Raw genomic sequence first — 118,708 nt, 5'->3', positions numbered from 1 at the left:
GAAATCCCTTAATGGAAATCTGCTCTGAGGCATCTAGCCCTGCCACACGTCCCGGTGCAGGTCAGTATGGTCGTTACACAGCACTGGGAAAAAACATATACAAATGAGACCCCCCGACATAATAAGGAAATGAATGCAGAGCATCTCCTAAGGAAATCCCCCTTGCTGGGTGTCTCCAGCAGCTTCTGCAGTTTAATCGCTGCGACTGTTCTGGTTCTTTCACTGATCTGCACCCTGCGCTTCTGCTCCTTTCCGGTCCATCTCCCCCCCGGCTCCCCCTCCCTCCATATAAACATACTGCGTCTAAATTTGCCGAGCTCAGCAGTCTCTCTCCTCGGGAGAAACGGCGAAGGGGATGGGGCGGGGTTGGCGGTAGGTGGGTCTGTGTGCGGCTCTGAAACGCCCCTCCACGCCCCCCCATCCTTATTAAAGATGAGGGTTTTTATTATTGAACAGCTGCCCAACCAATGAGACGGCAGCGCCGGGAAATACAGCCGCAGAACAGCAGAGAGCTTAGTTGGGAAAGAAAACTGCAGTGTGTGTAGTTATCCCCCCCCCACTGATCTAATCAATTTAGCGCTTCATTCCCCCGGCTTGGGCTGGCGTTGCAGTGACCGCACTCAGGATCCGACTCACCTGGGACCCCCTGCGGATCCTCATCTATATGGACGGGTGATATATTAGCAAAGTGGCAGCAAAGACCTCTAAGTGCAGTAAAAAAAAAACAGGTTCCCGCCTATTTACGACTCGTCCTAGTGCGGTTGAACAGCACAGAAGTTTCCTAACGTTGTAGGCATCTACGCTGAAGGTAAGGGACAGTCTCCCGTGCGCTCCGTGGATGTGCAAATTCCTCTGCTATTGCGGTTTTATCTTCTGTTCTGCTTGCGCCTAAAGCATGCATTTCCTTTCTAATATCCATACGTTTCCGAGTAAAGGTATTATGGGATCAAACGCAGAGAAATGAGTTTATGATGAGTTCTATTCTAATATTGCTCAGATTGGTTTGTGGATGGAAGGTAGGAGGATGAGATAGCCGAATATGTGTGGTTTCTTTTTAAGTTTGCATGCGGTGCAACATTGTGTTACAGCCACGCAGTGAATCTTCAGCATTACGTTACAGCCACACTGTGAACCTTCAGCATCCCGTTACAGCCACACTGTGAATCTTCAGCATCCCGTTACAGCCACACTGTGAATCTTCAGCATTCCGTTACAGCCCATAGTGCATCTTGAGCCTGGCCGTCTGTCTTCGGCACCAACGTGGCCCCATGTACCGCTGTCAATTGGCATACTTTGAGAAAGCGTTCTGAAAATGAACAGAATGTGTTCACCATGGGTATTTCTGAAATTGATGTAAACACACACACACACACACACACACACACACACATAGGTATTGTGACCCCTCTTCCCTTGTGGCATACATATAAACGTAAGGTCACTGTATTCTTATAGATACGGTTTCAGCAGTTTGTGAATTTATTGATGTGGCTGCACGGTTGTTCAGACTTTGGTTGGAAGCGCATGATTGTGGCCGGTTCCCCTGCTGGGTCAGGATGCCCGCTGTCCCGCGGGAGAATAGGATTCCACTTCCAGGTTAAGAGCTAATTTGTAATCCTCATATCACGCTGCGATTCCCTGATTGCGATGACCTTTTTATTTTTTTGCTCAATAATTTGTTCTTAGCTTTACATTCGGGTACCCCTAATTCAGCCAGCAGGGGCCACTGTTTCGTATTTTATTGATTGAAAGATGACATAAGAACAACGAGCATATTAAAATGGTTGTTCGTCACAATGTGACATTTAGTCAATATTTTGCAGAGATTTGTATAGATCGTTGAACTGGACTGTGATTAAAGTGAAAAATCTCCCTTTACTTAAGATGATTTACAAAAAGGTCTTGAAATTCGTTGTGGGACAAAGTGACTGTTGAAGAGAAATATATGGAACACAAAATACACACTAAGCCTATTTACAGATACTAAACCTGCATGGCTTCTCAGCAGGCTTTGTGGTAAACGAGGGAACGTAAAGCATAATGTCAGGCCCGTAGGCTGTTTGTGGATTTATGTCATATCTGTTTTGGTGTGTGTGGGGGGTGCTGGTTATCCTCTTTTCTATCCAGTGAGAGCCCTCCAATTAATCACTGCCGCCCCCCTCGTGACCAAAAAAAAAAAAAAAAAAAAAAAAAAAAGGGAAGTGATACAAGGTGCTTAAAGATGGACCCAGACTAAAAATATCGCTCCGGCATCAGAGCTCAGAACTCTGGGGGCTGCAATGCAATAAGCTGTGTCGTTAGCGTGAGTGATGATTCGAGAGCCGCGCGGCTGGGGCTCTGTTCTCCATGCAGAATGAGGAAAGCGTAAGGAGTATCGCTTAGGTGACGCCCCAGAAGCTCACCTGCACACACACTGGCGGGTGGAGTCTTGCTGATGGATCGCAGAACTGAATCTTTGCTCTTCGCTCCTTTGTTAAAGGGATAGTTTCGCTGGAAATTCTGCCGCGTGCGGAATGCTATCGACTCACTTTTTATTAGCGGCATTAACTGGTTCTTTAAAATGCATTGAGAAAATAATGACACTGGCTTCTCGGTGGAGATGAGAAAATGAGGAATGTAGGGGGAACCCTGTCAACCACCCCCCCTACCCGCCCCCCAATCCCTTGAAGCCCGACAGCAGTTTTTTTTCTCAGTGAATCCAACCATGGAGGTTCTGCTTCTGCCCAAGACAAATCCATCTGCATTTGCGTTATAGATATGTGTGTTTTCCAAGGATTTCTGGTGCAGAATTCAAACTCCCCCTCTTCCTTATTCATGCACATTTCTTAAAAGCGCAACCGTGATGGAGGGTGACTATTTTTGCATCCTTGTTCAGTCCTTAATCTTCCCGGCTGGCGATGGTACTGACAGGCCATTGTGCTGCATGGAGAGTCCTCCATCTTTGCCTTTCCAAAGATTCAGCGAAACAGCGAAGACCTGTGCATCTACGCTCGCTGTGTTTCTTTGATGCATTTCAGAGTGCATATGCCTTTTTTAAAACACAATGAGCATCTCAGGGTTGTTTTATATCACAGAAGCCCAGCGTCAGTGTTACTGAAGGCTTATGAAAGTCTTATGAAAGCAAACAACTAATCAGCTGAAAAGTACTCAGTTTGGGGTATAAATTCCAATTAGCATTGATCCCATCAAAACAAGTAGGTTATATAAAAATGTATCCATAATGATTATATTCCATAGCTAAAAGCCAAATATTAACTTTAAGTGTAATTGTCTAATTTAGGCCTCATTATGTGGACACATGTTAATTTGATTAGCGCCTGCCTTTGCATATAGAACAGTAGTGGAGAAAGTTATGGGCATGCGTAGAATTGTTTAAAAAGCGAATGATGTGAAAATTCAAGAGAGAGACACCTGCCGGTTATGTTGGAGTTGGATTCAGGGCCTTAGTCAGCGATGAGGTCACCAAGGTCCAGACCACGATAATTTTTAACAAGTAAAAATAAAATTTTAAGCTTAATATCCCCCTGAATAAAGAATTAGGCTAACTTATGTTTCACACAACTAATAATATAAATTTAAAATAAATAAAATAAACAGCTTATGAAAGGGACAGTATCAATAATGTGATTGACGAGACCCCTGGTTGGGTTATGTCACTTGTCCGTCATTCATGTATGAAACTTTAAAATGACATCATCCTTGCCAAACTCAGTCTTAAATGATGCACTTCCTGTCTGCTGGCTCAGTTTCCTGTTAGCTGTCATAGTCCTTAATACTCACACTAATTGCTGGTTTAACCTGGATGTGGATGACAACTGTTTAGGTGTTACTTGTTCTTGGAGTCCCCCTCTTCAGAGTTTATGGAATTCTGGAAAACAAATGCAGATTCTTGAATCCAAAAGCAGATTCTGGAATCCAAAGGAGTATCCCTCAGTCCAGATTCTGATTCTGGAATCCAAATAAATTCTGGGGTCTTGAGTCTCTTTGCGAGGCTGGTAGAAGAATGAAGTCAGTGATCTGTTTCCATCTAAGCCCTCGCAATAGACAGCCCATGCTGCTGTGCACTGGCCAGGCGGTGGAAGGGGGGAGGTGCTGCCGTATTTGGAGGCAACAAACAACTTGCAGGGAACCGAGTTTCACTTTGTTAAGATTCAATTCCTTTTTTATGTCCCACTAATGACATCTCCCTTAGCATCCGGCTGCTGCCAGAAGGCTTTTGGAAGATTGCGTTGTTAGTTCAGCCTTGCAGAATAGTGAAAACTCCACATGGGGATGTACTGTATGAAATCAGTGCTGAGCAGAGTCACAACCCACTGCAAAGTTGGTGCTCAGAACTGGGCAGCGCCTTTGAAAGCAGAGAGACCCAAAATAGAAAGTCATTATGCAAATTAAAAGGAATAAAAATAACCGGCAATATCAGTTTCATTTTAACTTTGCCATTGTTCAATGACTGACACAGACTTTAGCTTGAAAACCAGGGAAGTCGTTTGTTATGTGATTTTTCCTGCTTTGTTTGCAGTGCTACGAAAGGACACACAGCTGTTTTTTTTTTAAATGAGGAAATAGACATTTAATAATCAAGGTGGGTTCCACCTTCCCTCCAGTGCATGTATCTGTCCTCTGGAAGCTGTGCGTGAACATCTACACTCACGGTCTGGGTAACTACTGAGTCTACTAAGGTGCAGAAAAACACTGGAGGGAAAGATGTGATGGATCAATCATTGCAGAGTGCAGGATTGCCAGACAGACCAGCCGCAGCTCTCCTCAAGGTCAGCAAGGCTGTTTGAAAGACTCAACAACTCTCTAGGACACATGGTAGAAAAACTGAACCACAGAAAATTGCTTCATGGAAAATAAATATGTAGGTAAAACCGTCAAGAAAGTGACACTCCTCTCATTTTCGAGACATCCGTGTACGTCTCACACTGAGGATCTGAGACAGCTTTGGTGGTGATATAAACAGTGTCTTTTCACATCTTCTGTTTGGTCCCCCTTTGGTTTGCTGCCAGTTTCATACAGCGTGATCCTTAAGTCTCTGAAATGCGTCTGAAGCGGCTGTCGCTTCAGCATTTTCAAAATGCCCGGTCCACGTCTCTCTCATTATCTCACTCACATCCTCGATATCTCATTACCTCATATTTCTTTGTCTCAAAGGAAACCCAGCCGGTATCAGGAAGTCGACATTGATGATTATAACATCCCCAGGACAAAATTTGTCACTGGCGTATGAAAATCAGATCAAAGAGCATATCTTGATGGATAAATGAATGCTTGCAAACTACTATGTAGTTAATTTGCTTCCATTTTCAGCAGAGCCGTTGAGCGCAGAGGCTTTTCTTCAGCTTTGTTAATCGTTACTTTTCCTTTTTCCTGGACAGACCACAGGCCTGTACGCTGAGGGGAGTCTTTTTTGCACAAAAATGGAGGAGTTGCATCATTTGTGAATAACCTTAAGAAAATTTGGTGCGAGCGTCACAGTTACTGTATTAATTATGGATCACAGAAGATCCATTTACAAAATGTAGAACAATATCAGCTTTACTGCTGATTTCTCTCAGCTGGCATATAAGTCATGGCATTTCCCTCTCCTTCATTTAGAGAGAAGAGTGTGTGTGTGCATATGCATATATTTTATTCCATTTATTAAATTTTTAAGTTTGATTGTAATGTTGGAAAAACACTGTGAAATTCTTACATTACAGTTACAGGGAAGGGGGCAGGTGGATTGGGGACAATACTACAGATGGCAGCGCTGTACAGGGCAGATGTCAGTGGAGTACAGGCCAGACAGCAGTGTAATACTGGAGAGATTGCAGTACAGGGCAGACAGCAGTGCGATACAGAGCAGACAGCAGTGCAATGCAATGCAGAGCAGACAGCAGCGCAGTGCAATGCAGAGCAGACAGCAGCGCAGTGCAATGCAGGGCAGACGGCAGCACTGTACAGGACAGACAGCATTGTAATACTGGAGAAACTGCAGTGCAGTGCAGGACAGACGTCAGCGGAGTACAGGACATACAGCAGTGTAATACTGGAGAGACGGAAGTGCAGTGCAGTACAGGAAAGACGGCAGTGCGATACAGGACAGACAGGAGAGCAGTACAGGACAGACGGCAGTGCAGTTCAGGACAGACGGCAGTGCAATACAGGACAGACAGCAGTGCAGTTCAGGACAGGCGGCAGTTCTTTAACATGAAGTCGCACGTGTAAAAATGCTGCAGAATAAAAACACAGACGTGTGAGATAGCGATTTGTAACGTATTGCCATGGGATGGAGCATCACACACTAAACAGAAAGACAATGCAGTACTGCGCCTCCACCCACCCTTCCTCCCCAGGAGCACAGGGCCAAGCTGGCGAGGCCTTTGAGGGCCTCCTGGATGACAGACTGCAGACTCTGCTGGAAAGGAGTGGAGGTCTATCCCATCTGAAGAGCACAGACTGTCCCTGGCTCAGGAGCGGCATACAGCACCTCGCCGGCTTATGTAACCGGTCCCTCACGTCATCCTGACGCTCAGACAGGTTCCCACAGACCGTCTCTCCCCCCGGCACGGGCCGGGCATCCCGGAAGATCACCCCAACATGGCGGACGCTGTCTGAGCTGCATGCGGCCTCTGATCGCTGATGTCGGGAGAGGAGGGACTGTGTTTTTCGTTTTTTTTTCTTTTTCCCCAGAATATGCCTCATTCTTGGTTGTACGTCCGTGTTTTATCCGTCAGAGAGAATTTGGCTTTCGCGTAAAACCATTCATAAAAGGAGCCTGCTGCTCCATCAGCATCACCTCTGATTTTTTTGCGACATTGTTAAATCGGTATCTGGCTCGCTGGGCTAATTAAACCCGGTGTCACTGGCCGCGTGTGCGAGTGAGAGAGTCGTTGGCAGGTTTGCTGGTCGACGGGCCATTGTGCTGCGGGTGGCTGTGCTCCCCTCAGGAGGCCTTTAAGCGCGGGTGGCTGTGCTCTGCGGGAAATTGCTGCCTTTGCCAGATGCAGGAGACGCCAGGCTCACCGGCTCAGTGCTGCTCTGTTTACATTTATCAAAGCACACGATGTATCCTGACTACGCACCCTGATGTTTAACATCTGACTCTTGACACCTATCTCTCTCTCCCACTCCCACAGCTAGATATCTGACATCTGTTCGTCGATGCAGTTAGTGTGATTTAGTTAGTGCAGAGTAATTGTTACTAGCCACTGGTAAATAGTAAGCCTCTCGTCTCCGCTGCTGCTTTGTCCTGTTCTTCTGTGGGCATCATGGAAATATCCACCTTCTGTGGCACCTTCTGGACACACCTTTGTATTCACTGTATTTATATGAGAATGGCAGTCGGTCTTCAGACTGTGTTCATGATGAATGTTGGTCTGACAGAGGCCCAGCTGGAGATGCCTCACATGATAGGTGATCCCCGGGGATGGACACGCCCCCCCCAAACCAGGCAGAGCTGGCAGAGAACCCGAGCGTGGTTGTGTTCTAGGCAAACCGAGAACACAGCAGGTGTGAAGAAAATGTCAGCTGTTCTGGTTCTGCCTCAGCACCCCCATGGATGCGGAGTAGCTTGGGTGTGGACATTTCATGGAATGCATTGCAGAAACACCCATATCTACTGTACATCTGTGTGCTTACGGAGGGTGGAGGTGGACGGGCCCTTTATGAGGCTATAGTTACACAGCACACTAATATTGCCCTTATCTGGATGGGTCCTGTGGGGGTGTGGCTGTGAATTAAGCACTAGTTAGTTATGATAATGAGATCAAAACTCTGTCTCTTGATAAATAGCCACTTGCACTGTTGGAAAGATACAGATGCAGGCCTGGTGCTAAAATGTTTGTGTTACACCTGTGTTTTAAGGTTTTTTTCTAAACACAGTTATAAACCATAAATTCACCGTCTTCAGGTGCTCTTGTAATGACTCAGGCCAGCCTGAAATGAATGGACCTGTTATCAGAGTTCAGTAATTCAATCGCATTTTCACCTTTGAAAGCCGATTTGGCACAACTGGACCACCGGGTTCTGATTGGCGCTGGCATCCAGACTCGTGCAATTTTGTTGCTGCACTGCTGTCTCAGGTCACCTGGCGAGCGTCAGTTAAACTAATGAGGCTCAGCTTTCTGAATAGATGAGTGTTTAGCTGGGAATGCTCTGCATCAGCCTTGTTCCTAAACCTGCTGGGGGCGGCTTTCAGACAGAGGAGGCGCTGCTGGTGACGGAAGCGGCTCGGGTCACGTGACACCGGGATTCTCCCGGCCGGTGTCTCCCTCGGAAACAAGCTAAAGGCAGCACTGGCCGAGGCAGCTGCTCCTCCACTGGCATCGCTCACCCGGCTTTGGGAAGCGGGTCCCGATTGGGTCACGATGCGGAGGGAGGGAGGGTAGAGAGGAAGGGAGGGAGGGAGAGAGGGATGGAGACAGCGCAGGAGCAGGGGGGGGGGCGAGGGGGAATGGGAGAAAGTGAGCAGAGGGAGAGAGAGGAATGGAGAGAGGGAATGGGTGGGAGAGAGAGAGGAAAAGAGAGGTTGGGAGGGAGTGGGGCGAGATTCTGAGCAAACACACTGCAGCATGGGTCCTGAGTACTGCAGTGACCTGCATAATTAATCCAGGTGGGAAGGCAGTGGGAGGAGCTAGGGGTGGGGCTGACATCCAGCTCAGCCAATGGGGTAGAGGAAGACAGAAGGGGGAGGGGGGATGGATCTTTCAGCCCCTGTGCTTGAGCCTGCTATTTCTGCTTCAGTATTTGGTGTGTGCAGAAGTGAGAAAAAACAAAGCATTCAAGATGAAGTACAGGGAAGCGGTGCACTAACTGATGGCACGTATTTGATGGAGGGACCGTTTTCACTGCTGCTGGCCCGGTGAGGAGCTCGGCGCTGCCTCAGCAGAGAGGAGGTGGGGGGTGGGGTGGGGGGGGTGTTGTCCTGCGAAGGAGACCGTAGCAGAGGGTAATGATCAGATCTGTCCAAGTCACACAATCTGGCCGCTCGCTCGTGCCTGCATCCTCTCCTCCATCTGCCGCTCCCCCCACACCGAGCCAGCCTACCCCGCCCCCCGCCCCCCCCGGCCCGGCCGAGATTCACGACGCCGACTCCTTCGACTCGTTGACTCGGCTCTTCCTCCCTGGCTTCCACGTCCTTCGCTTGGCTGGCAGATCCCTCCTTCCCTCCCAGAGTTCCCATGGAGGCCATGACTGACCAGGTGCTCTGCTATGCCACAGCACCTGTTGTGTTTTTTTCTTTCTCTCTTTTTTTACCAGCACGGCGGATTGGGCCGTGCAGCGAAGAGCCCTCCTTCACATGACCCCCACCCATGTGACTCCAGCATCGCGGTTGGTTAGTTCTCATCTTAGCTTCCCTTGCTCGCCGGCGGTGTTTACCAGACCACGCGTTTGTGTGGGGCCCCCTATTGACCACAAACAGTCACTACACTAAATACTAAATAAATACGTTTGTTATATAGGAGGTGCTGAAGCAGCATGTTCGGCTAACCAGCCAGCTAGCTACCATCTTCTGACTCTACTCACTATCTATTAATTTTTAAACATCCAGGAGGGGGCAGCGGGCCCCAAAGTGTTCGTCGTTTCTGGGAACTCACTCCTGCTGCAAGGCATTGCGTCTTCTGTCTGGTGTTCATTGCTCTTGATTTCCATATGCATTCGGCGGTATGGATTCTCTCGGGATGGGCTGATGGGACACACAGCTGTTCGAAACGCGAGCCGCACGAGGCCCTGCAGCACAGCTGGAGAGCGTATGGGGTTTTCAGTTGCGTTTCCATCCCATCTGTGGTAATGTGATGGTGTAGGCAATGGAGTGAAGCTCTCAGAGACAGAATTTGGTGTTTACCACCACTCAAACTGCATGTCTGCATGGGGCCCCCTGTTGGGCAAAAACAGTCACTACACTAAATATTAAAATAAACATGTTACTTATGTAGGAGATGCTGAAGCAGCATGTTCTGCTAACCAGCTAACTAGCTATGATCTTCTGAGGCCCCGACGTGACTTTCTGAGTGACTTCCCAGGATCGACGAACCCGCCACTTGCTCAGAGATGAGATGGATCCCAAATAGCATTAATTGGCTGTAAGTATAGATCGAGAGTATTGTTTTATCTCAATTGTTGTTTTTTCTTTTAACATAGAGGCACACATCCTTTTGGCTGGATTGTGGATGCTCTCCTCCCACAGATAAAATCGCAGCAGGAAGCGACACTGTTGTTCCTGCTGAAATCACTTTCAAGTGCATTTTCCGTCGCTACTAGGAAACAAAATGCATAAGAAATAAATAACTCTTTCTGCCGCATTCAGGAAAGCATGCCGCTTGAAAAATGACCTCCCTCTGACAAATCACGAGGCACAGGATTTTGGGTTTGTTTAAGCTCCTCAATCTTACAAACAAACACAGAATGGAGGTCCTTTTGCTTTCTTACGTATTTGTTTGTCGCTTCATAGCTTTGAAGAAAAATCTTTTTGTCGTGTATTCCAGCCTTGTGAAGTCTGAAATGTTTTCTAATACATCTTTTAATAGTCTAACACAGATCCATCATTTCCTGCTGTCCTACAATGCTCCTACTAATTTTTTTTAGCAACTGTGCTGTGCCTATCAATAAATATGGCAGTTTATACCTCACGTACACTGAAAATAATGATTACACTCATAGACTCAACATAATTAATCCAAACGACATTCAGAGATCGGCCACGCATTCGTTTGCAGGAGCGAAGTGACTCAAATTCACGTGAGATGCTGGTTTCGGTTGGCAGACTTCCGTGAAAGAATATTCCAGAATCTCTCTCAGCAGACAAGGAAAGTACTCAGCTGAAGCTTTGGTCACACACTCGCCTCTTTCTGTTTATTCAGCCAGCTGCAGAAATGTAACACTTTATTCAGTATAGAGTAAAAGAACGGATGCTTCCCTCAATTCATGCCTTGCATTTCCCCTTTTGGTTGAGTCCATCCATATACTTATGCAGCTAAGGTCAGTACATTAGTGCTGATAGCTGGCTGCCCACAGGGGCTGATGTTCTGCTTAAGCAGCTCAGGGTAAACACCTTACTCATATAGAAGAGCAGCATGCTGACTGGCCCGTGAAGCCGTGACCTTTGAGATTCTACACGCCACATCACTGGCTTCTCAGTGGGTATGAAGAAACACATTACATGCTTAATGCTGGGCATTAATGTGAATTATTGCCTTTTAAATCTCATTTGAGGTTTGTGAGTTTCCAAGCTGCAGATCTTTGCTCGGCTCTGGGATGGGATTTCCATCTGAGGTGTCCCATCGAGGGGCAGCGGCTCCGTGGGTCAGGCCGCTGTGCCTGTAATCAGAAGCCTGCTGGTTCAAATCCCGTTTTTGGCAGAATAGGCACGTCTCTTTTGCCCCCTTGAGCAAAAGCCCTTAAACCCCTGAAAAATGCTCCTGGGCTGCTGGACAAAAGGGTGACCCTGTGCTCAGACCTCACCTCTATATATGTGTGTGTCTATAAAAAGGAGAGCATGATGGGATATGCTAATACAGGCAGTGTCTGTAAATCGGACGTTCTTAACCCAGACAACTTGTACTTGTAAACGGACTGCCGAAAATTTGGATTATATATAATGCTTCATAATATCGAATGCACACGCAACCTGGGCACTGCCTGTACTAACATATTCCAGTCCAACTTAATTTCATCTCGAGAAGATCAGATGGGTGTCAGATTTCCTGAAAGAGATGTGCCAGACTCCGTCGGGAATGTGTAATGGAGAAGATGGAGTTAGCTTGGGATGTGGTGGTGACCAGCATGTGGAGAGCAGGCTGCTTTATAATGGGGGTCTCTTTATCTAAACCCACTTCAGCCCCTCAGTTCTGGAGGGGGCCACACTTCAAAGAGGTGTCTAGGAATGTTCTTAAGCGAGTTCCAGCGGACGTGGCAGATCAACTCAGCTCCCAGGTCGGGCCTAAAATCGAGTCTCTCGCCTCTGTCCCTGAAGGCCATCGGAGCACAGGCTCTCTTTAAACCACGATGGCCATGGTCAAACCCCATCAGAAGGCTGCTAGTTCAAATCCCCTATTTGCAGAATAACTGCATTTGAGTTGGGCCCTAGAGCAAGGCCCCTGACCCCCTGAAAAAAATGGGGGCTGGATGGATGGCTGACCTTGTGCTCAGGCACCCAGCTTCACTCTCCCCTCTATATATATATGTGTGTGTGTCTTTAAAAAGCAGAGCATGATGGGATATGTGAAAACACACACATTCCAATTTACCTCTGCACATACTTGTACAAATCAGGCATAGATACGTAACCTTCACTTACTGCACTGCTTCAACACAGGATCAGTTAGTAGTTTCTGCCCATCAGACATTCCATACAGCGTAGTATATGATGTTTGCAGAGTGAGTCTCATTAAAAAGTGATGTAAGGGAACAGGATGGACTGTCAGCCCAAATGCAAGGACACACTGTGGCGGCTGAATCATCCCTGACTCCTCTTTGTTTCATAAGACCAGCACTTTTTTCTGGAGAAAAAATGTCCTGATATGTTAAAAAATGTTGCGAAACTACCCATTTTCTGTTATGTAATATTTTAGGATTTGCAGTTGTTTGGTGTGGTAGGTTTTGTAATTGTCTTTCTTTGAAAGAGAAGTTTTCTACATTTTTAGAAATATACCCTGTGCACAGGATCATAGAAACATTAAATGATTGTCAAAATTATCTTTGGATGGATGGATGGATAGATGGATGGATGGATGGATGGATGGAGACTATTAATTCCAAAGGAAATTGCAGGTTTACAGTAGCACAGCACACATTTAAACAGACATTTAGACATTAATAGACAGTAACAGCTAATAATTAGCAACAATTATGTAGTAAATAAATAGTATCGCACAGTGGGCTGTACAGTGAGTGAGTGAATATTCTGTGAATGTACAATGTGCCTCAGCGATTCAAGTTGTATCCCCTGTGGCTTTGTCTCTCTCTGCTGAAGACATTCATTCATCCCGACAAATGCATCGCAATCCGACAGCTATCTACAACTTACTGTCTTTGGATATTTCGTGGAAAGCCCAGGAGCATTTTGGTAGATGGTTCTCTGGTCTGTTGGGGATATATATATTTTTATAGTAATAACCATCTTCCTGCTGTAAAGAAATCCTTTTCTTTGACTTCAGATGTTCTTCAAAGGCAAGACATGCGGAGAATAATCCACAGAAGGCCAGTGAAGCACGGCCTGCCCTCCTGTTATCACATTTCCAGTTGAGCTGCTCACTGCAGGTTGTAGTGAAGCAGGTTGTAGTGAAGCAGAGATCTGATGGCTGTATGATAAAGCATAACTTCTTCAGGTGTTATACAGGCACCACAGCTGTAATATTCCTGCTTCTTCAATCCATTTGTGAACACTGAGGTTTTTATCCTGTCTTTATAGTCTGAGATCTGCAGTGATATTACTGCTTCTCTCTGGGACTCAGAGTCGACAGCTACGGAACGCCGTTCAGTGCTAAAAGAAATCATTAAGCACATCGTGTTAGATTTCTTTAGACGGCGGCAGTTTGGCACACGCATTTGCCCTCCCCCAGCCCCCCCTTGCCGTCCTGTCTTCTCCTGTGATCTCCTGGGACATCACATCTCTCCGCCTTCCCTCCTTCGAAGGCGTCGGATCTCCTCGGCTGTGACTGGGTCGCAAGCGTTCTGAAATCGACGGAGCGTGGCGGTATTCCCTGAGAGCGGAGATGGACGTGTGGATCAGTCCTGTGGGGGGCTCTGTAAAGCAGGAGATGCTGCGTGGCGCTGAGGGTCAGACCTGTGGGAGATGAATAATTCAGATAATCAGAGGTGATGTGGGAATTTGGGGCATTAAGGAAATGCAACTTTATCTGCCATTTACAAGTACATAGGAATTCTTTAGCTTTCTCCTGTCCCATCTTGCTCTCCTTGGAGATATCAACAAGCTTCGGGTGCAAGCAAAGAGTCATCTGTTTACCCAGCATTCCTGGAGCATCTGGGTTAAAGACCTTGATCAAGGGCCCAATGGCAAAGTAATCATTCTGCTAAGCATGAGATATAAACTGGCAACTTCTCTATCACAGGCATAGAAACCCGACCCGCTGAGAGATGCACCAAAGAGCAGAGGCTTAGCATTTTCAATAAAACAGCTCTGGGTTTGGCCTTATGCAGATCTGGGTTTGGCCTTATGCAGACTGAGCAAAGTGTATATAAACATTGCCAAGCCAGACGGAAGCTCATTCTTTGGGCCTATTAAAAGCTTCAGTATTAAATGTTGTTTCAGTATCCCGTTATGTACTGCCGCTGCTTCAGTCTTCACGCTCTCAGTGTAATGCATGTACCGTCACTATGACACGTGGGAGGTGGCGGGAGGGAGTAGATGTTTCCTGAGTCACTGGGCCTGCAAATGACATTCTTCTGCCGAACGCGAGAGCGAGCCTCGCATGTTGGGTCAGCATTTTTTCACTTTAAAAGTGAAAGCAATGTGAAGGACTTATGTCATTTTTTTCTAGAGCTTGAAATAACCCCAAAAAGTCCTGTTCCAGCAGAGTGAGAAAATCATCTTTTCTGCAACTCCTGCAAAATGGCCGATGGAGCGATACATGCGTGACGTGCCGGTGGGATGTTATGGTGACCTCACACAAGTCGGAGGGAGCAGGGTTCTCACTGACTTCTGGGTTTAGACCTGGGGGTGGGGCGGGGGGGATACTTTCAAATTGTCAACCCTGTCCTGTCTTAAGCTGATAAATTGTCCGGAGGGACATGCAAACTCCTCGCACCCGGAGCCAGCCGCCGAGCCTCCACGCCGCTCCCGTAACCGTGGTCACGTGGTGTCTGGAGATGCGGCCACTCTGATGAGCACGGGACGGTCGATATTTATCTTCTGTTTTTCTGGGTGAGTGTGGCAGGTCAATGCTAATCACTCAGGAAAAAAATGCCACTTCCTTATTACATTATGATTCATTAATAATAATATAATATATGAATTATTACAGGCCGGGGCCTAATGGAGAGATTGCTGCAACCCACAGCCGATGCTGCTTAAAAGTACCGTTAACAATGCTGATGAAGTTGGCCTATTATGGATGCCAATAGTTTTCCCCCCCCCCACGTATTGCATATCCAGGGCTTACTGGAAGCTGCCTGTTACTATGGGAGGGGGAGCCGTATTACCAGTTGTTCTCTCTCACCTGAAAAAATGTCTGGGTGCCGCTTTCCCTGCACGCCGGCTCCTTTCGTGTGTTCGTGTGTGTGTGTCCTGTCCATTGCTGGCTTTCTCAAGTGTTCCCTGATGCTACGCTTTCTGTCTTGTTCCATTATAAGGCCACATTCCTTCCTCCCACCGCATATCTCGTGGGAGTTTCCTGCTCGGCATCTCTGCATATCCCGCCTGGTGTAATCCTCACATTGAGCTACACATGCTTAGCTGAAACAGGCGCACCTACAGTATGAGCCCAGAATGATTTCCGTTTGAGTAGTACAGGGAGCTGCCCTGGGAGCTGGCGTTGGCCCGGCTATAAAGCCAGTGCTGTAATCACAGCTTGGGAGGCGTTTCATTGCATGGGTGGTTTGAATTCCCCAATGGATGAAAAATGTAGCATCATCTGCTTGGTGTCACGTTGCTGGTGGCACTGGACGCTTTGTTTATCGCAGTGGGCTTGATGAGTCAGGCTGCAGATGCAAGCAAAAGCACTTGTGTTTCCTCAGAGTCCTGCGGGAAGCATTTTATTTTGGGTTTGTTATGAACGGCTGTGGGGTTTTGGCCTGTGTCTGCTGCCTCGACTGTCACCTGGGTGATTGAACGCCCAATCACCCGATTATCTGAACACTCTGTAAAATGAACGGCACTGTTCCTAAGCTCAACATTACCAGCAGAAGTTGGAAATGTGACTTTGACCTGGCAGAGAGCGGATTCTGCTAACTTGCCCGGCAATATTGACATACTGGACCGATATCTTGATTTTTAATGAACGTCGGCTGATACCAAACTGTTAACGACATATTGTAAGAAGAGCTTCTTCTCTTGGTTGCTGCCTCCTTCAGCCCAGCGTGTTCCTATTATGGCTGGAGAGGACATCCACGAGAGCACTAGGTCAGTAGGCCTGTTATGTCTCTTGTGTATCCACTGGCCCTAGTCCTGTACTCCAACCCAAGCTCAACACAAGGATTTTCAGTCTTGTGCCCTGAATCAAACACTAACAGTCTTAAATACACCTCTGTGTGGCTGGGAGTAGCTGTAGGCTCAACTCCAAGAAGACGGGATGTCTTGTGAAATATATTTCCAGAAAAGAATGAGCATCAGGAACCCCCCCTGGAAAATACAATTTTATAATGGAACAAAAAGGGGCAGCACAGCGGTGCAGTGGCGCAGTGGTTAGCAGTGGTTAGCAGTGGCGCAGTGGTTAGCACTGTCGCCTGGAACCTGGGTTTGAGTCTCTGCCAGGGTTCTTTGCCTGGAGTCTGCATGTTTGTGGGTGAGTGAATGGATGGTGTGTGACTGTGCCCTGCCATGGGTTGGTGCCCCATCCTGGATTGTTCCCTGCCTTGTGCCCATAGCCTCTGGGATAAGCTCCAGACCCCCTGTGACCGTGAACAACATAAGTGGTTTCAGAAAATGTATGTATGTATGGATGGATGGATAATGGAACAAAACATCCATCCATTGATGGACCAGAACTCCTTCAAACCAGGGGTCACGGTCATCTGGTGGTGGTCATGTGGTTTTAGGGGGGTGGGCATTGAAATGGCACTAATGTACACTATCAGGAAAAAAGTACCAGTTTGTACCATTCAGGGTATAATTATATCTCACTGGGGCTATACCCTCAAGGGTCTGCCAGTTGTACCCTAGCTATAGGTAACTGTACCTTTTAGTCTAATTTAAGGTACAGAAATGGACTGTGAGGAACATTTTCATACCATTGGGGTTACAGTGTTGTTGGTTCCTTGGGGAACTAAACTGTACCAAGGCTGTGCCCTTTTCCTGACAGTGTAGGACGCTGTCAGTCATGTGCCACTTTGTGATTAGATAGAATAGGTAAAGGTTTTAGCCTTCTTTGATTAGATATCTGACAGAAATATAGAATAATCCAAGTGCTCTAAGCTCCAGCAGAGCAACAAAAAGATCTGAGGCAGAAGATATGAACAAAGGCACCCAGAAAGAGTGTTTGGGGAGATGTTTCAAGTTCATTTCTGCTTTGAAAAGAAGTAAAGCAAGACTGGCTTCATGAACTCCTCGAATTACCAATTCTTTGTTTTTTCACCCAACAGTTAGAAAATGGACCAGTAGATGTTTCTTCACAAGATCAGGAGAGGTGGAGTCCATGCAGGGATGTCAGTGCAGGATTAATATGTTTTAATAAGAAATCATGCTGCTTAATTCTGCACCAACTGGGAACACTTAAGAGCAGCATTTGAAAACCCAGTTCAGTAAAGGCAGTCTTGAAATAACGAGGGCATGGATCAGAAGTTTGAAGTCTTGAAGAATGCATGTTTACAAAAACAGAGCAGGTCACCACAAGGAGGGTGGTATGTCAACCTTCTTTTGTTTTGTGAATCTGGGCCAGCTAATGTCAAGTAGATGGCACTGAAATTCAGGCTACCCAGGAACTGTCCACATTTCTACAAAGTTTAAGTTTCAGAAAAAAATAACTAGACAGAAAAATGTATGGGTCATCAGTATAGGGATGGATCTTAACATCACCCAGGAGAGATTCTCCTTGGAGAGCATAGATAAGGCCATGATCCTGGAAGTGAGCTTGTGGTATTACCCGTAAAGCTCCTCTGTTACTCAAGGCAGGTCATTTTTACAGTTTGTTATATGTTGGCCATAAACAGTCACTACACTAAATATTAAATAAACAGGTTTTCCTTATTTAGGAAATGCGGAAGCAGCACGTCCTGCTAATCAGCTAGCTACCATCTTCCGACACTAATCGTTAGCTATTTATTTAGTTTTTCAAATATCTGGGTGGGGGGGTGGGGGGGTGGGCGAGCTGGAAACCCACCCTGAATGTCCCATAAAATCCCCAAGTCTAGAAGAACAGGCAGGGAGAAGCTTTGGCTGAAGTGGAGAGATCCCCTTCTCTGGGCAGTCTGACAGGTGCAGGTTCGGTGCGACGGGTCGGTCTTACTGCAGATGGATACGTATCACTGCAGGGGGCAGGCAGCTGGTGAGGGAGATGATTATTTCATTTTTCCTAAGAATGGATGATTTTAATTGCCCTGCAGACCAGACTGATAAACCCCGGCGACTTCTGAAGCCAGGTCTCTAAGTACGCATCAGCTGTTGGGATATTTCTGTTATTACTGAAGAACTGACAATGTTTAGCAAGTGCATAAACAACTTAATTATTTTCTAGGGTGATCAAGTGAAGTATTTATGTCTTTAATAATTATAGTCGATTCACTCAGTCTAACAAGGCTGATTGCTCATGGTGTGCAGTCTGTCTACAGGACTTTCAGCAGGTATCTCCCAGGATGTGGATGGTGCCTGATGAAACATCTTGTTGTCTCTGATCTTCCAAACTTTGCAGTCAGACTCACAAAGTCACCTCTACTATACAATAGGCAGATTGTGTGTAATTGTTTTATAATAATTTTAATTCTTATTCTGTTCAGCTCAGAGAAATGTAAGATTTGGTCTTTGGTTTCCTCTTCAATTAGTGTTAATAATGAATTAATTATCAATTAATTGTCTGTTCTTCTGGGGAAGATGAGATGTAATTTCTTTCCATTTGCCTTCTAAAAGAAGCTGCTTGAACACCCAATCATTAAAAAGAGGAGTATTCTTTTTATTTTAATTTTTTAATGGTGCTGCTTTATTTGTCATGTTCCTTAGAGAACAGATAATTCAAGCAAATTCAAGATATGCACCTCCTCCCTCAGAATCAGGCAGTTACAGCTTCATTTCAGCTTCATTTCAGTGGTACAGGGAACAGGCTTTCATGTGGAGACAGAGAGAGCGACTATAAACATCAGCTCCACACGCATGATCATCACGGGGACGTTTACTTTGGAAAAAAACGCCAATAGGATTCGGGAGTAGTGGTGTAACAATTCTGAAATCAAGACCAGTCGTTCATGATCTCGTGTCACATTTCCGGAAGACAGGACAGCGATATCCACACCATCACGCCCACCAACTCCAACCTGTAGCTGCAGGTGCAGCTCGTTCAGCTGCCATTATCTTAAACTAAACTAATTTTTCCATTCCACAATTAACACTATAGATAATACATGTAAATCACAAAATGATTTTAAAGTTAGGGCAAGCTGTATATTTTTTGGAAATTTTACACGTTTTATTGTGTTCCAACTGAATTTGTTATGTGACAGTTTTTGTCCAGTCATAACTGAGTGATCACACCCGTGGTGAAAGCTAGGCTAGTTTCATTAGCTCAAGAAAATATCCCTGAGACTGCAGAAGCCCAGTTACATTGACCTCAGCAGTGTGGGCTCCTTTCAGTTATCCAGTACAGAACAGTATTTTTAAAATCTGTGTTTACGTGCTTATTTTATCAATCTAACATGTCCTTTAGTGTGCTTCTGTTTAGTGTTCCAAATTGTTGGTGATTAATAAAAACCACAGTTCTTTTCCTAGTTTTTTCTAAAGTACCTCCTCCACCCCAAAAAAAGGAAAAAAATTAAGTATGAAGTGAACTATGGCCCAAAATGGAGGTGTGAACAAAATCGTGGATTTGGAGAATGCTTACAAAAGCAGAACTAACAGTGCAGCTTCCTGACATTAAAATGATCTCCGGAGATCACAAGTTCGCTAGAAAATTCACTGTTAGACCCAGTCTGAGCCAGGAAGGCCGGTTGACTGCAGTGAGCGGAGATGACAGAGAGAGGGCGCAGCATTAATCACCACCGGTAGGTGTACCGAGTTTCAGCCGGAACAGGAAGGAGACCACAAGGAGCCCAGCCTCCTCTCATAGAGTTTTGGATGTCCTACTGCGTTGGCTCCTCGAAACCTCTGATTAAAACTGCTAGTTAGCAGGGGTGGGTCGGAGTGGTGGCTCTGTGCCAGGAACTGGAAGGTTGCTGGGTCAAATCCCATAAATGCCCAGAGTGATTCTACTCTGTTTGGGCCCTTGAGTGAGGCCCTTAACCTGCAGTTGCTTGATCCTGGGTATGACGATCTACATCCAACCCTATAAGGAGGTCCTCCAACTTATAGTGAATAATTTGGGGGCTGGTGGCAGGATTGGCACTGCAGCCACTGGAAAAAACTCACATTGGTCCATTCCGACTAGTGTGGTGCTGAGGTATCACCCTCTGCATGGCTGTACTCAGATTCTCATCCCTGAGGTGGTTTGTCGTGTGGTGGGTGTGGCAATGCGCTGTGATCAGTGCATGCTCCTTACACACTGTAATCAGTGCCTGCTCCTTACACACTGTAATCAGTGCCTGCTCCTTACACACTGTAATCAGTGCCTGCTCCTTACACACTGTAATCAGTGCCTGCTCCTTACACACTGTAATCAGTGCCTGCTCCTTACACACTGTAATCAGTGCATCCTCCTTACACACTGTAATCAGTGCCTGCTCCTTACACACTGTAATCAGTGCCTGCTCCTTACGCACTGTAATCAGTGCCTGCTCCTTACGCACTGTAATCAGTGACTGCTCCTTACACACTGTAATCAGTGCCTGCTCCTTACACACTGTAATCAGTGCATCCTCCTTACACACAGTAATCAGTGCCTGCTCCTTACACACTGTAATCAGTGCATCCTCCTTACACACTGTAATCAGTGCATCCTCCTTACACACTGTAATCAGTGCATGCTCCTTACACACTGTAATCAGTGCCTGCTCCTTACACACTGTAATCAGTGCCTGCTCCTTACACACTGTAATCAGTGCATCCTCCTTACACACTGTAATCAGTGCATGCTCCTTACTTCTCTCTTAGCAGGGGTGGGTTTGTTGTTTTTGGCACCTCAAAAAATCACCAGTACCCCCCAGTAGTTTCAAAAACCAATTAGCTAGTGAACAGAGTCAGAAGATGGTAACTAGCTGGTTTGCAAAGCATGCTGGTTTAGCATCTCCTTAATCACGAATGTATTTAGTTAATGTAGTGTGGTGACTGTTTGTGGCCCAAAGGGAGCCCCAAACAAATGCGTGGTTTCAGTAGTGATAAACACCGCTGCTGCTGGTTAGATTTCAAAATATTTCACTGCATTACTGATATTCCTTAATGCTCTGTTACTGTATCCGACAGTCCGTGGGGGGGGGGGGGTGTCAGAAAGCATCTCATCACAGGGGGAAGATACAACCACAAAGGTGAAATCTTGAAAAGAAGTGAAATAAACTCAAAGTTAAAGCCTGTCAGGTCTGCATGATTAACCAAGTGAAAAGTGTAAAAGCTGATGTGGGTTCGATCGCAGGGTTACCTGGTTACTCTGAACCGGCACACTGTCCTCATAATAGGTCGCCTTGGCTCTGCTGCTCTTCATCTGGGTGGGCTCTGCCGAAACCGTCGTAAGAAATCCGCTGTCGACTGTCTATCATTATTCACAGGGTATTTTTTTTTTATTCAAAACTGAAATATTGCCTGGATCCTCACGCCTGACAGAACGTTTTTTGTTTTTTTCCAGGTTTCCAATGAATGACGTTTATCTCAGTTCACCCATGATACGTAATTATGTTGCACTTCATAAAGTCGGGCACTTGAAAATTCACATAAGGAGGAGACAGGTGTAATTTTTTTTACAGAGGCTCTCTTTTCAAGATGGCTGACATGTGACAAGATAAAATGGCGAGAGCCTGAGAAGGACGGCGTAAATTAATTCCGTGCTGAATTCCCATTCCCCTCCTGTGCTGACAGGGCTGTGCCTTTCAGTGAACATAACCCAGATCTGCTAAAGGGAGGCTGCCCTTTTTCAGTGGCAGGGCTCGATGGGGCGCCCTCTGCTGGCCGCAGACGGGCTGCTTCAGACGCCATTGGGTCAGAGTGCCTGTCCACTGGTTTGTGGGCCAAACCTAGGCTGGGCTGAGATGTTCTACATAACATTCAACCTCAAAACAGTTGAAAACGAGGGATTAGACATTAAGAAAAGTACATTGAGAAAGGAGAGTCAGACAATTCCTGGAGCAGTTGGTGGTTAAGGGCCCAACACTGAAATCACTCTGCCCACCCAGGGATTCGAACCAGTGACCTGCCGATCACAGGTGCAGTGTCACACACCCATTTAGCAGCAGAAATCTACTCCAAATAAACAATGCCTGTGGGTTTCTTTCCCTCAGTTACACCAAGCCTGGCTCCCCCCCCCCCTCCACACACAAGCAAAAGTAGGTCTTAGTCACTAAAGTACCAAATATTTTGTGGTGTTGAATATTTTGCCTTAAATACAAGATTAATAGTCCCTCCTGTTCCACTTTTTGGGACTCTTACCCTGTTTGGGAAAGACCATATATCTGATGTCCCTAAATTGTGGGTGGATTGTAAGAATTTGCCACACCAGTTGGCTAAATGTAATCGTACGCGCCCTGTTGCTTTTGATTAAATCTGAAGAGGAAGATACCAGCAATGTCAGTGTTTCCTGCTGAAAAGATCGGCCTGGTGGTTTTTGGCAAAGAAATTACTGCATGCTTGATGGAATAGAAAGCCGTTTGAAATCGCTAGTAAACTTCTGACCATGTCCCCCAGCCAGTCAGAGGCTGACACACATAGGCGAGCCCACTTATGGATTCTGCCCTTGCAAATTGCATTTCAAAATAGTTACTGAATCCTCCTTTAAAGTTCACCTCACCTGACTGAGTCCGCGCCCGGCCTGGCACTCGATGGCAGAAGATTAGGCCGCTCTGGAGGCAGGAGAGCAGAACGGCCCCGTCACGCCCGGGACCTTTATGAGGGAGCATGGAGGGGGTGTCGCTTTGAAGCGTCTCAGCGAGCTGCCCTCGGCTGAAGGGCCTGCGGCCTGGCCGGGGTCCAACACAACACCCTTCCCATGTAGAAGGTGTACGATAACTGGCCTCCCGCTCGGATCCCTCCCGGCACGACTCGGTTCAGATGATCCGCTGCTCTCGGATGCCACGCACTCTGAAAACATTCTCCAGCTTTTCCTGCTGTTTGGGGGGCAAACAATCAAACATTAATAAATAATATTTTCAGCCTTTCAAATGATACTATTATTATCTGCTTTGTTTAAATGCATTTTCCCCTCCGGTTCTACTTCTAGCTACTTCATTTTTAACGATGAGTGTCTTTCCCTGGATACCGTATCCGCTGCCCTCATTGGTACATTTCTGGGCTGAATTCCAGTTCCTTTAACTAGCACAACAACCTACTAATGCCATTTTGACATGCATGATTACATTACTCCAATATCAAATCAGTCCGATTAGTCAGAAATGCAATGGGCCAAAAATTGAAAGAGTTGAATTTCTGCCACTTCAGGACCATGGAGAGTTCAGGACCATGTGAAGTTGCTAATGTGGTTAGCAGCTATGCTTCTGGGAATCACACCCCTGATCAGTCAGCACCATGGAGAGGGACTCCGTTGTTATTAATATTAATGAGTAGGCGCGACAATAGAAATTTGTTTTGATAATTAGATCCAACCACATCAATAGTGATAACTGTAGGAACAAATCAAGAAGCAGCTTCTCTTTTCTTGAACATTAATAAGGTTCCTCCTGTATCACTGACCCTGAACTAGCAGGAGGTCCGATAGCTGTGAGAAGCTGAATGTGTCTTTTATGAGCTGTAGATTTCCCTCTGATCGCCTCCCCAGACCCCCCCCCCCCCCGGTGAAGTGGGGTGTCTCAGTGCTGACTTCCCTTTCCTTCTTCCAGCCTTGGACCCACCCCCCATATTTGATGGAGCCCTACCCTTACGCCCTCCTCGCCCCCCCCATCCCACTACCTGAGTGTGACAGCAGGTCACCTCAAACACACAGCCAACGTTTGCATCTCAGTTATGTTCCTCAGGTGGTCCCTCAGGGATCTGCCTTGTGATGCCTGGCTTCACTGCCCATGCCTCATATACTCTTCGCGTGTGCCTCAGTGGGTTAGGGCTGCTTGTGATGGGTTGCTGGGTCGGATTCCATGGTTGGCATAGTGTTGTCGCCATTATGCCCCAGTACCCCCATTTCCACCAGAACTGCCTGATCCTCTTTTCTCGGAAATGTATGTTGGACAAAAGCTTCTGCTAAATGAATGTATTTTGTCCAAAGACAGATACAGGTGAGGAAAGCTTGGGGCCAGAGCTCAGGGTCAACCAGCACCCAGCTGGCCGTGGGATTCAAACCCATACCTTTCTGGAAAAGGCCACAAATCCCCAAACTCCTCACACATATAATATATGGGCAAAAGTACTGGGAAACACCTCGTAACCATTGAATTCGGGTGTTTCATTCAGACCCACTGCCACAGATATTTAAAATCAAGCAACCAGCCATGCAATCAGGTTTACAAACATTTGTGAAAGAATGGGTCATTCTGAAGAGCTCAGTGAATTGAAGCGTGGTACTGCCATAGGATGCCACCTTTGCGATAAGTCAGTTTGTAAAATTTCGTCCCTGCTAGATATTCCACAGTCAGCTGTAAGTGGTATTATTGCAAAGTTTTAGGAACAACAGGAACTCAGCTACAAAGTGGTAGATCACGTAAAGTAACAGAGAGGGTCGCCGAGTTCTGAGGCGTATAGCGTGTAAACGTCACCAATACTCTGTTTACTCAATATCTGCAGGGTTCCAAACTTTCTCTGGCATTAACCCCAGAACAAAAACTGTGTGGCGAGAGCTTCATTAATGGGCTTTCATGGCCGAGCAGCTGCATGCAAGCCTCACATCACCAGGTGCAGTGCCAAGCGTCAGATGCAGTGCTGTAAGGCACCCAATCACAGGACTCCAGGAGAATGTTAGCTGCCTGACTGCATTGTGCCAACTGAAAAGTTTGTTGGAGGGGGGATAATGGTGTGGGGTTGTTTTTCAGGGGTTGGGCTTGGCCCCTTAGTTCCAGTGAAGGGAACTCTTAATGCTTCAGCATACCAAGACAATTTTAACAATTCTATGCTTCCAACTTTGTGGGAACAGTTTGGGGAAAGTCCTTTTCTGTTCCAGCATGACTGTGCCCCTGTGCACAAAGCAAGGTCCATAAAGACATGGTTGGATGAGTTTTGTGTGAAAGAACTTGACTGCCCCTCACAAAGTCCTGATTTCAATCCCATCAAACAACTAGAACAGAGACTTCGTGCCAAGCCTTCACGTCAGACGTCAGTCCCTGACCTCAGAAATATTCTTCTGCATGAAGAGGCAAAAATTCCCACAGACAGACTCCAAAATCTTGTGAAGACCTTCCCAGAACAGCTGGACCAGCTCCATACTGATGCCTATGGAGTTAGAATGGGACGCCATAAAAGTTCCTGTAGGTGTAACGACCAGTTGTCCCAATACTTTTGTCCACGTGATGTAAATCAATGCTAAGGATTTCTTGGACCTTCCATATCTGCTGTTTTAATATTTAATATTTTAATATTTATAGACATTGTTTTCCTCTAAGGAGAAAGAACAGTAATAAAATCTTTCAGCCAAGCCCATTTAGCATGATTACAGCACGGTTCATGCCACCCTGTTTCTGGAAAGAAGGCCTCTCTGTGCTCATTAAAATTAATGAGCGGGCAGGTCAACAGAATGTGTGTAATATGTGGTAGTTACAGCCCACCCACATATCAATACTGATTACTGTAGGAACGCAACAAAAAAATACTTTTCTTCTCATGTTTATTAATAAGGTCCGACTGCCACAGAGGACATACGTTTGACTTGCAAATGCAGAGTGACATTTAGTTTGAGAACAGTGTGGTTTATATGTGAGCCTTTAATTAACACCGATGGAAAAACTGACTTTGTGGTTATATCCACATGCACCAGCCAGTTTGTTAATGAACACGAAGCACTAGTACTTAATAGTACTTCATTACTGTTATGTCGTTCAAAAGACCAGGGGACCTTTTAAAATTGCACCTTACATTTTAAATTTGTGCCTGAGACGTGTATCTTTTCGCGGTGGGGTCCTAACATAATGTGTAGGTTCACATTCTATAATGTCACTTAATGGCTATTTTAGTGAAAATGCTGGTTCACAGAGAGACAGAATAGATTCTGATTTACTAATGAAGTGTCATTATTAAATCCAATCCGCTGATTTAAACAGTGCTCAGAGTTCATGACATTTTGCTGAATCATAAATAAAGTCCTACAATTCCAGATATCATGGTCGAAATTCATGCTCTTAACTGCCTTTGTGAGATTTGATATGTGCAGTAAATGGTTTATTGAGTTAAATTTTGATCATATGTAAAGCATAACTGTCAGAAAATAAATAGAGAAATTATGCGTGTAAATACTGACTCATAGCTTTAATGTTTGAATCGCACGCACTCTTTGGAGAGCAGAGGTGGACTATGCTCTCCGTAAAGTGTAAATCAGAGCGGCCGTCAGTGGCTGTTAGTCATCCAGGGCTGCCATCTTGAGCACCTTGCTACGCCGGGGCCAGTGAACAAGAACATCACGTGTCATTTCCTTTGCTGAGTCTCATGGGAAGCCATGCTTGAAGCCAGTGGGAGGCTGTGCGGGGGGGGAGGGGGTTGTTGGGGGTCTTCTGAAACAGATATTACTGACTTATAGGGGAGCACTGCAGGACTCAGCAGTTCAGGCTGCTGTGCATGTGATCAGAAGGTTGCCGGTTCGAGCCCTGGTCTCAGTAGTATAGTCATGTTGCTGTTGGACGTAACCCACCCGAAAAATTCCCCCAGGGTGTTAGATGCACAGCTGACCCTATGCTCAGACCCCAAAGCTTCACTGTCATGTATATTCGTGTCCATCCATCCATCTTCTATACCCCCTTGGTTTAGGCAGGGTCATAGGGGTCTGGAGACTATCCCAGAGGGTACAGACAGGGAATAACCCAGGACAGGGTGCCAACTCAGCATGTTTTTGGGCTGTGGGAGGACTGCAGGAAACCCCACCACAAGACAGGGAGGACATGCAAACTGCACACACAAGGAACCCGGATGCAAATGAGGCTCTGTTGTCATTTCTGCGATTTTGGGGCCAGAATGAGAAGCCGTGCTGGAGTCGCACTGGTTTTTCATGTCCCAGCTCCTGCAGGCTGATGGCTGCCCTGAACAGTCAAGCTAACGCTGTGTGTCACGTGTGTAACTGCAGCCTTATGCAGACGGTTTGGCGCTGCCTCCTACTGAGTTCTGTACTACAGACAGACAGGTAGCTAGGCAGGAAGGTAGACAAGCAGGCAGAGGCAGGCAGATAGACAGACAGATAGAGACAGACAGACAGACAGACAGACTGAGTGCTGTACTCAGTGCTGGTGCTGAGCACCAGACAGACAGGTAGAGAGATAGACAGAAATAGACAGACAGGCAAACAAGTAGCAGACATACAGAGACAATCAGACAGAGAGACAGAGAGGCAGGCAGACAGATGGATACAGGCAGCACGTTCTGTTTCCCATAGTGCTTAGGAAGGTCACACTGAGCCTGAATCCTGTTCCTGAAGGCACAGAATAATGGGCAGGGACACTGAACTGGATGATTTTGGACATCTAAAGTAAAATGAAACATGAAGGTGGAAGAGGGCCAATTATGACTGTGATAATGGTGGTGATTTGTCTTGTCCTTATTAATATAATTAATAGTGGCTGGTTGTTGCCCTTGGGGATAATTCAGGTGCAGGTGGCAGTAGGTGCAGAGTTAACCTTCATTTCAGGGCTGAGGCATTGGGTCTGGCTGCCTGCTCTGGCCTCTTTGGACAGAGAGCTGGCTCCGTGTCACTCCATCGCCCTCACCTTTCCGGAGCTTTCCGGACCTCTCCCGAGCCATCCTCATCAGCACCTTTGCTGATCTTCATCGCGGCTTGTGTCCGCCACGTTCTGGAGGACGGCCAAGGTTTGCTCGCTTTCTTGGCCTGTCTGAAGGCTTCCAGCGCAGCGCGATTTCACTTCCTGCGCCGTCGCTTCCCTGAAATAAAGACCAATCGGCAAACGGGCCATATGCCCCTCCGACAGCACGGCGCTTTGCAGCCTCCGCCACGCTGCCCCAAGCAGCACAAGCACGGGCTCAGCAGGTCGTGTCAAGACTGCTGATGTCCTTCGCTTGACGTTCTGTGCCTGGTTATTTATGGCCGAGTGACCAGAAACCTGCTTGAGCATTGGAATACAAAACAATAGTGATACTTTGTGGGGAAACTGTCTTTTTCCATCAGTGCTGTCATGTGAGACACACGTACAGGTGAGAGCAAACTTGTGGGTAAGGGGGCTTTGTCAGCTAGCATCCAGAACGCCAGGAGCACTGAATTGTTAATGGACTTACTCAAGTGCCCAATGGCGGTATCAATCTCCCAGCTTTGGGATTCGGGGAATGACTCCAAGTAGAGACCCAGGCTGGGCACCCGTACTCTTTCCTGTTATTGCATTAATTTGCTTCTCATCAGCAAACTCATAAATGGAGTCATTCAGCTCTACCGCTGTTCCAGTGTTTCATCATTGTTTTTATGAAACATGCTTATACAACTCAGGCATTAAACTGGAAAATGAAAGAAATATGTCAGGGACATGACACCATTTTCCAATTAGTATGCAAGCCCACAGTCCTAATGTCTTGGATCAACAGGTTAACCTGATCAGAGCATTTCCTCTCTGTGTTAATATCCATAAAAACAGTCTATAGTAAAACTTCCCACATTTGTAATATCAAATTTTAACCTATTAATAAAGAATGAATGAAATTATACTGAAGATTAATATTAGCAAATGAACTGTAGAATTGTGGATTGGAGATTTTGATTTTCAGGCCAGCTGGAAGTTTGCGTTACTCACACAACCCGTTTCTTAAGAAATTAGTTCCCTACCTTTGGATAATGACAGAGTGTGCAGGTTTGGGGGGATTCGGGAGATATTAAGCTAAACTCATAACCGGCCGGGAGAGTAGCAGTCAAATTGATGTACTTCTGGAAGAGTTTAGCATTACTCGTCATTTAAGTCTTATAATAGGAAGTAATGATATATACAGTACTTTTACCTGTGTTGTTTGCAGAACAGAGCTGAAGTCAGAGCAAATGTGCTCTCTGGAGCATCTTAGTGCACTCAGAAGCTCCAGATCATTCCAGCATTACACAATCTGCATTTCCCAAGGTCTCACTTCAATGGCTCCATCTGGTCTAGGATGCAGCTCTGAAATGAGTTAATATATCGAGTTAATGTACGAAAAGCTGGATGAGAGCCTGACAATAAGGAGATCTGACAATTAAATTAATAAGCTCAGAAATTTCTGAATAATTAGCGAAGAATGGTATATGAAGATGTTAACTGCAGTAACCGTGCCTCTCACTGACGCCCTGAAAGGTATTAGAAGCAGCTTTTCTGCGCTTTAGGAACGGGTGCTCCAAATGACACACTTTACAATTAATGATGGTTCACTGCCCGCCGCTGATAACTCCGCGATTACGGCGCTTCCTTGCTACATATCGATCTCTCCTCTCTTTTCACTGCATTAATCGATTGTTGACGCACCAGTGGGACGGCACGCCAGCACGTGACCATCGGCGTTTAACAATCACGTTAAAATGTTTGTTCATTTTAATTAAAATAACACGTCCCCGGCAGGGCACCGGGTGTTTGATGGATGGCAGAGCGCCATGCTGACTTAAGGTCATTCGTCAGAGCTGCCAGTGTGACCGGGACTGCTGAGGGGGACTCGGCAAAGGGCAGAACTGACATGCGCCACGAGAAATACAGACCCCTGGGACATTTCTTAAAATGGCTACTATAAAAGCATAGGTCCAGAATCGGCATTCGAATATAATAATATCTGCCATTACCACATCTGAATGGAAGATCGTAACATATTGTCTTTCTGACTCTGTATCTGTATTTTTAGCGAGAAAAAGAGAGACAAGACGAAGTCACAAATAGTGAGAAAGAGAGAGAAGGAGAGAATGAGGAGCGATAGAGAGATCAAGAGATGGTAAAAATAGATAATTATTTGCTTTTAGTGTTTGAATGACAGGAAAGGAAGCTGAGCAATCAAGCCCATAGACTATTTGAAGCTCAAGTTTCAAGTTTTATTGTCATATGTACAGAGAAACAAAGTGAGATTAGATAACTATTTTTAAACACATACCTCCTAACGCCTCCATCCATCCATTTTCTGTAACCACTTATCCTATTCAAGGGGGGAGGGGGTCCAGAGCCTATCCCGGAGGTTATGGGCACAAAGCAGGGAACAACCCAGGATGGGGTGCCAACCCATCACAGGGCACAAGGCAGGGAACAACCCAGGATGGGGTGCCAACCCATCACAGGGCACAAGGCAGGGAACAACCCAGGATGGGGTGCCAACCCATCACAGGGCACACTCACACTGTTCACACCTATGGGCAATTTGGTAATTCCAAATGACCTCATCATAATTTTTTTTGACTGTGGGGGGAAACTGGAGTAGCCAGAGGAAAGACCACAATGAGACAGGAAGAACATGGAAATTCCACACACATGGAGCCCTGATGGAGACTTAAACCGAGGTCCCAGATGTGTGAGGCAACAGAGCTACCCACTGTGCTAGTACATCAATATGTCTCCATAATGCAAATTTAATATATTTCATTAATTTTTATTTAATCCGTATGCAATTGTAAATTGGATGGATGGATGGATGGATGGATTGATTGACGATTGGAAGCTTAATTTGGACATTATGTCAAAAGTTTATCAAAGACATGACTGCAATATGTAGATGATCAGAGTCAAACTCATGCTTGTCTTGAGCTTGTTAATAAAGTCAGTTAATAAAATATGAACAGATTTTTTCTCTCTCACCAACAGATGGGAGCATGAATTTCAATGGGGGGTGTGTATGGTAATTTTCCTGATCTGATTGATCGAAACAGAGTGTTCGTACAGATTGTTGCTATTATCTTGTGTCTGATTAATTGATATTTATCAAGAAATCAAGAAGCTGTACTTTTATTACTTTAAAAACTAAATAAAACTTCCTTTTGAGTCAAGCATTTAATGCTCTCACCGTAGCAAAGAAATTACCTAAATGTCAAAGTCGTAAGTCACTCATTGCAAGAGAAGCAACAGTGATCAACATTACAATTTATCACCTTGGTAATAAAGACAGTCGTGATGTTAACGATCAATTTTGGAATGTAAATCAACCTTCCATTTGTGTTCCGGAACACTTAGGAAGTCAGCTTGTGTTTTACTTTTTATCACGAGTAAGTCATTTAAAAGCTTTTTAATCAAGAATTTATCTTCGGCAAGGTATAAATCTCTTGGTTTGATATTTATTGCGGGAGACGCCTGCGACTTAAGGACAGAGTGCTGTGGATCATTAAAAATGGTTTCGGGGGTTGGGTCTGATTGATGTATGTCTTCCAGAGGTCCGTGACTAATTCTGGCAGGATCCACCGTGCTTTTCTTCACCGATAAGGATCCACGACTTCTCATTTTCTGCGGATCTGAACAGCTGGTGAATTTATTCTTGTACCTTTCAAACTCTGAATAATTTCACCGCAGGAACTGTCCAGTCCTGCAGAAATATAAATGCACGGCTCCTTAAAGCTGGAGAAACGTAACTAAACTGCCGAGTCGCTGTTACCTTTCGGGGTGACCAGCTCAGGTAACACCAGTGAAGAATAAAAAAGCAGTGATTTATGTCAAATCATTGCTTTAAACATCCATTTAAAAGTATAAGGTACTGGCAGCGTATTTTCTTTCTTTTCTAAATTTCTTTGGTCATTTATAGCATAATCCCCACTGACAATAGTATTTCTTTAGAGTAGAAAAGAAGGGCGGTAGATGTGTATAAAGTCCTTCATCTAAGGACGGGGGTGGAATTGAATGAGGCTCAGTAATCCATGTTCCTGGACCCCACTCGAAAAGCTACTTCTACAGTATGCCGCTTTGACGTCATCTTTGGTAAATTGGCCGGCGTGCGATGGAGCTGAAGGTCACAGTATCTCCACTCTGCAGATCTTCAGTGTGAGATGCGGGGGCTCCCTCGGGGCGAACTTCACGGGGAGCCGGGCACTCTGCTCCACTGCGGACCCCCAGTGCTGCCTGATAGCGTGAAATCCCTCTCTGTTTGCTGATGACTGTATGGATCATTTCGTCGTTCTGAGGAGCAAAACTTTCAAGTGTTTACATCTGTAAGCTTAGTGTCAAAGCTGCGGGTGCAGCATCATCCTAAACAGCCAGTAGGTTTGTGTGACTTACCTCCCCTACAGATTTATTCATTTTCATCCAAAGCATCATACAGTTGAGAGACCAGGGTATGACAGTCTCTGGAGTAATTGCGGGTTAAGGGCCTTGCTTGAGGTTCCATGAGTGACATCACTCTGCCAAACTTGGGATTTGAACCAACATCCTTATGATCACAAGCATAACATCCTAAATCACTGAACCACACAGCACTCAGGTTTATGGTGGCTGAGCAGACACCAGGTTCCTGTATGGACTGGTCCAGAGCCTTCTGAGGAACCAGTCAGGGCCCATGCTGAGATCTTGATGCAGCTCACGGCCTGTCTTCCGGGGGGGGGGGGGGATGAGGTCATGTGGGAGGTGTTTAGTGGCCCGTGGTGAGAGTAGAAGATCCTGTTATCCATTTAGCACTAATGGATGGTGAGTCGTGCCAACCTGTCTGCTCTGCCCCTCTAAAACTGGATGCCTGGGGTGAGGAGCTCCAGTTTCTGGCCAGTGACAGAGATGTCCAAAGTGACCTTTGGATATCTCTGTCCTCACTGCAGGAGATGGTTTGTCAATCGGTCTAATCGCTTCAATCGGCTTATTGACATCTGAAGATATAAACCAATACATGCATGTAGCTTACATTTTTGTATGTGGTAATGTGACACAATTTGTCTTAACAAGACAATTGTATGTCTTCACCGGTTTAGTCTATGAAATGAATAATTTAAATTAATGTTATTAAGCCACATGCACTTATTGTACGTACGTTTTGGTTACTTGTTAAGTACCAGGAATCGATTTAAACAATATATAGTTTAAAATGTTCACAGTTATTAAGCCTGTTCATATAAATCAAGTTATTAGCTGATCAAGTTATCAGCTGTTATTGTTGTATAGGATAGAAAGCTTCATATGTCTGGGTTCAAATAATTTTTTTAAATAGTCTAGATATTTTTACTTCATTATAATATACAAGTTTTCCAGACATCTGGGAGAATACTAATGGGCTAAATCTTATTTCAGAATGGATGCCAGTCATATTTGTATTTATCTTTTACAAATATGAGATATAGTCCAATCATGTTGCTGCCAGTTTCAATTTCAAATCTTTTTTTTCCCATCATTTTTATCATTAGTTATACCAATGCTAATTTTTATGGTACATTAGATAGCAATCTAGACTTACAGTGAGGCAATTAATCAGCAGTTTATGTTTATTAATTCCAGAGTCTAATCGCCTGTTTCTGTCACAGAAGATGATGGATATCCTTTTCATCTACAAACAGAAAAAAAACAGGTGGAGGAACACAGTGGTTTGGTGCTGAATATTTATTGCGCCCCTAGGGCTGAGAGGAATAGCTTTACGAACGCAAAAGCCCCATCAAGTGATCAGAGGAGCGCTCAGTATAAACAGCAACACCACAGCATAAGCTGACTTGTGATTAAATCATTTTTGATTAACGCCAGATTCTAGAATAGGTTCGTGAGCCAGTAATATAATGCATTATATACTCTCATTCAAAATGTAATAGCTAGCATGAATTTTAATATACTTGGGTAATGTTCAGAAAACTGTAAATCACTTTTACATTTATGTAGCTGTAGTGTTTATTGGAGTAACGAGTCTCCCCTATTTTGCGTCACTAATTAGCTAACTGTCCCTTTTTCGTTTTCACTTGGAGTTTCTTCCTTGGGCTTTAACCTTCTCTGGTTGAGAACTTTTCTTCCAAAGCATAAATATACGCAAAAATGGCTTTGGGGTTGTAATCATCTTAGGTTACTGCATATTGTGAGTTTAAATAATTTATGGGGCTGCATTATGTATGTGTACGGGGTAATGGTGTTTATGCAGTGGCCACTACAGGGGGACACCGCTGGGTTTATTTACTAATATAAGGAGTCTAGAGATGGTTGCTAGTCTGAAACCCCCCTGATGAGAGCCCCTTTGTTTGAAAACAAAGAAAAGGGATTTAGGCCCTTGCTTAAGCAAGGCAATGGGGATGCAGCTGGGATTCAAACTGATGACTTTTCAACCGCATCGCCCTATCACGGAGCCACACGCTGCCCCATCAGCCATTGTGCTGGACAGACACCCTGTCCCAACCTTCCCATGTTTACCTTCAAAGTTCAAGATTCAAGCACTTCATTGACTTTGTGTAACACAGCGAAATTACTTTCACGGCAACCACAAGGTGCTTTAACAAGCACAAAATAAAGCTAAAAATAAAATAAAATAACCATACAAAATATATCACAGTATCTGCAGAGATGCCATATACAATGTTAAATCTTCAAAGAGATTATTTCTAGCCATACTAGAATAACCAGAACAGACATTATTGCACCGGTGTACAGTAACATAAATGTTCTTACAGAGACGGTTGTCTAACACCTCTATTTGCTTTAGGTGCTGCTTGTCTATGGTAATCTGCTAGAGATTAATTCATCTGCCCTGTCATTCATGATTTTTGGTGCGTTCTCAAATAGCGGGAAACCCCATGTTCATCTTGTATCTGATGTCTGCTCAGTTACTTCCTGCACGGAAACCTGTCATGCTCTCTCTCTCTCTCTCTCTCTCTCTCTATCTGTCTATCTACTGGATCTTATGGACCCTCATTCTCCGCTCCTCCTGCTCTTTTACGGTGGCAAGCAGAAAGTCAGCCTTTGTCCTTGTGTTTGGGACAGGATAATTAGATCCGTTATACTGGACGCCAAGGTGATCCCGGGCGGTCAGAGAGGCCCGTTTAAAGGGCCCGCAGACGGCGCCCATGATGCATTGCCCTCTGCTCCGCGCAGGAGGAACGGCGCCGGTACCGCAGGGCTGTCTGCGGCAGCTTCGCACACGGTCCCTCCGGTCACGGCCAGTTTCAAAGGACACTGGCGAATCAGAGCTTCAAAGGAAAACAAAGACGGACAATAAGATATAATTTTGGGGATTGATTTACAGCCACAGTGATCCTGGAATCAAACTCTAACCTGTTATTACCGGTTAGTATTCAGTTAGTAAAATATTAACATTACTAGAGGTAAATCAGATCACATCTCTTATTTTAGTTTGAACCTTTTTGTATGTTTATGCCATTGAGGACCTCGCCCTTGTGAAAGTTGCACATCCCCACCGTTCCAAGGCCCGGCCTTATCTTGGTCTTTTACAGCATTTGCACTTGGTTTTTAAAACTGAAGTATGACTGTAATATTCAATAGTTCTTCAAAGTCATCAGATCCCCACCCCGTGGGACTCATTGTTTCTTGCTGGTGCAGAGATGAAATATGATCAAATGTGGAAGAGCTCATAAAATATCAGACTGTCATCACTCAGCACATGAACGAAGGCAATGGAGAGATCATCGTCTCAGTGTGGCTGATGTTCGGGTGCAGAGCAGCTACAAGTGGGCTGCTTTCTGAGCTGTCCATCAGAAACACTCCAATGCATCAGAAGCTTGGGGCCAATTCAAACGGTCAGTGGTGTTTACCAGCCCTTGAACTATGCATTTGCCCAGGGCCCCCGAGGATTGGGGGCCCCCTGATGGCCACACACAGTCACTACACTAAATATTAAATACACGTTTTACTCATTTATGAGATGCTGTAGCAGCACGTCCTGCTAACCAGCCAGCTAGCTACCATCTCCTGACTCTACTCACTAGCTATTTATTTATTTTCTGAAACATCTGAAGAGGACAGTGAACCCCAAAGTGACTTTATGAGTGGAGCCCCAGAAACAAGTTCATCCCTGTTTGCAGTTTGATACTTTTCCAAGCAAACTGGACTCTCCGATCTGTGATGACGCCATCGCATCGCATCTCCAACTCCTGGCAACCTGCTCTGTTCCTCTATTCTGCTGATAAATTGGTGACTTCCTCGTGATGCAGATCCTGACTCACGGGTCACGGGGCCGATGCATGATGGCAGTGCTTCCATGTTTGCTCTGTAAATCACTGAACATTCAAATCTAGGAGCAAAGTTCACCTTTGAGTCAACATGTCAATTTCCTGACATCTACTGTAAATAAAATACTTTCACCTCACATTAGTAGTCAGTACAGCTTAGAAACAGACTGAGGGTAAAAATGGCTTAGCTCTCGAGGCTGTTTTCTGCTTACTTCGATGGACACCTCCATCGAAAGGCACCTGCCGCATTGAAGCCCCTCCCCTTTCCATTACCGGCCAACGCTTTCTCCACCCACCTCCCAGAATTCCATTGGTGCACTTCTTCTGTTGAATCTGCATATTTAACCAGGGTCAAGCCAATAGGAATGTAAATGGGCGTGTCCTGCCTTGTGTGATGTTGGTGTGCCGTTTAAGCCACTGTGCGAACATATTAATTCCATTCTGTTTTATATCTCGGTCTCAGCCAGTTGCTGAGGTAGGCGGGCAGGACGGACGCCCGCGGGTGCGCTTGATGGATGGATCTGCGCAGCAGCCATGATATCTGCCACTGTAATCAAATCTCACATAACAGCAACTTGCTCCTTAAATCATATTTCTCCTTACTGCAAGTATTGAGAGTTAAAACTGACCCAGGGGGATGTTTCCATTGATCACCGTGAATGTTACCTGTCTGGAGACTTCCTGAGAGCAGCAGCTGATTGCAGCATGTTGACAGGATGTGACACGGTGCTGGAAATGGCCTTTTATTGTGAACGAGCCACAGGCTGCCATCTTTAACATTTAAGGATTTGCGTACCTGCTGACGTCATCCCGGGAAGATCTATACCTCCCGAAGGGCAGTTGTCCACCTGAATTCTCCCTGTTTAGCATCTTTTTGTTCAGTCTAGTTCAGGGTTCCCCAGTTGCGGTCATGGAGGGCTAGAATCCGACATACTGTAGCAAATTTCCCAAACACATTGACAAACAGCTAAGTACCAGGTTAAGTAGTTGTGTTTGAGCAGGGAAATCGGCAAACTAGCCCTCCAGGACTGGAATTGGAGAACCTTGACCTAGTCAAAACTCCTTAATGAACACGCCCCCTGCTGGCAGCTGTCGGGCAGGCTGACGGTAGCATTGCACCTGTGGCTCGCATGCCATGGGTCCCTGTATGATAAAATCACAGCCATGTGACAGTCCGTTTTAAGGAGATAAGCTTCACGGGTGTTTAAAACATCTGAGATGTGGAAAGATGACATGTGAATGCCCTGGCATTCCCGCCCCCCATCATAGATGTCTGGGTGTTACCCGGCTCTGTTTACTGCCCCGGCATCTTACAGCTGGAAGATCCCCCCCCCCGCACTCCTGCCCCTCCCCCCACCACAGCAGGCGTGAGGTCTTGCCTTCTCCAGCATACCTAATATCTCTCACGCCATCAGATTCGGGGAAGGTGCTCGGTGAGACGAAGCCGCCGCGAGCTCAAGAGCAGCTGGGGTTTCCCCGTGAGAGTGTGACACACGCGCATGTGAGAGCGTGAGAGTCTGTGTGTGTGTGCGTGAGTGAGCCAGCGATTGCGGCTCCCCTCATATCTCAGCACTGAAACCCTGCATTGCGGCTCTGCCAGCTTTCTCTCCGTTTGGCCACCTTGCCGCTTCACTCCCTCCAACAGCAGGACTCTGACAGCCCCCCAGCACACACACACAGACACCCACCCCCACACCGGCCCTCCCAGACCTGCCTCTCTGCCAAGCCGTTTGGGGCTTACCCTTTTAATGCAGACCATAATTATTCCATGGTCACCATGGTGTCTCCCGGGGAGCTGGGCTGCCACACCACCCCCCCTCCTTGCAGTGTTGGTGTGGTGGTGGTGGTGGGGGGGCATGGATGCGGCAGGAAAATAGTAAGGCTGAGGTGAGCTGTAGGGGGCATTTGGGGGCTTCCTAGTAATGGAGTGAGGGAACACATGCCCTCAGTGTGACAGACAGACAGACAGACAGGCAGACAGACAGGCAGACAGACAGACAGGCAGACAGACAGACAGGCAGACAGACAGACAGGCAGACAGACAGGCAGGCAGACAGGCAGGCAGGCAGGCAGACTATTAATCCTGAAGGTAATTGCAGATTACAGTAGCACAATGGACACATTTAGATGTTTCAACTGTAATAAAACAATGGCAATAAATAATAAAAGACAATAAATAGCACTAGTCAGAATGTCAGGGAAAGTATTGCATGGAATGTCATAGTAAATAAATATAAATTGCCACTACACAGCATGTTGCACAGTGAGTGAGTGAATGTGTTGCTTTGACAGGTGAGCATAAACTGCCTCACAGCATCTGTAATGGTTTGTCTGGAGAATTGGGGGTGTAAGAACGTTTACTGTAACGTACATGTGCGCTGTATGGTTCTGGACCTTGCGCTGCTCTTCCGGAAACCCCTAATGAGAGAGAGCAATCAGAGATGATGAAAACATAGTACTGCATTCCCTCACTTCCTCCCTTTCTCCTCCATCTTCTTTTCCCTTTATTTTTCTCTTTTTTCCTGGCAGATTAATAACCTCACTCTGAGTTTCTCTGCTCACTGGCCATTTTAACCCCCCTCAAGGTCATATAAATTAAATAAACGACATGATTTCACATCCTGCCCACAGGCAGCCGAGAAGACAACCATCTCCGGATCTACCCAGTGACTGTTTCCATATTAACCATTTTAATTATTTAAATGCTTGCATTTTTCCTCTCGGTTTTGTTAAGGAGCCACAATGAAAGTCAAAAACACTCATCTGCCGGCAGATGTAGTGACCAAATGATCCCAGATAAACAGCATCAAAGAGCTGTGAGACAAAAGCTGCAGTCTCGATTACTGTCCAGAAAAACAGCAGCAAACGGCCACAGTTACTTTCCAAACAAATGGCAGTAAACAGGCATGATTACTGTCCAGACAAACAGCAGCAAACGGCTTTGATTATTGTCAAGACAAATGGCAGGAAACAGCCAAGATTACTTTCCAGACAAACAGACACAAATGGCTGCAATTACTATCCCGACAAACGGCAGCTAACGACCTCGATTTCTTTCCAGACAAACGGCAGCAAACAGCTGCGATTACTTTCCAGACAAAAGGCAGCAAGTGGCCTCGATTACTACCCAGACAATTGCCGGCTAACAGCGTTGATTTCTTTCCAGACAAATGGCAGCAAACAGCCTTGAGTACTCTCCAGACAAATGGCAGCAAATGGCCTTGATTACTGTCCAGACAAATGGCCGCAAACTGCCACGATATCTGTCCAGAACAACGCTAGGGAAAAGCCTTGATTAATATCCAGACAAACAGCAGTGAATAGCCTTGATCACTATCCAGAAAAATGGCAACAAACAGCAGCAACTGCTTTCCAGACAAACGGCAGCAAACTGCCTTGATTACTGTTCAGACAAAAGCCAGAGATTATTGTCCAGACAAACATCAGCAAATAGCCGTGACTACTTTCCAAACAAATGGCAGCAAACAGCCACGACTACTGTCCAGACAAACAGTACTAAATGGCCTCGATTACTGTCCAGAAAAACAGTTGCAAATGGCTGCGATTGCTACCTAAAACAAGCAGCTCCAAACGCTACGATTACCGTCCAGACAAACAGCCGTTGCTGGCTATGATTCCTGCCCAAACACTAGCAAACAGTTGCAGTTAGTGTCCAGGCAAACAGAACCAAACGGCCACGATTACTGTCCAGACAAATGTAGCAAACAGCCGCGATTTCGGTCCAGACTCGATGACCTCAGGCGACTGGCTGGTGGAGGAGCCCAGCAGCCTGAAGATGATATAATAACAACAGTGATTGGATGTTTTGTGAGCCTCCACTCTTCCCCCCCGCTGGCCAGCTAACATGAGGGATACATACTGCACTGAAATCACAACACTGTAACCAAAATCGATTTACTCCACATTCCTGTTCATTCAGTTTCATTGCCTATCTGCACAACTGTATTTTTAAAATGTATTTTTATCTGTGTTTTCCTGTGTTATGTACGTGTCTCAGTATATCAGGTTCAAAAGTCTTACATATTTATGTTCTATTTATTACTCTTTGTCTGCACTGTGACCAAAGAGATCAATATTCCATCTGTGTCTGACTCTATGCATCATATTGCTGAAGATGACAATAATGATATTTTATTGTTATTTAGACTTTACAATGAAATAGTAAACAGCATAAAAACCGATTTAATCAACACCAAAGGGGACAGTAGCTCTGAATTAAAGGTTTAGTTTTGAATTGCCAGCATCAAGTACCTAAATGGTATTTGTAGTGAAAAGCTCAGCTTCTCTGCCTGCAGTTTTTCGACACCCTCTTCAGAGAGAGAATTTTCTTGTCCAAATCCACGTTAAATCAGTCGCTAAAAATGTATAAAATGTGAATCTCATGGCGTGGAGCTCTTCATATCTCATTAGTCTGCAGGATGTGGGAATGGGAATGGGATTTGGGAGTGGGATTAGATCTCCATCTGCAGCTCTCCTAAATCTCAGGGGCAAGGAGGCCGGCTAGCACAACAAGGCCTGGTCCCCTGGTCACCTAATTAGCGGAGGATTTCGTCCATCCCACACGCCTTGCTCTCCTAGGGGGCCACAAATAACAGGGGTGGGGGGGCATCCAATTATTTCTCGCAGCTAAAAATAAGGAGGCAATCATCATTTAAGCTTCTGTGGGTTAAATCAGGCTGGACTGGACCCATGCGTGGCTTTAAGGGGCTTATTTCAGCCTGCTGTGGGGATCTCTCTTAATGTAGCCAGGCAGGATGGGATAGTTACTGTAAGTAAAGGTGAGATAATGCTGTGTTTTATGTTAGTGCTTCACCGTTGGACAGTACTTTGTCCTCTGTCAGTGCCTCGCCTCCTATCCTATCAGAGCTTCACCTTTTGTCTGTGCTTCATACTCTGTTGGTGCCTCTGTCACCCTCTGTCAGTGCTAGGGTTGGGTATCGTTTGGGTTTTTTTTTCGATACCGGTGCCAAATCGATACTTTTAAAACGGTACCGGTGCCAAAACGGTGCCTGAACCGATACTTTACAAAAGCCACAAAATGATGGTGGATGACTCAAGAATACATTTTTATTGAACAAGAAATTGAATGCTTAAAATTGAACAATATATTAAAAGTTTAAAGTATATATGAATATATATGTAAATACAAAAAACAACAACAAAACATAAGCCACCTATGTAATGTTAATTTAGCATTACATTAGCCTCTACTAACCTGCGGAAAGCCTGCTGTCGTCATCATAATCGGTGGACTCCTTTTTGCTACGGTTGGTATGACTGGGGCTGGGGTTATCCACACCGATCGTGCCAGCTGTTGCCCGCAAGCTGTCAAGCACGGTGCATCAATCTGCTTTTACTGTAAGTTTATTCCGTGTACCCTCAAATGTTTCATTAGATTTGACGTGTTTCCCCCTTTACACGCAACTGCTGTAAAACATTTGCTGCACGCCGCAGTGTTGGAATCCTTTCTTGTGAAATATAGCCACACTTTCGACCGTTTAGTTTTAGGCATTTTAACAAAAGTTGTTTCATTTAGCAAGCTAAGATAGCGGTAGACCACCTGCTGCCGTCAGAGCAAGTGTAACGTTAGTTGCTGCATTCACGCGCATCTCGGATGGTCTCATTTCCTGATGATGTCACGTGTGTGTTGATGAATCTTATGCTTTTTACAACTGTGTCATCATAGCCCCAGAGAACAAATATTTCAATCGACAGTTCAGGCATCTAAGTGGCACCGAAATTTGCGTTTTGTTTCGGTCCGGTACATACCGGTTATATAGGTACCGGTGCCGTATTGGCACCGGTTTTCGGTACCCAACCCTAGTCAGTGCTGCACCTCCTATTGGAGCTTCGGCTACTGCCAGTGCTTCATGCTCTGTTGGTGCCTCGCCCTCTGTCAGTGTTTCATGCTCTTTTGGTGCCTCGCCTTCTATCAGTGTTTCATGCTCTGTTGGTGCCTCGCCCTCTGTCAGTGTTTCAGGCTCTGTTGGTGCCTCGCCCTCTGTCAGTGTTTCAGGCTCTGTTGGTGCCTCGCCCTCTGTCAGTGTTTCACGCACTGTTGGTGCCTCGCCCTCTGTCAGTGTTTCACGCTCTGTTGGTGCCTCGCCCTCTGTCAGTGTTTCAGGCTCTGTTGGTGCCTCGCCCTCTGTCAGTGTTTCACACTCTGTTGGTGCCTCGCCCTCTGTCAGTGTTTCAGGCTCTGTTGGTGCCTCGCCCTCTGTCAGTGTTTCAGGCTCTGTTGGTGCCTCGCCCTCTGTCAGTGTTTCAGGCTCTGTTGGTGCCTCGCCCTCTGTCAGTGTTTCAGGCTCTGTTGGTGCCTCGCCCTCTGTCAGTGTTTCAGGCTCTGTTGGTGCCTCGCCCTCTGTCAGTGTTTCAGGCTCTGTTGGTGCCTCGCCCTCTGTCAGTGTTTCAGGCTCTGTTGGTGCCTCGCCCTCTGTCAGTGTTTCAGGCTCTGTTGGTGCCTCGCCCTCTGTCAGTGTTTCACGCTCTGTTGGTGCCTCGCCCTCTGTCAGTGTTTCACCCTCTGTTGGTGCCTCGCCCTCTGTCAGTGTTTCACACTCTGTTGGTGCCTCGCCCTCTGTCAGTGTTTCACACTCTGTTGGTGCCTCGCCCTCTGTCAGTGTTTCACACTCTGTTGGTGCCTCGCCCTCTGTCAGTGTTTCACGCTCTGTTGGTGCCTCGCCCTCTGTCAGTGTTTCACACTCTGTTGGTGCCTCGCCCTCTGTCAGTGTTTCACGCTCTGTTGGTGCCTCGCCCTCTGTCAGTGTTTCAGGCTCTGTTGGTGCCTCGCCCTCTGTCAGTGTTTCAGGCTCTGTTGGTGCCTCGCCCTCTGTCAGTGTTTCACGCTCTGTTGGTGCCTCGCCCTCTGTCAGTGTTTCACGCTCTGTTGGTGCCTCGCCCTCTGTCAGTGTTTCAGGCTCTGTTGGTGCCTCGCCCTCTGTCAGTGTTTCACGCTCTGTTGGTGCCTCGCCCTCTGTCAGTGTTTCAGGCTCTGTTGGTGCCTCGCCCTCTGTCAGTGTTTCACACTCTGTTGGTGCCTCGCCCTCTGTCAGTGTTTCACACTCTGTTGGTGCCTCGCCCTCTGTCAGTGTTTCACACTCTGTTGGTGCCTCGCCCTCTGTCAGTGTTTCAGGCTCTGTTGGTGCTTCGCCCTCTGTCAGTGTTTCAGGCTCTGTTGGTGCCTCGCCCTCTGTCAGTGCCCAGCCCCCCATTGCTGCTTCACCCTCTGTCGGTGCTTAAGGCTCTGTGGGTGCCTCACCCTTGTCAGGGCCTTGTCTCCTATTGGTCCCTCACCCTGTGTCGGTGCTTCATTGTTTGTCATTGGGGGGTGGAGTTGTTGTGGGGGCAGGCATACTTCCACATCGCTCTCAGCATTACTCTCATAAACCACAGCAGCCCTCATAAATTCCAGCAGTATGGTACTCAGACAGCAATGGTCTGGGGCCCCTGATGTTTCGGCCCCGTGGAGACAACAAACAGTCACTACAGCAGGGGGGCCCCAATACAACTTTTTGAGTGGGGCTCCAGAAAAAACAAATCTGCCCCTGAGTCAGGTGGAAAGGCGTGGAGGGGGGGAGCAGCAGGGGGTGACACCACAGCTCAAATCTGCTTGCTCAACAGGAATGAAGGACTTATAGGGGCAGCCCCAAGGTGACACATGTGCCATCAGGGGAACCCCTGAATCACCCATCAGCCAGATCGCCGCCTCCTGGGAGGTTTCCCTGGGGAATTCTCCAGAAACACAGTTTTTTAAAGCCGTGCTGCTCCCCACAGAAGGCTGGCTGCAATCAGACAAATTAAAAGCCCCCGGCCTGGTTTTATTACCATGTTCTTTTCATTACAAAAACAGCCTGTGAACATCCATCAAGGTGCGTCGGTATGAGCGCGGAAACAGCATGGAAACGGCAGCAAATTAGACACGAGATTCCTTCATGGCTCAGAGGTGTCGTGAAGGGACGTTGTGTAAGTTTAACTCCTTCGGCTCTGCGAGTACAGGGCATCTGGGCTTAAAAATCACCTCCTATGAAATGTGAGGGGTTAGGGTGGGGGAGGGGGACTGTGTCAGGTGACCCTCTCTGTTCCCAGGAACCCTCCCTACTGGTTTATATAGCTGTGTGTCCTTTTTTTACAGGCAGAACCGGAACCTAACCAACACCCTGTGTTATTGTGAAGGTCTTTTTTTCCCATAATCCCCCTTGCTATCTGTCCCCGAACAGGGCAGCTCTAACAATGCAGGGCTAGTCCATAGTGAATTTGCTGTGTTATGCGGTTCAGCTTCTGGGCTTTTCCACATATGGGATAAAATGAGTCGGTGCACATGGACGACCAGCAAGCCTCGTGCTTGAATGATGCCATATCATGTTACCTTTACTTCTAGCACACTGGGTGTCATTCAGTCACTATTTCTTTGATTTAAACTGAACTGAAAAAGCCTGTGAACAATGTACTGTACTGTACTTTTAATATTGTGAACTAACAAAGCCCATGGACATATGGTCTGCCTGCAGTTTACCGGCTTTAACCTGTCATATTAGGCATTGATAAACGGAACCTCAAGTGGCTAGACCTAAGAATGAATGCAATAGGAATTATAGTTGACTGAAGTGCAGAGTATCAGTCGAATCAATAACAATGATTCTCATGCAGTAAATATGATCCTTTTTATCTCAACAAACAATCCTTTACTGTGGAATAGTGTTAATTAGCTAGGCCCCCTCTACCTACCCCACGCATGCAACAACCTTATAGTGGATAAATGGCTGGAAGAGCGATGGATGGGTTAGGGTTAGAGGGTTAGGGTTAGGGTTAGGGTTAGGGATGGATCTGTTGCTAACACTGTAAACCATCTACTGGTTTCATATTTAAGAACTCCTTTGATTACAAACATGCAATTCACTGTAAATCACATAAATGCATTCATAAAATGGTGCTGTTTGCCTGTCTCTTTTCAGGGTAATGATTTTCTGTACTTTATAGCCACAAGAAGACACAAATTCAGCTTTGGCCAGCTTTGGCTTACTCTAGGAGCTGCTCGATTAGGAGGACATAATCTGTGGGAGTTTACTGTCGCGTTCTGGGTATTGCTGATGTGTAGAGCATGTAATTAGAGCAGGGTGTGTGTGCTGCATCTCAGGGACTCTTTTACTGCACAGTTGATTTCTCATGTCCAGTCTTTCAGAGAGATGATTACAAAGTCGATGTTCTCAATACTGCCCTTTGACCTTTGGGATCGACCCAGTGTCAGTTTCGTTTGGAGATGCAGAGCTGTGTGGAGTAGAGAGTGCCTCACTCAATATGAGCAACTGGTTAAAAAAAAATTTGCAGACATAAATTGGTTTTATAGCTTATATGAATCAGCAGTATGTGACATACTAATTAGCCGATCTCACTTAAACCAAGGAGTCTTTAATTCTTTCATTAATATTTACGTATAGCTATGTCAAGTTATCTCAAGTGGTTAGAATTTTATTTTTGCACATTTGCACAAAAATTAAAAAACACCATATTGCTCCGTGAATAATTGTTCAACTGATACCAATGGATTCATGCTGAGGGATGCAGTTCAGGTTGTCTGTGAATGTGAGTTCAGTTGTCCTGGCCTGTGCGGTTAAACATCAGTAATCATGCAAAGATAATAATTAAAAATAGTTTTCAATAATTCTGCTCCCAATCAAAGTGATACAGAAGGAAATCTGAAAATGAAATAATTTATAATCTCCGGGACAGATTTATCGAGTGCTTGCACCAGTATGAAACTGTCACCTGTTCTACTGAGTAGCAATTGAAACATTTATGAGCTGTAATCTTCCATTCTCTCAAAACTGTTTTTGCAAGAATATTTGAGGAAAAAAATGCAGTTGGTGCAAGAATATTGCTTAGCGAAACGATAAAGATCAGAAGATGAGCACGGGCTAAACGCGATGGACACTTTTCTGAGGGTGACCCCACCTGCTGCTTGTTAGATGCTGGTTGTGGAGCTGAGGACCTATCCGACAACGAAATAACAGACCTGGTTTCTAAACGCACTCATCGGAGCAAAGCACATTGTGCAGCATGTGTGTCTATATGTGTTGACATTAATACGTTTGAAGATAGTGTTCACGCCTCTGAATTATCCATGCTGATAACGGCTCACCCTGGCAGCCGGTCCGCCGTGGTCGTGGTCAGGATGCCACTGTAATGGGATCTGTATGCTATCGCCCCGATTAAATGCCATGCATTTGCAGTACAGGCTTCAGCAAATTTGTTGTGGCGCACAGCCCATCTCATATTATACAACCTTTGATAAACTTGCAGTATGACCAGACACCATACTGCTGCAACCAGAACCGCAACACTTACTGTGATGGTGATGATGATGCCTTGTTTATATATATGAAAATAACACACACACACAAACATACACACATATACATATATTATAATATACATTATTCTTGTGGATACTTCCTGGCTAACTTGTAATATTTATCTTAATATAAATGTCAAACTTATTCATATTTACTGCAGTGACAGTTCATATGAAGAATATTATCAAATACATGTGAATACCTTGCTGTTTACTAGCTCAGCTAAAATATAACAAACCAAAACAATTTTACTTAAGAAATTCATTCTGTCTTTTTCAGGAGATCGCTGTGGATACGGAGGTTGAACCTGTGAGTATATGATCAACTGGAAACTTCGTTAATTGAGAAGTTATTTTGAACTCTGCAGAAAAGTCGACTGTGCATAAAGCTACAGCCGCCACCGTTTATGTTAGATTTCAGCATAACATTCATGAGAGCTACAGTCTGCTACATTATAGCTGCCTTGTGAGGTAAGTGAAAACAGGACATAATGTACAGAAGCTTAGCTGATCCCATTTAATTTGTTTACTGTGGTTTATTCAATGCATAAAACGTAGGAAGTGTTCAAAAGCGTAAAAATGAAACCAAAGATGACAAGTGACTTGGCAGGAACTGTTATATTTAGGCGTCAGTTGTGTATTTTCTGTATAAATCAGTGCTTGTCTCAAAAGCAAACATCCAACACACAATGATAATGTAAGATATTCTAAATACTTATTATAAAAATGCAGCTTTTAGCTGTTTTATCCCATTTTAATCCAATCTGAAGTCTTAAGTCTTGATGTACTGCTTATATAATTTTGTTTTCATACCAGGTAGGAGATGAGATTTTATTACGGGAACGGCAAGCGGATTACTGATGCAGTTATAGCAAGGCAGGAGGTTTCAGCAAAAAATGGCCCAGTCTAGCCGTTCACTGGGAATTTCACACTGGAGACAGAGAGCGGAGGTCTTGACTGGGCAGACAGATTGAAGTCAGCTGAGGAGCACAGCAGCAGGAGATAGATTGAGAGAGAAAGAGAGACAGAGATGGAGAGACAGAGAAAGAAAGCGGGGGAGTGAGGGAGGAGGGAGAAGGAGGGGGGGGCAAGCAGAATTCTGTGGAATCCCCATTCTGCATGAGCAGATAATGAGCCGTTACTCCGATTGGGATCTGGCCTCCTCCAGTGATAACGTGCTCCCTCCTTATATACGGAGATTTCTTACCGTTCAGCAGGGCTGCTGTCTGTGTATGAGGAGGTAAGAAGAGAGGAGATAACTGGGGGCAGTGTGTGGCACAGTAGGTCTGGCTGCTGTGTCACTGGTTCAAATCCCAAACATGGCCGACTGATGGCACCGTTGGGCCCCTGATCACGACCTTTAACCCCGAATTGCTCCAGGGACTGGCAGACCCTGCTTTCTCAAAAACAAGCATCGCTTCGGATCAAAGCTCTGCTGAGCAAACAGATGTAGGTGGGTTTGGCTGGTGGTCTGTGTCACCCAGCGGCCATAATGTCTGCCCTGTAGTTCACATCCCCAGCATGAGTGGCTCGCTGTCACCGTCGCAGATGGACGTGTTTGCGGAGTTAAAGATGACTGGATAATGGAACAGTCCCCCTCTTTTGTCCTCCAGGTGGGATTGCCCCTTCGGACAGGGGGGTGGGGTGGGGGGAATAGCGACGGCATAAATAATCGGCCAGGCTCACCGTCAGGGCATGACAAATGACGGGCTCTGTCGTGCATGCTGAGCTCCAGCGGCAGCCAATCAGGAGCTGCCAGCACCCACCTGACTCCTTTCAGGCAATTTCCCTGACTGATGACTGGCTGGTAATGCACAATCACAAGCCAATGAGGGGGGGGGAGTCCCACATGGAAGGTTCTGGTCTGTTCTGCTTGATGTGCGGGAGGGTCCCTCTCTTTTGTGATCTTTTTTTTGCGTCTTTATCGTCAATCTAGAGTAAGGTTCAGACTACTTCAAGACTGGGTATTCACGGTGGAATTAAAATCCCGCTTCAGGCACCAGATCTTAATGCCTTTTCAAACAAGAATCTGTTTTTGTGTTTTAAGGGCGCGCAATAAAATATGGGTAGTCACAAAACTCTTAAATTATGAATCATTATTAGCATAATTATGCTAACCAAGCAATTTGTGTTTTACTATTCTTCAATCTAAGTCGTATAATATTTTATAGTGTGTCAGTTGTTTTCTGCCTTGACTCTAGTCCAGCATATGAACTACTGCTATAGTTAAAGGCTGTTATATATCGTGAGTACAGGCGTGACTATTATCTAGCTATACGCTTAAGGTGTTGTTCAAGTGCAATACTTGAAACAGACGCCTCCTGCTGTATTATAGCAGAAACTGAGAAATGGGGACAGAGTGTAATTGACCAGTTATGCTTGTAGTGAACAGGGAGGGTGGAATGCTGGAAAACAGACAGCAGCTAAGGATGGATTCCTATTGGCTAATCAAAAAGGGGTGTGGCATAAAGAAAAGGGGGCAGGGTCTCTTAGAGTGTGCCTGCTTTTATTATTGTCAGTAAAAAGGAGAATTTCTGTCTCCAGTGCCCAAGGACAGGCCTGCGAATTGATTGGCATTCCATCAAATTAATGTCTCTGGCCAAAGTGAGAATTTCTGTCAGAATCAGACCTCCAATTCTTATCTGTCAGCTCTAACGGTGAGTTCTCTCTGGACCACCTTCCTCCTGTCAACGTGCTGGAGAAAAATCTCACGCTTTTCCTTGTCGATCTTGCTTTTTCATAGCTCCAGGGTTCCTCCCTGAACCATCATTGATCACGACTGTTTATGTCGCTTTATTAATGCAGATATTCACCTCTGATGGCAAATTAGGGCCCAGCATTCAATTAGACAACAAGCATAATACAGTAGCATTTTTTTAGCCATTAAGGAGTGGGAAAGTAGCCTTGTTATTTGATTAGTTCTGTGCTTGATTGCTAATGAATACTGTTATGACACATTAATATAATCTCTCAATACAATCTTACTCCCTGCCCATAAAAAGGCTCACTACGTCTTGCATTGCTGGCACTGACAGATTAATTAACATGCAGAGCAAGAAGCATGACGATGGAAAGCACACTTAATGTCAGTAATCTCACTAATTAGGTGGCCCTAACTTGATTGGCTCAATTGCAATGAGCTTTTGGAGTCCAGAAAGGCAGCACTTGCTTATTAGGGTTTAGGGTTAATTCTGTTAACAGGAGATGGCACAGTCATAACATGACTGAGAGCGGGTGGTCTCTCCTTAACCCTAAAACAGTACCACCAAGCTTAGCACCACTCAAACCACATGAGTGCAGCCCTCAAGGTCACTGCACTAAATATTAAATAAACATGCTTCATATTTACAAAATGGTGAAGCAGCATGCTCTGCTAACCAGCTAGCCAGCTACCATCTCCTGGCAATGCTGGTAGGGGGGGGGGTGATTTTTTTGAGTGGGGTCTCAAAGACAATGAAGCCACCTCTGAGTGCCACCCTACAGTTTGTGTCACCTGCAGCTGTGTCACGTTAGCAGTCAAGATTGTTTTTAGCGCCTTGAATGTACAGTCCCTCTTCTAGAGGCACTCAAAGGTCTCTTAAAGACGAGATACTTCAATGAAAATTTACAACGTTGTAAATGATTAAATGTGTGTGTTAAAGGGTCATTTTCTGTCAGAGATAAAAAATAAGATGCATTATATATTTATAAGTCACTTATATTAAACTAGCTTGCTAGCAAGACACATCTGCCTTAAAGGTTACAGTGTAGGAGAGAGTTTGATATTGGGGGGGTGGGGGGCACGACTGATTATTTTAATTTTATTGGTGGATGAATGAAGCTATTAAATATTGGGGGTACACATTCGCTTTGATTCCTCTGCCCCTGTAAACGTCTGTCAGTAATTGCATTTCATTATATATTACATATTATACAGTATATGTGTGTGCATCAGTGTCCGATTGTGTCCTGCTCACTGTAGTAGTGCTCACTGTTTATTGCAATCAACTGAATTAGCAAATCTTACTGCCAGAGGATGTCCAGAATGTATTTCCTGTCCTTGATTTTCAGTTCATTTTAAGCCCAGCTGGCACTTATGTGATTCACAGATTCCGGATTTACAGTTTGTTGTTTATAGAGCATATGAATGGCATCCACTGTGTTCCTGTGATGTAGCTGAATCAGAATGTCCCCTGGGTGTCCCCGGCAGGATTGATGTCAGGCAGTGACCTGCATGCCTGTACGCCTCACGTTCAGTTAATCATCCCGCGATGACACGTATCGGTAAATATGGCCCCCGGTCGATGCCGTGGCGTAGCCAAAATGCCCAGAAGCTCCTTCAGATGTCAGTTTCACCGTGGGGGGACCTTTATGCACCCACAGCCGGGAATTATTTTCTCAAGCATAAAATGCATCCTGGGGTCCACAGGTAATCTCCCGAAAGGGATATTGGCAGGTTGGAGGAGCTGATATTGTGGGGTGGTGCAGTGGTTAGCATGGTGATTAGCATGGTAATTAGCATGGTGGTTAGCATGGGGGTTAGCATGGTAATTAGCATGGTGGTTAGCATGGGGATTAGCATGGCAATTAGCATGGTGGTTAGCATGGTGATTAGCATGGTAATTAGCATGGTGGTTAGCATGGTCTCCTCCCACCTCCGGCACCAGGGTTTTAGCCTCCGCCTCAGCTCTATGTGTGGAGTTTCCATGTTCTCCCCGTGTTGTCCTGGGGTTTCCTCCAGGTACTCCGGTTTCCCCCTACAGTCCGCAAACATGCTGAGGCGAATTTGAGCTACCAAGCTGTCAGTGTGAATGGTGTGGGTATCTGCAGAGCTTCTGGGATAAGCTCTGGAGCCCCATGACCCTGTGTAGCATGAGTGGGTGGGGAAGATGGATGCAGGTAGTGGGGGTGGGATTTATGTGTGCCTTCCATAGTCATACGGAGGCTGAAAGTGGCACTGGGTCAAACTATGTGCTCATAACCCTCTTAAATGCCTTTTACACCCAATTTATAATCATCAAGCTAATCCTCTGTAAAAGTACTTTTGGATGGTAATAGTTTCTGTTTCCATGGAGCAAAGCAGATGTTTACATCGATCTTCCAGTTGCTTATCCTTGTCACGGTCCCCTGTAGCCTAAAGCCGGGTAGCGCCCGGGCAGGGGTACATCCTGGGCAGGATGCCAGTCAGTCGCAGGGCACGGACACCAATTAACCTGACTGCATGTCTTTGGACGACCGGAGAAAAGCATAAAGCAGAAGGAGGATCTGAAGCCCCAGCCCTGGAGATATAAGAAGACAAGACGTTCCACCGAGCCGCGGCGCTCCCTGAACACTATCCTTCTCTGTGTAAATATTTAAGAGGTAGAATTTCCGATTTTCTGTGGAGAGATTTCCCAAAAGGCTGGCAGCAACCTGGCCAGAGGACAGTCTGATACAGACACGGCTGCAGTGGCGTATGGTGCAGGCAGGCACTGACACGGCTGCAGTGGAGTATGGTGCAGGCAGGTACTGACACGGCTGCAGTGGAGTATGGTGCAGCCAGGCACTGACACGGCTGCAGTGGAGTATGGTGCAGGCAGGTACTGACACGGCTGCAGTGGAGTATGGTGCAGCCAGGCACTGACACGGCTGCAGTGGAGTATGGTGCAGGCAGGCACTGACACGGCTGCAGTGGAGTAGTGACAACAGAGTGACCCCAAGGCACTTTACACGGGATGTGTTGTGTTATAAGTATAAGCAGTATAGGAGAAGGAGCTACACAACATTTACCAAACAAAGCAAGAATGTAATAAGACTAAGCTATTCAAATCAGCTGAAAGTGCGACATTAAGAACATTGGGGGAACATGCAGATGCATCAGGCTAGTGGAGGTGTTCTTGGAAGAGATGGGTCTTGAGGCCTTTCTCAAAGGTAGAGAGGGAATCTGCTGACCGATCATGTTTCCGTAGCTCGGAAGGAAATAACGATCTGTTGCGTAGAATCTTGTAAGGAGGGAGACCTTCTGCGTTGTTGTTTTGTTAAGCTTTGTGTAAAGACCAACAATGGCGGAAGTACAGACAGCATACAGACCAGGGGAATCCGAAAGCGGGGTTGTGCAATGAATAAATGATCTTCTTCTCCACCATGTGAGACTCACAGAATCCTTTACAGGGGGCTGTTTGTAGAGGATTCTGCTTAACAGGCAACTGTGTGAGAGGAAGGATTTAGGTTTTGGGGTGAGCAAAGCAACATTCCAGCCATGAAGAAGTCACTGAAATTCTGGGCGACACACAGACAAAGATGGGTGATTTCACCTTGAGATAGTGACACCCCTCCCCATGATTACATTTGCTGAGAGGAGGGGGAAGCCCAAGATCCGGGGTGCAAAGTGTATACACAAATCTGGGACAAATAGCTAAATGGTTTTAGAAAAACTGTTTTTCAGGGGGGACTGAGACAAAAAATATCTGGCTGAAGCCCCCCTAAATAGGGTCTAGAGCCGCCCTGGGATACATAGGAGCTGGCCCTTCCTCCTCTTCATGCTCAGTCTTCCTCAAAGAATGACAGTCTGACCTTTTCGCTTTAAAACCTAAAGTATCTGATCTGGCAAAATTGCCATTCATCTTCAAATCACTAGGTTTGTAAAGATTATCGTGAAATTGTTACATTGGCCACAAAGAGACTTGTACTGGGAAATAGTTACATTTTTGGAATATATAGCAATATTCTATACATTTAAATGCCAGTTCAGGAGAATAAAGATGTACTGTATTCCTGATGCATTCCGGTGTAGATCATCCTAACCAGGACTGTGATGATAATGATCTGACCTTTTCCCTTTGAAACTTACAAAATCTATTTTGTTAAAATTATCCATCCATCCATCTATCTTCCAACCATTCTGGTCAGGGCCATTCACAGATGTATTGTAAAACTAGGCAGTAACACATGAGCAGGGTTTGGGGGGGGATTGTTTTATGTTGTATGCTGACATTTTGCATAAGAGGCTTGCTGCTGCCCTATAGGTAGAGAAAATAATAGGTCATGTTCGCATGTGTTAACACATAACGTAAGCAGGATTCAGGTTTTCTTGTACCACCCCCCATCCCCCCCCCCCCCCCCGCCCACAAAGCACGAACATCAAATTCCACCGATGCAGTAACATCAGAAAGAGATTTAAAAATGATGTATCAGTTAATCATGGGAAATATTTCATATTGTAATATATAAAGCATAGTATACATATAATATTTTAAACACAGGTTCAGAATGAACAGCTGGTGTGTTCCTGCTGCACGGCTTTTGAGCGTAATTGATCGCAGGAAAACGGGAAGCCCGATGCGGGAGGTGCAGATCATGCTGACCCGCGCTACGGTGCTTTCCGGACGTCGGCGGTAGAGAGAAGCTGCGTGATTGAGGCCGTATCGATTTCACCTGCGAGCGTCCATCGCGCACCGAGCGGGCCAGGGGAGAGGCCCCCCATTTAACGGGGGGCCGTCATCGTCTGCGCCGCGCGCCATTACCGCTCCCGTGGCCGGGGATCATTTACCTTCCTGAGGAAGCGAGAGGGCGACGCGGCATTAACGCAGCGGCGGAGTGCCAGTGAGCCAAGATGGGCGGCTAATCGAGTCCGGCAGTCGCATCGGCGTCCCGGGCTGCTCAGCAGAGAGCACGATCGATACGGCGGAGTAACAGAGTAAATGGAGGTTCTGTGTGGTTATTGGAGACGTGTAGTGATGCTGGACTACAATAATGATTATAATTATAATCATCACCATAATAATAATAATAATAATTATTATTATTATTATTATAACTCCAGGACCCTGACCAGGTTTAGCAGCTAAAAGATGGATGGATGAATGGAATATCTGTGCATTTAGAAGTGTAAAATCTTGTGTTCCTCAGAAAAAGGTATCTTCAGATAAGGGTGACTGAGCCTGGCCAGCTTCCATGACCTCCTTCAGAGAGCAGAGACCATCTGAAGGCTCGCTCCGTCTCCGCAGGCATGTGGTTAAACAGCCTCATTCATGGATTCCGGAGCTGCTGGCCACTTGGTTTAGGGCCCATGTGCTGCTCCGAGCTTCAGAGCTGTGAGTCACACGCCCCGACTCGGGGAACTGAACACCCCCGTAGCTGATCCACAGAGTCCCCCATCAACAGAGCTGATGCTGAAGTCTTCAGCTCTTCACCCCCCCAACCCCCCCCCCCCCCCCACCCCCGTGATGACCTGATCTTTCCCAGCCATTTATTTAGCAGACATTTTTATCCAAAGAAACATACAATTGCAAAAGCAGGATCAGCCGGTCCCTGGAGCCGCTGGGGCTCAGGGGCCCCTCTCAGGGGCCCAGTGGTGAATCCACTCTGCTGGCGCTGGGTTTTGACCTGGCTGAGCAGGACACCTTCACGCAAAGCATGGTGTGCGACTTACATGGTGATTCCTGGGGATTCGAGGCTGAGGATGGCGGAGAGGGTACATGGGGGGGGGGGGTGGGGGTTACTGATGCATGGGGATGCATCATGGCGCACCCCCGGCCTGGAACGCAGCTCGGACAAACTGGGAATGCTGCAGTGTGCGCCGTGGACCTCATCCCGCCTCTCCGCTGCCATGCGTCCCGCCTGTCCTCCCACACGCGTGGAGCGCGCACACGCGTGGAGCGCGCACACGCTCCGCCGCCCCCCGTCCGGGACGGCGTGCCGCCGAGCTCCTCTGGGACCGGCCTCAGATGGCGGGGGATTGCGGTGGTGCGGGTGTGAGTGGCATGGCAAATCGGGAGCTGGGGAGGGGGGGGTGCGGTGGAGGGTGGGGGGGGAGGGTGTTGGGAAGAGAGTGAGAGGGAGGAGGGGAATGAGGCAAGGGGGGAGGGAGGGGGGAGAGAGAGCGAGAGAGCGGGAGAGCGGCAGTGCTGCAGTGGAAGAGAGCGAGGGGGAGAGACTGCAGCTCGTGAGGTTGGACAGGAACGACCCGGGAAGCTCACAGACAGGCGGCTCTGACATACTAAGCCCAAGTGCCTGGGGGTGGATGGGCCGGCCCGTCGTGGGGACCAGCACCGAGGACGTCTCACCGGTAAGGGCGGCGCTGGTGTCGGGGCGGGGGGGCCGCGCACACCTGACCCAACGGGCTGGTGGCACCGAATCCGTTAGGAAAGCTGCCGTCGGGTCCACGCGGAAGGCGAGGGGCCGTTTGGCGCGGCTGCAGCTGCGGGGACGCATGCGTCTTGCTCCACGAGCCCGTGCTCTGTCAGCTTGCCTCCTCCGTGCGGAAGAGTCCTGTGGTGGACTCTGCCTCGGGCAGCTTTACGGGAAGCGAGCTCGATTCGCCGGCCGTCTGGGCTGCGTTTGTGTACAGCGTGACTTTATGAAGTCAGGGTGGCGAATCTGGTCAGCTCCTTCATACGCCGGGAGGAGCTGCCGTTTGTTATATAAACCTACGGTCTCATACTGTATGCCTGCGTCGAGCCGTTAAGCTTTAAATTCTGCTTTTTTCTTTATCTTCCGAGAACGTGGAATGCACCTCGTAGCGTATTTAAACAGTCTGACTGTGTTTTGGGGACAGAAGCTCGGCTATCAAACTGTAATCATTCTTTGTGCAGTGGTGCTTGGAATCATTTTATACTTTTTTTGTTTTGTGGACTTTTGTACTTACAAAACTACGTGGCTGTCGACTGCCACCTCAGATGTTCAGAGATGCCAAATACGCCGGATCGTGTGATTCCCTTCCAGAAACACCTTTTGGCCCAGACACTAGAGGGCGCAGTCAAGGGCAATACTACACCTTAAATAAAACGTGACTGTGTGGATCCCGTAGCAGACAGAGATTTGGCACAATTAGGACACATTGTTCGATTAGAAGGGGATGGATGATAACTGGTAAAGATGATGGCAACGCGAGGTTCTTTATTGAGATCACAAAATCAATATAAAGTGGAGTGTATACGTGAAGGATGTGTGTTTTTCACGTCATCGTTCATCACTGTACGTGTCTCATTATGTGTTCAGGCATCCATCTGAAACCATTTAGCATAGCATGTTTTGCAAAGATGGTCCCTGAAGCAATAAATGACATGACAATCACAGAGTCGCTCCGCAGAGAGTTCTCCTGCTCTTCGTACGGCCTTCCCCGTAGCCAATCATAATCAGTCAAGGTGTCACATGACACACACAGTACTGATGCCTTATACATCCAGATGTGACCTCAGACTTGAGCTAGGGATCCTGCTATGGCCTGGGGTCTCCTACAGAATTTTTTTGTATATGTCTGCTTATTTATATGTCTTTAAATTTAGTTATATATGAGCCTGCAAATACATGTAGAACATGCTAGAAACCGTCTGGAGCAGTGGTTGCCAAAGATCTCCTTTAACATCTCCAGCAATTCCATATCGTCTCACCATCAGGCAATCTGTCTTTCAAGCCCATGAACATTTGGACATGAGCTGCTGGTGGTGAAATATAAAATACTCACATTTATGTGTGAGGAACGCTTTGGGTGAGCGAGCAGTTGGGGTTAAGGGTCTGGCTCAGAGGCCCAGCGGGGATATGATCGCTCTGCTCCTGCAACCTCAGATCCCCAATTGTGCTACACAGTGGCATAGAAATAAAGGTGGAATAGCTGTGGTTTTGGAACCACAGCTTTGAAGCTTTTCAGGTCCTTACCTGAAAACTGGTACTCAAGAAGTATTGTGATTGTCTGCTCTGATTGGCTGGTTTATGCCAGGAACCCACAGAGGCTGCATGCCCTAAGTAAAGATGGCTGACAGAAGGAAAGTGGTCCATGCATGCTCCATTCACATCATCTTCTGATCATGCAGCCCCTGCCGTTTTCCAAAACACACAAATTTTCCTGCTCCTGTCTCTCCTTAGGCTTCTAGTCACAGCCAGAGTCGAGTTTGTCATATTGGAGCTGACCTACTGACCAGAAAAATGCTTCTAACATAAGAAGCTCTTAGTCTTCCAGGGAAAGCTCAACCTCTACCATCGCCCCCTGCTGGTGGAAAGGGAGCGCCACATGTTTCAGAATTGCCAAATCACTTTCCGGTTGCAAACGAATGTGTCCCCTTTACGATCAATCCCCGAAATGAAGAAGCAGACCTTTATCGCTTTAGATTTTCGAAAAGCGGCCCTAAGCATCATCTAATTTACCGTGCTAATTAACACAAATGCGAATGCTAATGTTGTCATACAAATACGGCTCGTTATCGCTTTGAATGCATTAATGAGCGCTCGCACATCTAAAGCGAAACGAGCGCTGCGGGGGCCGTTCCTCGAGAACGTGCGGGCCGGCCCCGCCGGTACCCACAGTGTCCCGGGGGACGGCGCGCGGGAACCAGCCGGGAAATGAGGTCCCGTGGAGGATGGGAGAAGCGGAGCGTGCCCAGGGATAAGGCGAGGCTCCGGGCACAGATGTCACACTGCCAGCAGATGGGGGAGACACCACACGCCTGGTTACGGCTGGGGTGGGGGTCACAGTGCGAGAGCTTCCCATATGCTGGGGCCAACAGGACAAATGGAGTGAAAAATGCATTCAAGTAACAGACATGGAAGTTTGTGTAGGCAGGGTGACCTTGTTTGTGTAACCAACGTCAGTGATTCCCTCTGATTTTCCTTAATAGGACCTGACTTAATAGGATCACCAGTCTTAGAAACCCTTTAGCAAAACTGCAGCGAAAATAGAGACACCTTGTTCATTGCAGTGGGAAAATTCTTTTAATCTATCTCATCTTGCTCTCCGTGAGACACAAGCTTGGGGGTCACAGCACAGGGTCAGCCAGCATCCAGAACCCCTGGGGCAGCGGGGGGTTAATGGCCTTGCTCAATGATCCAGGGAAGCGTAAGACCATCAGCCGGGGGATTTGAACCGGCAACATTCCGACCATGGGTTCAGAGTCCTAACCCACTGAGCAACACAATGCCCCCTGGAGCCAGAGTGGGTGTAATATCCGGCCCCAGCAGCCGCCTCATCGGCATTGGGCCTAACATACTCCTGCACGTAACCACATGCAAGCCGTTTGTTTGCCATCCACGTAACCCAATTCTGCCCAATTCTCCCGCTCTTTGATTCTCCTGGTGCCTAGAACTCGCCTGTTCTCTAAAGTCAGGCTAATTGTTAATCTCCTAGCCCTTTAAATGGAGATAAAAGGGCATTTTAAAGCCTGTTTAGTTTGTTTTAGAGCCTAACTGGCTGGCTGCATATCTGTTCGCATTCGATGCTTATTATATTATTTTGTTTATCGGATTTGTTTCACCGCTGCGACTCGCAACTGCCGGTGGACTTTAGGAGCAGAAAAACGTGCATGTTATCTGCCAGGAACAGGGTATCCAATGCTTTGCTTTTTATCTGCCGTTCACAGTACACTGTACATTCACTCATGCATACCTCTTTCAGAACTGCTTGTTCAACGCAGAGTCACAGTCAGCTTGGACACCATCCTAGGAAACACCGGGAAAGAGGCGGGACAATCCCAGGATTGGGATGCCAGCCCATTGCCCACGTAGTCATACCTTATGGGCGATTCATCGCCACTAATCCCCCCCCCCCCCCCCAAACAACATGCCCCTGGATCGCAGGACGGAAACAGGATATTCAGAGGAAACTCCGGATGTAAAAATGCACAGACAGAGTATAATGTCCACATGCAGAGGCTGAGGAAGTCGAACCCAGAGCCCTGGATGTGGGAATTCTGGTCTTCCCGCTGAGCCATCCTGGATGATTAGATGCACGTTTCCGTGGTGATGTTACGCTATCTGGGTACTTTCAGGTGATGCGCGTCTGACAGTATTTCTATCCCTTGCCTCTCCCTTCCATAATTTGCAAGTACAGAAATGTATCTCGCTTGGTAACACTTACGGAAAACGGTTCTCTGATTCTGGATGAGGCGAGTCAGACCAACCACTGCGCTGGGTCACGTTTGCTAGCTGCTCAGTCAACTTCTGCCAAAGGCCAGAACGGCGCAACATTTATTACAACCGCAAAAATCACAGCATGCAGTCGCAGACTGTACCTTAAAGGCAGCGTTGGCTTAATGGTTTGGGAAGCGCCCTTGTAATTGAAATATTGCAGGTTCGAATCCCTGATCAGCAAGGTGCCACTGAGGTACCCTGAGCAAGGTACTGTCCCCAAGCACTGCTCCCCGGGCGCTGAATTAGCTGCCCCCTGCTATGTCGCATATGGGTTAAATGCAGAGAACACATTTTGTTGTTGTGCACTGTGGTGTGTCAACAATGACAAGTAATCACTAAAATTCTAATTCTAAATTCTTAAAGGTACAGGACACATTTTCTAACACCAGTGTCCCTGTGGGTGAAAATCCAGACCCTCCCACCAGCTACTGATGCTGTCCAAACCATCCTCCTTGCTGGGGCGTTAGCAACCGCCTTCAGCTCCGTGCTCATGCCACATTGATTTATGTTGCTATTGATAAAAACAGACTTGCATTCCTATACAGACTTGCATTCCACATTTGCATATATATGATGTGTAGATTAGTTTGCAATATGGTGCTGAAATAAACTCTCATTAAGGGAAAAAAAAAAACACAAATAAATTATGTGTAATCGAGTATTATGTTAGGAGGGGTGTGGCAAACAGCTATGCAGGACAAAACATTGAATGAAAAATGACAGTTTTATCAATCCATTTTTCATTCTGATTCAGACTTTAATAATTTATTGCTGCTACTGGATAGTCTTCTGTGTAATTGTACGATAAGATCGCTCCAGCCCACAGAGAGAGAGCGGTATTTATGCCCATATTTCTGTCCAAATGAAAGTTATATGGTAGATTATGGATTCTTTACGTGAGAATATTATTTTGCTTATGTGGGATTTTTGCTTTACAGTTTTATGGCGAAAACCTGCAAACACCGTGTGTAAATCTGTGAGTTTGGATCATTAAATTCAGCTTGATTTCATGCTGCGTGATACGGGCTCTGATCAGGAATAACAAGCCTCTCTCCTCGGTCATTCTGCCGCTTGCTCTTGGCCTTTTCTCTCGATTGCTTATCTAAAAAGAAGAAACCAAATTTGAGCCACAGCAATAAATCAAAATGGAAATGTTTTATCCCTGCCCACTCGCGTCTTTTTGTCCTTTCCTGAAAAAAAATGCATTTCTTAGTCCTGAAATAAGATGATCTTAAATCATTTATGTGAAGCTCGGACCATTAATTATTTATATGAATCCGAGCGCCGCATGAGCTTGGAGCTGGACACAGATGTTTCTGTGGCTCTCTGCGTTTCGGTGATTCTGCTTAAGGAAGAAGAGGATTCCAAGCCCTTCAGGGTGTGATTGTGTATCTGGACGCTTCACAACATTCACTTACCGCTGACGGAGTTCCTGACCACTCAAACCACACGTTTGCCTGGGGCCCCCCAGGTCGCCGCCCCATGATCCTCATATTATTTGCTAGCTATTTATTTCATTTTTTTAAACATCTGGGGAGAGCGCGGGTGACATTTTCAGTCGGGGCCGAAACCACAAACCGGCCCTTTCTCACACCCATAAACTACGTGAGGTTGTGGTTAAGTCAGGGGGAACTAAGGTCAAAAGACTATGACAGAGAGTCCCTTCAGGAAGTGCTGATGTCCCTTTGACTGGGGGGGGGGGGGTCTTTTTTAATGACTGACCTGTGTGTATAAATAGTTAAATATGATTTTGTATTGCAGCCATATGATACTTATCTGGATGAATCCCTTAAATAAAACCCCCCCAGCCCCCCACCCCACCCCACCCCCCTTCACCGCCCAATCATCATGGGGTCCTTCTTAATGTCAGCGGCAGGGAAGGTGACATTTACACATACACAGAGCTGTCAGGTGCCTCGGTAGCCAGAATCACTGGTCAAGCTGCTTCCTCCCTGCGGAGGAAGCCCCCCCCCCCCCCACCACCACCACAAATACGGAAAGAGGCAAATGGTGTCTATTCACACTTCAGAATACAAAGTGACGGTTCTGCATTTTGCCAGTTTATACTGCTAGGCATCTTATCGAGCAGCTTCAGAGAGATAATGATCATAGATGCTGCGTGAATTTGCACACATTTGCTCGCGCGTGCACACACATACACACACACACAAGTTGGTTTTCCTATCTAAATGGGGACCATCCATTCATTTCTATGGGAAAAACCATAATCCCAATCAAGACACCCTTAACCTCTACCTATCCCTAACCTTAACCATAACTAACCAACCCAAATACAAGACTTTTGGTATTTTTACTTTTTTGAGTGCATTCACAGATTTTTATAAAACTGAGGTTATCCAAATGGGGACCTCAAAAGATGTCCCCAAAAGTAGGGAAATTTCAGGTTTTACTACACTTTGGGGACAATTTGGTCCTCAAATGTGATCTACAGTATGCAAACCCACACACACAAACACACACACACACAAATATGCTTGCATGCATATACCTTTGTATCCATATCTTTGTGGGGACCTTCCATTCATTTCCATGGGAGAACCCCTAATCCCAGTAATGACAACCTTAACGCCTACCCAGCCCTGACCTTAGCCTTAAGTAACATAAAAAAATACAAAATAACAGGTTTTCATCACATTCAGTCCCCACAATGTAATATGTACATGACCCACACACACATAGTAACTGACATGTTTAGCAAATTCAGTTACCCCACCCCCAAACCCTTTTCCTGAATCCTTGCCTTATTCCATTTTATGCTTTGTTTACTGAACCTTTTCCTAGTGAAGCGCCATAAAACGTACTGACTGCCGCAGGGCACTTTCTCCAGCACCGTATCGTCCAATCGGATCTCGTCCTCTAAAGTACGAGTATGCAGCAGTGCGATTTAGGGACGATGGTATCAGTCATTGTCACTTTTAATGCTTACAGCTTATCGAGAAGGAAGCCAGCCCTCTCCTTTTTAGAGTGGAGGAGGTAATGAGGGGCAGGTCCCACACTGCCCGTGAAAGCAGGCTGCGGATGAGAGGGTCTGCCATTTTATTTTGGTTATTAAGTAGGACAGTGCAGGGCGAGGTTCACCGTGGCCGATTCTCGCATCACAGTAACCATCTGAGCCTCATGCCGAAGGTCGGGCTGCAACCGGAAATATTAAAACATATTTCATTTCAGGAGTGTCTCTGATCAGAAGGTTACCAGTTCAAACCCCAGAGGCAGTGATGTCACCATTGCGTCCCTGAGCACAACCCTTAATGGCCAATTGCTCGCGGGACTGGCTGACTCTGCTTTCTCAAAGTAGACAGGGAAGGACACCTACCCCATTTGCCTGAGAGATTTGACCCCCCCCCCCCCCCCCCCCCCCGCCACCCACATTCAAGCACCCACCCCCTAAAAAGTCTCTGTGCAGCATTGTAAAAATGTCAGTTGCTTTGGCTGAAAGCATCTGCTAAAAAAATAAAATGTTGGTGTAAAAATAAAATTCCAGAGATATTGCAGATTCAGTATTTAATGTGTTGTAAGATGTCTAGCTACGTTAATGGGTAAAGAGTATCAATGGTGAACAGATTGGGATAGTGGTTGAGCTCAGCAATGTCAATAACAGTGATGAAGTAAAGCTTAAAGCTGGACGCCGATGCTGTAAACTTGCTATCGGTTTCTCCATGGAGACCTCGGCTGACCTGGGAACTACCCCTCATCGCTGCAGACCCAGGGAGGCCCTGCCGCAGATATCTCGCCATTCCAATCTCCCAGACATTTTCCTGTGTCTTTGCTTTCATTCTCTAATCCGAATCATGCACGCTAACTTGTTCCTCCCCGAACGTGGCGCAATATTACAAAGAATATTACATATTAATATCCACCATAAACCTGAAAAATCTCTCGCAAATTTATTCCACTTGCTTTTCGTGCTGTTCTGCCTGTTCTGCATCCCTGGAATCCTGAGATGCGGACGCTTTCTGGGGGCGTCTTGGGACCAGAGTGGTGACCTTCTGGCAGTTGGTAAAAGAAGCATGTTGAGACCTGCGAATCTCAGCATACAGGAGGAAATATCCATGGCTGTATCACGTCCCTTTTGGAAATAGAGCAGCATTTGTGTTGTTATGCAAGATATGGTCCAATGAACCAGTGAGTGGTCCAAGAGGTTCATAGATTCAAGGAAGACCCTGCTGTTGTACTCCGGATGAGTGCAGCCAAACTGAAACACTTTTGTAAAGTAATAATGATCTGAGTATTTGGGTTAACTCTAACAATATGCTAAAAATATGGCAAAAATGGTAAATATTTTAGTTTTTGGAGAAACTAGACAAGCTATGATTCCATATGGTGATTCTGCTGAGACACCTTTGGATCCAAGGATGTGTCCACTTATACTGTGGATATCTAAGGAAGGTCATTTTCAGGAGACACACTAAATATGCCTTAGGACAGTAAATCGTACGACTTAAAATCAATAGTGGGCTGTCCACTTTGCACTTTGCCTTGCGATAGTGGAAACCCCCCCCATGAAAAGCCATTTTTATGGCGTAGATGTAATTTGATGCTTCAGTACCCCCCGGACTGCCCTGTGCCGAACTTTAACCATGAGGGACCAAACCTTATCGGTCAGTCTTTAATCAATGAGGCCAGATGACGTCCAGTGACCGGTGGGCCGCTTGGTTGAATGATTATTTATCTTTTAAACGCTTCTGCTGATGCCAGCTTTTGTGTGGACGGGTTTCCCCAAAGAGGCGATCGTGAATGGGAACAATGGGGCCACGTCCCTGCCGTTTGAGGGCCGCCGTGATGTCGGCGTGAACAGCTGCACGGGGAGAGGCACGGACTCCACAGGAGGACAAAGGAGCCAGCCGCAAACCTGCTGCTTTAATCAGCTGTTGTCAGGGAGGCTCGTTTGTTGGATGATGGAACAGATGCAGTTGCGTTTGTTCATTGTTTCTGCGTTATTAATGGGGAAAAACTGACCAGCGATGTTAATTAATGGGTGAGAATTGGAGGAAAACCTGACCCTGCCCTAGCCACACAGATGCCGGGGTAGGGGCCCTCTGCTGGCCATCCTCCACAGTGCACTTCCTGTGGATCATTTAAATTTCTGCATCTGAATCCTGGCCTCAGCAGGCTGCGAATGCTGCTTATATAGGAATTTGCATATCTGACAGCTTTGGACAATCACTGATGCCCATATGTTTTGAAGCTCCTTAGTGAGGGATATTTAATTCCAGTTGGGATGGGGCACACAGGCAGTGCCATGCCTGGGAGTCCATGCTGAGGGTTTGGATTGTCCTGCCCCCTTCAGCTGTTACCCGGGGGCCGAGATAGTGACCTCCCTCCCACTACCATTATCCTATTGTCCTAACCTGTCCTTAAGGTGAATACTATTCTTCTTAACTATGAGCTGAATATTTCCTAGTTGTTGGTTACAAAGTCTGAAGCACCATCCCAATTATTAACCACACAGTGAATTAAACTACAAGATGAATTATTTTGAACTGGGCACAGTATTCACCTGCTACTCTTTCATATGGCTGGCAGTGTCTTCTGACAGAGAATCTCCATGTTGTAATGACATATTCTAATTATACCAAGTAGGACCTTTAGCGATTATGTATTTCTGGCTATAATCCCATTTAGCAAACTCGCCAATATTTTATCAGACGTAATGTGAGCCTGCAGAGATTCCTGAGCTGGTCTGTTAGTCTTTACAGGATCACTGACAACCACTAAGCACCCAGTGCCAAAGGTACCCCGGCGTCGAGGACACTTTCCACACAAGAACACAGCACAGATTAAGATGCCACTTTAGTTGTGAAGATTCCTAAGTCTTCACATTTGTTCTTGGAGCAGCCAGGAGAGCCTGTCCAGTGCCGGGCTCTGGATCTCGGCGTCCGGTGACCTCTTGGCCGTCCCCAAGACTCTAAGCCGATTTTAGACCTTCCGAAACAGGATTTCTCTGAAACAGCATGTTCCTGTAAGCAAACATTCATGCCACTCATGCAATAAGCCTCTGCCCGACTGTTAAACCCGGCTGGATAAGACCAGGAACGTGGCTGAGAAGGTCCCAGAGAAGCATGGTAACATTCTTGACAGTTCTTCTCGAGTTAGTGTTATATTTGCACTCCTGCCCCAGAGTTGACCCAGAAGTGCAGGCCAGTGGATGAATACCAATGGAGAGATAAGCTTCAGCAGTAGCGGCCCATCACAGCTGCTGGTTCTGGCTCTCCCCTGTTATCCACATGAGGATGATACACGCGTGGGCTCAGGCCACTAAGAAGCCTCCCTGGCCCCCGTGGTCCAATGAGGACCCATCTCTGCATCATGTGATCAAGCTACCAAAGCACCCATTGGAGTAAGAAGCTGCTTAGCCTGTTAGCCCAGTTCAGCGACCCCAGTGAAGACTTTCTGAGGGAATCTGAACGAAGACAGTGTTTCCTACAGGCAGACCTGTGACCCTTAACTGCAAAACCCCTTGGCCCAGAACTGCAGTGTATCCAGTACTGATAATAATAAGCACACAGGTCCAGCAGCAGCACCAGATACCCTATATGAGGACTCAAAGAAGACCAGAGCATTCCCAGGATACATTTAGCCAGTCAGGTGACCTGGGGTGGCAGGCTGATTACATCTGCCTGTCCTCCATACACCGCTTCCTCCCGTCTCCTGTGTGCCGTAAATTAACCGGAGTATATAGCAGCTAGAAAAAAACCACAACAAAAACATCACGAATAACCCTGCAAACTTGCCACATTGTGGCAAGAGAAAAGCTTGGCTGCCTGCAGTGCATCTGCCTTTTTCGGTTCCTGTAGACAAGGCAGCTCTCTGGTTGTGCACTGCCTGGCCCAACGCTACCTGCGTTCCTTCTGAAAAGGACACTGTTTCCCCAAATAAAGAGCCCGTTCCCTTCCGAGCCCCGTGTCATGTGGTTCTGTTGACTGTCCCACCCAGAACAATGCTGATTTGGATTCTGTTTACTCTCAGTCTCGTGTCTCCACTGACCCGCTGTTTCAAACAAACTTAGCTCAAATGAAAACCCTTTCTGCATAAATGCCTTGCTAAAGAACACTGTTGAGCTCAAGGTCACAGTAGACCATGATTCCGTAGCCTACACTTTATGTTTATGTGTGCTGCCTGCGTTTGGGGGGGGGGGGGTGCTTACCTGTAATGTTTCCCACTCTGATTGGTCGTGAAGGACTGGAGGTGACCTTTGTGCGGGTTGACCTCAAATGTTGATTGACAGAGTGACAGTCTGATATCATTAAGAAATGTCACTGAACGTCTCATTTGTGCAGAGAAAGAATCAGGTGACCTTTCTGGGGAGACGTGAGAGGAGAGGAAAACCTTATTGCAGCATTTTTTGAATACTTTTCTAATGGCAAATTGGGAATTAAAAAATTCAGACACTGTTAAACTGGAGCAAATGCAGCAGCATTTAGGGTGGAAAAAACTGCCTAGAGACTAACGTCTTGATGGCAAAGCCTATAGTGGGGAGCCCCCGCTGGATCGGTAAGGAAGAGCAGGCATGGGGGAGGAGAGTGTCTGAGCACCAGGCCGTCCCCCCCACCCCCCTTCCAGGTTATAAGTGCTCCATTTCGATGGCCGACGATCACTTACAGCCCCCCACCCCAGCTGCTAAACAATCACGCTAAATTTCATGCTAAATTTACCAAGGGGGACCCCCTCCCCCCCCCACAGTCACGAAAATTTACACAGGGCAACCCAATCCCCCCAGATCGAGCACCTGCCCTCGAAAAGTCTCTGCATAGCACTGAGACTGAGGAAAATTGTCATTCTACTGCTTATAACTAAGTGGTTTGAATGACGTGTTTTTCTACTACACAGCAAGAAATAGAATTCTGTACATCTGTAACGATAAAAAAGGAAAGACGACCATTAAAATTACACTCATTTAAAGTGATTCTTGTAAAACACACAGCTGGCGCACGACTGGTGCAGTAAAACGAAACTTCAAAAATCTCCATTGAATATTGATTTGCTATGTCACATGATCAATCGTCCATCATCCCCTCTGCTCAAAGGTCTCCCAGACCGCCTTGCATTCCTTGAGCATCAGTTTCTGAAAAGCTTAAAATTCAACAGGACATAATGTCCTTCCCAGTCGATAGGCTATGGGAGTTATAGGGGCTTTAAACTGTCAAACTGATGCAGTGATCAATGGACATGAAACAGCAAAGTCTATACCTACTTCTTCTGGAGATATGAAGCAATCCGCAGCATATCTTAAGAATATCTTGTGCTCCTCCGAGGAGCTGTTATAATTTGATCTATTTGAATGAAAATTGTGACTAAGATCTGCTTAAGCTACCAACATGATGATGGTTGCCATAGTGGTCCTTTAGATAGGAGGTGAACATCTTCTAGATGTTTGTATTGATAAAGTGGAAGGTCCTTGTGGCTTCTGATCCATATCAAAGTGGATCATATCAGAATCAGAATATGAGCATCTCTTGCATATTTATGACACAGCGTGTATGATGCTATATAAAATTCCTTCTGGAATAGATAACACAAGTGTAGTTATATAGCATTTTTCCCAATCCGGCCCTCCGGGTCCTCCAGTCAATCCGCATTTTTGCTCCCTCCCAGCCCTTGGTAGAGAGGGAGCGAAAACGTGGATGGGCTGCGTATCCCAGAGGACTGGTTTGGGAAACGCTGTCCTATAGGACATCATCCAAATCTCTCAGAGCCAGGTCTTCCAGATGTAAATATGCAAGGAATCAACCATTCCAGGAGCAAAGTAAGTCCAAAAACACCATCAGGACATGAATAACATCCTCATCACCAGCATTCCCGGCATTGCTAGACTGCCGATTACACAGTTGTTTTTGATGTAGTGTCTGTCACCGCATGCAGTTGTTCTGGATATAACAGCTGTCCCAGTAGACTATGGGACACGCCTACAGAATTCTAGGACCATAGTTCTAGCTTCTGTGTTTGGTTTGGTGACTTTGTGAGGAGTTGGCTTACTGGGAGATGCTATCTAATCCAGTACATCATGTTAGGTTCATGGTGTTAATTAGCCATCTCTCAGCTCATCAAATTCCCTTACCAAGGCAATGGAATGTGAGGGGAACAATGTAAAAGTCGCTATGATGGTGTTACACCATCTAAATGCAGTATTCATTCTTTTTCCCCTGCTTACCTGCAATGTATCATCTCAAAAAAGGCCCACAAACAATTCCTTGGATATATATCAGTTATATGGCACTTCATCAGTATCTGTGCTGGAGATGCAATCGAGAGCTTGCTGGTTACTTCAACGAAAAAATATACGGAATACCCGGGCCCAGCTCGACAGCTTGCCAAAAGGGACGCCGCACAATCGGAGCCTGTCAGCTTAGTATCGTTTTCCTGTTAGTTGATGAGAGAAAAGAAAGATTAAAAAGTAATACAAGAAGAATGAGGGAATTCGGTCCCACAGATGTGTATTCCGATACACTGAAGAGAGGCCTCCTGTGGCTTTCTGGGACACCGTGGTACCAGCATGTGCAGATGCTTGTATGTGTGACTCGACCGGCCATCAGGTTCTGTACCTGTGGCCCATTTGAGAGAGTACCTGGACAATGGCTGCTAATGCTAAGCTAATTCTCCGGGTGAGAGAGGGCTGGTGAGGTGTCTAGGTAATGGCTGCTAACGCTAAAGCTAACCGTCTGAGCAGGAGAGGGCCTGTGAGGTACCTAGGCGATGGCTGCTCGTGGTAAAGCTAACTGTATGCACGGGAGAAGGTCTGTGAGGTTTTTGGGCGATAGCCACTAGTACTGAAGCTTACCATCTGAACAGGAATTTAGGTAAAGGCTATTTGTGCTAAAGCTAGCCAACCAAGCAGGAGAGGGCCTGTGAGGTGTCTGGGCGATGGCCACTAGGACTGAAGCTTACCATGAGCGTGGGAGAAGGCTTGGGAGGTCAATGAGCAGGAGACCACCTTTTACCCTCCAGAAATTCTGTTTGGCCTTCAAAGGAACCAGACATCTAGTCCATTATTAACAATCATTTACAGTAATGAGAATGATTTTATGCAGGGAGACAAGTTAGTTTAGTATGTAACTGCATACTGCTTTTTAACCTTTGTTTCGTATACGTAATTAGTGTTGATGTCCATATTAGATGTTTTTATTGTATTGTTTTTTGGGTCCAGGCAAATAAGACTGATTGGCACAGCCCCGTGTAAGTATATAATATTGTGCATTTCAAAAGAAATTATTACATTCTTCATGGTAGTCTGATTCTTGACTTTTATGTGGAGTCTAAACGTGATTATTGAGGACAATGCGCCGTGATCCTGGGCAGGATTAGTGGTTAGGGCTGATGGGCAGGTATATATTCAGGACATGGGTCAGCTGGTAGGTAAAAACATGGACAGGAGTAGGAATCGGCTGTCTCTGAGTAATTCATCACTGGACAGAATCTCTGACCAGACCAGACAGTCTCATTTAATTCAGCGATCCAGTTAAATGTTTTGGGACAGGTTCTGGGCTGTTTAAACATCTCCAACGGGCTTATAAACACAGTTTCATTATGCCGGGCAGCTCTAAGGAGTCGCTCCATTGTTTTCACAACATCTACTTGTGTGTGAAGACAGTGTGGTCTCATGCTTACAGGCCAATAGCCTGCAAATTCTAAAAAGATTTACCCATCTGAAAATCTCCCTGTGAATTACTTACGCCCCTCTTTAAGCCGACTAGGCCTCGACTAAATCTGGAGTGACTAAGACGTTTGCTTTCTGCTCAGCCTTCTGTCTAGAGAGCAGAGGTGGAGATTTCAGGTCCAGAGAGTTCCAATCCGGACCAAGATTTTGTTTCAACCAACCAGTTGAGTATAAAGAGTCACAGTCACAGAATACTCAGCTGGTTGGTTGAAACAAAATCTTGGTCTGTATTGGTACTCTCTGGACCTGAAATCTCCACCTCTGTTAGAGAGCGTGGTAAACTTGGAAAGCACGGCCATTTTGGCTCCATCCAGCATCAGTCTGCCTTCCCATGATCAGCTTTTCCTGCACTGAGAAGTTCATACGCCAATATAGTAAAGCTGTAGAAGTCATTCATTGTGAACTTCTCAAGTCTCGGGAAAGCAAATAGAGCATCGGAGGAATTAATAAGTAATTAATTAAAAACAAGTGCATCTATTTAATGTTGAAGCTGCTCAGAAACGTCAATGTATCTCCATACAATTGAATTTGAGGATGAAACATTCCGCTTCTCCCCAGTAGGGGGACGGTTCAGCCCGTCTCCGCACAAGCCCAGCGTGTTACACATTGTGTGCTGCCTGTCCGCCCCCCACAGGGATCGCGCCTTGCTTAGCCGTCGACGATGAAGTGGAACCTGTTCAAAAAGAAGCCGGAAGCCATGAGGGCCCCGGAGCCCACCGGCGCTACCACCCTGACCGCGGCGCCCCCCCCGGCTGAGCCCACGGTCGCCGACAACTCCACCGAGCCCGGCGGCGCAATCAACAGGAAGGACTTCTTCGAGGAGATCAAGAACAAATTTGTCAACGAAATCGATAAGATACCACGTGAGTGTCCCTCCCCCCTCCCCCCACATTAATGCTAACCCCGTTTACTCGGCCCTGACGGGAACCTTCCGGAATCTGTCAGTCTGATTTATATTCCTCCCGCAAGCCTTTGACATTCAAATGAAACCCCCCCCCCTCCCCTGCTGCCTTCAGATTGATCTGAGGTGGGTGCAGTTAGACCCCCCCCCCCTCCCCTGAGGCCGCTCACCGGAATTAGATTTAGGCAAAACGGCCCCTGTTTACTGCATCTTCTCACCCCGGCTCGGCTGGGAGAATCCATTCCATGTGCGGGGGGTTGTGAGAATGCGGGGGGTTGTGAGAATGCTTAAATGCCTTGCGTGTGCCGCAGTGCCATCGTGGGCCCTCATCGCCATCGCTGTGGTGGCGGCCGTCCTCATCCTCACCTGCTGCTTCTGCATCGTCAAGAAGTGCTGCTGCAAGAAGAAGAGCAAGAAAAAAGGGAAGAAGGGAAAGGGAGACATAGGGATGAAGAACATCAAAGGCGGAGAGGTAGGGTCCCCGGAAACAGCCACGCTCCCCCCAGCCTGTCCAAAAGCCTCTTCTTCACCCCCACCCCCCCGCCCCCTCCACCAGCATCTGTGTTCATGCCTGACCTCCTAGGGTGTGGTTTCTGCCTGAGAGGATTAGGCCTCTTTGCCTACGATCGGAAGGTTGTTGGTTCGAGCCCTGTGCTTGGGAGAGTAGCCACATCTCCATGAGGCCCTTGATCCGGGCCCTTAACCCCCTGGCCTTCACTCTCATCTCTATGTGTGTGTGTCTTTAAAAAGGAGAGCATGATGGGATATGTGAAATCTAACAGATTCCAATGTACCTGAATAAACAGGAGAAAGTCGGAGGGGCTCAAAAAACATAATTGGATTGGGTTTGCAGCCCGATATGATATGCCTTCACGGGGCCCAAAATCTCTAGCGGCTCCCCGGTCTGTACAAATGGCCAAAAAAACCTTTGTTTCACTTTAATTAAACTGCCAGAGTGAAACAGAACCTAATGAGGAATAGCTGCCTCTGAATTCACGCTCCACACTCGCAGCGTGTTTGTACCAAAAGCTCAGGAGGTTCCTATCAAACAGCAGCCTCCAGGCGGCCCCTCTGCCAGAGTGCAAAGCCACAAACTAGCCCTTTGTTAACGCATCTCAGGTCAAGTGTGGCCTCTGTGCCTCGTCACAGCGCGCCCTGCTGGCTGAGAGTAGCGGCGGATTGCTCCTCAACCCCAATGTTCTTTCTAGCCATCTAAAATTCATAGGATGTGAATGATTTAACAGGTCACCTCTGAGAGTCGAGGTTCTCACAAAAACATACCTCTGCATACACCCCTGCACCTCCCCCCCCTCACCCCCCCCCGGGCTCTCCTCATTCCAGAACCCTGGGCTCTCCCATCTTCTTCTGACCAGATGTGCGATTACGTTCTATTGTGGTTTGGGACTCGTGAGAGAAATGACACCTTAAACTGCACGGATGTAGCGCACTTTCCAGTGAGACGTTTCTAATTAAAGTCGGGCTGCTCTGGAGAACGGAGAACGGGGGTTAATATTACTGCTGCAACAAAGTCAAGCGCACGATAGGCAATTACTGAATTAAAAGAGGTCGCTTTAGAATCCGGGGTGTTTTTTTCTCCAGTCAACAGCAGTAACTAAAACATTGTTAATTAAATAGCTGTAACATCCTCCCAGATATGTATACAGGCAGTTTTCGACTGACGTAAGAAATCTGTTCTACAAACCATTATGTATCAAATTTTACATAAATCAGATTTAACCTCCAGCAAAAAACACATAAGCCAAAAGTATACTATTAACTAGTAACCATGGCAGCTAAAAAATTGGTAATGAGATGATACATTTTACAATATTACAATAGTGACGAGAGACAATTTGTTATTAAATGCCAATTATAGCAATGAGTTCTTTCAATGTTGCTTGTTTCATAATTTAATTTTAAAAATAGGTATAATCTCCCCTATCTTTATGGACTAGCTAGTAAGACGATAGTAAAGATCACATATTAAATCAATGAAAAGATATAGTGTAAATTTACTTGTAGGTGTATTTTGCCTTTTTGCATTAGTGCTTCTGTAAACTCTATGTATCTTGTATATTTTTTTGCCTGAGTGGGATTTACGTAAGTCGACAGCTGCCTGTAAATATGACGGGGGCTTTGCGTGCGGGGACCCTGGGCTGTCATTTCTCCACGCCCCTCTTCACTGTTATTGTTACGGTGTTGTTTCTTCCTCCTGTGGTGTCCGTGAGTTCACCCTCTCCCTCTCTCTCTGCTCCTTTCCTCCTCCCGCTTTGTGTCTTGTGCGCGCGCCGCGTATCATGACTGTCGTTGGACCTCCTCGCTCTACGGTAGGTGGACGGCTCGTAGCGCCCCCCCCCTGGCAGCGCAGTGTAAGCTCAAATGCTGGGTGGAGGCGCGGGTGCTTGACAGCCTGTGTGGAGGGAGGGGGAGGGGAGGTGGTTCAGCTGCTTCTGCATTCCGTTCTTCGCGATGCACCGTTTGCCTGGGGAGGCCAAAGATGCCGGCCGGTGGGGGGGTTAAACTCTAAAACGTTCAACGGGCTAAAATGTTGTTTTTTGTTTTGGAAGACGAGCATCCAGTTTTCCACTGGAAAGTCACCCTGAGGTAGAAGGATGATGTGGACCACGTGGGTGGCCACCAAACTGCATGCTGAACTGGCATGGATTGTTCTCTGCTGAAATATGAGGGGCCTTACCAGACAATGATCTGTGAACGAGATTCCAGTGTCGATGTTACTTTGAAAAACCCTTCCTGAAATTCATTAAATATAGAGAATGGTTCTAATGGTTCCAACAGTGCTCCTTGAGCTGGTACTTGGGTTATCTAGCACTAGATCACCCTAGTTGTTCCTGTTCAGAGCAAGGGATGCACTACAGATTTTGGCCCCCATGAAAGAATATCATTGGGCCCCTAATCCAGAACAATCCAATTATTTTCCAAACATTTTAGGGCCCCTGTCAGTCAGGGACCCTTGGAATTGTCCTAACTCCCCCCCTCATAAGGCACCACTGGTTCTAAGCACAATTGGACCGCTAGCATCAAAGACCATAGACATAAAATTCTGGTTCTGCTGGAGACCCGTTCAAAGATTAGTCTTGGGAAAGCCACCCGCATTGGAGGTGATGGCACCCTGGGGAATGAGCAAACCCGATCCATACGGCACCCTCCATGCTGATCTGTCTAAACCAGGAGGCCCTTGGGGGGGGGACCCGCCCTGACTGAGGAAGGGGCGGATCGTGAGGCATGCCCCTGCTGGCGCAAGCCCGACCCCTGCTGGCGATGAACTTGAATGAATACGCAGTCCGCCTTCAGAAACATTCTGCATTGGGATGCATGGATCAGAAATGACCATATTTGCTTCCTTTCCAAAGTACTGAATGAAATCATCATGATCGCAGTTCATGAAATAACCACAAATTACCCACAATCCCCTGACTATATATATATATATGTCGCTTTAGCTGATATGAGATCATTATACCCCTCAATACCGCGGCATGCTTGCTTTTCCTCACTGCTTGGCCTATAAAAAGGCAAACCACTCGATACCCCGGAGAAAGCGTCTGACACAACCTTAGAGACTATTTACGGAATAATCTCCCCTATCAACTGCAGATCTCACCGTCAACCAGGTCAGTCTGACAGGCCTCTCCCACAAATCAAGTGTCCTGAGAATCAGAGTAAACAGACTCGATTCATCCTCAGAAACATTTCTTCCTTTTTTTTAAAAAAAAGGCAGATTCATTTTATTTCTGTTATTTCTGTATGTCTGTCAGCTGGGATTCTTTTTTATGGGCTTCCTTTTCTATTTAATTAAACCCATTCTGTCAGCATTGTTCCTTTATTCTTTTTGAAAATATTCGCAAACCATTAAAAAAGAAGGCTTCCATGTCTATTCTGGTATTGTAGGAAAAATGTCTTTTATTTTACAGTTAAAATTTACATTTTTCAACTCCCACCCCCCTCTCCCACATATAAATCTCACATATCGTGGTATTTCGTCAGATTTTGGTTGCTCAGCCCGAACAATGAAATGCCCATATTCTCAGCACATCTTATACCCCATTTTTCTAAAATTATCTTCCCCAGCATAGCATCAGGATGCCTTCGTTACACTCAAGCATTTAAACCACAAAGTCCTGCAGTGGCCCAAGACAGAGTGAAGCTTTGGTTCAGGGCTGATCTAACATCTTTCTGAGACGACCGCGTCGGTTTGCAAGCCAGAATGCTAAGTGCTGCCTGGTGGTTTTATCTGCTGCGTGATGTGTGAGCCCCAGGAGGCAGGGGTGGGAATCCCCTCCCCTCCTGACCTCTCACCCGCGGGCAATTGAAACACGTCCAATCAGCTGCCACTCCACTAAAATGACAGCAGAGGTCTGCCAATCAGAACTGAGGGCTGCCACTCTACAGAGGATGCGGTGTCATCGTGGCGATGTCGTTGTAGCATTATGGTATCGTTTGGTTCAGTTCAATCCACAGAGGACATTCTAAGATGATGGGTCACCTAGAAGCTACATACTTGATTAAATGAGATGAGATGAGGTGTGATGAAGAAATACAGCAGAAAATAACTTTGGTAGAAATTCGTAGGGAAGCATTGTATATTCAAAGGGAAGCAACATACATTAGTATGGCGGTATGATATACCCATTGGCTTTAGTACTTTAGTACTTCTGTCCAGACAACAAAGATTACATGAGCGTTTATGTTCATATTATATGCGCTAAGGAGCCACACAGAAACATGCATCGCCGAATGATGTCATTAGTCGCCAAGTCTGGATGCCCGGCCGTCAGGTAACGCTGGCCAACCGGACGCAGGTAGGTGCCGTGACTGACAGGTCCGAGGGGGACGGCATGCCTGGGTCGGGGTCTCCACGGCAACCATCCGGCCGAGCGGTTCGCCCACCAGCCTGCCTGTTTTCGCTGCTGCAGAAACTGCAGGACGATGATGATGACGACGACGTAGAGACGGGGATGACTGGGGATGAGAAGGAGGAGGAGGAGAAGAAGGACGAGAAGCTGGGCAAACTGCAGTACTCGCTGGATTATGATTTCCAGGATAACAAGGTCGGTCTGCCGGGGATGACGCATCACCGCTAAAGCGCTAAAGTTGGCGAAAAATGACCTGCCCCTAAGTTACACTTCAGATTCAGCTACATGCTGACTTCACAAAACAGCTTATATGACTCGTCTTAAGTGGTGAGCCTTACAAATGGAGATATTAAAAAGTCCTTCATAAAGTTAAATGTGAGCTCCAGTTATTGTATTGCTTACGAGGCAAAGCTTTATCCTCAGATCATAATTCAGATGAATTTCACGCACCAGCGCACGAGATGAATTGGATGTGATTTGGAAGTAACTGAAATATCGTCCTGTTCAGCTACAGATTCAAGGGTGTTTATCCATTAAGACACTGCTTGAGAGAATTAATTATATTTCAGGAAATGCTCGAAACGCTCGATATTCATATAAAATGGGTGGGGCAAATATTTAATTTGTATTTTAAGGGTAGAATAGAGGGAGTAACGAATCAGACTAATTAAAAATAAGAAGTGTAAAAGGAAATTCTGCGAAAAGGGAAAAAGGCTCTTCCCTATCTGTCATCTCGCAACCGTGAGGAACACGCACAGATTGCATTTCTTGGAGATTCTCCAGCAGAAGGGGATGATGGATTCCACGAGGGTTTTCCCCCAAGAAGGCAGTGACATAGAGGGTGGGGTGGCAGGGGGTGTAGCGAATCAAAAACATCCTCAAATGGAAAGCCGAAGCTTCTCCGGGCTGTGAGTTTTGGCATCATAAACCATTGGCTTGCATGGGGTTCCCAAGGTTTGGGGGCTCCCTATTGGCTAGAACGACGATTTTTTTTTGTAACCAATATTATGCAGTTAACAAGAGGTACAGTTTCCTCTCATAACGAGTGGCCTGGTACAGAAAGCCACAGCGCCACCACAGGGGATGAGCAGCAACAGCATCCCTGGGATCAGTGGTGGTGTTTACCACCACTCACATCATTTTAATGCATTCAAAACAATCATATCGCATATAATGCATTATAATGCATTATAGATGTTAGATTTAAGTAAAGTGATACCGAATTTAAAAACAATTAGCTTCAGCATCATGGAGTATCAGTTGATGGTTTAATCACAGCTGTATATAAGTAGCTAGCTGCCTTGTGAGGTGAAAGGAGCATTTCTGGGGATGTCAGTACCCCCCCAAAGGCCAGTCCTGTCCCTCACTGACTGATGTGTCTCCCCCCCCAAATAGCTGACCGTTGGCATTCTGCAAGCAGCAGATCTTATTTCCATGGACACGGGAGGCACCTCTGACCCCTATGTCAAGGTCTTCCTACTGCCCGACAAAAAGAAGAAGTACGACACCAAAGTGCACAAGAAGACGCTGAACCCTGTCTTCAATGAGACCTTCGTCTTCAAGGTGGGTCATCTGGCCTTTTCTTATACTCTGTTATCTCTGCTAACGGGACCTTATATATAATACCAGTCAAGAGTCTGGACACAGAAGATAACTACCCTAAGCACGCCTCAAGGTTCTGTAAGTTTGTGTGAACAAGGAACAAGACAGAGTGCAGCGACAGATGACCTGCGCCCCCCCCCCCACCCCACCCTCAATCCCCCAACCCCCCAATCCCCCAACCTAAACCCTACAGAGCTGGTTTGGGGTGAGTTGGATTGAATAGTAAGAGCAAGGTAGCCAAATTAGGCTCAGAACCTGTAGGAACTCCTTGAGGACTTTTGGAGAAGCATTCCGTGTGGCTACGTCTGGACGCAGGCTGTGAGAATGCCAAGAGTCTGCAATGCTGTCATCGAAGCACAAGGGGGCTATTTTGGAGAGTGTGAAATCTGAGAAAATGTTGAGATGCTGAACACTTCTCTTGGTCGTAGCAATATTTGATATCTATTACTTCATTGCCTTAAGGCCTTGTACTATAAGGTGATGCATTAAAAGCAGGCGTGTCCAGACTTTTGACTGCAATTGCTTGAATCGTGAGGCTTTTTACAGGGTGACACATACCAATATGCAGACTTCCAGCATTTGGCATGAAGATAAATAGCTTAACAATAGCTTAGTCCTAATGAATTGATTTACATTAATATAGGACTCAGAAGCCCACAGCGAGGTTCAGTTCATTACCTGTCATCACTGCTGCAGTGAGGCAGTGAGCTGAATCTACTGTAAAATACAGCAGGTGGGATTAACAGGTATCGACTAACTGGAAGCTTACTGAGGCACAGTCATTACCAGGAACATCATGCTTGTGACTGGGAGGTCACCAGTTCAAAGTGATTTCATCAGTGGGCAGTAGAAGGATCGAAATGCTCCAGGGACTGTCTATTTAGATGAAAGTGAAATTTTCAGTGTGTGATTTGGATCCGTAAGGCGAAGCTGCGAGTTCGCCGCGCGCTTCCTGTGTGACGCCCCCACGGCCGCCGTGGGCTAATGTTCCAGTGAAGGGCCATGACCGTCAAAGGGACTCTCTCGCACTGTGCCGAGTAGAGGACTCTTTATAAAAAGCGCGGGTTCTGCTTCTCCCGTGCTGATGCCGCCGTCTCGGAGGAGCTGATGACATAGCTCCTCCTACTGGGGCCTGTGGGTGCTGCGGACAGCCTCAGCTGGAAATGCTGGATCCGAGCTGTATTTTTAGGCCGATATTTCCCATCGTTCCTTGTCCGCCATCTTCGGGGAGCACTGAAAAGCAGCAGGAAATTATTAATCATTCCAGTAGCTTTAGTTCTGCATTTCGCTTCCCAGAAACTTTCTCCCAGTTAATCCTTTAAATATCTCAGAATGCAGCTGTTTAATTATCCCAAAAAAAATGATGTAAACCTGGAAATGTCACACAGACAAAAACCCTTCTGAAAAATGTGGAAATAGTTTACGTTTAATCCAGATCAATCTGCCATAAGCAGACTCATAATTCCCTATGGAATAGGAGTGAATTAAATATAATTGCACAGATATGTTGAGATCTAAATATATGTGAATATTTATTAATCTAATTTAATTTAATAATTAAATATACTACTCAAAATCTGGGAGCAATTTTTTTACTATGTGTATCAGAGGAAAGCCTGCAACATGGGGGGAGCATGAACGCTCCACTCTCAGAGTTGGGGCCGGGATTTGAACCTTTAGCTTTAGAGATGGGAAGCGATCAAGTAACCTAATGTGTCAACCTAGAGAGGATGCCAAAGATAACATACTGGTGCAGATGAGAGAGCAGGCTCAGACAGTGTCCCTGGAGCAAAGGGGCTCTATGATTCTGCCGGGGGATTTGAACTAGCAACCTTTTGATCACAAGCACAGACCAAATCCCCAGAGCCACCCAATCCAAACCACCCTAAAATCTACATATTATGATACACATATATAAACAGGAGTGGCTTATCAAGCGCATTGCTGAAAATGTGAGCTGTCTGGTTTTTGGGGGATCTTGGAGGGCTTTAGGGGACAGCATTGATAGATGGATTTCACCGATTACACATCTTGGCAGAAATTGATTTAAATTCCGATATGTACCTCACTGAGGTCTATGATAAATTGACAATATAAGATAAAGTTAAAAAAAAACTTCTTAACAATTCACAGGTCCTAAGGGTTTGCATGCATGTAGGAATTAATCTCTGAATCAGGTCACTGGGATACCTTTAAATTATCACTGAAACGAGTTGAATTTTTTTTGAAAGGGCAGTACGTTTACCGTATTAACCCAATAAACTGGGGTCTTCATTTCTAGTCATTCTTGTTATTTGGGATACATCTATGTGGGTATTATGGTTCCGTTCAGTGTTCCTGAAAGCCTCACCGGCGCCCCCTGTCTGCCGCTGCTCCCCAGATTCCTTACCAGGAGTTGGGCGGTAAGACCCTGATCATGTCAGTGTATGACTTCGACCGCTTCTCCAAACACGACATCATCGGGGAGGTGAAGCTGCCCATGAACACGGTCGACCTGGGCCAGCCCATCGAGGAGTGGAAGGACCTGGAGAGTGCGGAAAAGGAGGAGGTAATACTTACAAGGTGCCGTTGTCCAGTATGGCCACCAGATGGCGCTGTGGTTCACATCGCAAGTTAACGTGCAAAGACGGGAACTGCTGTAGTACCGGTCATCAATCCGCTGTTTCCACTGCCAGAAGAATGTTTAAAAATATGAAACAATCAAACTGAATCAACTATTGGAAACTGATGCCTATTGGAAAATAAATTAAAGTACTTTCCTGACATTAATACAGTAATAAATATTTAATGAGCATTAAACTATAAAATATTCATATTCATACATAAACACAATGTTAACTGACAAAAGAAATAGCTCAGTGTCAGAATTAATGATGTGTCAATTATCTGGTTACTTTTTTTACCAGTTGCAATTAAAATAACAGTAACACATAATGGATATTTAGCATGTGATTTTGATAAACTATTAGACTGTTCACTTAATTTAAGGAGAGTCGGATGTAAAGATAATTAATATGAGTATTGAAGGAATAATTAGTCCAGAATGTCTGGTGACAGAATTAAAATGTCTTTTCAGTGCAACTTGGGGCAAACTTTACCACACTGATTTCTGATACATTGTGGGTGTTTTCTCAATATTCTTCTTCTTTTTTATTATTATTATTATTATTATTATTATTATTATTATTATGGAGCTGATGTAATTCATGCTAATCGTCCTCTCTCTCGTACTGCTACCCCTGTGTCATGAAGCCCGAGAAGCTGGGTGACATCTGCATCTCCCTGCGTTACGTTCCCACGGCCGGCAAACTCACCATCTGCATCCTGGAGGCCAAGAACCTGAAAAAGATGGATGTCGGGGGTCTGTCGGGTGAGGACCGTAGCCTCCTGCAGGGGGCGTAGTAGGAGTTTCCTCTTCGTGGAAATTGCGGCATGTAAACGCTCCTATTCGGACATCAGCAGGCAGGCAGTTACCCCAGGACCATGACAGATACCTTTGGTCCAGGTGAAATTTGTGAGGTGGGATTCAGCAGCCGACTGTCTGGAGCAGGACAGCAATGGAGAATGGCTCAAAACGCAGTGTCTGCAGTACGATCATCTAGATTATCCAGAGCCTACTGTGATAGCCTCACTCAAGCACATTGCTATGAAAAGCAACCTATTCATTTATTAAGAAATTACACGATTCCTAAAAACAAAGCACATTTGGTTTTATATGTTGAATTCATAGTATTTTAGTTTGTTCAGTTTAAATTTCCGAAGGTATCATGTTCTCCCTGAAATCCAGATCCCTACGTGAAGATCCACCTGCTGCAAAACGGCAAGAGGCTGAAAAAGAAGAAGACCACAGTGAAGAAGAACACCCTGAACCCCTACTATAACGAGTCCTTCAGCTTCGAGATCCCTCTGGAGCAGATGCAGGTACCTTCGAGTTCTCATGTGCCACACGGATCACTGCCACCTCCGGCTCTGTGGATCCTGAGCAGAGTTCAGCTCTTTAATGTTTTCAGTTGAGTAACCTGAACCCCGCAGTCTCCACGGTGAAGCAGGCTGAGTGAGTTACTTTACCTTTGGCAATCAAGTAAAACCCACTGCAGCTAATGGCTCATACTATGATTCTCACTGAAGAGTCCTGGCATAGTACAGCATTGCCACAGGCTGCCCCCTAGTGGACAGCACCACAATATGAAATTTTACGACAAAAGTGTTTTTTTTTTATACAGTTGGGTAATGAAAATGTTAAATTGTTTATTTATTAAAATGTAATTTTAATAAAAGCAAACTTCAAAGAATAGCTTTCCTGGCAGGAAATATGATACAATCTTTTGTTGTGTGAGGTCAGCTATTCAGGCGTGCAATTTTTTTGTCCGCTAGAAAATTCAGGCTGTCGTCACGGTTCTGGACTACGACAAGATCGGCAAGAATGACGCCATCGGGAAGATCTTCGTGGGCAGCCAGGCCACGGGCACGGAGCTCCGGCATTGGTCGGACATGCTGGCCAACCCGCGCCGGCCCATCGCCCAGTGGCACCCGCTCAAGCCCGAGGAGGAAGTCGACGCCATCCTAGCGGGTCTGGCCGGCAAAAAGTAACCCCGCCCCCCACGCGCCCCTCCCAACACGCCACCCTCCCAATCTGCTAACCAGTTAACCTGACATTCCACACTGCATGAGATTTGTGGATCAACAGCCACAGCAGCCACAGTCAAATGAGCGACTAGCAGGAGATAAACACATTTTTTTGTTTACATCGAGTCCGGCAAGCAGGAAGAGGAAGTAACGATTCCCTTTGATGTGTTTGTGATGCATTCCATGATAGCAGGAGGCCGCACTGCGTGCTTTGGGGAGCAGATCACATGATCCCGTCTTTTTTCGGCTATGGCGACAAGCAAGCCCGAGCTTTTTAAAATAGTCACGCCAGCCCTCTGTCTGAGGGTCCACTCCTCAGTAAGCCGCAGGGGCAGCTTCGCTCAGCGCTTGGCCGGCTCCGCTTTCCTGTGTGTACATCCGCTGTCCGCTACGGGAAGGATAACAGTGGCAAATTCCACAGTGCAATTGGCTGTCATACCACCAAACATATAACAACATTACATTTTATTTATTTAGTAGACGCTTTTATCCAAAGCGACGTACATTTTCGAGAAAGCAGGACAGACAGTCCCTGGAACGATCGTTGGTTAAGGGCCTTGCTCAAGGGCCCAGTGATGACATCACTCTGCCGAGTCTGGGATTGGAACCGGCGACCTTCTGATCGCAGACACAGGAGCCACACACTGCCCCAACATCAAAATGTACAACTTTAACATCATGTTTATGGATGGAGGCACAGGTTTTGTATAGCACAGTGAAAACCTGAGCAGCGCACAGCTAAGATGATGTGTCCCTTTAACATCGTCCCAGCATTATGGTCCCTTATCAGCCTGGTGACGCCTCAGCTGATGTGGTGGCGTACGATCCCCGCGGGGTCACGGTTTCCAGCGAGTCACATATGCACCATACATTCTTGGGGTCAAGAAAATGGAAGATATGACACGAGCGAAACTGCCCCCTGTTCGATCTGCTGTTTGCCTGCAGTAGGCTGCGGCTTCTACATAATGTCTCTGTCTAAATAAATACAAACCCATCGTGACACATCAAAATCAGCGGATGGTAAAGTCTGTTAGCAGTATCTCTGATTATTTTAACGGGTTTTATTACTGAGATGGGTTCACAGTTAAGACCATCAGTTTTAACCAGTATAATGTTGTACACTCCATGGTAAATGTTGGTGTAAGAAAAGGCCATTTTGGCACCAATTTTTCAATGGAAAGAATTTATTACAATTTTATGTTTACGAATTTCAAGGGCATGTATTGAAACTGTTAATGAACACATAATAGAAACAAAATGAAAATTAATATTTCATATCTGATAGGAAAGGTAGCTGAAGCTACCAGGACTGGTACAGTGAAAAATAATGACAAGTGATGTGACCAACCAGTGTTAGTGTGACTTTCAAACCCATAACATTCAAATGTTCACAATACGGATATATTTTAATGTTTTATTTATTTATTGAAAGAAAAACAAAGTTTTATAAGAGGTAATATTTTAATGTTGAGCTGATTTATTTGGTATTGGTTGTTAGGTGGCCAAAGTTACCAGGTGCCTTCAGAAAGGACAGAGACTACATCTGATAGGTCAGGCAGGTCATGTGATCAGCAGAGAAGCAACTACTTTGGGCTTCTTTATAATCCCTTATGAGTCTTAACTTTTTTAGGTTCATTTTTAGCATGAATTAGGGAACTGTGTCTTCCACAACTGGTTGGGATGTTGTTCTGAACCTCTTTGTAAAGGTCCAGACTCTAAGGACCCTGCAAACCTGGTTTGCTAGTTGTCTGTCCTACTGCCTGCAAGCTACCACCTCCTGTTTCACTGTCTGCAGTTCTCCTGGCCGAAGCTTAAGTGGTAATTCATTACGTAATTGTTGATTTAGTAACAGAAAAAGTGTAGCAAGCTTTCAATACAAAAATGAAATTCAAAAAATATCATTTTAACAGCCATGAAGTCTTTTTACTTTTACATTAAATGTGTCACTCGAGCACTTTATAATAAACAATGGGTTGTATGTTAGACTTACTTTTAGAAGAATTTTAAGCTTTAAAAATTTTGTAGTGGACTGGATTTTTACCTATTTTTTGTTGCCGTTTTTATCATCCATTGTGACAACATTTATATGTTTTGTATTTAATTCATGTTAAATTTTGATTTATTCGATCAGTGCATATTTTTGTCAAATATGTATTAATTCAGGAAGTCCCTGGGGTTCATAAACCAAACAATGTAACTTCACAGACGCATAAGAAATTATAAAGCATCGAAAAGTGCAAAAAATATAGATGCATAAATGTTCTTACCCTTCGTCTGAAGTCGCATCTCAAATGCCATGTTGAAAAATGTTTCATTTTGTATGTTATTTGTAAATTTGATTCTCTAAATGTAATTCATGAACAATCTATAAACATCATTGGGTATTTTCTGCTGTGGCGCTTTTCAGCACCACTCAAATTACACAACTGCCCCCACTGGCTAAAAACAGTCACTGCACTTTACAAACGTAATAATTTGTAGAGAAAAAAAATATTAGTATCAAGTACATTGGTTGAAAGGAAATAATGCTAAAACAAGGTGGTAATTGCACTGTTTGTAGTATATGTAACCTTGGTGACGCTTAACGTGACCCTCGTGTGTGGCCAGGGATTTCTTTGCTGACATTAGAATCTCCCTTTAAAACACAATTAAACTGCACCTTTAGCTGATCACATATTTACTGTCCAGGTTAGACAATTTACGTGCAATGCATGCATGAAACACCTCATACTGCATATGCCCTATCGTAATGTGCTGTATGGTTTTGTTTCTCTGTCATCAAAAGTTAGACAGTGAGGGTGTGTGTAAGGTGTGTGTGTGTGTGTATATATATACACACACAGTCACACACACACAGAGTTCAAGTTAGAATTCTGGACACACCTACTGAAAATTATTTGTTTTTTTAAAAGATAACTACCACAAGCACATCTCAAGGTTAAGTTAGTGTGAAAAAGGAACAAGACAGAGTGCAGCGACAGATGACCTGTACCCCCCCCCCCCCCCCCCCCAATCCCCCAACCTAAACCCTACAGAGCTGGTTTGGGGTGAGTTGGATTGAATAGTAAGAGCAAGGTGGCCAAATTAGGCTCAGAACCTGTAGGAACTCCTTGAGGACTTTTGGAGAAGCATTCCATGTGGCTACATCTGGACGCAGGCTGTGAGAATGCCAAGAGTCTGCAATGCTGTCATCGAAGCACAAGGGGGCTATTTTGGAGAGTGTGAAATCTGAGAAAATGTCGAACACTTCTCTTGATCGTAGCAATATTTGATATCTATTACTTCATTGCCTTAAGGCCTTTTATTATAAGATGAATAACATAGCTAATATATAGAGTAATGGACTAATGCATTAAGAAAGTGGGTATGTCCAGACTTTTGACTGGTACTATGTATGTATGCATGTATGTATGTATGTCCTTTTTTATATATACACGACATGTATACATATATATATATACACATATATAATATTGGTGTTATAAATCAGGGGCAACTTTTGTGTTTTTTCACCTCATCCATCCATATCTAATAACAGGTATATCATATATCCGTGTTTGAAGAGCTTCACACGCTACTCTGAGTGAGTGTACTTCTTTTCAGAGCAGTTTAATATCTAATATCTTAATAAAAACAACATTCCTCAATCGTCGGGACACAATTGTCGGGATCAAAGATCAAGAGACTTTATCGCTGTTTCTTCTCCATTCCAAAATGCAGAGAAGGGACACTAAATGAGATTCTACACCATACATGCAATTGAACAATCCACTGGTGTGTAGTTTTGCCTATATATACATAAATCACATCTGTTAATATTGCATGTTTCTACGGAATATTGTAAATAGTAGCATGTTTTAAAGATGAAGCAAAAATGTATTGTGTACTGGTGTGCCATTTCTCATTTTAATAATAAAACGGGGGAGAGATGCATTCACTGTATATTTTCTAAACAAATTCTTGAATATTTTCCATGAATGGGTTTGGGAAAGAATGTGAAATGTAAATGATAAATAATAATATTGTTACTGATAATATAGGTCTACGCCTGAACTACATATGAACAGGATTGGTGTTTTGTGCCGTGTGTGGACTCATGCCGCCGCATGCTTGCTGTCTTTCTGTGCTCAGAACTTTATGTTCCGGTTTGTTCTTTACTTTTTAATATCCATGTTAATTTGTCCATTTGGCGCAGTATCCGATGGACATGCCGTTGTACTTCCTGATTGGGGCTGGGGTCCAGTTTAAAGTAAGAAGACACTCCTTGAAGCTGTTGAACATTTCAGCTCACGTAATTTTTTGATATATATTTTATTTATTTGTTTGTTCAGAGCCCTCTGTTATTCTAATTACCTTTCTTGTTGCTGTGTTTTCTGTGGGATACTTGATTACCTGTGGCACAGGTCACATTTTACTGCATCTGACTAAAGTATACGTTTGTACGTGTGTGTGTCGGGATTGCTAATTAACAAAAGCCATATGACCTAAGCACTAACAGCTCTGTAGAGAACGCCAGACAAATCTAGCTCTGTGAATAGCCCTGCATTCTTCTCTCTGTGTCCATCTTGCCTTTCCGTCCATTACACTTCACACATTCTTTTTTCAGTACAATTTTGAAATATTTTGAAGCTTTTTCACTTTTGTACTCTGGAAGTGTCACTTTTTTGCATCATGTTTAAAAAGATAATGCAAAGTAATTGTTAATTTCTTTTCATTTATCTTCATCTCCTGCTGCTTTAATTTTGAGAAAGATCGTGTAAGTTCTTAATTGATGGCATGGAAGATGTTAAGTCTGTATATTTTTGGGCCATGTGCAATTTATATCCAGTTCTCTCCAGTTTATATCCTATTTAAACTACTTTAAAAGGCGTTACACTATACATTAGGAGTATAAGTGCATTTTATGGAACTTAAACTGTTCCTTTGTTAATGCCATATACAATATTTCATTGTGAAGGTGACCTTCATGAATTGTAACAAATGAGGTAACTAATTAAGTTATAATGTGTTAGGATTCCTCCCAAGAACACAGTGTTTCTTAACCTGGTCCTCGGGAACCACCCCCCCAACAGTCCACATTTTTTTCCCCAAGGACCAGTTTGAGAAACACTGCAATAACATAAGATGTGAATATTTAAAAATATTTTTATTTCACTCAGATAAATTCTTCAGCAAATTATGATTATAGTGATCAAATAAATGATCATGTTTCATTGAGTGTAATGTCTTTCTGACAGACTTTAATATTAGGGGGTTTATTCATTCAGGGAACTCCAGGTTGCCCAGATAATGATTCTCATTCTGTCTCATTTCCGTGGGTCATGAACACTGTACTTCCAATTAGGGATAAACCAAGAGCATGATCTTTATCCATATCACTACATTTGATTTACCTGTTTCTGTTTACATGCACAGGGTGGGGAGGGGGGGTTGCCCCACATTCCCTTTGCATTAACCTCTGAGCGCATAGTGATTGATCCATCACTGTTAAGTGTCAATTTGGGAATGAAGACCGCATCAGGACCAAATTAAGGGGACTCTACACCTTCTGCACGCTCACACACCACTGAAAGGCTCTGAGGGGGAAAGGAGCCAGACCTGCTGTCCCCTAGGGGCGTCTGTGGTGGGCCTGAGGATATGCATGGTGTCTTGTCCTAAACCTGGTGCGACCCAGCATGGTGGGGATCTCCACGTTTCTTGGCTTCTCCTGGCCCTAAATCACGCCTCTCCTCGTCCTCCTCCGCCGCCTCCTCGGTGCACAGAACTGTCCCATACTGCTTATCTGCTCCATCACTACCCTCCCAGATTTGTCCTCCTCGGTGAAAAGCAAAGGGACAGGGCTCCATCTTCTGCTTGGTTTTCTTCCCGTCCTCCGTGTCGTGATGTCATGTCAGTATTTGTACCTTCTGTGGATCGCATGCTATCTCCCTGGCGCAGGGACACTTTGCAGAACATTGCTCCCACAAGCCTGGTATTACAGGACATCAGTACGACGGCCATCTTTGACGAGACTCAAAGGGAACCAAATATGAAATATCTCAATAAGAATTACCATGTGTGTTACCAGCTCTGTACTAAACACATAGGAAATAAAAGCCTTTTAATTACCTTTGGCTGTGGCTGATTACTCCAAATACTTACGACTGAGCCTTTGCATATTTATTTTGTTGATCACCCTTTAATGTATTATTTCACCAGTGTCATTAATATTAATACTAATTATAACTAATGTCATTGATTAATACAAATTACTCTAATCACTGCTCAATACAGCCAACAAGGGAAAACAGGCTGGAACCATTCTTGGTCACTTAAAAATTAATAACATTTTCATTATAAAATTATGATGAAACACTAGCCCCTGGGCGAGGCCAGCGACATGTGGAGATGTTTTTACTGCCCGTGGGTCGCGGGGTTAACATTTTATGTTTAAATCTATAATGGATGAACAGACTTTTGCCAACAAATCTTTGAATTAATATTAAAAATATGTTAAATATGAAAAATGAACTAGCTCTTCTGATTTCTGCATGTCTTTCCACAAAAAAAAAGGTAAAAGTAAAACCTATTGTCTTCATGGGGCATGAAAATCATTTTAAAATGATGAAGCCCCGATTTGCCCCAACAGGGACAATAACTGCTCAGGCCTGAGCAAGCAGGTATTTTTTAGTACAGTGCAATACTGAGTGCGGCCACTGTGTGTCTCTGTATCCCAAGCACGCCGCGCTAAAGACCGATCAGAATCACGCGGGACAGTCCAGTCCTGCACCGTAAAAAGAGAGCAAATAAAGAATGGGCTCAAAATTAAAGTGTTCTTTTTGAAAACCAGATATATTTAACAAAGCCCTATTTATCATAAAATATAGATCATATAAATCGTGATGTATACAGGTATAACAAAATGCATTCATATGTCCTCCTTTATTTTCATATAGAATACAGGCAAGTCATTCAGAAGGCTCACATAATCTATAGGGCACTGATCATATACAGTACTCTACAGTACTGTGTATTTGATATAGCTTATGACCCCGTTTGCCAATATGCAAACCACCATATAATTACTCAGAACTCAGGATACAAAACGCGCGACTGAAGGGGATTTGTGGTTGAATTAAACCAAATGAAATATTGGGTGTTACACGTCCCTGGTTCCTACGCCACACAGTCCCCAGCGGAACGAGTTATTCTCGCACGTTTTAGCTATGCTTAATGCATATTTAATGCGATCATGTATAATTTATATAGTCCGTAAAGCATTCAGGGGAAGAGGGAGAGATCGGCCAAGATATACCGGCAAACCCAGCACCAGTGCGGGTCCCGGACGAACCGACACTAAGGGCAGAGCATTTTATTCCCAGCCCCTCAGCAAAATGCATTTTACAGTCAGTATTATCCATCCTGAGCATTCATGATCTGAATCTTTACGTTTCATCTCCAAACTTTATTAAACTGGCTTGAATTATACATGTAATAGCGTGTAGCGCAACAACGTTGGTTTATAAAGAACTTTTTAAATGTGAAAATGTGGATTTTCCTATTATGGATGTGGCCTCCGCTGCCGTCCCTACTATATGTTTATACAGAAGATGAACATAATCTGTCAGTTGGATTACAAAACCAACGGTACCGTACTTTATCTACCGAGATGTATGGCTACAAAATTTACTGTTGTAAATAAATAAAGTGATCCCGTGAAGTAAAAAAAAAATGTAACCTTGTGCAACATTTCCATCTCATATAGCCTGTTAAAAGGCTGCTGCATTCAAACCCACTCGAGGAAAGTGTGCAGGAGACGTAAGCAATGGTTCTGTCATACTACAAACTCTGATGTGATTTAACAAAGATATTTGTTTGTGTGGGACTCGCAGGATATATAAATAAACTTAAGCACAAACACATACAGTAAAGGCGTGCTTGTGTGAGTGTGGCCGTGTACCTCCGGTGCGGAAACAAGTGTGGGTGTCTTAAAATGCAGGAGTGTGGCGAACCTGCACAACAGAGCCCCTGATCTGCCCGGTAAACATCCTTCCTCTGGAAAAGTCCACCACCGGCCTTGGCCGAGGAGCTGCTGCCGGCAGTCGTATGGGTGGGGCTCAGAGGATGAGTATGAGGATGAAGAGCAGTCCGGGGTGAATTTGGCGGCCACGTGGGGCGGTGTCTCACTTGGACAGCTTGCTGATGACCCTGATCAACGCCCCGTTCTCGTCCTTCAGCCTCTGATTGTCAGTCTTAAGCTCTGTTAGTACCTGTAGGAGACGAGTAAGGTGCAATTGCATCAGAGGGGCGGGTATTTACTGTTTCTCTTACTGATCTGTGTTATCAAAGAGTGAGAACGTGGGTAGGCTACATGCAGCGTGGGAAATACTGGACGCAAAATATTTATTGCGTATTCTTCATCTGCCCTGGTCCGGCTATTTGGGAGACAGACAAACCACTCTGTTTAATTACAAATTAAATGCATTTAATTATAGTTTAATTATAATTAAAGTCATCAGATGTGTTTTTTTTTTGGATTATATTTTAGTTACTCATGGTTTGATTTAGTAAGTCATCTGGATTCAGTTCTTTCGTTAATGAATTGTGTAAGCACAATTATACAATTACGATATTCCGAGACCAGATTCTGAAATCTGAAGCAGTCAATAACAGAGACTGCAGCCGCCATCAGCTCCGTCTGTACCTCTGACAGGAGCAGCCCCCCGTTCCAGGCTGTATCAGACGTAAGGTTCTTCCACCATGGTTTACAATAACAAACAACATCGACGTGGTTTTTTTGAGGCTTTCTGAGGAATTTGCCTGTGAGACACAAGCCGTCTCTTTCCATAATGGGCGACACCCTTCAGAATCGGAATCTGGACATTTTTATTAACCTGGAAGAAACTGTTTTCCTCCACATGGGGAGCCAGCATTTAAATGACACAATAAGCAATGTGTACATACCTGCACCCCACAACGCTCAGTATATGATTAACACCCTTAACCCTAACCCTTATATATGATAGTACCTCCATACACATTTGTACAAAAAGTCCAGAGGAACAGCGGATCCTGAACATACCACAACTGTTTGGTTCTCATCGATTTGACCCACTCATTCTTTCTACATATATAAGGAAACTTTTTTTGAGGTATATTTTTATTTCTGTCCCGTGGAGTCGATGCAGATGTAAGTGAGTGGTTGCAGTGTGGAGCAGCGTGGGAATCGCTGAGCACGAGGAGGGATCTGCGGGAAACACCTGCCTGAGAGAAGCGCAGCACAGAGGAGGTGGGTGCAAGAGGAGGCCAAGGAGAGCAGGAGGAGGTATGCAGAGAGGGGCGGGGAGGGGGGCAGGCGGGCGGGCAAGGGGGCCAGGCAGCACGATGGACGGCTCAGAGGTCCTCCGTCTCAGGCAGGCAGGCTGCCGCTGAGAGCCGGCCGAGGACACGCAGCATGGCCCGGTTCTCCACCGAGAGGTGCTGGTTTGCTCGCCTCAGGGCCTGCAGCTGAGCCAGCTGGGGGAGGGCCTGGAGAAAGAGCAGGGGGAGTGCAGAGCGTCGAACCCCGCGGGGGGGCCCCGAGAGAAGACACACACGGCGAGAGTGAGAAGGCGTATCGTCAGGGGAGAGAGAGAGAGAGAGAGAGAGAGAAAGCAGCAGTTCTGACTGGAGGACAAGCAGAGTGAAGGACCGACCCTCAGGCAGAACCAGGAGGGCAGTGTCAGGCTGCCCCCTAGTGGTGGTGCACTGCAAGACTGTTAATCACGCTGCCGGTCGGTCGCACAGGGCTCTTTCTGATGTGATGAAAAGTGAGATAGGTTGATCCAGCTGACACAGTTGGAAATGCCCCCCTGCCCCCCTTTCAGGTCTTAATTGACACCTCAAGGTGTATCTTTAAGGATGCCACAGAGCTTCAAGATATCCGCTGGCCTGGGAGTCTGAAGGAGGCGACTGAATCACTGTAATCAGGAGGAGCTGACTGCCTTTGTCAAGCCCTGCTCCAGTCTCTGAGCGATCCACTCTCTCCCTCACTCTGCGGAGGTCAGTGGTTAACCAACATATTACAGTGAGGCGCTTCAGTGAAATCGCTACGGAAACCACACCAAGCGAGCTGTGAAACCACACCAGGAAGCTGTGGCTGGCTGAGTCACCTGCCGAAGGATGCCTTTCATTCTCAGTGATTTATAAATGCTGTGGTCATACTAGAGGCACTATACTGTATATGCTACATGCAGTACTAATCTGTAGTACAATATCTACTACACATTACAGACACTACACATACTACACACAATACTGATCTGTATACTGCAGGCATTATAAAATTACACATAATACTAAGCTGTATACTATAGACACTATAAAACTACACATTATACTAAGCCCTATACTATAGGCACTATAAAGACCACACATAATACTACGCTCTATACTATACAGATGAAGTCGCTTCAATTTTCCCAGCCCTGCCGGAGGCCATTCGGCTGACAGCCGAAAGCCAGCCAGTTCCCAGCCAAAAACCAGCCAAAGGAGTTGACCCCCCTTCTTCTGGAGGTGTGCCTCAGTAATCCTTTAAACCCGCCCATTTATCCACTTGCAGGGTGTTACCATTAGATGGCGCTTCCTTAACAAAAACAAATTTCAGCTGTGGTCAGATGTCCAACAGGTATCAACCTGAAGCTTTTGGTAGCCATCAGCAAGCTTCTGGCTTAATTCTGACTGGATATTTGACCACTGTTCTTGGCAGAATTGGTAGTTGGTTTCCTAGTATGGCTTTAAAGAATAACCTACAAATTTTCAATATGTTTGAGAACATATAGGTGAACTGTTCCATAAAGCAGGAACAGTTCTGAAGCTTGGCATACTTATCAGGAGTGAAAATTTATTATTCCAATATTTATTTATTTATTTATTGTTTTGTACTATTCCTGTAATATAGAAAAGCTCAAAAGTCTTGGCAAAAAAATTCATGATGTGATTTTTACATTTTCTCAGCACCAAATAGATTTTTGAAAAGTGTATGTTTGATTTGAACAAAAATAGAATAATCACACTCCAAATGGTCTCAGATAATTGATGCTAAGTTTGTGCTGAATAAAAGCATTTGATTCACTTTGGGATAAATGTGTTTTAGGTCAAGGGTGAAATATTTTTAACAGAGACAACATCTACTGTTATATTTATATTAAACAGTGCAATATGAAAATACAAAACCAGTACAAAATAGATTATATTCTATTCAAATATACATTCTGTCCCTCTTTGTTCAACATCCTGTCCATCTTATTACTTTATTTAGGCCTGTAATTAGTGTGTTGCACACATCCTGGGTCAGTCTCACCAAAAAAAAGAAGTGAATTAAATTTAAAAAACTCTAAAATAAAATACACTAATGAGTTACAGTTACCTGATAACAGGGAAACTCACTGCAGCTTAATTTATCACTGCTCCTCCTGGTGGATAGGTAAATCACTGCAAGTGTTATACACAGAAAAGGTTTAGGGGCGGATCATGCCGGCCCCCTTGTTCATGACATCACCAAGGGGGATCTCATTACAGTCAAGGTCCCACCCAGATCCCAGCAGGGACCTGTCAGGGACCAGCCATGGCCCCATCAAGGAAACAGGGGAAATTTCAAGCGACTGCATCTGTAGGTGCTATATACAGTATACTACAAATTATAGTAAGCTCTATACTATAGGCACTATAAAGACCACACATAATAGTACGTTCTATACTATAGGTACTACAGTATATATACTACACATTATAGTAAGCCGTATAACGTGTTATGTTTCCATGAATGTACTGACAGCAGAGCAGCCCATCTGAGGCAGTCAGTGCAGTGATTAACACACCTGCACAGTGATTAACACACCTGCGCAGTGATTAACACAACTGCGCAGTGATTAACACAACTGCGCAGTGATTAACACAACTGCACAGTGATTTAACTCCTTGCCTCACTCTGCAGACGCTCAAATGGGCCTCCCAAAAATTTCTAATGCTAATGCAACCCCCCCCCCTCCCCCTGCCCCGTCACAGTAAAATGAGCCACATACAGGGGTCATTTAGAAATGAAAGAGAGAGACGAGGTGTGTAGCATTTCCCAGCATCACCACAAACAGTGATGAACATGAATCCCCTGACTTCCTCACTCTTAACTATGATTGTTAACTTTAGCGTCTTTTATTCTATGCATGCAGAAAGTTGTTTAAAAACAGTAATGTGTGCAACATTTTCTTCTCTCCTTTTTTTAAGCCTGAAAGGCCAAACGGTGACAGAGACAGGAAAGACAATCACACTCAATTCGGTGCCGCTGTGGGGGTGCGGAGCACATGGGAAACTGGGCCAAACATGCCACAGTGGGCGCTGTGGAGTGAGATGCACGTGTCACCCCAGGCCCCCCCCCCGCTCCCCCCCCCCCCAGCAGAATGGAGGACTCACCGGATCCCCCACCCCCCGCGTCAGCCTGGCCTGCCCTCATGGCTGATAGCCACAGCGAAATCTCACTGGGCCTTCCTGCCGAAGCAATGGGGGACAACAGGGGTGAGCCGCTTCCCAGCATGCATTGCCACTGGCGGTCAGATTTCTGCACGCTTCTGATTTAGTATGAATTCGGATTTGAAAAAGCCGGTTGGACTGAAAAATCCAGTGTAATGTTTCTTCCCCACATCAAACGCCACTGCAATCTGTAAGCCCCAATAACGATGTTAATATCAGCGTTGGATGTTATCCTCGTCACATGGTTTTTGATTAAACAGACGGTGTCTGGACACGGTGGACATTAAAGCTCAGCCTGGCTCCACTCAGAAATGTCTGCTGGAAGTAGGTCATGGTGCCTGTGGCCGTGCAGCTCTGCTTGGGGGGGGGGGGGGGGGGGCGGGTTTGGGGGATGTAGGGCAAGCCCACCTGGGCTTGTTAAATTTGATTGGACCTTACCTTAAGTTCTTCTTCCATTTCTGATACCTTTTTCTCCAGGATCCGCTTCTCCTTTGGGAGGGAGACAAATTTCAGTCAATGCTTTTCCAGTTCTCATGAATGGCAGAGCTAGCAGATTCTCAGCGGCGGCTTTCCTTAACGACCCCCCCATGCTCCGGCGATCCGCTTCCGAGCCCCGACTCAGGCCCCCCACAGGAAACAGACGCATGCTGCGGTGGCCATGAACGCATGAACACATTGCAAGGTCAGCTGGGACACGCTGGACCAGGGAGCAAAGCCAAGAAGGGGTTCGAAAGGACACCCCCTAGAGGACGGGGCAGGCAGCACAGGACGGGGAAATGAGAGACAGCGACCCGGGGAAAAAGAAAACGAGGACGGACTGAGTTCCAAGAAGAGAGAAGCAATGCCATAATGCCAAGTGTTTGGAACAGCGCATAAGGCAAGCGGTCACATGCTGCTCTAGTGCAGGCTCCAGCATCCCTACCCATAATGCTCTGAACAGGAAATGTCACCCGTACCCGTTTCTCTGATTCAAGCACACTGGACCTTTCAGATATTCTGTCCTGCTTCTGAAACAGAAAGGCATAAAGTTACCAGAGAAAGAAAGACATTTAAACAATAAAATTCCTTCAATGCAGCCTCTACCTTTTTTGTTCCATTACAATACTTTTTCCCCTCAGAATTCCAGGAAAGAAAGCATCATGGGGAATTATGTTGTCCTCCCCCCACCCCCCGCCCCCCCCGCTGCCTCTCCTGAGGTAAACAGCCCCACTCTCTCCAGAAGTAAACACATCTCCATCAAGGGCGAGTTTGCTGTTCCTGGGGCCCTACTCACAAAGTCACTCTGCCAACCCCCCCCCCCCCAGATGTTCCAAAAACTAAATAAATAGCTAAGCCAGTAGAGTCAGAAGATGGCAGCCAGCAAGCTCATTATCAGGGCACCCTGCTCCTGCGTCTCCTAAATAATGTGTTTATTTAGTGTATTTAGTGTAGTGACTGTTTGTAGCCAATAGGGGGCCCCCAAACCTCAGGGTCAGATCTATGGCTTGAGCTGTGGTGAACTCTGCTGGTGGTAGTAGGAGGGTGGTTGATGAGAGGTATTGATCATCTAACTCGGGATATGCGTGAGATTAGGGCTGTGATTAGACAGGCTGATTTCGTGTAACTGCAGTTTTGACATAGCTGGTAATGTCTTACGAAGATTGAAAACATTTTAAGTACAGTTTGATTTAATGGAATGTTTCTATTAAAGCATGATGCTTTTTATAAACGATGCATGTTTCGTAATCTGGAGAGGCCCACCACTGTTAAATATTTCATCAGACATCGACGGTGCGTCTGGGGATAGCAGTCAGATGAGATATCCATCCTGTGAGCCTTTGAAACAACGGTTAGCTGTGTAAGCGGCTCACGCGAGGCCTGGCTATACCTGTGTGACCTTCTCCAGCTGAGTACGGACTTTGGCCAGCTCCTGCTTGCTGTCCTCCAGCCTGGATTTCAGCTTCTCATTCTCAGCCAAAGCGTCCTCGTACATCTGCGAGAGGAACGAAAAAAATAAAACGCTTGGCTTCAGGGAAATCCAAGCATGAGGAAAAGTGAGGATGACTCGTGTGGCCCCGGACTCAGTCCTGACTCCCCCTGATGTGTTTCCACCTGAGGCCATATTCACAACACAGCTTTACAAGCGGATCAGCAGATGTGTCTTTCCGTGCGTGACTGAGAGCGGGGGACTCCGTTTAGTGACACACTGGACCCCATCCTACCGGGACGATATATGAGGAGACGCACGGAAAGCGAGCCAGCGAGGAAGGTCACTTCCCCTCTCATCGTTCAGACCTTTTTGTACTCCTTTGAGCTGCCCTCCTGATCCGGTTTGTTCAGGGACGCCAGCCGGTTCTCCCGCCGGGTATAGGACCCAGTGCGACCCAGGAGTCGCTCCGTGGTGCTGTCCGTAGAGCTAGACCCAGAAACGCTGTCCAACCTGGGAAGAACAGTGATCCAAAGTTCAGGCAATTCGGCTAGCTATTGAGTTACATAGGACAAGGATTTATAGGAAGGCAGGAAGCCGAAGAACAGCGAAGTACACAGCATATTTCTGAATTTCATTTCTACAGAAATTTCACGACACACTACAATATCAGGAAGCACTTACCGAGATGCTCTGTCATGCTGTAAATGAAAACAGAAATGACTGGTCAGGCAAACATGTAAATACAATATATCACCTTCATCATGATGGAACTGTGAAATTTAGACTTCGGTCAACCTTAAATGCTACTGCATACAAGACAAACTTCGGAGACTTGTGAGGATGCTGATTTTTATGTTTTCACGACTTTCCACGACCTTATCTCTGTAGCAAAGAAAGACAACTGCATCTTTAGAAGCAGAAAAAGACGCATCGTGACACCTGGTGACCGGAAAGGGCAAACGAGGGATTATAAAGAAAAGCTTACGTCTAAGATTGTGGTCAAGCTTTTAGCCACGAGTTGAGGAGAAACTTCTTCCCGTTGAACCTGTAGAGTCAGAAGATGGCAGCCAGCAAGCTCATTATCAGGGCACCCTGCTCCTGCGTCTCCTAAATAATGTGTTTATTTAGTGTATTTAGTGTAGTGACTGTTTGTAGCCAATAGGGGGCCCCCAAACCTCAGGGTCAGATCTATGGCTTGAGCTGTGGTGAACTCTGCTGGTGGTAGTAGGAGGGTGGTTGATGAGAGGTATTGATCATCTAACACTGTCTACCTTGCATGCATGCATGTCCATCCATCCAGCTTCTGAAACCACTTACCCTAGGCAGGATCATGGGGGGGGTCTGGAACCTATAGGCACAAGGCAGGGAATAACCCAGGATGGGGCGCCAACCCATCACAGCGCATTCACACACCAGGTACTCACACCTATGTAAGTCCAGTTAGTCTCAGCATGTTCTTTGGACTGTGGGGGGAAACCGGAGTATCCATAGGACACCCAAGGGCAACATGCAAACTCCACACACATGGAATCCTGACAGATACTCAAACCCAGGTCCCAGGCAACAGTGCTAACCACTGCACCACCCTGTATGTGATATTCCATATCTAGCCAGTTTATCTCCTCCTCTGACGTACAGTCAGGAAAATTTCCACGACAGAATCAAAATATATAATATAAAGTATATCATACAATATAAAAGGGAACCGTAGCATGTAAACAGGTCCTGAGTAAAATATGGAGGCAAATTGCTTATTAGGAGCTAAAAGACAGACATTCTTCACCCAGGTAAGATGTGAATCCAGGTTTTAGATTATAGGGATGCTTTTCCCCGTGTTAGACATGAGTCCAGGATTCTTAGTTTACATTATAAGGACATTTTTTCCAGGAATCTTAGTTTACATTCCCTCAGTCATGATGTTCTCCCCTCAGCACCCTGGCACCAGCAGAGGTCAAGCAGGTCAACCCCTGTCGGTAAGCTGTTGTTAATCTTTCAGTGGGTGCTGGCAAGACATGGTGGAACCAGGCCATGTTTTAATGTGAATCTGCTGCTTCCTCTGGTCCGCTGTTTCACAGACTAGAGGGGGAGGGGGGAAGGGGGGGGGGGGGGGGGCACTGTACCAGTGTCTACAGATCCTGACTTGCTGGTGAGGCTTTTGATGGTACCTGCGAACTCTAACCCCGCTATGAAAAAAATAAAGATAACCCTGTCGTCTGCTCATCAAGATATGGAGAGTCTTCTTCCCAAAGTCACTAGTTAATTTACTTCTCAATGTTAGCTCTTCCAGCAGGGGAATTTATAGGTCAAATAATCAGCTGCCCCTCTGACTCACGTTCACGCACCATGAACGTATTTATTCGCTTATGTTTCCGGGAAGCGTCACAATGAGCCACAATGTGAAGTATAGATGACAGCAGCTTGTCTCTGTGTTTGAGAAGTGATCGCAGAAGGACCGGCCCATTTTGGCTAAAGGAGACTGAGCAAACAAGAAGCATCTGGGGGAAATTAGCCAGGTGCTGGAAATCATCAACGCAATGCTGAAAGTTGAAATTTTGGTTAAAATATATCAGTTGTGAAGGACAGGTCTGATGAGTGGATAGAGTGAGAGAGACGTTACAGGTATTACGCAGTACTTTGCACAATATTAACATGTCAGTATATGCATTTTTCTTTCTCCTCCTGTAGCGCTGGCTCCCGTTTATTCTGGCAGACGAGAGGCAGCCTTGAGCGTGAAACCCGACCCAGATCTGGCGGGTCCCGTCAGGTGCTCTCGACCGCTTGGCCTGAGATCTAACCCACTGCCTGACCCACAGAGTCTACATAGGGCATGTGGGTCCACTTTGTGCCAGAACGTCTACTGGGATCATAAGGAAGACTGCCCAAGACGTGCTTGTGTTAAAAACTCAGAGGGGGAGGAAGCGTGTGAGAGAGAGAGAGCGAAAGACAGAGACTTTATATCCAGATGGAGTTCATGTTCCCTACATTCCCTGAGATTAGAGACACTCCAGCCTGGATCAACATCCCAAACATTTACTTGGGAGGATCTGGAAAGCGGCAGCTGAAGCCCAGCAACGCACACGGCTCCTAAAAGGGAAGGAAACGCAGACGAGGCTCAAGCTGAAATCGACGCAAAAAGCAGCACCAAAAAAGGACAGAAATCTGCTGCCGTTGGGCTCCGAACATCAGGGAGAAAATCATCGCTGAAACTGTCAGAGATTTAGGTTCTGCATATTTTTCTTCAGTCAACAGGTTTAGTTACCCAGCGTAGTTGTTTATAAGATAAACTGTAAAAAGTGAGTATCTTTCACGACAGGTTAATTCAGCCTGGATGTTTCTGTAAAAACTTCTTAGTCCACAGCCCAAAATGACGTCTCAGAAGACAGGAGATGTCAACAACAGCAAGCCAAACATCCCCAACCTGACAAAGCATCACCAGAAGACAGAAGTCACACTTACCATAACAATCATAACTGACACTTGATTGACTCCCCTGGGGAAGTTGTCTTTATATCTCCCTCAACTTACTCTTTTTTGTAGAGAAAGTTGTCGGTGAAGGGTAGCGACCTGTAGTGGCACCCAAGGAGTTGGGGGTTAAGGGTCTTGCTCAAGGACCCGCAGATGTGCTGAGGCTGGGTTTGTACCAGTGACCTTATGATTACAAGTATACTTGGGCAAATACAACTTCCTTCTTCCAGGACTATAAAGTTCCTGCTTAATAAGAGTGACATCTTTATATGCATAAGAAAACTCCACTAAATGGATTCTGAAGGTCACTGAAATTAATCAGAGTGCTGTCTTCTGTTTTCAAAATTATTGTGCGGTCGGCAAATTATGCAAAATAATAAAGCAGTACTGTTTATGTACTCTGAAAAATAGTAAGGCAGCAGTAGTGATAAATCAATTAGCTAATGAACTCTGAACTGTTTCTGATGTGGCCATGAGGTACGCTTGCCAAAGACGGGGTGACTTAACCATGTGCTGCGCTGCCCCCTGTGTGTCAGTCACGGTAATTTAAGAGGCAGCTTCCCACTTCAGCCTCATCATACTGGATATTGAGATTACACTGCTGAAGGTCAGTACATTTACAACCCTTTTGCTGTTGTAGCACTGCGCGATTGACAGCCCTGGGTAATTACATTACCTTTATGTAGCAGATGCTGTTACCCAAAGCGGCGTACAATCGAGAAGGCAAAAGCTACAGTGATTGGCGTTAAGGGCCCGATGGTGAGCCAGGATTTGAACCAATCAGTTTTTGATCACAGGCACTAAGCCACCAGCCCACCCCTCCCACGATTATCATACAGGGATAAGGGGTTGGGGGAGGGCAGAAAGCTTTGATCTTTTAAATGTTTATGGGTGACTGCCGGCGATGCCTGTCCGCCTTGTCCTTATGCGGTCATGCTCGAGACTGGCGAGTCTCCAGGGCTGCCTGAGCCAGGCTGAACCGGGGCGGGGGAATGGAACTCCGTGGACAGCCACAGGCTTTTGGGACACCCTCTCCCCCATCTAAACACCACAACGGCCGCCTCGGGTAAAATACGGCTGCTTTCTGAGTAAAAAAAAAAAAAAAAAGCCATTCCTCTTATTCTTCATGTAACAGAGCACCACAGAGACGCGGCTAATGCTGCGATCCTCGCGGTGAGCTGATAAGCGATCTCATACTTGGATAGAGGCTAGAGAGAACTTGTAATACTGAGAAGGGATCATGGCTAGTTTGAGCGTGAGCAGGGTGGGGATTCCCGCCTTTCCGAGGAGTCCTGTGATTCCCAGGAATGTAGGGCTAACAGATCCGAGCACACAGCTTATCGATCCAGGCAGTTGGATATCATAAAAAAGGTGATCGCTTCATTTCGGACATGTTCCGGGTAAACGCTCGCCGAAAGCCCTGCCCAGCATTCCTCATAAGTAAAAATAACACTGTACAGAAGGATAGATACATTACCCACTGGGGCGGGGTGTGTACCACACACATACTCCACATAAAACACAAGCTTGTTTATGTCCACAAAAGCGCTTCTGCGGGAGACTTTACTTAAAACCACGTTTGGTTTGAACAGCAAACATCCTGCTCAGGAGCATAGGACTGGGCCGTGTCCCCCCTTCCCAAAATTTAATTAGGCTTAATTCGCCCCCCAATAAACAGACCGTTGTATTTAAATGATTGTCAGTGTCACCAACTTCGATCAACTGGCCAGCGTAACATTTCTGCACACACATTTACATGTGTGTCACAATTTTATAAACTTATTGTATTTGCAATACATTGCATGGGTCTGTAGGGTTTGCAAACTATTCCAATGCTTTTGATGCAGCAAATTTTAGTTTTATAATGGAATTATATAAATTTGCTGTAAGTTGTGTCCCCTTCCCCCAATCTCAAATTCCCTCCTACGCCGTTGGTCTTCCTCATCCATGCCCCTCAGTCAGTTCCGGGGTTCAGAAGAGGCTGGATTCTCCCTGTAGTCCCCAGCGTCCCCTTCGCAGTGCGCGCACACGAACCCGCGGGCACACGCTCTCACAGAGACGGACACACGCACGCACTCATACACGCACGCGGGACCCGGCTCGCCTTCTTGCCAGCTCCCTAATGGAAACTATGAGTAGCTGCCGGCGGAATTGCTGCCGATAAACAAAGCCATAAAAGCCCCTTCAGTCCCGCCATTCTCACGCCGTTCAGCCCGTCACTGTCTCTTACTCCACGAACAAACGCCCCACTGTCCCCTTCATACAGTCCAGCTGATGGTTCCCAATAAAAAGGCGCACAGCTGCGCTTATGCTCTTTGCCCGGCCACTTTTAATGCATTGCGCACACTTTTCCCTTTAAAGATGCCCCATGCCCTTTATCTGCGCTTTGACGACAGTGCTAAAAATAAAGTTATGTATTTGTTTCTAATGTATTTGTTTTACACAAGGAGGCAATGCGCGCACGTCATGGAAACTCACCCCCCCACCCCCGACTCCCCCAGTTCAAACCGTGGATGTGTACTAGATTATGTCTAACAAAATATATATAAATAAATTCTCAGCCTATTTCGGTACCCCGCCCTTGCATTGCTCTAGCTATTTGCTCTGCAAACGGAGAGGAGTTGGCTTATACCGATCTCCCCCGGGACTGAAATTAACGCCCATCCGCAAAATCATCAGCCGGATTTTAGTTTCTGAAAGCCACTGTGTGAATACGGTGGACCCCCCCCCCCCCCCATGACAGCTGCTATTAACTAAACAAAACGTCAAGGAAAAATACGCGCAACGGTGCTTTAGAGGCGGAAAAGCTAGGAAAGAAAGGGGGAGACGTAGGTGCGCATGCAGGATGGTTCTGCGGTGAGGCAAAGGAAAGTTTTTGCGGAAGGTCCCCGATCCGTCTCCCGTCAGGGCTAATATTCCCAGCATCTCCGCCGTCCGGAGCCAGTTCGCTCCTGGCTTTTACCTTTCAGTTACCGGCCGCTCAGCGCAGCCTCCTTGCATTTATAGGCACCCGGATCGTATTTATGTTAAACGAGGGGAAATTTTTTAAACAAAAACAGATACCGGGAGCAGGTGGTTATACTCAGCCTGCAGCATCCAGAAGGGGAAACCGCTGTCTAATTAGCCGAAGTGGATGTACCCTGCGCTCTGGTAAAAAGTCCGCAAATGCTGAGGAGGATCCAAGATGGGAGGCGAACCCGCGCAGAACCGGCAGGCGGACCTGTGCTGCTCGCACCGCCGCTGTAACCAAGCCGAACGCTGCTAGGGGGGGAGTGAATTTTTTATTGGGGCCCCAAAACAATAAACCTGTCCTTTATTCACACCTCAGCCAGTCACACCAAAGGCAGGCATCCTAATTACAGGACCAATATGGCAAGCCGTTTTAACATTTAATCAAGTCACACTCCTATCCGTAGTTACATTTTAGATATTCACAATAGCTTTTCTCCTAGTCAATACTATATTCTTACTAGTCAAAAAGAGCATTTCAAATATCCACAATGGAATTCTTCCTATCCACAACTGTCATTTCAGATATCCACATCGTCATTCTTCCTAGCAGAAATTTCGTCACTTTTGCCATTCATGTCTATTGGGCTTTTAATTTCAGATATCAACAATTATATTTCAGATATCCAGAATGTTCATTCTGGATATCTGCAATTGAATTCTTACTAGGAAAATTTCTTTTCAGATATCTACAATCCAATTGTTACTAGTCATAATTTTAATTTCAGGTACCCGAAATTACATTATGGATATCTAAAATGGTGGTATCCTTTCGGATATCATGTGTAAATGACCACCAAGACACACTGTGATCCAAACACTTGCCGAGGTGCTCTGGGACGCATTTTGACACGTATCTTTTGGAGCGTAAAGCAGGGGTAGGTTAACTTCTCTGGGGGCCCTAGGCTGACATGGGTAGGGGGTATTGGTGATGTTTTTGGAGTTGAAATGAGAGGAATTTCTAAACAACGGAACATCACTAATATGCCAAGCAAAGCGCGGGGTGCCAACGATAAAACCTACGGATCAAGATGGGGGTGGGAGTGCTGTCCGTAAAATTCCGGAGGGGGGTTTAATCATACCAGACGCAGGTGTGAACGGCTGTCTACTTATGATCCGATCGGCCAAGAGGCACTTAAAACCCAGTGTAAACAGGGCCACTGAGTCCTGTTGTTATTACGCTTGTTGCCAAGACCCAGACAGGTAGTAATAACAATAATATGCAGGCGTTCCCAGTGACTACGCTGCGTTCTCTCTCTCTCTCTCTCTCTCTCTCTATATATATATATATATATATATATATATATATATATATATATATATATATATAAACACTCCATATATATATAGAACTATAGACTATATTATATGGGATTATATATGGGATTTGAACTAGTGTCCTTCCGATCACAGGCACAGCTGAGCCACATGTCATCCCTCTACATTACCCCCAATCAAACGACTGAGATTATCACAACATTAAAGGCGGAGGGTGGATTGAGTTGCCTTTCCTTTACCACTGGCATGCTATACAGTTTTTAAAAAAGTGAAAACAGCCCTTACCAAACTCTCCAAAGCAGATGTGTTTAAACACTGTTACTCACATAGCCCACTGCTGTGTCCTGCTGTGTATAAGAATGTTACTCTCTCAAACTAACTGCTTAGAAAAGGGATCCTTTATATTGTAGAGAAGTCACTCTCTTCACAATATGTAATATTAATCTGAAGTTTTCACCCACAAATCTGACTGGTTTGTGCAGCCTGGTTGATTATGCCATAAGGATACATTTGAGTTTCAGTGTAAAATTTTGTGTTGTACTGAAACGCACATTAATGAGTCCCTGAGCTATCGAAAAGCACTTCCGTGCCATCATAAATTAGGAAAATCCCGTTTGCGAGCTTACCAGACTGAAAAGATCACCACATGTTTTGGTAAAAATCTGTCTCTAGTAAGCAATACACTTTGTGGTATCTTCCTGTTTATAGCTGAGAAAGCGAAACCAGACTAGGTATGATTGTAAAGCACATTAAAAGCAGGGTAAAATTATGTGGCTCCCTCAATTTAGAGCCTAGATAACAGCACCAATCATGACGGAACTAGGCTTGTTTTTTACTGGTGTTGAAGGCAAAGTTTACGGACTGTTGTCCCATCACAGAGTTTAAGTTACATGCTCATGAATCTGGCAACGTGCACCGGCGGGGCAAGGATCCGTTTGGCTGAAGCTGTGAAAAAGGCTTCGGAACAGCGGAACAATGTGGATCTCTTACTCTGGAGCTCCTGCTGGTCGGGGAGGGTGAGGACGGAGGGGAGTCTGACAGCGACTTCCTGGTGCGGGTCAGCTCCTTGGTCCGGGAGTACAGAGAGGACATGGCTGCGCGCTGGCCGGGGCGCACGGCAGCTTTTTGGGGGGGTCCGGTGCGGGTGCGTATCAGGCTGTCATCGGCGAGGCTCCCATGGTGGCGCTACCCCCCCCTCGCGGAGCGGCAGGTGAGCGGGAAACCTTCCGCAGTCTTCCAGGAGGTGCAAGTGGCGGGTCTAGGAATGGAGGCAGCAGTGGGTGGGAGGGGGGCACGGCTGGGGAGCAGAGCGGGGGTCCCTTCTTCCTGAGAGTCTGGACAGTGTGGCGGTCATTTAACAGGAATAAAAACAATCAAAGCTACTCTCTCCCTCTGCCCCGCCTCCCTCCCTCCCTCCCTCCCTCTCTCTCTCTCTCTCTCTCTCTCTCCCTCTCTCTCACATAATCAAGTGTCCCCAACCCTAACGGAAGGGATGAGTTTATGGGATTCTTGCTATTCAGCTGCATCTCCTCCTAACCTCTGTCGGCGTGGAGATGGACACACACTCACTCACACGTCCGGGAATCTCCCATGAAGAGTAGGGGTGACAGTCTCCATTTGTGATGCCTTATCTTCTGTTTTCCGAATTGACAGGCGCACAGACATGCTCCACCCAAACACATACCCCCCCCTCCCACTCACCCCAATGCCTCTCTCCCTCCGTCATCCTCTCCCTCTGCCTGCTGAGTGAAGTCCCTCTCCGCCTCTGGCAGTCATCTCTGGCAGACTTCCAGGTGTTTCTCTGTGCTTTGGCTCTGAGCTGGGGGGGGGGGGGGCAACAAAGCCTTATATGTCCACAGGCAGATGTAGGAGGCTGAAGGTTGACACTGGGAAGCTGAGCTGGACTTTGTTCTTCTTGCGCTTTAATCACTCCACAGCAGCTGTGTGGTCTCTCTTTATCGGGGGTTTAAATGGTGCCACGTTACCATGGCGATGTAGGCCCCCGTGTGCCCGGAGCAGAAGGGCAGTGTCCTTTAAAGATGCTCTTTTCACTGGAAACGGAGGAGTCCTTTGGTGTATCAGTCCTTATGGTCCTAAACACTGATGGGATATTTTGAGGAGGAACGTTGGATAGACTGTGAGTCTTTTTGGCTGGAAGCATCATTCGCAAGCCAGAGTGCTTTTTGTCTTCCCTGGGGGGTCATTCTTCAGTGTGGAGTGTCAGGCTGAAATGAAATCTCTCTTGTACTGCACTTCAGGTCCGGGTGATCCTGGAAATTATTCTTGGATGTGGAGCGTATTCTCCTACCCGCGCACCGAGGCTGGTGACCTGTCCACCGATATGAGTATCTGCATTTGGGAAAAATAACACTCTTCCTCTTTCCATCTGACAGAATATACTGTAGCTCATCACATTGCAGACATGGCGAGTCCTGCCTGTGCCTCGGGCCATGAATGGTACCTCAGCCCACAACTTTCGAACAGGAAGGAGTTAGTGGTGTTGCAGAACTCAGAAAAATCAAGTTCACATTGTGAGGAACCCCCCCCTCCCCCCCATATCCCACAATGCATCCTTTCTCCACTCAGATCTCCTGTTGTGTGTAGCTGGCTGGCTGTGTTTCCTCTCCAGGACTAAGAGACAGGCCTGGCCCCTCGTACACACCCCAAAGAACGCCACCGCGTCGAGATCCCCTTCTTTTTTTTCCTCCCGTTCCCCCTTTACTTAGCAGATGCTTTTTTATTTTGGGAAAGTAGAATCAGCAGCAATTGGGGGGTTAACAGTCTTGCTCAGGGGGCTATCAGTTAATTTACTCTGCTGACCGGATTTGAACCCATGACCTTTAAATCTTAGGCACTAGATCCTAACCCATTTAGCCACACACTACTCCCATCAAGGTTTTTTTTGGGAATACCTGACCACCTCGGCGATCCCCGTCATATACGGCACTGTGTACCATTGTTTTTCCTTCCCGCGGTGACCTGAAGCGGCCCTCGCTGTCAGTGTGGGGGTTTGGGGAACAGGCCCGCTCCCCAGTCCCCCCCCCTTTCTCTGGGAGCACATCTGCGTCCCGGCCGGACAGCCTGTTTCTCTGCGACAGCTTTATAGGGAACGTTTTCATTGACCAATTGGCTTGTGCTTCTCCCTCATGGAGCCTTTAAAATGAATTAATTCCACAGAAGAGCACGAGAAGAAGAGGAAACGATAACTAAAGTAATGGGTGTGGGACTGTACTGGGAGCCCTCCGCGGATGCGGTAAGTCCACGGCGCCGTGCGACTGTGCCGGGAGCCCTCCGCGGATGCGGGAAGTCCACGGCGCCGTGCGACTGTGCCGGGAGCCCTCCGCGGATGTGGTAAGTCCACGGCGCCGTGCGACTGTGCCGGGAGCCCTCCGCGGATGTGGTAAGTCCACGGTGCCGTGTGACTGTACTGGGAGCCCTCCGCGGATGCGGGAAGTCCACGGCGCCGTGCGACTGTGCCGGGAGCCCTCCGCGGATGTGGTAAGTCCACGGTGCCGTGTGACTGTACCGGGAGCCCTCCGCGGATGCGGGAAGTCCACGGCGCCGTGCGACTGTGCCGGGAGCCCTCCGCGGATGTGGTAAGTCCACGGCGCCGTGCGACTGTGCCGGGAGCCCTCCGCGGATGCGGGAAGTCCACGGCGCCGTGCGACTGTGCCGGGAGCCCTCCGCGGATGCGGGAAGTCCACGGCGATCACAGCAAAGGCTGAAACATTCCACTTATCCATTAAGCATTTATTCACCACATAGCAGCACCCATGCGAAGGGAAAGATTTATCTAGTCATGAAAAATAAAATAATACGTGAATTGTGGAATGCAGACACCCCCACAGCCGGAAGCCCCCGCAAAGCCGGTGTGATTCAGCCTTTCTCCCCCATGCAGGATTCCTCCCCAAAGCCTCCTGCCAAGTTGAGCCACAGAGACAGAGTGTGTGTTGGCAAGCAGCACCTGCCGAAAAAATAACCCCCAACACATCCTGCATTTTGGGGGGGGGGTAGTTCCACTGAGGTGACGGCCATGTTTAACCCCCGGTCAAAGTCTTCTTGTTCATTGTGGGGGGTGAGTTCTGCCGGAACTGATCTTGGTTTATTTACAGGTGGAGCGTTTTTGCTTTTTCCAGCAGTGCTGCTGTGATCTTCGATTTTCCACCATGGACTGCAGCTGGACAGGGAGCAATAAAAGGCTCCTCACGTCGACAAGGTGCTTGTGATTCAGTTTCTCCACCTTTAGACACCAGGCTGGCTAACAGACTTACAGTAATGTACTGGGGCTACAGGGACCAATGGAGGTGTTCACCACCACTCAAACTGTCCATTTGCATGGGGCCCATGAGGCCCCCTGTTGGTCACAAACTGTCACTACACTAAATATGAAATAAACCCGTTCTTTATTTAGGTGATGCTGATTTTTGAATGGGGCCCCAGAAACAACAAACCAGGCCCTGCTGATAGACGTACTGATCAGCCTGAGAGATTCAGGACTATAGTGATGATGATTGGGAACATGACAGTTACAGGTGGACTGCATCACTGACCGCAGTTTCGTCTGCGCTGTGGTAGTCCTTGGGAATGTGCTTTGGATAATAGCTGAATGAACAAAGTTGCGAGTACAAGCAGCTGGAATGAGGTTCCTCTGCTTCTGGACTCTGTAACAGAGTGAGGAGCTCAGAGATCCAGAGAGACCCGGAAATAGGGCCGCTGCCCCTTTGGATCAAGATGAGTCGGCTAAGGTGGTTCTGGCATCTGACAAGGATGCCAGCTGGAAGGGTTCCAGTGAAGCTGTACCCGACACTCACTGGGCAAAGGCTTCGGGGTAGACCCAGGACATGCTGGGGGGATTATGCATCTCCCAGCTGGTTTGAGAACATTCAGGGATCCCCCAGAACGGGTTGGAGCCTGTGACCATGGAAAAAGACATCTGGCATATCTATGGAACACTAAGCAGCTTATCTGTTGGCGCCATCTTGTGGTAAATATGGAAGTACAACAACAATTAGCAGGACCAACGGTTGGCAGGTCTCCCTGTGATACTCCCCAGAGGCGCATATTTTCAGCAGGCAGGGCAGGCAGCTGCTTGGGGCCGCCAAGTTTACTGTTCACAATTTTTTGTTAATGTCAGATTATTTATTAAAATGATGACAAAAACTGGTTAGAGGGGGGGCCCCCAGTGAATTTTTGCTTGGGGCCCCAACAGACCCTAGGATCGCCTCTGATACCCCCCTACCTCATCCATACACTTTATTCGATTTTCATCAGTGGACAAACCAACAAGACTAATTAACAAATCTTACAGCCTATAGTTAATTGAATCAGATGTGCTGAAAGTGAAACATCACATATCTATGATGCAGCGGTGCTAGGACAGATATTTTGATCAGTGTGTACCTGATAACCCTTCCAGAGTGTTCTACACTTACCTTCTGTGTGCCGTCTGACGTATCAGCACTCAGGCTTTGGTCGAGGGTCTGCGGTCGCTGTCTTTGCCTGAGCTCCGCCTCTGAGGGTTCATCCTGTCCGCCGCCTTGGTCTGCACCTTCCAGTTCATTTCCTAAAGGGATTACAGTCGAGTATCAAAATTATAGGAGAAAAGAAACTCTGCCTTGGACGCTTCTTTCTGATCGGCATAAACAAGAAGTGGTTTGGAACGAATCAGAAAACTCGCACAAACGACACTGGCTAGATAAGTTCATAAATAGAAAAGCAACTCAGATTATAAATTCAATAAATCTGTTTCATTGGTTTTCTTCTCAATGCTGAGTATATCGGTGTATGCTGCATTATGTTCTCCAATGAATTCATTATTCTGTTTACGGGCTCTTCTTAGCTGCAGCCTGAAATTGTGATTTGTAACTTTAAAATATGAAAAAAAGAACAGAACAGGTCATCAGTAACCTCACTTAAAGACTGCATTATCCATTAACTGGATGAAACCAGTGAAACTCTCAGCTCAAATTTGCAGCACCTAACACTAAGTAACACTGCTTATGCCTTTAGTGCCTAATACACATGGAGGTGGACTGACCCCACTTTAAACTCAAAGCTAGAAATAACTTTCTTTGGATGCTAATGGGCCACCATGTAACTGCAGCTGTCTGCAGTGTCCAAAGAACTGTGCTATCATCACACTTTCTGAGCACAAGTAAATCAAGGCATTTGGCATTTGCACAAGAATAAACATGGTTGCATTGAAATTATCTAGTTTTCACATATCCCATCATCCTCTGTCAGACACACACACATATATATATAGGTGATAGTGAAGCTTGGCGTCAGAGTGCATGGTCTGGGAATTTATCTTGCACCCCATTTCAGAAGAATAAGGGCAGCGCTCAATGGCCAAATAGTAAGAACACTCTTGCTAAACAAGGGATCCAAACCAGTGACTTTCTGATCACAGCCACAGAGGCCTAACCCACTGAGTTACACACTGCCCCCTGCTGGCTGACACCAGCATATTGCAACCAAACATCATGAATGGATCACAGGCCCATTTCACACTTGCCAGGCTAATGCCCAAAAGCTGCTAATTGCGTGACTGTATGACATTTTCACTGAACCAAATTGGCACAGATCGCGACGGGAGTGTTGGTGCTGACCTTCTGCGAGTCCGTGGCAGAGAACATTCTGGAAGGGGAAGGGCAACGAAGGACTGCAGCAGTTTGAAAATCACACTGCAGAAATGTGATTGGTAGCCATGTTTATTGTCTCATGAAACACGATCCGGGGGCAGAAGATGACCCTCGACACATATAGGCACACATGTCGAGGTTACATTGAGGAACGCCTCACCATTGGGGTCGAGTCCCAGGGAGGACAGGCACTTGGTCGGGCTGGGGGGGGTCCGGTGTGGGGATGCAGAAGGCGTGGTACAGCTCTCAGCTTGGGCTTCCACCCAGGTCCTCAAGTTTCCAAGCTTAAGGAGTTAAAAACAGAATTCAGATCAATTTAATGTCTAAGCTAAACTTAGCCTGCCTGCTGCAGCCCTGCTTTTGTTTTTAGGTCACTGTTTACAGCTCGGAAATAATCAAAATACTGTGAATGGTCCAGGCTGTTTTACATGTTTCTGACAAGGGACCACGCTGCCTGTAAGCTACGTCGCTAAAATGTCTTCGCTAATAGGATAAACGGTGACGGCTTCACTCACGTCGTCAACCTCCCTGTTTCTCCTTGGCCGGCTCTCCTCCGCCTCCCTCTGTCCTGCTTGGGAGTCCACACCTGGCTCCTCGGTCCCCGTCTTCTGCGACTCTCCCGTGTGCCTGTCTGAACTCGAGTGGCCGTAGCTCCTCTGCGCCTCCCGGAGGTCGGTGAGCGTCACCCCCTACAACAGACACCCAGCTTCAGGATTTTCTATTAACTATGGGAGGTTTTCTTGGAGAAATCTCTCCACTGAGGCTGAATGACAGGTGCCTCTAGGAGGTCTGAGCACGAGCTGGTAATCCCTTGAGGGAATGTCAGGCCAAGGGATGAAGGCGGGGCCTGTTTAAACACTTTCCCATCCGTCCAATGGCTTGCTCAGAGGCTTACTGCTTGGCATCTGATTGGTCCTGGCAGGCATACCTGTGTGGACCTCCGTGTTTGCCTCGCCTGCCGGGACCTGGCTTTCCTCTGAGACTCCGCCTCTTCATCCCTCACCGGCGTCAGATATGACCTAGAGATGAATACCAGAAATCCCAGTATAACTTTCATTATATTTAGCAGGTGCTTTTATCCAACATACATTTATCAGAGGGCAGGATCAGTCAGTCCCTGGAGCTCCTTGGGTTAAGAGCCTTGCTCAGAGGCTCAACTGGGATATCACTCTGCTGACTGGTTTTGAACCAGCAGCAACATGGACACATGTCAGAAAATCCCAACCAGCTGAGCGTCACTCCACCCCACAAGCATTATTTGGCTTTAAAGTGCACCTCCTGTTGTACTGCAGTGTAGCACATACAGCGGAAGAATGTTTTCTGTTTTTTTAAATAGAATAATAGAGATCAGTTTGATGGTTCATGAAAAGTTACTTAAATATGTAAACACATATGATTATACACTGAAACAACTTCTGTTCATCCGTTTAAAAATTCAGAATCATAATTTGCTAAGTGCAAAAAGCACAAGGAATTTGTTTTGGTACGGATGGTGGCATTATGTCGCATTTAAACAAACAGTCGATATGCAAAAAACAATACATACAGATAAAGAGAATGAAATGAAAATGAAGATGTGCAAATAATAAATAAACATGTAGATATATAAGTAAAGATTAGACACCCAGGCGTACAGTATGTTACCAAAAGCTTGGGGGTATATTCAGCTAAGCTTTTAAAGTCAATAAAAGTATCAAATTCATACTGTGGGTGATTATATATGATAGAGTCCTAGTAATTCCAGTGTGCTCTGCATGGGTCCTTATTTCAGAGGGCAGTGGCCTGGGGGAAGAAACCATTCAGGTGGTGGTTAGTCCTTATACTTAGTACTCTTACTCTCGGCTTGCTCTTGGTTTACTCTTATGTTATTATTGGCTTACTCTTGTCTTACTCTCGGCTTGCTCTCTTTAATTTCAGTTGATGGTGAGCTAAATAAATGAGGGATAGAGGGTTTTCCGTGCAGATACTCTGTGTTATATGTCGTATTGACCGCAGAGGAACCTTAGAAGTCATACTGTCAGTCACTAGATGAAAGCCTAAGGGACTCACTGCATTATCTGAAAACTTGATATTTCCCATTGTGAAATATCAATGAATTTTCCATAAGTGTTTGTTCTTGTGATAGTGAAAACAGATAGTATTCTGGAAAGAACAGGGTGTGAAGGCAGGGCACACCATGAGATAGGATGCCAGTTTATCACAGGGTATGAGGATTGGTGCTTCGTGGGATGGGATGCCAGTCCATCCCAGGGCACGAGGCTGGGGTAAGCCTTAGACAGCATACCAGTCCATCATAAGGCACGGGACACCCAGGACAGGATGCCAGTCCATCACAGGACATCTGCTTTCCCCACTGCTTACATTGTAATATGGCTGCCTTTATGTTTTAACACATAAGTCTTTCTCATTTATCCAAAGCAACGCACGTTTTTTGAAAACGTTGGGTCAGACAGTATCTTGGGGAATTGGGTGTTAAGGCCTTGCTCAGGGACCCCATGGTGACATCACTTTGCTGACCATGGGATTTGAACCAATGACCTTCCAATCATACGCAAAGAATCATAGTCCACTGAGCTACACACAGCTCCACAGTGACAATTTTTTTCTTTTATCTTGCCATCCCTCAGCCCGTCCTTGCTCAGATCTAATTACAAAACATACGGAAAAATCTTTCTAAAGCACTAAATGGCTGGACCTGTGATCCCGTCAATAAACAAGTTAAAGTTTTGAAAGAACAAGCCTGATTTTTCAGTTCCTCACCTGAGGGCTGCTGTTGGACATCTGTGCAACAGGCCTGCAGCTCCAAAGCATCTCTCTCACTTTCTCTCTCCACTTCAAAACGGTTTGATTTCCATTAATAGCTACCAGTGGTGGGCAGAGCTAACCAAGAAGTTAGCTTCGATAACCACTAATCCGCTAACTCCAACATTTAATGTGTTAACGCTAAACTGATAAATCACTCGCTAATGATAACCACTAACTTGTATTATATGAATGTAGCTTGGTTTCGGTTTTTAGCTCTGAAATCCATTAAAACAGACCTCAGGGTTGCCATCTCTCATGCATCTGGTGTGACACACAGGAAATCTTACAGAAAATCTACATTATTCCATTATAAACCTAAAATATGCTACATCAAAAGCATTGGGGTGGTTTGCAAACCATACAGACTATTCACAAGGTGCTAAAACTGTTACCTTCATGTAAATGTGTATGCATGCTTAGGGACTACAAGCATGATGCTGTTTACAGAGCTATACATGGGTCTATAGCTCTGTCAATCAGAACCTGAAAAATACAGCTGGGGGCCTGTACCACGAAGCAGGTGATGTTTCTCCTCAATACCAAGAACGCAATGATCATACTTGTGATAACTTTCCTTTCAAGAATGAACTTGGGGCACAATGAGTCATTGGTCTTGTATTCTTCATATGTGGGGCGGGGCAAGAAAGACATCCATTTTTACCTCAGTACTTCTGTTCTTGAGTATTGTACAGTAACTGATCTTTTGGCAATGGAAAATGATGAGTACATGAGAAGACATATTGAGAAACACGTAGGATTTCATGCTTAGCTGGATAACTTGTTGAATTTAAGATAGTCTGGGCTTAGTATACTGTAAGTGAATGAGAATAAAGTTGATTTAAACTAGGATACCTTAAATCTGACAAGTTATCTAGCTAAGCATGAAATCCAGCTTTGTGATACAGGCTCCTGTTCTCCACTTAGTGCAGAGCACCCCAGTTTGAACGGACTTTATCTTCATACACTTATATTTACCTATTTACCTATTTACTTATATAACCTTAAATCAACAAGTCATCAAGCAATCATGTCTTGTGTTTACACAAAGTCAGCCAACAGCATGCCAGATAGACATGTGTAGATGTGCTCACAATAGATGGGAAGAGATATTTATGATGTTTTTGACTGTTAAACTTTAGAGTCCGAGTAAATTTATTTAGCAGAAGCTAACTGATCGGCTAACAGTGTTCAAAGTTAACGGAAACGCTATTCTGCTAACCGAAAAGTTAACGTCACTAATTAGCAGTTAACGGATTAGCTGATCCATTGATAGCCACAATCAGAGAATGATTACAGAATGGAAAGTAAAATTCTTTTACCACCTTACTGTTAACACAGCTGGCAACAAACGAACGTCTTTATATGTTAAGCTGAGAATGGGATACACAATCGTTTTATCCTATATTGTTTCCCGCTGTAGGACAGTGTATGAGAGTGAGTGCGGATTCTGGCTTTCCTGCTTACATACCCTGCCACAGGTATCGAGTGGTAAGCTGGGGACATGCTAGAGGTCATTCTGATTCCAACACGCTACAGCACCCCAGTCCGCGTCACTCGGATACGAATCAGTGACTAGAGCGCAAAGCCCTTGGCTGACATTGCTTTGGTTCTTCTTGTGAGGAAACATCTTTGAAAATCTCGTGGCAGCTTAAGGTGGATCACTGCTATCACACTTAAAGACAATGCAGTTCACTTCCCACTGGCCAGACTCACCCCTCTGGCCTTATACCCAGTCCCACACAGGTCATATATTACAAGCAGATGTATGAATCCTGTGTTCATCAGCATTTCCTGTGCATGACATACTGATTTTAGCAGGTATTTTTGTCCAAGGTGAGGTACAAATGAGCTGATCTTGAGGTCAGTTAGCATCCAGCACCTTGGGGCAGCTGGGGTCAACAGCCCGGAGGTGACATGATCACTTGCCAGCTGGGGGATTTGAACCAACAACCTTTCGGAGAGTGGCACAGACCCTAACCCCCTGCGCCACACACAACCCCCCAGATTTGAGTCTACGTGTTTCTGTTCATTGTAATACCAAATAAATTTTGCTTTTATTAAACCTGGCATTAGTAATGCAGACCCACTTTAAACTCCAAAGAAGGGGTTATATCCCTTTCTGATTGTGCTGCATTGCATTTCCTGCCCACCTTAAGCATTCATAATGCTGAACCCATGGCAGAATGGATTGGATACATTTTCCTTAATAATGGGTTTTCTTCCCTTTTGCTTACATTCCCAGTGAGTGTCCTTCAGTACATTATGAGTCAATAAAAGGCTTCCGCTGCCTTTAGAAACCGCGCTGCTGTATGACTAAAGCGAAGCCCTCAGACAAAAGCTTCTTTCCCATGATGCACCAAGCACAGCGAGTCTGTGATCAACAACCACTAGCTGTTCAATAACCACTGGCCCTCCCCCTCCCCGAAGGCCCCTCTTACAGGATATCGATCTGCTCATGTAGCATCGGGAATACAAGCAGGTCAACGGCTTGAGATGAGACTCCAGGCCAGTCCTGCACTACTTGTGCCAGAAATTTCTGTGTCTCTGATCTCGACAAAAAGCCTTAAAAAGTTACTACGTTGCCTAGAAGCTTGTCGACAATGATGATGATAATAATAATAGTTGCTGTTCTTAGTTATATAGTTATTATTATCTTCAATGACAATAGTAACAGCTGAGAGTAGTGACTGATTTTTCTCCGACTGCTTCCAGACGGATGATCAGCACTGTAACCTCACTTATATACGGTTTACAGCCCCCAGAGCATTTGGGTTTAGAGGCCTTGCTCAAGGGCCTAACAGAGGCATCACCCCGAGACTTCAACCAGTGACTAACAAATTACAGACACGGGGCCCTAACCTGCTGAGCCTCACGCAGCCGCGGGATGCAGCCCAGCACCAGCGCTGCATAGACGGGATGGGTTTCTGTCCCATCTGTCCCTGGCCCGGTCCGGAAGCCAAATCCCCGAGGATACTGCAGCTACTGTCTCACGCAGGCAGACACGTTCAGGGAGCTGCTGTGCTGCCGGCAGGCTGCGCTGGACCCAGCATCCCCCTGCCAGTGCTGCGCTGCAGCATCGTTTGATAGGGTTGGGGGGGGGGGGGGGGGTGTTGTGGGTGGCGGCGCAGGCTAGGAAGCCCCTACCTGGGCAGGCAGGCCTGCATGGTCCCGGCTGAAGGTCGTGGCAGTGCAGAGAGTGGAGAAACTGCAGAGCCGGCAGGGAGAGTCCAAACGGGATGTCTGGCAGGGTCTGACTGAGCCTGGGGGTGGAGGCAGAGAGCACTCTTCACCGATACCCACCCCTCCCCGGCTGGCTGGCGTGTGGGACGTCCCGTCCCGATACCCTATCTCCCAGTGGCAGATAGCGGACGCGCGAGAGAGGCTGCTGGGTTATTTAAAGGCACACTCATCGCTTTCCCATGCTCCTTTAATCCAACCCAGGAAAAAATGAAATCAGCTCACAATGCCAGCCAACCTATTTTCAGTGAGCAGGGAGCGTTACAGAACCCTGCAAAAGCAATTCGACTGCTTAGGATCTGCACAGGCTGGATCTGATTTCAGGACTGCATTCAGTGAAATGGTGGAAAATGATTTATCAAAGCAAAAGCTATTCTTTGATTATCTCATATATGCCGTTATGCCTGTTAAATTAGGGATGCCATTTATAATATTTTATACACATCTTTGAAAATACATTTGGCTATAAGCTTCAGGAAAACGTCGGCACAGTACATACAGATGTTGAAGGTCCATCCATCCATTCGTCCATCCATGTTTAGGCGGGAGAGAGCACAGTAACAAAATCAATCTGGCTTTGGACAAATGCTGTGGGCTTTCCTTAATGACGATACCACAGGACAGAGGTGGCCAACCTTATCCAGAAAGAGCCAATGTGTATGTAGGTTTTTTGCTGCAACTTCCTAATTAGATTACTAATTAGAGGACTGATTGACTGAAAAGTCCTCACACCTGGTTTTGAACAGCTGACCTAAAGGTTATCCCAAAATCCTGCGTGCACTGGCACTGTGCAGGTACATTTGGCCGCCTCTGCCATAAAATGCTGTCACCATACTTTGTTAATCTGCTTTTGTACAGCTCGCATAATCATTATAGTCAAGGGTCCAACTGAAAGATCAGACACCTTCAGGTTATGTGTTATCAGTACCTGTCAGCAGCTCATCATATGCCAAACAGGGGGTGCCAAAGAGAGGAAGTTGCATTTCCTGGAGGAACAAACAGCATTATCTCCTGTGAGTCACAATCCAACTTTAGCTCATCATCACTGGATGGGGCCATCACACTATGTAGGAACACAGCTGGATGGGGCCATCACACTATGTAGGAACACAGCTGGATGGGGCCATCACACTATGTAGGAACACAGCTGGATGGGGCCATTGCACTATGTAGGAACACAGCTGGATGGGGCCATCGCATTATGTAGGAACACAGCTGGATGGGGCCATCATGCTATGCAGGAACACAGCTGGATGGGGCCATCACACTATGTAGGAACACAGCTGGATGGGGCCATCACACTATGTAGGAACACAGCTGGATGGGGCCATCGTGCTATGTGGGAACCCAGCTGGATGGGGCCATCACACTATGTAGGAACACAGCTGGATGGGGCCATCACACTATGTAGGAACACAGCTGGATGGGGCCATCACACTATGTAGGAACACAGCTGGATGGGGCCATCGTGCTATGTGGGAACCCAGCTGGATGGGGCCATCACACTATGTAGGAACACAGCTGGATGGGGCCATCGTGCTATGTAGGAATACAGCTGGATGGGGCCATCGTGCTGTGTGGGAACACAGCTGGATGGGGCCATCACACTATGTAGGAACACAGCTGGATGGGGCCATTGCACTATGTAGGAACACAGCTGGATGGGGCCATCGTGCTCTGTAGGAACACAGCTGGATGGGGCTATCGCACCGTGTGGAAACACAGCTGGATGGGGCCATCGTGCCATGTGGGAACACAGCTGGATGAGCCCATCGCACCGTGTGGAAACACAGCTGGATGGGGCCTTCATGCTGTATAGGAACACAGCTGGATGGGGCCAATCATCACTGAAGGACAGAGACACGTGTGAATTAGTAATGAAAGGCCAGTCATCTC

At 46.1% G+C, this 118,708-nt stretch overlaps 2 protein-coding genes and 1 long non-coding RNA gene across 6 annotated transcripts; 1 reads left to right on the top strand and 2 right to left on the bottom strand.

The window, feature by feature from the left end:
* Positions 1-494: 494 nt before the first annotated feature.
* Positions 495-84,987, top strand: LOC111855303 (synaptotagmin-2-like). Of its 3 annotated transcripts, none has more exons than XM_023834202.2 (10): positions 495-808; positions 46,730-46,759; positions 70,614-70,842; positions 71,192-71,352; positions 75,824-75,949; positions 77,150-77,317; positions 79,737-79,904; positions 80,609-80,726; positions 81,144-81,277; positions 81,731-84,987. In XM_023834202.2, the coding sequence occupies exons 3-10, from the start codon at positions 70,641-70,643 to the stop codon at positions 81,944-81,946; spliced, it is 1,293 nt and encodes a 430-aa protein (XP_023689970.1). In that variant the 5' UTR covers positions 495-808; positions 46,730-46,759; positions 70,614-70,640; the 3' UTR covers positions 81,947-84,987. The 3 variants fall into 3 exon arrangements, with proteins under 3 accessions (XP_023689970.1, XP_023689967.1, XP_023689968.1); XM_023834199.2 differs by having other exon boundaries at positions 497-808; positions 75,815-75,949; XM_023834200.2 differs by lacking the exons at positions 495-808; positions 46,730-46,759 and adding an exon at positions 55,304-55,474 and having other exon boundaries at positions 75,815-75,949.
* Positions 77,545-81,149, bottom strand: LOC140579535 (uncharacterized). The gene is made up of 3 exons (XR_011983518.1): positions 80,671-81,149; positions 79,916-80,024; positions 77,545-78,589 (listed from the first exon to the last, which is right to left on the bottom strand). It is a non-coding gene; the product is annotated as an uncharacterized lncRNA (long non-coding RNA).
* A 3,807-nt stretch (positions 84,988-88,794) lies between the features above and the next one.
* LOC111855304 (protein phosphatase 1 regulatory subunit 12B-like) lies at positions 88,795-116,894 on the bottom strand. Of its 2 annotated transcripts, XM_023834203.2 has the most exons (12): positions 116,720-116,894; positions 111,699-111,789; positions 111,286-111,459; positions 110,931-111,054; positions 109,559-109,689; positions 97,360-97,419; positions 97,056-97,072; positions 96,740-96,884; positions 96,333-96,437; positions 95,422-95,472; positions 94,904-94,954; positions 88,795-90,231 (listed from the first exon to the last, which is right to left on the bottom strand). In XM_023834203.2, the coding sequence occupies exons 1-12, from the start codon at positions 116,737-116,739 to the stop codon at positions 90,145-90,147; spliced, it is 1,056 nt and encodes a 351-aa protein (XP_023689971.1). In that variant the 5' UTR covers positions 116,740-116,894; the 3' UTR covers positions 88,795-90,144. The 2 variants fall into 2 exon arrangements, with proteins under 2 accessions (XP_023689971.1, XP_023689972.1); XM_023834204.2 differs by lacking the exons at positions 97,360-97,419; positions 109,559-109,689; positions 110,931-111,054; ... (1 more) ...; positions 111,699-111,789; positions 116,720-116,894 and adding an exon at positions 105,117-105,496 and having other exon boundaries at positions 88,885-90,231.
* Between the last annotated feature and the right edge of the window lie 1,814 nt (positions 116,895-118,708).

Source organism: Paramormyrops kingsleyae, chromosome 18, assembly GCF_048594095.1.
Source record: "Paramormyrops kingsleyae isolate MSU_618 chromosome 18, PKINGS_0.4, whole genome shotgun sequence".
NCBI classification, from domain to species: Eukaryota; Metazoa; Chordata; class Actinopteri; order Osteoglossiformes; family Mormyridae; genus Paramormyrops; species Paramormyrops kingsleyae.
The sequence above is the reverse complement of the archived record's forward strand: the minus strand, read 5'-3'. Positions and strand labels throughout refer to the sequence as shown.

Coding starts and splice junctions, on each gene's coding strand:
- LOC111855303 (XM_023834199.2), top strand. CDS start 70,641: ATGAAGTGGAACCTGTTCAAAAAGAAGCCGGAAGCCATGAGGGCCCCG. Junction 75,950..77,149: donor ATGATTTCCAGGATAACAAG/GTCGGTCTGCCG, acceptor CCCCCCAAATAG/CTGACCGTTGGCATTCTGCA. Junction 79,905..80,608: donor AGAGTGCGGAAAAGGAGGAG/GTAATACTTACA, acceptor TGTGTCATGAAG/CCCGAGAAGCTGGGTGACAT.
- LOC111855304 (XM_023834203.2), bottom strand. CDS start 116,739: ATGCAGGCCTGCCTGCCCAG. Junction 111,055..111,285: donor GAAACAGGGAGGTTGACGAC/GTGAGTGAAGCC, acceptor TAACTCCTTAAG/CTTGGAAACTTGAGGACCTG. Junction 90,232..94,903: donor AAATGGAAGAAGAACTTAAG/GTAAGGTCCAAT, acceptor CGTCTCCTACAG/GTACTAACAGAGCTTAAGAC.